Source organism: Lycium barbarum, chromosome 2, assembly GCF_019175385.1.
Source record: "Lycium barbarum isolate Lr01 chromosome 2, ASM1917538v2, whole genome shotgun sequence".
NCBI classification, from domain to species: domain Eukaryota; kingdom Viridiplantae; phylum Streptophyta; class Magnoliopsida; order Solanales; family Solanaceae; genus Lycium; species Lycium barbarum.
The window spans coordinates 46,789,920-46,934,098 of NC_083338.1; the positions used below are offsets into that span (position 1 = coordinate 46,789,920).

A 144,179-nucleotide genomic window follows, 5' to 3' on the forward strand; every position below is an offset into this window, starting at 1 on the left:
GTGACATCGAAGGAAGACAAGCGAACGACAACGTAGCCAAGCGATCAAGGTATGTGAGGCTAGACCCTTTCTTTCTATGGCATGAATCCCATGACATGATTTCCTCTCTTTCCATGATTCTCCTATACCCAGAAAGCCAAGAGCTTAAGATCATAAATAGCTATATGAGTCAAGAGATATGATATGACGCTCCTATGATGTAAATGATGTTGTTCATTGTATGCACTTACCTTATACAATGATCCCTTCAAGGTGAGGCAGAATATTCATGTATGTCCATAATAGAATCGAGGGTACACAACCTTACGTCACATCGATGGAATACAACTGATCTAGAGTCTTCATGCATGTATAATAGCAAGTATAGTTTGATAAACATATTGTATAAGTATTTTTTTAAAATGAGCATGTCATGATTGCATTAACACCGCTACGGCGGGCGGCGATACGGACACACCATGACCCTTTTTGGGCATGGGCAGACACCACTAGTGGGCGGCATGAGATGGTACACCGGACGCGGGAGGCCTGGACGCGGGCTCAGATTATTGATTATCACACCGTTCCGACATGGACGGGCAGCTTGCATGTCATACATTTATGACATTATGATAAGTATGAGTAAGATAGCATGCATTACTTCTCTCATGACTATTATTCAGATTCAGATGTTCTTATTGATGCTCTCACTATATTATTGTTGTCCTTCTTCATTGATTATGCCTCTCATACTCAGTACAATGTTCGTACTGACGTCCTTTTCTTTGAACGCTGTGTTCATGCCTACAGGTAGACAGGGAGGCGAGCTTGATCCAGACACTTAGGAGCTGTCAGCTGTTGAGAGCACTCCATTGTTCGGAGGTGCTTGAGATTTATATTTTGGTATATATGTATATCTATATATATATTTCTTTGGCATGGCGGAGTCTTGTTCCGCCCATTGTATAATATGTCAGTAGAGGCTCGTAGATGCGTAGTGTGGGTAGTATGGTTTCACATCTTTCATGTACATGTGCATTTATTATTTGATACACTAAAGATCTCTACATTGGTATAAAAGTATTTATGTTTTCATGTAAACCATGATTTTCCTATGTCTAAGTATAAACATGACAAAAAGGGCATTAATCAAGTAAAATGAGTAATAGAGCGAGCGGTGCTCGGCGGTTAGCCCCGGGTACCCATCGCGGCCCCTAGATGGGCCGTGACAAAAGTGGTATCAGAGCAGTTCGTCCTAGGAAGTGTCTACGAGCCGTGTCTAGTAGAGTCTTGTTTATGGTGTGTTGCGCGCCACATTAATAAACAAGAGGCTATAGGGCATTTAGGAAAATGACCATTTTTCTTTTCACTAGATCGTGCGATAGAGCCGTGCATAGGATTTTATCCTTCCCTAAAAGTGCGTTGTGATTTCAGAATGCCGCCGAAAGGAAAAGCTACAGCTGCCCAGAAGGGCAAAGCTACGACGAAGAAGCGGGCAGAAAGAGAGCCTCGGGCGAATGTAGAGGAAAGTGAATCACAAAATGAGGCCGCGCCTAATGTAGAAGAGCGAGGAGGAGCCTCAGATCCGGTCCCTCCTCCAGGTGCTTCGGGTCAACAAGTGACCGAAGCTATACACTTACTGACGCAGTTGGTTGCCGCTCAAGCACAACGGAAGAATGCGGGCCCGAGTGATCGCTCCGCCAGTACGAGAGCCCGTGATTTCTTGACTTTAAATCCTCCGGAATTTTTCGGGTCAAAGCCGGGTGAGGACCCACAAGGTTTTGTTGATGAGATGTTGAGGACGCTGAAACTTATGCATGCTTCTGAGACTGAATCGGTGGAGTTGGCCTCTTATAGACTCCGCGATATGGCGGTATTGTGGTATAACAACTGGATAGCGTCAAGACCAAAAAATGCACCTCCTCCTGTCTGGCAAGAGTTTGTTGACGCTTTTGTTCGTCATTATTTGCCACCTGAGGTCCGCCGAGCTAGAGCGGACAGGTTCCTGAATCTAAAGCAAGGAGGCATGAGTGCTCGAGAGTATAGTATGCAGTTTAATTCTCTGGCCAGGTATGCTCCGACTATGGTGGTCGACATGGGAGACCGAGTCCACAGATTTGTGAGTGGTTTGGGGCCACACTTATTTAGAGATTGTCTGACGGCCTCTTTGCAAGACGGGATGGATATTTCCCGAATATAGGTACATGCTCAGAATCTAGAGGAACGACAACAGCAACAAAGAAACGATCGTGATAATGACAGAAGGTAAGGCAAGAGAACTAGGTCCATGGGCGCCAGCAGTGAATATAGAGGGGGACCGAGACCGATGCATTCTAGGAACTCAAGTCAGTCAGCGACTAGTGCGCCTCCCAGATTCTCAGATTGGCGGTTTGATCGTTCTTCCCAGCCAGGACAGGGCTAGAGTTTGAGGGCCTCAGATTCTCAGCCTAGGGGAGATTTTGGTCTGCGGAGATTTCCAGTACCGTGGTGCAGCCAGTGCGGTAAATTGCACTCCGGGCAGTACCGTCAGGGTTCCGATGCATGTTATGCCTGCGGGCAGGTTGGCCATATTATGAGAGACTGCCCTTCAGCGAGAGCTAGAGTTGGGACTCCATCTACAGGATCCGCAGTTGGGTCTTCTTCAGTGCGCCCGACAGCACAGACTTCTCAGACTATAGCAGGTAGAGGCAGAGGCCGAGGGGGAGCATCTACTTCAAGCGCTGTTCAGCCCCGCGTATATGCTTTGGCAGGGCGACAGGATCTTGAATACTCCCCAGACGTTGTCACAGGTAGCTTGACTATATTTTCCCGTGACGTATATGCTTTGATTGATCCGGGCTCTACCTTCTCTTATGTTACCCCATATGTCGCTGATTGTATTGGGGTGAAACCTGCGTCAATTAAACCTTTTGAGGTGTTCACTCCGGTTGGTGACCCCGTGATAGCGAGGAAAGTATATAAAAATTGTGTCGTTGCGATATGTGATCGCCAGACCAAAGCCGATCTAATCGAACTGGAAATGATAGACTTTGATGTGATTATGGGAATGGATTGGTTGGCCTCGTGCTATGCTAATGTCGATTGCAGGACAAAAATGGTTCGATTTCAATTTCCAGGAAAGGCCGTACTTGAATGGAAGGGTAATACTGCGTGCCCAAAGGGTAGGTTTATTTCCTACCTTAAGGCAAGAAAGATGATAGCCAAGGGCTACATTTACCATCTAGTTCGAGTTCATGATATCGAGGCAAGGCCGACGACTTTCCAATCTGTTCCGGTGGTAAATGAATTCCCAGATGTATTTCCAGATGAACTACCAGGTCTTCCTCCAGAAAGGGAAATTGATTTTGCTATCGATGTATTACCAGACACCGAGCCCATTTCTATTCCTCCGTATCGAATGGCTCCAGCAGAACTGAAAGAGCTAAAGGCACAGTTAAAAGATTTACTTGAGAAGGGGTTTATAAGGATTAGTTCATCACCGTGGAGAGCACCGGTCTTGTTCGTGAAAAAGAAAGACGGATCCCTATGAAGGTGTATCGACTACAGGCAATTGAATAAGGTGACAATAAAGAATAAATACCCTCTTCCCAGAATCGATGATCTGTTTGATCAATTACAGGGCACTAAATGGTTCTCCAAGATAGATCTGAGATCTGGTTATCATCAGGTGAGGGTCAGAGAAGCGGATATACCCAAGACTGCCTTCAGGACAAGATACGGTCACTACGAGTTCCGAGTGATGTCGTTTGGGTTGACAAATGCCCCGGCGGTGTTCATGAATTTGATGAACAATGTGTTCAGGCCATTTTTGGACCTTTTCATTCATCGACGATATTCTGGTATATTCTCGCACAGAGTCAGAACATGCAGATCATCTAAGAATTGTTCTTGGCGTTCTCCGAGCCCGAGAATTATATGCGAAGTTCTCTAAGTGCGAGTTTTGGCTAAATTCTGTGGCATTCCTAGTCCATGTTATTTCAGACGATGGCGTCCGAGTCGACACTCAGAAAATTGAAGCTGTGAAGACTTGGCCAAGGCCTACGACACCTACAGAAGTTCGTAGCTTTCTGGGTTTGGCAGGTTATTATAGAAGATTCGTAGAGGGATTTTCTTCAATTTTAGCCCCATTAACGAAGCTAACCCAGAAGTCGGCAAAATTCCAGTGGAACGATGCTTGTGAGCATAGTTTCCAAGAGCTGAAAGACAGATTGACCTCAGCTCCAGTGTTAACACTTCCAGAAGGGCCGGCTGGCTATGTTATGTACTGCGATGCTTCCGGTGTGGGACTAGGATGTGTATTGATGCAACATGGTAAATTTATCGCATACGCCTCGAGACAATTGTGGAAACATGAACAGAATTATCCGACTCATGATCTCGAATTGGCCGCGGTTATCCATGCCTTAAAGATATGGAGGCATTATTTATACGGTGTGCATGTCCACATCTATACAGATCACAAGAGTCTTCAACATATTTTTAAGCAGAAAGAGTTGAACCTACGGCAGAGGCGGTGGTTAGAACTGTTGAAGGATTATGATGTGGATATTTTATACCACCCCGGGAAAGCGAATGCGGTAGCAGACGCGCTTAGCCGTCGATCAATGGGTAGTTTATGTGGAGTTCCTCCGGGAAAGAAGGAAATGGTTCGTGAGCTTCAGCAATTAGCAAACCTTGGAGTGCGTGTAAATGATTCGGGTAATGCAGGGATTAGTGTCAATGATCCTACGGTTTCGCCTTTGAATGCGGAGATAAAAGAACACCAGTATGAAGATCCACAAATGTGTCATTACAGGGATGTATCCTGTAGAAAAGAGAAGTCTCCATTTGAAGTTTCCATAGATGGGGTTCTCAGATACCGAGACAGACTGTGCGTACCGGATGTGGCAGAATTGTGCCAGCGGATCCTAAAGGAAGCGCACCATTCTCGATATTCCATTCATCCAGGTGCAAATAAAATGTATCATGATCTCAAGTTGCTATATTGGTGGGATGGCATGAAAAGGAACATAGCCAAGTTTGTAGCACAGTGTCCAAACTGTCAACAAGTGAAAGCTGAACATCAGAAGCCAGGGGGCTTATTGCAAGCAATGGAAATTCCTACCTGGAAATGGGAAGAGATTAATATGGATTTTATCGTGGGATTACCTCGCTCCCGAGGTAAATATGATTCTATATGGGTGATCGTGGACAGGCTCACGAAAGTAGCTCATTTCCTCCCAGTTAGAACTACGTATTCGACGGAAGATTATGCGAAGTTGTATTTGAAAGAAATTGTGCGACTTCATGGAATTCCATTATCCATCATTACAGACAGAGGGGCACAGTTTACAGCTAAGTTTTGGAAATCTTTTCAAGAGGGGTTAGGTACTCAAGTCAAGTTCAGCACGGCATTTCATCCACAAACTGACGGACAAGCCGAGCGTACTATTCAGACCTTGGAGGATATGCTACGAGCGTGTGTGTTGGATTTTGTTGGTAGTTGGGATGAGCATTTACCCCTCATTGAATTTGCCTACAACAACAGCTACCATTCCGGTATTCAAATGGCCTCGTACGAAGCATTATATGGGAGAAAATGTAGATCCCCAATTGGATGGTTTGAAACCGGAGAAGTACAATTGATAGGCCCCGACTTGATCCAACAAGAAGTTTAAAAAGTTAAAGTGATCCGAGACCGACTGTTAACATCCCAAAGTCGCCAAAAGTCCTATGCGGACAATCGCCGACGAGACCTGGAATTCCGAGTTGGTGATTGGGTGTTTCTGAAGGTATCACCGATGAAGGGGGTGATGAGATTCGGCAAGAAAGGGAAACTAAGCCCTAGATATATCAGACCCTATGAAATCATTAATAAGGTGGGCCAGGTGGCCTATGAGTTGAAATTACCTTCGGAGCTTGGAGCAGTTCATCCAGTATTTCATGTGTCGATGCTCCGCAAATGTATTGGAGACCCAACAAGGATAGTTCCGGTAGAGGATGTGCAAGTGACAGAGAAGCTGACATATGAAGAAGTACCTGTTGCTATTTTAGACCGACAAGTGCGAAGACTTCGGAACAAAGAAGTAGCTTCAGTGAAAGTCCTATGGCGAAATAGCAATCGAGAATAAATAACTTGGGAAGCGGAAGAGAAGATGAAAGCCAAGTACCCGCATTTATTCCAATCTCCAGAAGAGGTTCATGATGAGACGCCGAGGTAATAAGGTATGTATACTTTATTTTTATGTTTTGGTCGTGTGTGGCCATAGAGAAATTGTTATTATGATGTAGCCTTGTGAGGCGAAGATATTGTGGGTTGTTGTGGCAGGTAGGTGGTGCCCAATGTATAAAGGAAACTCTGGCGAAATTTTTATAGGATTCCCGAGTATTTTAACATTCGAGGACGAATGTTCCAAAAAGGGAGAAGAATGTTACACCTCGAAAAATTCCCCATACATGTACAAGGGATAGAACAACAAAGGGTATGAGTGTATGGTGTTTTATCAAGTAAGGGGTGATGATTCATGAATTGTTGGAAATGGGAAAGTTGTAGAAATTCATGCAGCCCAGTGGTCGTAAAGTGGTTCATGGCCCGTAAAGTGATTTACGGACCGTAAACCACCATCGTCCTCCAGCCTTCCAAACTTCAACTTTCTGTTAATGTTGATATGGTTAAAAACGACTTGGTGGACGGCCCGTAAACCTCGATCGTAAACTGCAATGAACATCAGCCAACCTTCTCTGTTTTGGACATGCTTAAAGACGACCACACAATACGGCTCGAAAACTGTGGTTTACGACCACTGTTCACCCCGACTGAATTTCATTAAAGACCAAACTTTGAGTTATTAAAAGGGACCAAAGCCTCATTTCATTTCATTTTTCATCCATATCATTCAAGGATTCTCTAGAACCCTCCAAACATTCCATCCTTAAGAATTCAAGGAAAATTTAAGGAAAACCAAGATCATCAACACCAATCTAAGCAACAAGTGTGTAAAACCTAGTTGGAAGTCATCTCCTTCAAGAAAACCCAAGAAGGGTGGAGTAGGGTTTTGGTGCAAAGGAGGTATTACTACTCAAGACTTGTTCCACTATCATCTAAGGTATGTTTCATGACTATACCATGTGATTCAAGGCATTGGAAGGCTTAGATACTTAAAGGTACAAGAACATAGAAAATGAGTCTTGCATGAGTGAATAGTGTCATAATTGAATGGTAATTGAATGGGATCATGAATGTAGAGGTGTTATGATTACAAATATGTTATACATGTCATATAGACCATGGAATAGGTGGGAGGTAAGCAAAGCTATGATGATGAGCTAAAACCATTAAATGTGGGGAAATTGGAAGAAAATGGTGGATTTTGCTTAAAGTAGGTAAATGATGATTGTTGCTTGTGATGGTATGAGTATTATGGTAAATGTTTGGGAGTTGCAATAGAACGGGGGAAAAGTATTAGAAACAAGGGAAATGCCGCCTAGTTTTGCTTAGGATTATGATGCGTTTTCGTGATCCATTAACTAACATGAGCCCAAATTCTCTCGTGAAGGTGACGACGTGACATCGAAGGAAGACAAGCGAACGACAACGTAGCCAAGAGATCAAGGTATGTGAGGCTAGACCCTTTCTTTATATGGCATGAATCCCATGACATGATTTCCTCTCTTTCCATGATCCTCCTATACCCAGAAAGCCAAGAGCTTAAGATCATAAATAGCTATATGAGTCAAGAGATATGATATGACGCTCCTATGATGTAAATGATGTTGTTCCTTGTATACACTCACCTTATACATTGATCCCTTCAAGGTGAGGCAGAATATTCATGTATGTCCATAATAGAATCGAGGGTACACGACCTTACGTCACCTCGATGGAATACAGCTGATCTAGAGTCTTCATGCATGTATAATAGCAAGTATAGTTTGATAAACATATTGTATAAGTATTTTTTTACAATGAGCATGTCATGATTGCATTTACACCGGGCCTAGTTGGCCGGGCAGAAACCGCTACGGCGGGCGGCGATACGGACACACCATGACCCTTTTTGGGCATGGGCAGACACCACTAGTGGGCGGCATGAGATGGTACCCCGGACGCGGGAGGCCTGGACGCGGGCTCAGATTATTGATTATCACACCGTTCCGACATGGACGGGAAGCTTGCATGTCATGCATTTATGACATTATGATAAGTATGAGTAAGATAGCATGCATTACTTCTCTCATGACTATTATTCAGATTCAGATGTTCTTATTGATGCTCTAACTATATTATTGTTGTCCTTCTTCATTGATTATGCCTCTCATACTCAGTACAATGTTCGTACTGACGTCCTTTTCTTTGGACGTTGTGTTCATGCCCACAGGTAGACAGGGAGGCGAGCTTGATCCAGACACTTAGGAGCAGTCAGCTGTTGAGAGCACTCCATTGTTCGGAGGTTCTTGAGATTTCTCTTTTGGTATATATGTATATATATATATATATATATTTTTTTTTTTTTTTTTTTTTGGCATGGCGGAGTCTTGTTCCGCCCATTGTATAATATGTCAGTAGAGGCTCGTAGATGCGTAGTGTGGGTAGTATGGTCTCGCATCTTTCATGTACATGTGCATTTATTATTTGATACACTAAAGATCTCTACATTGGTATAAAAGTATTTATGTTTTCATGCAAACCATGATTTTCCTATGCCTAAGTACAAACATGACAAAAAGGGCATTAATCGAGTAAAATGAGTAATAGAGCGAGCGGTGCTCGGCGGTTAGCCCCGGGTACCCATCGCGGCCCCTAGCTGGGCCGTGACAATTAGAATTGCTTTCCTAGGTGGAAAATGTTTTCTTGATAAAAAGGAACTCTTGGTAAAAAAGGTCTCTTCAATATTTGTTTTTTTTTTTTTTTTGGAGGAGAAGTTTTGCACTTCTATAAATTGAGTATTCTTCCTTCTCACACAATAACATCCACAATAAAATGTATTTTAGGGTTTGAGAGTCCTGCTTAGGATAGACTCTCTTCTCTTGATATTTCTAGTCTTTTATTTAGTTTTATCTTATGTAAATCAATTGATCAAACCATGTCAAACTGATATCATATTAAAAAAATCGCTTTTGATAGTTTTTCTTTATTATCTTAATTATTGTCATTAAATTTTGTGTTGTTAGCTTTCGCATGAGTTCATGTTATTTCGGTCCAACACGTTAATATATCCAGGAAGGTTGGATTGAGATTTACACCAATGAAATCAGGATTCATTGTACTATAGTCTGCAATTAGCGAATTGTTATATTTCTATGGTTGGAAACAATTAATTATAGTTCTAGTATTAGTTAAGATTCAGGTAGCTGATACATATTTTTTGCTTCTCCATAAGTTTTAACAAAAAAAAATTGTCTCGCATCGGGGCTCATAGACTTAATCACCATAAGAATCTTCTCGGAAAATACTAGGAAAGAGAATAAAAACAAACTTTGGGTAATAACGTTCTTTGGCCAAATTTAAAATAAAAATAAGTATTTTATCTTTCTCCATTTCCTAGGGTATTTAAATTTAAATCTGTATATTTTTTCTTGTATGTTTCACAAGCCAGTATTACCTCGTGATTTGGTATCTTTCTTTTCTCTCCCTATAAAATGTGATAGTTAACACCTAGCTCAGTCACAAAGAATCAACAAATACAGTTCAAGAAATGGCTAACAAGTCTCAAATTCACTATGATGTCTTTCTTGTTCTTCTCTTTTTTTTCCTCATCGCCTCAATAGGTGAGTAACCAACAGATTTTACATCCTACTCCCTCCTCTCCAAAATTCATGTTTCGCTTCTCAAGAGTTGATTTGATTAATCTTCGGAGCTAAATTATATTAGATTAATTTAATATTTTAAAATCAAAATTTAGATATTCAAAAACTATAGGAAAGTACTATAAGTTGCAATTCTTCACATATAAATATGGTGAAAACTACATCGTAAAATATTGATCAAAGTTCATATTGTTTGACTCTAGAAAAGTGAAGCGTGACGGATATTTTGGGATGAATGGAATATCAATTACACTTGGCCAGTAGCTTGCACCTCCCCTTCATATTATCCACCCATCATGTTCGGTGTGCTTCTTTTATGATATGCTATAATCCTGGGTATCATTCACCGATCTTCTGGCCTTAGAAGAGATCGCGTCCTGCCCCGGCATCAGCAACGTGCTCCTTATATTCTAATATGGGAGAATTACTAACCTATTAAGTAATTTTCACTATCTCCCCCGCTTATTCAACGTGAATATGAATTACGATTCTGATCAAATCTTTCCAAAATAGGATATATTTTTCCTGACATATGTGCTTAAACTTTAAACCCCCACCCCACCCCCTTTTCCCGGTCCAATATTTAATCTTGAAGATTGTTGTTTCATATAGACGAGAACGGGCAATTCGCAGAATTGCCCTTCTTTTGGGGTGGTCTTTAAATTTTGCCCCTCATATTTGCGGTCTTTAAATTTCGCCCCCCATATTTGTGGTCTTTAAATCTTGCCCTTAGCTTGGATACTTGAAGTTCTGGGTTTGAACCCCCGCTCAGGCATAAAATAAAAAAATAAATTCGCAAGGCAGGGCTGGAGGGAGATTATGCCGGATCCGGCATGAAGTCCTTAAGGAAAAATTAAAGTTATGCCGGAGGAGGCATAACTTTTCCTCAAGGCATAGTTTAGTTATGCCTTATGGGGCAAAAATTTTCCTTAAGGAACTATGCCTTATGTGGCAAACTTTTAATTAAGGCATAACCAAAAGTATGCCTCATAAGGCAGAACTTTTCCTTAAGGAAAACTAAACGTTTGCCTGGAGCATATTTTTAGTTATATTTTATGGGGCACACTTTTAGTTAAGGCATAACTAAAAGTATGCCCCATAAGGCGGAACTTTTCCTTAAGGCATAATTAAAAGTTTGCCTTGAAAAGTAAAATATATATATATATATATATATATATATATATATATATATATATATATATATATGTCTCAAGGCAAAGTCTGCCCCCTTCGGCATAACTTTAGTTTTTCCTTAAGGATTGTATGCTGGATCCGACATAAAGTCCTTAAGGAAAAACTAAAGTTATGCCGGAGGGGGCATAACTTTTCCTCAAGGCATAGTTTAGTTATGCCTTATGGGGCAAAACTTTTCCTTAAGGAACTATGCCTTATGGGGCAAAACTTTTCCTTAAGGAACTATGCCTTATGGGGCAGACTTTTAATTAAGGCATAACCAAAAGTATGCCTCATAAGGCAGAACTTTTCTTTAAGGCAAACTTTTAGTTATGCCTTAAGGAAAAGTTCCGCCTTATGGGGCATACTTTTAGTTATATTTTATGGGGCACACTTTTAGTTAAGGCATAACTAAAAGTATGCCCCATAAGGCGGAACTTTTCCTTAAGGCATAATTAAAAGTTTGCCTTGAAAAGTAAAAAAAAATAAAAAAATATATGTCTCAAGGCAAAGTCTGCCCCCTCCGGCATAACTTTAGTTTTTCCTTAAGGATTGTATGCTGGATCCGGCATACACTCCCCCCAGCCCTGCCTTGCGAAATTATTTTTTTATTTCATGCCTGAGCGGGGGTTCGAACCCAGAACCTCAGGTATCCAAGCGAAGGGCAAAACTTAAAGAACACAAATATGAGGGGCAAAATTTAAAGATCACCCCAAAAGAAGGGCAATCCGTGCTAAAAAATGGACGAGAACTCTTGTTTAGTTTTAAAGTCAATCTATACTCTCTCTGTCCCTATTCACGTGGCACCATTTGGATTTTGAGGGTCAAACGAGTTATTCTTTCACCATGATTGTTATATGACTTTTAAATATTTTAAATTGTTAATATTGTGAGTTATAGTACTTTTTGTGTAGTTTTCAAACATGTAAACTTTATTTCAAAAATATTAAAGATTATTTGTCCGAATTTACAATCAAAGTTAAGAAGTTTGACTCTTGGAATTCCAACTGTGCCACATAATTTGAAACAGCTGGAGTAATTCTTTCACAATTTTAGATAAGTATTGGAATTGTATACCTCAGTATTTTCAGATTATTAAATCAACTAATACTACTACTTTTTTTCCTACACAGAGGTACAAAAGGCAGAAGCACTTGGTTGTGAAAAACCAAGCACAACATGGTCAGGGCCTTGTTTGTTTAGTGATGATTGTAACAACCAATGTATCAACTGGGAGGGAGCTGTTCATGGAGAATGTAGTTTTGCACTTGGTCCTGAATGCTTCTGCTACTTCTGTTGATATATGATCATCATATGCATGCGAAAAAAAAAGAAAAAGAAAAAAGAAATGTGAAGTTTGTAATAATGTGAGAGGATTTAAATTTGTTGATTCTGGATACGCAGGTATATATCAAATGGGCTACATCAAACTGGCATACCGCCAGTAACCCATATGTGGTTTTTACAACGTGTTCCTAGTTATATTGTGAATCAAATAACAGGTGAGCAAAGTCATTTTGCTAAAGTATAAATTGTTCTGGCATGATGATTTGTTGAGTATAAATTGTTCTGGCGTGATGATTTGTTCTTAATAGTACCAACGTTTATAAATTGTTACTGTTGTGATAATACCTGGTATTTTAGAGAAATTTCAACTGCAACTTACTATATGTTTTAGGGCAAATATAATTTCCAAGTGGTATAAATGTAAAATGCCCACTTTCCTAAGGCAACTTTTGAACTATTTATTTTACTAGAGAAGAAAGCTAAAGTTAGAGAGAACATTTTTCACCAATTCTTCCTAAGTTAAAGCTATTCAAGGAGTAGAGACCAAGATTTGTGAAGCTTTCTCATTGCTTTTCTCTCTTTATTTAGATGTTGTTTGTGTCAAGTTTGCTTGTATCTTTAGTGATTTGATCAATATTATGGAGCAGACTTTTATGTTAGGATATCGATGAATCTCTTCTTTTTACCACCACCCCTCCCCCCTCCCCCCATGTTAGAGGATTTACAGTGTTTCCACACTCCCTTTGATATTGATGTATCTCGGTGTTTTATGCATGTTTACATTCTTTCTTTGTTATGTGTGTGTGTGTGATTTCCCCCATTAATACTTAGCTATTATTTTAGCTTGGCATAATAATACATAAACAGACTCTTGAACTTGGCCTCAGCCGGCAAATTATATGCCCTCCAATTTTGGGTGTACACAAGTAGGCGCCTCAACTTGTATAAAGTTGAATACGTAAATACATATACTGATGTGGCACTGACGTGGTAATGACGTGGCCCTCCAAATTTTATGTGCTACATCAGCATTTGTGTTCATATGTTCAAATTTAGACAAGTTGAGGTGTCTACTTGTACACATCCAAAGTTAAAGGGCATACTTGCTATCTGAGGCCAAATTTAAGGATATGTTTATGTATTACGCCTTTTAGCTTTACAAGCTATTTATTGAAGAATGTGAGGGGCCCTTAGCTTCCTTTAATGGGTGTTTATGAAAATAGATTTGTGTTGATGGGTATGCACTAAATCTAAATGAAAACCGGTAGAGATCTTGTACTTCAATGGAATGAATACATGCTCAAGTTATACTTAAATGTGTCAAAAAATTATACATTAGTTGAATTACCGAGAGATATAATTCTTAATTAGAAATTTTATAATAGTTGGGTGTATTCATGAGAAGCACTATGATTCTCCTATATAAGAAGTGAGAGTGTGCAGCTTAAGCAGACAGCACTTGGTTGACATCCCCGCTTACTTGTTTATTTTTTCTCCTATATAAGAATGAGAATGCGCAGCTTAAGCAAACAGCACTTGGACAAAAAATAAACAAGCAGGAATGTCAACCAAGTGCTGTCTGCTTAAGCTGCACACTCTCACTTCTTATATAGGAGAATATTTATTTAAGAGAACTTTTCTAGGATAGCACTTTTTTTAAGCAAATATGACAAAATATGTGATGAAACTTTAAATTCTTAATTAGATGATTTACTCTCACACAAATATATAACTTATTTTAGATTATAAGTTTAAAAATTATTTAACAACGTCGCTTAAAAAATTAAATTTGTGACCGCATATTGAGCTCGTGCACAGCACGAGCTTCTTCCCACAAGTTTGTAAGAAGCATTGAATAGGGGGTAGAAATAGAATGATTATCCTAAGCTGATCATCAACTGAAGTCAAAATTTTCAACTTTGTTTTAATTGAGTCAAATTCAATCTAACTTATATTCCTTCCTTTGGATTGTAATTAGTTTAATGACGTCAACACAATAAGATTTGAGGGGCTAAAAGCTACTTGACTATAAGGAGAGTGGGCCTTCTGGTGCACCATATCACTAACTTTGACTTTTTCATTTTGTTTGTTAGTTAAATGACCACGTCTTTGAAGATTTACCAAACAGTAATTACGTAAAATTAATCTGTTTATTGGAGAAACTAATACCTAGGGACGGTAACTTTTCTATACTATAACTTAACTTATGACTTAACTTAAAAGAGGATAATTTTTTAAGTGTTATGAAATAATAAGTATGGATGTCCACCACTTTAGAAATAAATCCCCACCTCCTCCATGATCTCAAAGGTTTAATGTAATGTCTCTCACTTCACCCATGATCTCCCCGCTCATTCTCATATGTTGAATGTCATATTTATGGCTATCCTTTTATATGCCTCTATGCACCACTATAAATAGAAGCATAGGAATTTATATTGGACACACTTGTAAACACTTGAACACACTTAGATAAATGAGAAAGTTCTCATCTCTTATCTCTCTATTTCTATTGCTTTCATCCTTTTATATTGTTACTCTTTTAGCTTGATTTTACAACACGTTATCAACACGACTCTAATCTTCTTCAAGTTAAGTCTCAATTTCTTCTATCGGCCAGGTATGATTCAATCCTCTTTATCTTTATGCTGGTACCATATTTACATCACTATATGCTCTAGATCTTACTGTCAAAACTGTTCCCCTCATATTAATTTCTGGAAGAGAAAACATATTTGTTGGCACTAGATCTGTTACCGGTACAATGTGACCAAAATTTGCTAGTTTATGACTAGATATTTCATGCATCTTTAATTGGCTCGTTACGCAGGTCAATTCTTTAAAGATCTTGTTCTGGTTTAAGTATTCTTTTGTCTCTGTTAATGTAATCTGATTTATTTACATTTACTTTTTGGATAAACTTTAGCGTTATATTATTATCAGTTGATAATTTCTAACCAATTGATCATCTCAAAGTAGTGTTAAAATTTCTCTTCGGAACAAGCAAATAGTTTATTTGCTTTAGCTATTTGTTTATGTTAAGATGCAGAAACATTTTTGGTTAAGGTAACATTTTAAAGGCTCAAGGGTAAGTTCTATTGCACTCTGGCCTATTATGCCATTAGTTGAGGGTAAGACGGTTAATTTAAGTCCCGTCGAACTAAGAGGGTAAGATATTGGGTTTGAGTCCCGGTGCACTGTGATGATAATATAAGATTTTGGGTTCTAGTCCCATCGATTTATGGCAAATACGCCTTTATATGGATAAGACGTTGGGTTTGAGTTCCGATGCATTATATTGATGATATAATGTCACGCCCCAAATCTAACCCTGGACGTAACAGGCATCCGATGCTATGAACAACACCGGAAGCACTTTATGAATCGATAACCATCAAGTCTCTTGTTAATAATCTTTCATTACCTAATTAAAAGACATTATAAAATAACTAGACAAACGCATGCCCATAATTTAAGAAATAAAATCAGCGAAACTCTGTAATAAATAGATTGTCAAAGCATAGAAATACCCATGAGAGTCAAACAACGACTCAACCAATACCCACAAAACAACATCTATCTATGGATCCTCTAAGATAATGAATAAACGTCTAACTCATCGAGACGCAGCCCGGAAACTAAAAGCAGCAAGTAGAATGGAGGGTGTCCCATGAATGAAGGTGTGGGCTCACCGAAAGTCTGGAAAGTAGGAAGTACTCCTAATCTGCGAGATCTGTCTGTATCTGCTCTTCTTCATTACCTAACATACCATAAAAAACAACAATGGTATGCCTAAGTACTAGGTACTCAATGAGTGCCTCAAGGACAATAAGTAATATAAAAAATAATACAATAATGATTAGTGAGAATAGTTCCAATAGAATAATCTAAAATCAAAGACAAGATCAATCGTAGAACTCAAAATCATCAATAAAAAACCATCAAGACAAGTATATATCTTTTTCGATTCAGTGTACCATTTATTACCATTTGAGTCTTTTCAATTCGAGACCAATATCATCAACAAGCCACTCCAAGGATTCTTTTCAATTCGAGACCAATATCATCAACAAGCCACTCCAAGGCGAACAAGTTCATTATCGTCAAAAGCCACTCACAGGCAACAAAGATACGAAACAAGCCACTCACAAGAAAATCAATCAATCGATACTCCGGGATAGGAGACCATGTAGGCTAATCGTCCTCTGGACTATCACAACAATAGATGCATCAGGCTATACGCCTCGGAGGTCAATCGTCCTTTAGACTGACACAACAATAGATGCACCGGGCTATACGCCTCGGAGGTCAATCATCCTCCGGACTGACACAGTACTACTCATATCAATACGTTAGGATCCATAATGGCTAATCATCCTCTGTTCTAGCACAGCTTGCCCATACAGGCCCAAACACAAACAATTACAATCATAGCATCAAAGCCGAATCCCAATCATGGCACAGAAGCTGAATCACAAGTCATATCATGATAGTCACATTATTACTTACGGATTATGTTCATAATCTCATCATAGGGGTACATCGAGCCATTTCAGTTGTGGAAAACCGATTTCACTTCTTTAAATAAGTTTTAAGTTCAACACAATCCTTTATAGAACTTTCACATGAGATAGTCAAACCTTTCAATTTTCAAGTTACACATCCCTTATGGGTTTATTCGAGTTCAAACACCAAAGCTTTATATCTAACTTTTCAATCATCCTTTAAAGGGAAAGACAATCATGAATACATATACATATATAATATCATACAAACAACGTTTAATGTGGGCTTGTCCCTCACACACACAAACCACCACCAAAGAGTTCATAAAAACCGTTCAAAAGAGTATGTTCAAAAAGAGACATACCTCAAATCCCAATAAAATCTAGCAAAACGGAATTCTCAAGGTTCAACAATCAGTCTACAATGGTTTTAGATGAGAAATATTAGAGCTTTAATCTAATTCTACCCATATACCCCCCCCCCCCCCCCCCCTTAATAGAAAAACTAGGGTTTTCATGTCTAGAACGTGTTCTTGAATACTTCATGAATCATTCATGAATTCTAATCCCATAGGATAACTTACAATAACCTAAAACCTTTTAATAACATCAGAAAAGTCAAGGATAATACCTTTTTGATTTGAAGGGATCTCAAATGCCCCCAAACGTCCCTTCTTCCTCTCTTTCTTGGGTTTCAAGAATCTAGGGTTTTGGAATATGAACTAGTGTTAATTTAATGTTAGAATGATGAAGCAATGATGGTAATTGATCAAGAACTTACCTTAGATGTTTTGGGGAATATTTAGGATTGTTTCCTCTCAAAAAGTCGGCCAAAACGAAGTGGGAATAAATATAACGAAGTGGAAAACTTATAAAATTTGAAACCCGAAAAATAATGGGCCACGACACCCTTGCATCGTGGACCAATTGTGGATCAGACTACCTGCGGCACCCCTACCATGCAGTGGTGCCGCACAAGGCACTATTTTGGTCAGAACCACGTTCTAACCGCGGCACCCTTGCGATGCGATTTCCGACTATTGCTCAGTAAAACGATCATAACTCTTTGTATGTATCTCCTATGGAGCTGGGTATCTATTGTTGGAGAGGAATTTTAAAGACCTACAACTTTCATGTTTTGAGTTTTCCCAAATTCCCAACGCAAGTACCTGAAAAATGAGAAATGGTAAGAAGTCCTCCTGACTTAGATGAATTTAAAAGCCCTTAAGAACTTCACCTTTTTGGGGAGGGGGGGGGGGGGGGGGGGGTTAACTTTGAAATGACTGTTTATCACCTGAATGCATCCCGAATGGATCCATATACTTAAAATATCATCTTAATACTAGTTTTACACATTCACACCTAACCCGAATTTGCGATGTGTTACATATAATGAGGACTAAGGCAAACTAATGTGCACTTTGATGAAAAATCGTGAAGCCCATCCCACTTGATATACTCCATTCTGCAAGGAAAATGTGGTCGCAGTTCATAATAAGTCTAATTGAAAATAAGTAGTTAAACGAATGAACGTGGACGTGGCAAAGGACAAAATAATGTTAATCATTATTGTTGTAATATAAGTGGAAGAACATTATGAGTTCTTTAAATGGTCCTTCTAAAGGTGAAGGTAATTTTTGTCATTAATATGTTATAAAAAGTTATTGGGCACGCGGTTGCCGTGCGACTGAATTTGATAAAATTTTGTAAATCCTCTATCAAAAGAAAGGAATACAATTTCAAAGTGATGTTGAGGTGGGACTATGAATATGATAAAGACAATGGACTTATAATGAAAATTTGTGAAGCATGTATATATGATTATAATCCATACCTTGAAGAGAATGTGACTTGTGATAAGCATCGTGAATGCTCGCGCATTTTTAAAGTAAAACTATAAAATTTGTCAGCGCTTCGCGCGGTCATGAATGATTGATTTCATCAAACTTTTAAAAGATTCTTTTCCAATATTTGAATATTAAAAGTAACAAAACTATAGAATTTGACAGCGACATATGATTTCAAATAAGTACTTTTACATGCAAGATTGTGAAAAAATAGAAAGAAAGTAAAAGATCAAACCTTTCTGTTAGTAAATTTTAAGAAAACGGAAATGCATAAATGGATAATGCAAAATATAACACTACGAAAATGTTAAGAATTTATATAAGTGGTAAATGTCAAATATAACATACTATAAAAATAGGAGGACTATGATGCTGAACAAAGAACTAGTATTATGAAAAGTATATCTAATTTACAACTCCATAAAATGGTTAATTACTTAGTTAGCAAATTACATTTTTATACAAAACATGAAGATGAATAATGAGTGATTAAAATGTGAAAGTGCAGTTTACGTCCTCGATAATAGAAAACGGACTGTTAACTTTCATCTTTTGTCAATTGTCACCATATCCTTTTTCTTAAAAAGAATCAAATGATAATTCTCACATAATAACCAAAAGGGAGATTCATGAAATTGATCAATATGCCTCTTCTTTTTTAATCTCACTGGATAATTTTTAAGTTTGAAATTCATTGCCTAAATATATTGGCGGTCTGAAAATCCACCAAACTAATGCGGAAGATTTTCATTGTTGTATTTGTTTCAAAAAAGGAAAAGATGACGATAAAAAAGATAAAAAGCACTCCAACCCGTCAACCAGGTGCAGATGCACGTTAGAAACCGCTTCGTCGAGACAATTTATTTACAAACAATGTGCAATATAGATATATTATTAGCATATGAACTCACTTGATAGAAGATGTTGTCAGCCACTGTGCCAAAATAATTAAACCAATGCACCTAAGACTCAATAATGTGCGACGGATGCGATAAAGAAACAATTCAAAGAAAAGGCAGTTATTTAGTATAACTGAAACAAAGATAAAAAAAAAATCATAATTTTGGAGAGAAAAACTACACCATTTTTTTTTGTAATTTGCAACATGTCTCATGTTGTTATAGTGATTTGCTCACGTCATCAAATATCGAGTTATCGACATGCTCACAAAAAAATGCTGCATATGCGCCAGCACCGTCAACCTCTTTTTTTCCAACTCAAAAACAGAAACTAAATCCAATTCATTTCTCGTCTCTTTCGCCACCGCTGAAATTTATACTACCAGTAGATGCCGATCTTCATCGCCTCCACCCTCTATGACTCTGTCTCTACTATATATTGTCGCTTCAGTTTCACCAAAGTAACATTCATGACCTGCTGTTTCAGAACCCTTTTCATCCATGCATAAAGATTTCACTTGGTCCTCCTATTGGTGGATGAGCTTTGTTCATATACATATTTATTCCCTTGTTTATGCAACAGAGCAGTTGGACTTAAACGTTAGGTGTTTTAACACTTCAATTTTCATTCGGTGGTATCTGTTGATTGTTGTTCTACATGAAATTCGAAACGTTGTTGACACGGTTAAGTTGTAGTTTAACCCATTATTAATTATCTTTGAATAGATGGGAGAAAAATTAGGAAAATAGTGATCAGAAGCAATTAAGAGAATATGAAACGTCAGGTCTTTTAAGTTTTTTAACTAAGGCAGCAGTAATTAAGACAAAGTGACGTTTAATTTTTTATTTTTTTTTCTTCAGGCGGGATTTTTTTTTATTATTATTATTTTTTTTATTTTGTAAAATTGGGAAAAGGTAAAATTTTAATAAAAAAGATAAATGCTAATGATGACCTTAGAAAGCGCCACATCAACGGGCCTATCTCTTATATATATATATATATATATATATATATATATATATATATATATATATATATATATATATATATATATATATATATATATATATATATATAGAGAGAGAGAGAGAGAGAGAGAGAGAGAGAGAGAGAGAGAGAGAGAGAGAGAGATTTGTAACATTATTGATAAATACCACAACTCACCTCTACGGGATGTTTGAGAGGACGTGCTCATGTATTATTAGATACATACCACAACCTATACGGAAAAATTTATTTTGGTATAAATGGTCATTGGTCACGCACTTTTAGTATGTCAGAAATACTGTGGTATGTCTTTTCATGAATTACCAAAGGTAAAAGTAAGAAATAAATCTTGCTTATAAGGTTTTGGCCATGACCACAATGACAATTACTCCCTAAAGGAAATGTTCACCATATGGATGGTATTATGAAATATGTGATAGTACATAATTAATTGGGAGCACTGGAACTAATTTGTTACTACCCGGAGGAAGAAAATTGTTCAAAATATTAGGGCTGTAGTAAGTCTCAAAAGAAACTTACTAAGTTTCAAAGGGTTTGGTCAAAATTGAATTATATTGAGACTATATATTATGGGAAGATTTAATATCTTCATATTACTACAATTGAAGTGGGTTATAAATATGTATGTAAAAAGTTACTCGTTTTTCCTCCGATTTGCAATACTTATATGGGCATGACGATGAAATCACATGCCATAGTAAAGAAGAAGTTTACTGAAAGAAATATTAGTTAGCATGACCAGTTGGCCATCCCGATTCAAATGTGATGTGAAAAATAATTGAGAATTCACGTGGTTATATATTGAAGAAATAAAAGATTCTTCAAGAATTCTCTTGTGATGCTTGTTCTCATAATGATAATTTGATTATTATACCAGCTAAGGTTGAGATCGTATTCCTGAATTTTTGGAACGTATAAAAGGTGATATATATATCTGCAATGTGGACCGGTTTACTATTATATGGTTTTAATAGATACATCTATGTTATGTCACATGTGCTTTGATATCGACTTGCAATTTGTTTTTTGCGAGGTTGTTTGCTCAAATTGTTAAATTAAGAGCAAGATTCCAAACTATGAAAATTATGTTGATATGTTGGTTTGTACTCAAGTTGGTTTAGCAGAAATTGTATGGCTCTAATTATAGCTAAACAATTGGTTATGAGAACAAACCTCCCAAAATGAAATTCGGCAGGAGATGTGTTGTTTAACATGTAGCAGCGCTTGTATGCATCAAGCCAACTTGTTATAATAATTTCTCCTATCATAATTGGTTCAGGTTAGGAATCAAATAATCCCTATCTAAAAATTTAAATGTGTGGTATATGAGTCAATTTCTCTACCACAACGCACAGAGATGGGTCCCCAAATAATGTCGGGAGGTAAATGTTAGATTTCCTAACATTAGGGGGAGGGATGATAAGCGGCCGAAATATAAGGTATATGTAATGAAATTATCACTAGTATGATCCTCGTTGAAAAGATAATTCAAGTTAACTGCCAGACGCATTTGCTGACCCAAAAGTGAATATTATTTTCCAGCTGCAAATGCTCCAGTTAGAACTAAAGTCCTTGAAGGACAGAGTTTATGACGATAGAACAATCGGTTCAAAATATAAAACTCCTTGAAGAAGGAGAGGGGCAAACAATCAAGATGGTCATAATAAAGTTTTTTCGCAAAAGTCCTGACATTATTATACGGATACGTGTTACGATTCACTTTTACGCCAATGTATAAAAGCTACTACGAGGTTGTTGGTGCTCTAAATTGGATTTTGGTTTTTTAGAGTCGTCACCTAATTTATTAAGGGAAATTAGGAAAATCGGGTAAAGGACTTATTCAAGCAAGAGAAAAATCCTTTTAGTACCAAAGTTTGAGGTAAGGATTCTGGTGATCCCCTAGGGAAGGTTTTACTCACCCTATTATTAAAGATTCGTAGAATACGGTTGACCTATGTGTGATAATTTGAGAGTATTTGCTTAAAATTGTTTTCTTTCTTGCAAACCGTCATTCATTCATATCATTAATCCAAGAAAAAAAATTTGGCAAAAAGTCCCCTTCAGAAAAAGGGGTTTTGGGGTTTGAAAATCCACTTAAGTGTTCAACTCACTTTATTGCTTGACGAGGACACACCCGAAATTTCTCCCGAGTAGAGTCACTACTATTCTAGTCCTAATAAGATGAATTTAGTTCTTACAGGTTTTTATTTTTTATATAAAAATATGGAGGATTCTCTTATATATATATGGAAATTATGGTATATATCTCCTATTTTGATACATATATATGAAGAAAAGACAAATTTCATAAAATCCCAATTTTACTCATTGAAGCCCATATCAAGTCAACTCATAGTCTAGTCCAGAGTCCATCTCGTCTCAAACTTGGCCCAAAAAATTGTCTCGTTTTTAGTCCAGATTCAACATTGGGCTTCCGGGCCCAAAATGCTCGTTCGTTTTCAATTCTCCAGTTCGGTGAGTTTTTGGCTCAATAATCTCAAAATCCTTTAAAGTTTAAAAGAGATCCATTTCCATTTTTAAACAGAACTCAGTTCTTAACTTCCCAAATCATTCGATTTTCGCATAGTGTTTAAAGTGTTTACTATCAAAACAAGTTCTACCATCTAAACAATATTCAGGCTAAGCCCTTGAAATCTCATTTTTTGGTCCAATAAAACAGTTATTTTTAGCAGTGGGCTTAAGGCCCAAAACAGTCCAAATACTTGTTATATTACTACAAAATTCTACAAAGGGGCAGCAAGCCCGAACCATTTTACTTCTCAATCTTTATTTTTGAAATTGTTTTGCCCTTTATTTGAAATGTTGAGCCAGTTTTACAATTAGCCAAAATCGGGTTAACTTCCATTTCATGCCAAGTTGATCACTATTCGACCTTTTGAAAATAGTTTGGCAACTTTCCTAAGATACTAAATGTTTTTCCTATGTTCTACATCCACATGGGTTTCAATATACTACAGATTTTTTTGCATATACAACACAAATATACAATAAAGGGAGATAGAGGATCGAGAATTTTATTTGGTGGGCCTACCAAAGCCCACCAATGACCATTTTCACCCATGGTTGGGCCTTCAATATATTTTCTTCCCTTATTTTCTTTCCTCGGACTCGATAAAAAATGATGTTGGGCCTCTAGCCAAACAAGGCTTAATGCAAGAGACGGCCCAAGTGGCCCGAGGTTGAATCACATGGAGCACAAAAAGAAAAGAATTAGCATGTGTCTAAGACCTATGTGTTAAATCAAAGTACTTATAATCCATACTTATGTGATTTAATTATACTAACTAACAACTAATAAGAAAGTAGTGCAAAACAAAAGAAAATAGAAGATAAGTCTAAGGCCCAATTTCAATAATGTAAGCATAGTCCAGAGCCAGGCAGTTTATTCAAAGTCTACAAGCTAGCCAAAATCACAAATCAAAATATGACATGAAAGGAAAACTCGACCCAAACAAATTCTAATGAAAATTAGGCCCAATAAGACACAAGGACTAAACTCATAAATAGAGCAATTTAACATGTAGAGGTTTTGATAGTTAAGGCATTTCTCATAGGTGATATACCTATGATATACCTGATATACCAAACTTCTACATATGCAGCATATGCAAAGTTTGAATATACGAGGTATATATGGGTATATTCTAGTATATCATGATGAAGAAAACCAACTTATTTAAGGCAATGACACAACACAGGAACACACAAGATTTCAGGACAGTTTTGAAGTTATTTGAATGCCCATTCATAAGGAAACAGACCCCAATACCATATAAACTAGAAGCTCACAGGATTAAAAATATACGCCCAGAGAGATGAAGTGCTGCAAAATCAGTTTGAACCTTAAAAGAACAACTCAACACCTCTTTTAATTGTTTTAAGCTTTTGGGAGGGTCCCATGGAATGTGGATTTCCATGAGGGAACCCCAAGAACTCAGAAGATAGACATGGGGACTAAGTTAGCTAGAAACTCTTGTTGACACCCAATTTTGTCCCGCCTTTCTTCCAAAATATTTATTGGCGTTTCTAATATTTTTGATAGCTTAAGAATAATCATTTATACTTTACCGCAATTTTAATTAGCTTTCTATTAATACCGTCGTTTATTACCCAACTATACTCATTGCCTATCATCATTATTATTACTGTTGTCATCATCATCATCATTACTGTTGTCATCATCATCATCATCGTCATTATTATGATTTGCATTATGATCACTTTTAACATTTTCTACTTACCGTCTTATGCACACACGCATCGCATTTATTTTGTGCAATTAAACAATAGCATTTACTTACTGCTAAACTTTAAAAATATTATCGCACGGCTATTACGATATCATATATTTTTATTTTTTATCTGAGTACTAATGAATATATACTTTTATATTAGGTAATATTTTAGCACGCATTAATATATAGTTAATTAAAATGGGTCCTTCATTTAAATTTAGAAGCCCAAAAGAATATAAGAAGAAGGTTTTTTTTTCAAGAAGACTTTATATTAGCCCAATGGAGAACCCAAATCCGGTTGAGCCCATTCGTCCAATGACCCAGCCCATATTTTTAAACTCATCAACCCACACCCGCCTGGACCTACCCGACCTGGCCCATACCTCTTCATTTCATTGCCCTAAACCTAAGTGAACTGAACGACGCCTCTCTCTTCTCCCTCTCTCTTCTCTCCTTATCTCTCTCTCCTCGACGCAAATGGCAACTCGCAGAGGCCCTTTTCGCTCCTACAGACCATGCATGGTCGTTTTGGGGAAGGGAAATTAATGCTCGTCCTTCCCCCGTCAGGTCTCCACCGTCGTGAGGTGATTTCTCCTTTTCTTTTTCTGCTTTTCATCTAAAATCCCTTAAAGGGATTTGTCCAATTGCGAATTTGAATGCTCAATATTGGAGGGATTTTTCCCTCCATTTCTACGGGCCTCACAACAAAAACGGGAATGGGATCTAGGGTTTTCGGGTTCTATATAAAGTACCCCATCCCAGTGTTGAAAAGGGAGTTCTGAAGACGGAAATTTCTAATTGAGTCTCTTTGCTAAACTTAGTCCTGTTTAATTAAGAAGTCACTTTAAGTAGAATCTCTACCGAGTCTAGTTTGATTTCTCAGTTTTAAAGTCTCTTCCTTTTGGTTGTGTTTAAGTGTATTGAGTGTCTTGGAAGGAATTTCAATTCCATTCTCGGTGAGGGTTGCACTCGAAAAGATCCGAGCGTCGTTCGCGTTCGAGCGTAGATCCGAGATTCAAAGCCCCTGTTCGCTGCACCCGAAAAAGGTCGGTAAACTTCTCTCCTTTTATTTATTTATTTATTAGTAATTTAAGTGCTTTTCTGTTTGTTTTTGTGTGTTTATGTGCTTTATATGTTTGTTAGTTAGCTGCTAGGTTAGTCTAATAGTTGTTAATGTTAATAGATGTTATGCCAGTTTCTGCTTAGATTAGATTTTTGTAATTTCATATATGTTCAGCATATAAATTAGTTGGTTAGTTTAGCCTTAATGTGTGTTAGCATTAATTCTGTCTTAGTTTATTCATCTATGTTAGCATGTAGTAGTTGAGTTCAGTTGGCCAATATGTATATCCTCATATTGATTTGTATGTTCATTTGGTTATTTAATCAGACAATTTAAACACTCTATGCCTAACATTACTGTTTGTACTGCTAGCACGAAACTAGACATGATCTCTTTTGCCTTTCGTTGTGATTGACATATAAAGAATTGATTTAAAGAGACTAATCTGGTTCTAGTTTAAATTTCCTGAGATAGGAATGACAATATTGTGCAGAATACTTATGGAAAAGGGATTTTGTTTGCTAGCTTTTACTTATGTGCATGCCATTCCTTAGCTTGCTTCAGTTCATAATGGTTGGATTCATTCCAGGCCTGTTTTAGTTTTCTATTGTTAAGCATCAGCTTTAAGGTCCAACATATCTTTTTCTAAAAACAATTTGTATCTATGTTTGAAAATCTCCTTCTTTCCATGTGTTCAAATAGCTAAATACCAACCTTCAAAGCTTGTTATTTCATCCTGACTGCATAAGTATTGAGACAATAGTTGATTGTGGTTTTGTCCATATTAAAGTTTCAAACAACTATTCCTTTTCCAAATAATCAGTCACTTAAAACTAGTTTACTTTTTCTTAACTGGAACATTGTTTGCTTTATTTTCCTTCCACTGGTCTACCTTTCTTTGAGTTAATAAGGGTCTGTCCTGGTTATGTGTTTACCAACTAAGTATAATATTCAGTATGGATAGGAGTCCACCTTAGTGAGAGACTATAATGAACTGGCTCTGTTGTTTATATACCCTTCTTCTCCCTCATTTTTGACTGGAATGATTCGAGCAATCAGTTGCTATTTATTGAAGATGTTATTGAGTCCAAATGGTTTCCCTTAGCTGTCATGTTGTGGGATTAACTCAAAAGACATGTGTTAGTCTGGGTTTGAGCTACTATTTGTATGAGATTCTGTGTCTTAACATGGTTAAACCCTTGAGACATGTTCAAAAAAATGTTTTAAAACTTGTCCTGTGCTTTGCTGAATACCATAAATCAAGATCGAAATCTATTTCCCTATCCAACATGCCTGTAATGGGCTAGTATGGTGGAGTGCTTAAATGAAGAACAAGGTTTTTTGAAATGTGTTTGAGCATGCCAACATCTGCTTTGTCTCTTCTTTGTGTGTCGAAACTCCAACACAGAAGATTTGACCTGTTCCTTAACCTATATTATATATCAATGAATAGTCTAAGGAGTTCCAAGGTTAGAACTTCAAGCATTTGTCTCCAAAGTATTATTTGATACCTTAACTCAGTGAGATGTTTAAATTTAGATTTATAATTGCAAAAAGTTGCAGCTTGCTAGAATTGAGAGAGAAATAGATGTAGCCTATCCTCTGGGGCTCAAATACTGTTTTGGTGTTGGTTTCAAATGGTGTCCTAAAGAAACAAGTGTCTTAAGACACCTAGCTGATGCTGTGCTCAAGAAATACTGAAACATGGCCTAACCCAGCCATAAACTATTATATCTGTATATTTGATTTGAGAATTTGGACTCAGTAACTGTATATGTTGTCATTTGAGTCCTGGATGTATTCATTAACTGACAGTGAGTTTATTAACATGTAATGTTGGGGTTTATTTCCTTTATTTGACAAACTGATAAGCAGAGGCATTGAAATACCTTTAAACACATTAGAATTTCATATAAGTTGATTTAAAGATCCATGTTCCTATAGGTGATTTTCGTTTTATTGTGAACTCATCTTGTGACCAGTTGCGTGTATTAGTTTGTTTTAAGTGTTAAGTTACTTGATAATCTTTATCTTTTTTTTACATGTACACTTCGGAGCGAAATGGAGTCTTCATAAAGACTCATTGTCCGAGCAGTCTCACTTTGAGACTATGCTGCCACTAAACCTCGAATGCGCATTTCCATTCATTCCTCTCGTTCCCTCGAACACTTCTGAACAGAAACACAGGGAAAACCCGGGATTCTCATTTTTTTTCTTAATTTGCTCCTCTTCCTCCCCTGGAAATGGTCTGAACGAAAACAGGAGAAAGAGGGAGGGTAGAATAGCTACTGCATTATTTAATTCTCTTCTTGTCATTAATTGTCTCGGTTTGTTCCAAGTATTGATTGTATATCTTACTTATTTAGAACTACCTGCCTTAAATGTTAGAATACTTTAACTGTCAGAGGGGTAATGGGGATATCAGTTTATAAAATCTTGAGAAGTATTATTATTTTCGAAACTTAATTGAGCTCACTTCCTGAATGGTTTAACTACGGTTTTTTATGACTCTAAAAGTTTCAAAATCAATTATATATTTTTAAAAGGGAAGCTGAAGATATTTGTAATGATTTGAATGTGCTTTTTTAAATTTCTTTTGAAAATAGGTTGTTGTTGAGGTGCAAAGATAAATAAGTTTTCTCATAATTTTCAGAAATAACGTGATAAAAAAAATTGTAGGATTTAGCTCATTGATGAGATTTGAGTCTATTTTATTCACAATTAACTTTAGGAACCTTGAGCCAAATCATTTTTTTTCCAAAAAAAAGCTACCTATTAACGCCCAAATTATAATCAATTTTTTTTTACTTTTTATTTTTTTTCATGACAATTTTCTTTAAGATGCCAGGAACTTAGCTGAATAAAAGTTTTAAAGTTTTCTAATAATTTCTATCGTTTAGCTATCAAAGGGTTTTCAAATCATTCAACTTAAAGTTACCTCTAAGTGTAAATTCCCCAATTGTTCATACTAAATATTTATATAAAATTTTCCATAAGTCTTTACCAATCTATTATTTTATATACTCCTGACTATATTATATTAACCTAAGTTTAACCGATAACCGTAAATTAACGGATTCTAATGGATGCCTAAGACCTTCCCATTAGGATATTTAGAACCCTTACCTAGAAGTTATTAGGCTCGTAGGACCTTGGAAATGGAGTTTAGTTTAGCTTTACCTTAGTTAATAATTAGGTGTCCTAATTCACCGTTTAAATAATTAGGTGGCGACTCCTTAAATTAAACAATTTGGAATCATCGATATGTTGTACTCCGATTTGACCCGATTAAAATGGGGTATAACAACTTGGCGACTCCGCTGGGGATCATTAGGTTCTTAGCCATAGTAAACTTAGGTTAATTAAGTTATTGTGTTCTTATGTGTTTCTTTTAAGAATTTTATGTGATTTTTTTTTGTTATTTGCTTTAATTATTTCTTTTCTGTGAATTTTGTAATTATGTGTTACCGATTTCCTTAATTGGCATTCCGTTCATATTTTCTCCACTTCTGAAAATTCACATGTACACGCGAGGTGTGTTTTGCGCACCCGCAAATTTTTTCAAAAAGTCCCAAATTTAGGAGAGGTAGCATATGCGCGGGGAGTCCGAATTTCCGGTGACCGCGTAGCCTTCTCACTCGAGTAGTCCGCTCGGGAACCTTGTGTCTAGTAAGCCAAATCTTAGAAAACTTAAGATAGAGCTATGCCACTAATTCTATTAGGTCATGCATGCATAAACCTTAGGTGAGTCGGTCCTAGGTATCGACTCCACAATTAGGAAACCTACCAAATTGTCGACGGGTTTCATAACCCAACGACCAACAAGCATATTGTGTGTAACGTGATAATGATAGAAGGATCCAAGCCTAACCTTGACATGTCGAGTTTGGAAAATCATTTTCTTTTTTGTAGGATGAATTTCATCCCTCAAATCCCCAAAATTAAGATGGTCAGTGGCGTCCCGAGCAAGCTGAGGGTATGGTGGGAAGATTTGGACTTGGGTAGTAGATTGGCGGTCACGAGGATGTTGAAGTTCCTCCCTTCTCTATTTCAGATCACTCCCGACAAACACGTAGTTAGAGCTTTACTCCAATTTTGGGATCCAAACCGAGTGGTCTTCAAATTTAAAGACTTTGAACTCACACCCACGTTGGAAGAAATAAGCTATTTCACTAATTTAAAATACCAAGGGAGGGGTCAGATTATCCCACACAGTCAATCGGGAAAGAAATTTCTTCTCTATTTGGGGTTGAAAAACACTAAGGAACTCCGATGCTTCGAGAATAACTGGGTATCGTTGGATTATCTATATGAGAGGTACGGCCGTCAAGATGGTTACAAGCTATTAAAGAAGGAATTATCATGCACTCCCGCCCATTGGCAAGCTAGACGACCCATTGTATTTGCCGTTACCTTACTTGGGATTTTGGTATTCCCACGTGAATACGGCAAGATCAACACTTGCATATGTTCTGTGGCTCGAGCACTCTTTGAAGGAGTTGATGGCGCGCAACTCACTTTGGTTCCCATGATTTTGGCAGAAATACTCCGAGCTTTGGGAAAGTGTAAACGGGGAGAAACAAGTTTCTTTGAAGGTTGCAATCTTCTCCTCCAGATGTGGGCAATGGAGCATTTTTACCAACGCCCGAATATGGCAGACATATGCTTCAGTGAATCGAACAAAATTGGTAGCTTTTATGAAAGAACAAAACCGTTTGTATCTCCAGTTGGCTTCCCGAACTGGTGATCAAATCCAATGGAAGTATCCTTTGCTATCACGTACCACGGCTTACATAAGAGGAAGGAGGCTTTACTATATTGAGCTTATTGGGTTGAAAGGCCTCCAGCCATACGCTCTGGTACGCGTACTTCGACAGTTCGGTATAGATCAAGTAATCCCTCTCCAAACTGATATGAGTGGTTCTGAAATCCTTTTTGGGCCAGACTTCAAAGTTCCTAGAGCTAGCCAAATTCTCGATGAATGGGTTAACATTGATCCGATAAGTATTGGGGCTGGACCGGCAAGAGGTATCCCAGAATATCATGCATGGCTGCAAGAAGACTATGGCAACATAGAGCCTAGCCCAGCAGGTGAATCAGGCTTCGAGGATAAAGTGAAGACAATTTGGATAAGACATTCTCGCTTGGGGGCCATGGTTGTCACTCCCGAGATGTGGGCTCAAATGGCGAATATAATGCAGTATTTGGGGAATGCGGGAGCAGGGCCTAGCAATGATGGAGCATCATCTTCCGTTCAGCCGCCAGCGTGATCAAGCGCGAAGGATCTAGGCCAAGTCTTAGGATTGTCTTTACATTATGCCATCTTTGATGTATTTTAGTTTATTGTCTCATTAATGTACTCGCTTTTATTTATTTCAATGAAACTTGGCCTTTTATTTCCAAACTCAAGTGTCTCAATTAAATGGCTTGGATCACTCTATCATAATCCCGAATATTTGGCGTTAGGCCTACCTCTGGCACAAAAGAGGTCCCGTGCATAATAGGACGCGCTATGATTGTTAGATTTCCCTTTTACAATATGATTTGTTTGCTATGTAATATGTGCTTCTTTCAAACATTATTTGTCAAATGTTCGCATTATTTTATTTAAAGCAGCAATCATTCACACTATACTAACGTAGTTTTCTTCATTTTTGAAGGCTTTCTTTTATTTTGATTATTTCCCCAAAGGTTGATTCGCGTTGACTGCAAACTGGAGGATCACCCATACTTCACAAGATCAAAGGCACGAGCATCCGACAATATGAATGATTCAGGTGCATCTGAACAGACTGGCTTGGGACTTATCACCGTTTCGAGAGACGAACCTGAGGCTTCGGGAGGAGGGAATGATGAACTCATCGCCCAATTGATGCAGCAAATGGCCAACATGCAAAGTGAAATTGAGCGACTGCGAAATCTCACCAACCTGTCCATTACCCTCAACACTCCTCATCAGAAACAAAGAACGAGTGCGACAATCCCACCATCCTTTTCGCCTGTTGACTCGCCCGCTCCTCAGCCTTTTCCCTCAAATCCTCCACTTCACACAGTCAATCCAAGCACTGCCAATTCACCCCCCCATCCTACAACAAACTAACCTACAACAAACCATCTCACAACAATCTAATCCACAACAAGCCATCCCACAACAATCTAATCCACAACAAGCCATCCCACCACCGATTAACTCACAAGAAGCCATCCCGCAACAAACTAACCTACAACAAACCATCCCGCAACAAAATGACCCACAACAAGACAACCAACAACAAGTTAACTTTCAACAAGCCAATCCACTACCCTTCACCACTCCATATATTCCACAACCTTCAGTTATCCAAACTACCCCACTTACCTAAAGTTACCAAGCAACCCAACACATACTATTAGCATACACCGCTAACCATAACACGCAGTATGTGCCACCGGTATATGTAGTAGAAGCTCAACCTTTCACTACCCAATTACAGGCCGTGCAGCATCTAGAGACTGATCCTTATGAGGAGATGGAAAGGGAAGCTAGGGCGAAAGCAGACGAGAATGTGGCAAAGGAGATTCGTAGTCTGAAGGAAGAATTTAGAAGCATCCAAACCCACAAGGGATGTGAAGGACTGGAATACGAGGATCTGTGTATTCATCCCGATATTGAGTTGCCTGCTGGATATAAGGTGCCAAAATTTGATATGTTTGATGAAAAAGGAAATCCTCAGGCTCACTTGAGATCGTACTGTGACAAGCTTATGGGAGTAGGGAAAGATCAAGCCATTAGGATGAAATTTTATATAAGGAGCCTGACAGGAGAAGCGCTCAATTGGTACACATGCCAAGATCCGCAGAAATGGCATAGTTGGGGAGAAATGGCACAAGAATTCATGGATAGGTTCAGGTTTAACACTGAGACTGTCCCAGATAGATTCTATTTGATGAAGTTGGAAAGGAAGTCAACAGAAACTTTCAGAGAATATGCTATGCGTTGGAGAGCAGAAGCCGCGAAAGTCCAGCCCCCAATGGCGGAAAGTGAGATGACGACTCTCTTTGTATAATCTCTGAAAGATGCAACATACTATGAAAGGTTGATAAGTGTCATTGGGCAAAAGTTTTCTGAAGTTATTAGGATGGGAGACTTCATAGAGGAAGGTGTCAAGACAGGAAGAATCACAAATTTGGCAGCCTTGCAAGCAACAAATAAGGCAATTCAATCAGATTCAGCTAAGAAGAAGAGGGACGGAGTGTCCGCGGTCATGACCATCCAGGAACGTAGACCAAAACCAGATGTTAACCTATCAATACCCGTCATCCCAGCCTTCATATTATATCCAATATGCCCAAGCCCCTCAGCCTTATTATCAACCTCCACCCACTCCCCATCCTGTTTACCACACCCAACCAGCATATTACCCACCTCGAGCACCTGCCTACCAAAGCCCATCACAATACCAGCCAACCTACTCGCCTCAACCCCAATACCAACCACAAAACCATCCACAAAATGCACCCAGACCTCGCCCAAACTTCGAAAGAAAACCTACCAAAACTTACACACCATTAGCCGAACCCTTAGCCCAATTGTATAAAAGGTTGAGAACCGCAGGGATACTTCAACCAATTCAGGGAAGAGTTCCTAACCCCCTTCCTGGATGGTATGATGGGACTAAACATTGTGCGTATCACTTAGGAGTTTCCGGACATGATACTGAAAATTGTCTTACTCTCAAAGATAAAATCGAGGCATTAATCAAAGAAGGAGTCATCCAGCTCAAAGGAGCTCCCCCAAATATAAATATCAATCCTCTACCCAATCATGGTGATGAAAATGTGAACATGATTACCATTGATGAAGATTGTGACTTAGAAGGGACTATTGTGTCGGTTAAAAGAGAGGAAAAGGTTGAATCGTCAGCCTTTATTGCTTCCGTAATCACAGTCCAAATGAGGGCCCCAATTGAAGTGGAAGTGCTCACTCCAAGGCCTAGAATCACAGCCTTAGTTGCTCAGGCTCCTTCTTTCAACACCAATGTAGTTCCTTGGAACTACCCGTCTGATGAAAGGAACAAAGAAAAAGGAAAATTGGTTGTAGAAACTGTTGCTGGAGGATTAACAAGATCTGGGCGGTGTTATGCCCCCGAAGAGGTAGCACGAGGAGCACCAAGTAAGGAAAACGGCCAGAAGAAGGCTGTGACCGAGGCTGAAGTCAAAGAATTCTGGAGGAAGATGCCAACTAAAGAATATTCTATTTTGGAACAACTAAAGAAGCCACCAGCCCAAAGTTCTTAATTGTCACTGTTGATGAATTCTAAAACTCACAGGAACACTTTAGTGAAGGTACTAAATGAAGCTTATGCTCCAGCCAAGACCTTTAGCGAGAAATTTTCAGCTATGGTTGGAGAAGTCCTCGAAACCCACAAAGTCTCTTTTCATGACGATGAGTTGCCACCTGAAGGTTTGGGGCACAACAAGGCATTGAACATTACAATCAGATGCAGGGACAAATTCATTTCTAAGGCGTTGATCGATGGGGGTTCAGCTGTTAACATATGTCCTGTCACTACTCTCCGAGCCTTAGGAATTGATGTCAGGAAACTTCGCAACAGTCACGTGAGAGTTAAAGGATTTTATGGAGCTCAAATGGCTATCGTAGGGGAAATCGACTTAGCATTTGAAATTGGACCCATGGAGTTCACAGTGGAATTTCAAGTGATAGATATATCCGCCAGTTACAACTTGCTGATAGGAAGACCATGGATCCATATGGCTAGTGCAGTCCCTTCTACCCTGCATCAAAATTTGAAATTTGTCTAGAATCGTCAAGAAATTATGATCCATGGAGAAGGCAACAATCCGATCTACCCCGAAAACTCAATTTCTGTTATTGAAAGTGTAGAAAACTTAGATGGATCTGTTTTCCATATCAAGGAAACCATGTGTACTACTCAAGTTGAAAGGGTAAAATTGCCACGTGTGCTTATGATGATGGCTTGGGAAATGTTGAAGAATGGTTTCAAGCCTGGTTGAGGTCTCGGAGTGAACTTGGATAGAATAGTGGAACCAATTCAGTTACCCGGTCAGAAGGATACTTTTGGTCTTGGATACGAACCCACTCTTGAAGAAATCTCGTCGGCTAGTCTCAAAAGAAAAGGTGATATTCTCTTGCCAAAACCTGTCCCTCTCCTGAATCAGTCATTTTTCAAGGCATCTGTCACCCGAGTATCAGAGGAAGCTGCTGAAGACAACCTCATGGAAGGTCTCAAGAATCTATTCATTGCCGAGGAAGAAGCTGAATGCAACGTGATTCTGGATGATTGCCCTGGAACTCCAACTATTTGGGATGCTTAGCCTGGAGATGTTTTGAACAATTGGACTTGTACCCCGCCCCCGGTTCTCCGGGAGTCTTGGTAGATGAGTTGTATTAGTATTTGATGAAACAACGCGATTCAAAATTGAGGCCTGAATCGTGTTTATGCTTTTGTTGTGTTTTGCCTCCAACTTTTGAAAGCCTAAATGCCAAATCCAAACTATACTTTTCCATTTCTTATTCCTTCTTTATTTAATTATTTTTTCTTCTATTTTTCAACAATCAAACTAGTAAATCTGCTGATACTGTGAATGTGACACGTAATGAAACAAGCGAGCCCATAGTAAATGCCGAACAAGACACTGAAGAATATGAAGGAGACATGCAACCTGAAGAGTTAACTAAAGATTTTGAACATTTTGAGGATAAGGCAAAACCAAATTTGGATGAAACAAAGGCCTTAAACTTGGGAGATTCGAAAACAGTAAGGGAAACAAGAATTAGCGTCCATTTAACTTCATCACAAAAGGAGAATTGATCAACCTTTTGAGACAATATATAGACGTGTTCGCTTGGTCTTATGATGATATGTCGGGTCTGAGCACAAACATTGTTTCACATAAGTTGCCTATTGATCCATCTTGTCCTCCGGTGAAACAAAAGAAGAGAAATATTAAACCGGACTTGAGTCTAAAAGTCAAGGAAGAAGTCTCCAAGCAATTTGATGTAAAGGTCATTCGAACTACAAGGTATCCCACTTGGCTAGCCAATATCGTGCCTGTGCCAAAGAAAGATGGCAAAGTCAGGGTGTGCGTGGATTATCGGGATCTCAACAAGGCTAGCCCGAAATATGATTTCCCCCTCCCAAATATTCACATACTTATTGATAACTGTGCGAAGCATGAGTTGTAGTCATTCGTTAATTGCCTTGCAGGATATCACCAGATTCTGATGGATGAAGAAGATGCCGAGAAAACAGCATTCATCACACCTTGGGGAGTATACTATTATCGAGTGATGCCTTTCGAACTCAAGAATGTAGGTGCCACCTATATGAGAGCCATGACTACCATTTTTCATGACATGATCCATAAGGAGATTGAAGTCTATGTGGGCAATATCATCATCAAGTCACGAAAGACTTCAGATCACTTAACGGATTTGAAGAACTTCTTTGACAGGTTGAGGCGATATGATTTGAAATTAAATCTCGCAAAGTGCGCATTTGGTGTTCCTGCTGGAAAGTTGTTAGGTTTTATTGTGAGCAGGAGGGGTATAGAATTGGATCCTTCGAAGATAAAGGCTATTCAAGACTTGCCTGCCCCAAAGAGTCAAAAGGACGTGATGAGCTTCCTCGGTCGTCTCAACTGCATTAGTTGGTTCATAGCACAATCGACAGTAATATGTGAGCCAATAATCAAGATATTAAAGAAGGATGATGCTACCCTAATGGACGGAAGATTGCCAACGAGCTTTTGATAGAATCAAAGAGTATTTGTCTAATCCGCCTGTTTTGGTGCCTCCAGAAGCCAGAAGACCTTTGTTATTGTATTTGTCTGTGTCAGCAAATGCCTTTGGATGTGTGTTGGGACAACATGATGAAACGGGAAAGAAAAAGCAAGCGATGTACTATTTGAGCAAGAAGTTCACGCCTTACGAGGCCCGATATACTTTGTTGGAACGCACCTGTTGTGCTTTGACTTGGGTTGCACAAAAGTTGAGAGATTACCTGTCTGCATAAACTACTTATCTCATCTAAAGGATGGATCCACTCAAGTATATCTTTCAGAAGCCTATGCCTACTGGGAAGTTAGCCAAATGGAAAATTTTGCTAAGTGAGTTTGATAGTGTATATGTTACCCAAAAGGCTGTCAAAGGGCAGGCAATAGCCGATCATCTTACTAAAAATCCCTTAGATGAAGAATACATGCCCCTTAAGACTTATTTCCCTGATGAAGAAGTGTTGTTTGTCGGAGAAGATATCGCAGAGGAATATCTAGGGTGGAGAATGTTCTTTGATGGGGCTGCAAACTCCAAAGGAGTCGGCGTTGGAGCAGTCTTAATTTCGGAGTCAGGCCAACATTATCCAATTTCAGCAAAGCTCAGGTTTCCGTGCACCAACAATATGGCGGAGTATGAGGCTTGTATTCTTGGACTCAGAATCGCCGTTGATATGAACATACAAGAATTATTGGTTATAGGTGATTCGGACTTATTGGTTCACCAAATACAAGGCGAATGGACCACCAAGAATGTGAAGATACTTCCATATCTGCATTGTGTGAAATATCTGTGTAAGAAATTTATCAAGGTGGAATTCAAACATGTCCCAAGGGTTCAGAATGAGTTCGCCGATGCTTTGGAAACCTTGTCCTCTATGATTCAGCACCCGGACAAGAGTTACATAGATCCTATCAAGGTGAATATGCAAGATCAGCAAGCCTATTGTTTCCATGTAGACGAAGAACCTGATGGAGAACCTTGGTACTATGACATTAAGAAGTATCTCAAGGCAGGAGACTATCCAGAAGGCATAACCAGTGTTCAGAAGAGAACACTTCGAAGATTAGCAAACCACGTTTTCCTAAATGGAAAAATCCTTTATAGGAGGACTCCAGATTTAGGATTGTTAAGGTGTGTTGATGCCAAAGAAGCGGTTAAGTTGATTGAAGAAGTGCATGGCGGTACATGTGGGCCTCATATGAATGGTTTTACTCTGGCTAAGAAAATTCTACAAGCTGGTTATTTCTGGATGACTATGGAATCAGACTGCATTCGTTTTGTGCAAAAGTGTCACCAATGTCAGATTCATGGCGATTTGATTCGAGTCCCACCAAATGAGTTAAATGTGACGAGTTCTCCATGGCCATTCGCAGCTTGGGGCATAAATGTCATTGGTCTTATCGAGCCGGCTACGTCAAATGGACATGGGTTCATTTTGGTAGCCATCGACTACTTCACAAAATGGGTAGAAGCATCTTCGCACAAGTCAGTGACGAAGAAGGTGGTGGTAGACTTTGTTCGCAACAACATCATTTGTCGATTCGGAATCCCTGAGTCGATTATAACAGATAATGGAGATAATCTTAATAGTGGTCTGATGCGTGAGATTTGCGAAACATTTAAGATGACTCACCGCAATTCCACCCCATACAGACCTCAGATGAATGGTGCAGTTGAAGCAGCCAACAAAAACATCAAGAGAATATTGCGGAAGATGATTGCTAATTATAGACATTGGCACGAAAAATTGCCATTGGCCCTTCTCGGTTATCGCACCACTGTAAGGACTTCAACTGGAGCAACGCCTTATCTCTTGGTCTATGGGACAGAGGCTGTGTTACCTGCAGAGGTAGAGATACCATCTTTGAGAATTATCCAAGAAGCTGAGTTGAGTGATGCCAAGTGGATACAAAATCGATATGAACAGTTGATGCTCATTGATGAAAAGAGGCTGAATGCAGTTTGTCATGGACAACTTTATCAGAACAGAATGGCCAAAGCTTTCAACAAGAAGGTAAGATCGAGATAATTCAAATCGGGGCAATTGGTGCTGAAACGCATATTCCCACACCAAAATGAAGCTAACAAAAAATTTGCACCTAACTGGCAAGGGCCTTACATGGTTCATCGAGTACTGACTGGAGGAGCGTTAATTCTAGCAGAAATGGATGGCGAAGTGTGGCCGAAAGCTATCAATGTAGATGCCGTCAAGAGATACTACATTTAGGAGCTTTTCGTTTGTTTTATATGTAATATCTTGTAATGTCTTTCTATGTAATGAAAACCACGTTCCCTTGGTGGGATACGTAAGAAACCTATAGCGGGTTTGGTCTTTTAAGATAGAAATTTCTAAAAATTTCCATTTGTTTGTAACATGAACTACGCCTGACCTGATTCCCGCGATGGGATACGTAGGCGGCCTACATAAGCTTCGGTCACATTTTTAGAAAACCTCAATTTTATTTTGCCTTGTATGTTTTGAACTACGCTTGACCTGATTCCCTTAGTGGGATACGTAGGCAACCTATATAAGGCTCGGTCTCGTCATGTTAAAAGTTCAATATCCTCCTATGCCAGAAACTGGGACAATTTTAAGGGCATCATTGCAAGACGACATCGAAAGACATGAAAAAGTATATGGTCAACAGAGTCATCAGACAAAGAAAAGACTTTGGAGAAAGGACGTTCGCTTTGTTTCACAATGTGTCACAGTTCCAAGTTCAGCATAAATTATTTATCACTATATACATATTTTTTATGCATATTTCCTTTTGAAATAATATGATTTTTAATTAAATAGTTTTATTAATTGGCCAAGACTTAGAAATAGGCGGAGGTTACAAGTCCAAACAAAGCTAGAAGCATGAGGCATCAAGAACTGGATCTTCAAAGTCAACACAAATCAACCCCCCCCCCCCCCCCCCCGAAACTTACAAATTTTCTTTGAGTGCAGGTTTCCAAATTGCGGAAGCTGGAAATATGTAACGTTTACAGCCTTGCAAGGACTACGTGCCGAACGGTTTGAGTTTTCTTATAACATTTAGGAGAAATTATGCCTCTCAAGTGTCAATGATTCTTGAATCTACGATAAATTAATGTTTAAGTCTTACAAATGATTTTTCAAATGTATCGACGCACAAATATTTTCTACTGCTTTCAAATGCTTCGCATAAATGCTTCCAAATGCACTGCACATGCACTATTGCTTTCAAATGCCCTACATAAATGCTTTCAAGCTCACTGCACACGCATTGCACTATTACTTTCAAATGCCCTGCAAATGCACTGCATAAATTCTTTCGAACGCACCGCACATGAATCACACTACTATTTTCAAATGCACCGCACACGCATAGCACTGCCGCTTTCAAATGTTGTGAATAAATGCTTTCAAATGCACCGTATATGCATTGCACCACTGCTTTCAAATGCTCTGCATAAATGCTTTCAAGTACACTGCACGCATATTACAATATTGCTTTCAAATGCACCACACATGCATTGCATGACTGCCTTCAAATGCTTTGCACCGCACACGCATTGCACAAATGCTTTCAGCCGCTTCGCATAAATGCTTTAAAATTCACTGCATAAATGCTTTACACCATGAATCATGTTGGTTTAAAAACCTCATTTTCATCAATCATTGGGTTTTAAAGAAAAACCTCATTATGTCGGCTTAGAAAGCCTCATTTTCATAAATCATTCAGTTTAAATAACCTCATCTACATACTTGGTTAAGGCCTCATTTTCATTAACCATCGCCAAAGGCATCATTCTCGTGAATCATGGGCCTAAAACCTCATTTGCATGAGCCTTAGCTAAGGCTATTTTACATCACTTTACTTCCGATATTTATTTACTAACTGTTTTATCTAGTTTAAGTTTCGCAGGAGCTTTAGCGCAACGTGGAACTATTTCTTCTGCAGCGAACTGGGGCAATTTGTTGGGAAGGATAATCAGACTTCCCGATAAGGGTCAAGGATCTACCTCGAACGCTCATCGCTGCTGTTGACACCCAATTTTGTCCCTCCTTTATTCCCATTTATTTACTCGGGTTTCTAAATTTATTGACGAGCTAAACACTTATTTTCACTATTTTTTATTTTTTACTATTATTAATATCGTTACTTTTATTTTCAACATTACGAGCATTACTATATCACAAATCAATTTCGGGTGTGAACTCGTTAAATTAATTACAAGACAACACTTTGTAAAATCCTTATTTTTCTGCATATCAATTATTAATTGTCTTTATATAGCATGTATTGTACTAGCTATTAAATTAGAAACCCAAAAATAATTAAATAGAAGAAGAAGGATCAACAATTTTTAGCCAAATTAATGGCCCAAAATATAAAAACAATATTATTTCCCTACCCAAATAAATAACCCACATTTTAATACCCAACCGATATTTTTACCTAAATTATTAGCCCATACTCTAATTAATTCAACCAGCTCACATTATTTCCTTACCCAAATAATCAGCACACCTGTCTAAATTCAAACCCAGCCCACATCCTAATAACTAGCCTAATACCCGACCAGCCCACACCCGAAATTTTTCCGACCCGACCCGAGTCCGTGAAGAAAAGAACCCCTAGGGTTCCTTCTTCTCCTTCGTCCGCGCCCTCACCACCGCCTCCTTCTCTTTCTTATTTCTCCTCCTCTCTCCTCCTTCCTCTCTCCTCTCCTCTCTTCCTTCACACCCTCCCCTGCGCTCCACACTCCCCTGTTCCCCACCTTCTCTGTGCTCCGCACTCCCCTGTTCCCCACCTTCTCTGCGCTCCACACTCCCCTGTTCCCCACCTTCTCTGCCCCCTCCACACACACCTGTTCCCCACCTTCTCTGCGCTCCGCACTCCCCTGTTCCCCACCTTCTCTGCGCTCCACACTCCCCTGTTCCCCACCTTCTCTGCCCCCTCCACACACACCTGTCCCCCACGCATGTCCTTCGTCTCTCTCCCACGCTCCTATCTTTATGCTAATACAGATAAAAACCCTATAAATGGAATCGGGTTGGAATGGTTTAGGGGGATTTTTTGGGGGGTTTTTCGTTTTCTTTGGGGGGGATTTGGTGTTTTCGAGGAGATCGAATGATCTTAGACAAAAGATCAGGAATCTACAAAATTCCTTTAAAAAACACAAGTTCTAATCGCTTCAAATTTTTCCGAAATCCTTAGATTTTACGACTTTCATTCGTTCGATTATCGTTCTAACTTTAGGACTGTTAAACCTTCGTTCTGTCTTGGTGGACTTTGGCCGCGACAGAGATTTTTGGGTTCATTTGTGTCGAGTCTTAATCTGTTCCCAACGAGAGTAGATTCGAGACCTCGACGTCCTATTCACTGTACCGACAAGAGGTAATTCTCCTTTCTATTTTAGCCTTTTTAAGTTTTTTTTTTCTTCTTTCAGTTCTGGTTTATTTATGCTTCTTTGGATTAATTCAGCTTTATAAGGTGTTTGGCTTCTATTTGGTTACGTATGAAAGGCATGGAGTAATTTCTCTTTTATTGTTAGTTTCTATCTTCCAGTTTTGTTAAGTTATTTGATTTTTATGAGTTTTTTTTTTTAATGTTTTTTTATGAGTTTTGTTTTTGGGTTTTGTGCGTGCAAGTATGAAATGATTCTCTGCTATATTTAATTTCTGTTGTCGAATTTTAAGTGATTATGTTTATGAGATTCAAGAATGAATGTGGGAATTGGTTTTGGCTATTTTCAGTAGAATCCCTGCTTCCCTTTTTAGCCTTAGTTCTTTTGAAGTGTTTAGGTGCAAGATGGTGATTAATCTTGTTGTGAAGGACCACTCCCAGATCTAGTTAAGTTCATCCTAGTATAAGTCTACAATAGAAGTCTCTCTTTAATCATGGTTCATGGCTTTTCCTGTTTGACAGAAAATGAAATCAGGGAGTTTGTCATCTCATTTTTTTGTTTGGTTTGAATGAAAGGTTTGTTGTAGGATTTGGTGCCTGCCAAAGTATTAACATTTATTTCTCAAAGTTTTGTTTTGATTAATTTCTTACCCTTCTATGAATTAGCTCTTTAGATCTCATTTGCCAAAACAGTTTTGAGTTTAAAGGATTTGGTCCATATTTTATAAACCTCATATCCAATCTTCTTGTAAGAATTGTATTTTAATAAGCTGAGCATGAAATGAGTTAGTTCACTTCTCAGTTTTCTCCTTTGGCTAATAAGGTGGCCTGAAAAATTCCTTTAAGATATCTTCACTCGAAAAGTTGGTTCATAACAGCTGAATTTGATTTCCCAGTTTTAGGTTGTTGTTTCTTAAAGCTTAACATCTTTGCTTTTCAAACAAACTGTGTTTTGTGCCCTTTTTTAACTGGACATCCTTTTTTCATCCTAATTGTGTCCAAATCCTTTCACTATTTCTCTCACAAAAAATGTTAAATTCCTTTTGTTTCCAAAAAAAATAAAATAAGTTTTCCAGTAGCTTGAACATGAAACAGTTTAGCCTTCTTCTTTTTTTTTTTCATGACCAATGAGCTAATTTACATACTCCTTTTAGATATTTCCTGCTAAAAATAGTAAACAGTAATTTATTCCTGACGGACCTATCTAATCCCTGGCATGCTATAAAGAATGTTGTCACTTCCCCTTCCTTTTTTTTCCTGGTTCCAGTTCTGTTTCCCATGAGGAGGACTATCTCAAAAATCTGCATTTTGTATAGATGTTGATATGTTTGATTATGGATTTTCTGTCCCTCTTGTGTAGTGCCCATTTACTCTTCAAAAGTTTAGCCGCGTTGGTCCCATTTTGTTTAGTTTTAAGATGGTTTTGAAATGTTCTTGCTGGAGGAATAGCTATCTAGTACTTTCGAGTTTGATAATATGTTATAGAAATGCTCAGTGCTTCTATTTCTGCCTCTCCCTTTCTATTTTTAAATTCCATTCCAGTAGTGATTGTGTTAATTTTTCTGAAATAGAATGGTCTAAATCTGAATCTGTGGCTGATAGAATGTTAGGTTTCTATAACGCTCAGTAGTTGCACCCTGTTTCACCTTGTTGCTCTCTACTTCTATTTGTGCATAATTCTTTGAAGTTATATGTTTACATTTGATTATGGACACTAAGTAATGATCATTCCTATATGGCAGAACTAAAGTTATACATGATTTAACTGCATATCCCTATCTTCTGACCTCTTGTTCTTTAGTTCCTAATGTGGAATTGGGTGTACAAATGCGTAAATTTTGTTTCGGTCTTTCAAACTAAAATTTGCCTCTGCCTTTATCTCTTAAGTATCCGAGCATGCACTTTGTTTTAGTTTATGGTGGGCTGACAGCATATTTTTAAAATTTACAGTCTCAATCAACTTGTGTCTATATGAGTGCTAATCCATATTTTTTCTTTCTTTACATGTACACATCGGAGAAAAAATGGAGTCCTAATTCAGGACTCATCACCTGCCGCATTCGGTGTTGGGCTAAAAGCCCAACAAAATCCTCCTCTCGAGTCAGTCCGCCCGCGGCAAATCTGCTAAACAATTTCGTCGGGCCGAAGCCCAACAGCAGCAGACAACAGCATTCCTTAATGGGATGAGCCCATTTACATCATACCTAATCCTCTATTTTATTTTTGTGTGCATTTGATGTGTATTTTATGACTAACATTTTTTGTTAATTTAGATAAACCTTAGTGACGTTAAGGGTTTTAGTTTAATAATGGGTAGTTAAATCCACAAATTACATTCACTTTTATTTTCTAAACTATTTATAGTATCTATAACATTTATTCGAGTAATTGATTTTCAAATAATATGACTATATATATATATTTTTTTTTTAAGTTAAATGAATCATCTTTTATTCTTACTATCTCATGATTTTCAAAACATCACAAATTTTACTTTAAAGTTATCTTATTTTTGAGAAATAAAAAGCAAACTAGTTTCATGGATAACTATTCTACTCTAGCTCCTTTTCAACACTTGAAATACATATTTGCCTAAATCAACCTTTAAAACTTTTATTAAATAACTCTTTTAAATTTTAGTCATTTTCTCAAAATACATATAAACATTACACATTTCTTTTAGTTTATTTGTAGATAAACTCTTTTTTTTTTCTATTTTTCTACAAGCATTATTTTAAACAACACTATTACACTTCCGTTTAAAAACCTTAATGACATTGATAAGTCGCGTTTCCAAAACCACATTGGAAATACTTTTTTTATACAAATTATTATTTTCCTACAAGTTCTATTTTAAATAGCATTCTCATCTAGCTACAACTTTAGCAAGTATTTACAAAGTTATTTTCTTTTCTATAATATTACAATTACACTTAGCCTAATTAAATTTGAGTCCGGTCGGATTAACCATTATTAATGGAATTTAGAGGATGCCTAATACCTTCCCTCTAGATTAGTTGAACCCTTACCTAGAATCTTAAGTTTCGCAGACCTTAAACAGAGCTAACTTTAGAAAATAACTTTAATAAACTTTAGGTGTCCTAATTCACCATAAATAATTAGGTGGCGATTCCTTAACATAAACAGAAATAGGAACCACCAATATGTCGTACTTCTAAATTAACCCGGGGTTAAAATGGGGTGTGACAGCTGCCCCCACATATTCCGCTTATCCATAACCGATCATCGAGTTCACACGTATTCGCTTGCCAAAATTCTCAAGTTCGATCATAATACCCAGTGTCATCATAATTCGACACTGGGACAATATTTTTCAAAGATTCGCACCAATCGAGACTCGTTATTCATGGGTGTCGTAGTTATCCCAGAACTACACACGACCTGATTCTCGTGTAGCCCGGGATATGTAGGCAACTCGGAGACCGGAGTTCGGCCACAATTCTCTCAAATTTTCTTTACCCTTAGTCTCCCAAAATTCTTTTACTCGGGACAAAATAGGCTACTGAGTCAACGTCTTTGCCCAAAAATTCTTTCATCATTACGGCCAAAGAGGGACAAGTTGTTGACACCCAATTTTGTCCCGCCTTTCTTTCAAAATATTTATTAGCATTTCTAATATTTTTGATAGCTTAAGAATAGTCATTTATACTTTACCGCAATTTTAATTAGCTTTCTATTAATACCGTCGTTTATTACCCAACTATAGTCATTGCCTATCATCATCGTCATCGTCATCATCATCATCATCATCGTCATCATCATCATCGTCATCATCATCATCGTCATCGTCATCGTAGTCATTGCCTATCATCATCGTCATCGTCGTATTCGTCGTCGTCGCCGCCGCCGCCGCCACCGCCGTCGTCGTCGTCGTCGTCATCATCATCATCATCACTTTTAACATTTTCTACGTACCGTCTTATGCACACACGCATCGCATTTATTTTGTGTAATTAAACAATAGCATTTACTTACTTTAAACTTTAAAAATATTATCGCACGGCAATTACGATATCATATAATTTTATTTTTTATCTGAGTACTAATGAATATATATTTTTATATTAGGTAATATTTTAGCACGCGTTAATATATAGTTAATTAAAATGGGTCCTTCATTTAAATTTATAAGCCCAAAAGAATATAAGAAGAAGGTATTTTTTTTCAAGAAGACTTTATATTAGCCCAATGGAGAACCCAAATCTAGTTGAGCCCATTCGTCCAATGACCCAGCCCATATTTTTAAACTCATCAACCCACGCCCGCCTGGACCTACCCGACCCGGCCCATACCTCTTCATTTCATTACCCTAAACCTAAGTGAACTGAACGGCGCCTCTCTCTTCTCTCCTTCTCTCTCTCTCTCGACGCAAATGGCAACTCGCAGAGACCCTTTTTGCTCCTACAGACCATGCATGGTCGTTTTGGGGAAGGGAAATTAATGCTCGTCCTTCCCCCGTCAGGTCTCAACCGTCGTGAGGTGATTTCTCCTTTTCTGTTTCTGCTTTTCATCTGAAATCCCTTAATGGGATTTGTCCAATTGCGAATTTGAATGATCAATATTGGAGGGATTTTTCCCTCCATTTCTACGGGCCTCACAACAAAAACGGGAATGGGATCTAGGGTTTTCGGGTTCTATATAAAGAACCCCATCCCAGTGTTGAAAAGGGGGTACTGAAGACGGAAATTTCTAATTGAGTCTTTTTGCTAAACTTAGACCTGTTTAATTAAGAAGTCACTTTAAGTAGAATCTCTACCGAGTCTAGTTTGATTTCTATTTTTTAAAAGTCTCTTCCTTTTCATTGTGTTTGAGTGTATTGAGGGTCTTGGAAGGAATTTCAATTCCATTCTCGGTGAGGATTGCACTCGAAAAGATCCGAGCGTCATTCGCGTTCGAGCGTAGATCCGAGATTAAAAGTCCCTGTTCGCTGCACCCGAAAAATGTCGGTAAACTTCTCTCCTTTTATTTATTTATTAGTAATTTAAGTGCTTTCCTATTTGTTTTTGTGTGTTTATGCGCTTTATATGTTTGTTAGTTAGCTGCTAGGTTAGTCTAATAGTTGTTAATGTTAATAGATGTTATGCCAGTTTCTGCTTAGATTAGGTTTGTGTAATTTCATATATGTTCAGCATATAAATTAGTTGGTTAGTTTAGCCTTAATGTGTGTTAGCATTAATTCTGTCTTAGTTTATTCATCTATGTTAGCATGTCGTAGTTGAGTTCAGTTGGCCAATATGTATATCCTCATATTGATTTGTATGTTCATTTGGTTATTTAATCAGACAATTTAAACACTCTATGCCTAAAATTACTGTTTGTACTGCTAGCACGAAACTAGACATGATCTCTTTTTCCTTTGATTATGATTGACATATAAAGAATTGATTTAAAGAGACTAATCTGGTTCTAGTTTAAATTTCCTGAGATAGGAATGACAATATTGTGCAGAATACTTATGGAAAAGGGATTCTGTTTGCTAGCTTTTACTTATGTACATGCCATTCCTTAGCTTGCTTCAGTTCATAATGGTTGGATTCATTCCAGGCCTGTTTTAGTTTTCTATTGTTAAGCATCAGCTTTAAGGTCCAGCATATCTTTTTCTAAAAACAATTTGTATCTATGTTTGAAAATCTCCTTCTTTCCATGTGTTCAAATAGCTAAATACCAACCTTCAAATCTTGTTATTTCATCCTGACTGCATAAGTATTGAGACAATAGTTGATTGTGGTTTTGTCCATATTAAAACTATTCCTTTTCCAAATAATCAGTCACTTAAAACTAGTTTACTTTTTCTTAACTGGAACATTGTTTGCTTTATTTTCCTTCCACTGGTCTACCTTTCTTTGAGTTAATAAGGGTCTGTCCTGGTTATGTGTTTACCAACTAAGTATAGTATTCAGTATGGACAGGAGTCCACCTTAGTGAGAGACTATAATGAATTGGCTCTATTGTTTAGATACCCTTCTTCTCCCTCATTTTTGACTGGAATGATTCGAGCAATCAGTTGCTATTTATTGAAGATGTTGTTGAGTCCAAATGGTTTCCCTTAGCTGTCATGTTGTGGGATTAACTCAAAAGACATGTGTTAGTCTTGGTTTGAGCTACTATTTGTATGAGATTCTGTGTCTTAACATGATTAAACCCTTGAGACATGTTCAAAAACATGTTTTAAAACTTGTCCTGTGCTTTGCTGAATACCATAAATCAAGATCGAAATCTGTTTCCCTATCCAACATGCCTGTAATGGGCTAGTATGGTGGAGTGCTTAAATGAAGAAGAAGTTGTTTTGAAATGTGTTTGAGCATGCCTACATCTGCTTTGTCTCTTCTTTGTGTGTCGAAACTCCAACACAGAAGACTTGACCTGTTCCTTAACCTATATTATATATCAATGAATAGTCTAAGGAGTTCCAAGGTTAGAACTTCAAGCATCTGTCTCCAAAGTATTATTTGATACCTTAACTCAGTGAGATTTTTAAATTTAGATTTGTAATTGCTAAAAGTTGCAGCTTGCTAGAATTGAGAGAGAAATAGATGTAGCCTATCCTCTGGGGCTCAAATACTGTTTTGGTGCTGGTTTCAAATGGTGTCCTAAAAAAACAAGTGTCTTAAGACACCTAGCTGATGCTGTACTCAATAAATACTGAAACATTGCCTAACCCAGCAATAAACTATCATATCTGTATATTTGATTTGAGAATTTGGACTCAGTAACTGTATCTGTTGTCATTTGAGTCCTGGATGTATTCATTAACTGACAGGGAGTTTATTAACATGTAATGTTGGGGTTTATTTCCTTTATTTGACAAACTGATAAGCAGAGGCATTGAAATACCTTTAAACACATTAGAATTTCATATAAGTTGATTTAAAGATCCATGTTCCTATAGGTGATTTTCGTTTTATTGTGAACTCATCTTGTGACCAGTTGCGTGTATTAGTTTGTTTTAAGTGTTAAGTTACTTGATAATCTTTATCTTTTTTTTACATGTACACTTCGGAGCGAAATGGAGTCTTCATAAAGACTCATTGTCCGAACAGTCTCACTTTGAGACTATGCTGCCACTGGACCTCGAATGCACATTTCCATTCATTCCTCTCGTTCCCTCGAACACTCCTGAACAGAAACACAGGGAAAACCCTGGGATTATCATTTGTTTCTTAATTTGCTCCTCTTCCTCCCCTGGAAATGGTCTGAACGAAAACAAGAGAAAGAGGGAGGGGAGAATAGCTACTGCATTATTTAATTCTCTTCTTGTGATTAATTGTCTCGGTTTGTTCCAAGTATTGATTGTATATCTTACTTATTTAGAACTACCGGCCTTAAATGTTAGAATACTTTAACTGTCAGAGGGGTCATGGGGATATCAGTTTATAAAATCTTGAGAAGTATTATTATTTTTGAAACTTAATTGAGCTCACTTCTTGAATGGTTTAACTACGGTTTTTTATGACTCTAAAAGTTTCAAAATCAATTATATATTTTTAAAAGGGAAGTTGAAGATATTTGTAATGATTTGAATGTGTTTTTTTTTTAAATTTCTTTTGAAAATAGTTTGTTGTTGAGGTGCAAAGATAAATAAGTTTTCTCATAATTTTCAGAAATAACGTGATAAAAAAAATTGTAGGATTTAGCTCATTCATGAGATTTGAGTCTATTTTATTCACAATTAACTTTAGGAACCTTGAGTCAAATCATTTTTTTTTCTAAAAAAAAGCTATCTAATAATGACCAAATTATAATCAATTTTTTTTTATTTTTTATTTTTTTTCATAACAATTTTCTTTAAGATGCCAGGAACTTAGCTGAATAAAAGTTTTAAAGTTTTCTAATAATTTCTATCGTTTAGCTATCAAAGGGTTTTCAAATCATTCAACTTAAAGTTACCTCTAAGTGTAAATTCCCCAATTGTTCATACTAAATATTTATATAAAATTTCCATAAGTCTTTACCAATCTATTATTTTATATACTCCTGACTATATTATATTAACCTAAGTTTAACCGGTAACCGTAAATTAACGGATTTTAATGGATGCCTAAGACCTTCCCATTAGGATATTTAGAACCCTTACCTAGAATTTATTAGGCTCGTAAGACCTTGGAAATGGAGTTTAGTTTAGTTTTACCTTAGTTAATAATTAGGTGTCCTAATTCACCGTTTAAGTAATTAGGTGGCGACTCCTTAAATTAAACAATTTGGAATCATCGATATGTTGTACTCCGATTTGACCCGATTAAAATGGGGTATAACAACTCCAAGTCCTCTATCCTTCTTCTAAGTCCTAGGTAAGTCACACTCATAGTTGTCTACGTTTCAAGTGCCATCCTCCTTACTTACGCCTTTCAACACTTAAAGAAGTCACAAACCCAACACACAGCACCACAATACAGATTCAGACCTCTGATTCACAAAAAAACCAACACATAGAGAGCAAATAAAGCAACTACTAAGTGATTCCCAACAAACTGGATCCTTATCAGCATGTTTAACCCTTTTCCAACTTCATCTCATTATAAATCCCTGATCCTAACCTCATAGTTCATAACAGATTTCAAATATTGCATAGTTAGGGTAGTTGTCAACAAATGGTTTTCAAACAAAAGGATTCAGTTCAGCAAAGGGACACAGATATTAAATCTCCTTATACTTAAGCACACATGACATCATTTCCATTTTTAGGGCAGTTCTAGTTTCAAAAGTGTATTACATGACAGTCTGAGTATATTACTGTGACTTAGTATACCAAACAACATCAAACAATACCAAACCAAGACTTAGTAGATGAAACTAGAATCTTTACAGTTTACTTGAGTAGAAACATGTGCTACTTTGAAGCAATAAGGGGTACAGTTTCTTTCTAAGACATAAGTATTAAAAGAACACATAGATTTAGCCATGGGTGATTCTCCAGCTTACAAAGGAATGCAATGTATTCAATCATTAACAGATAGCAAAGTCATATAACTCAACAGACTTAGGCAAATTCAAAAAGACAAGAACAGGACTAACAGTCTAATACTACTAAGCTTCAGGGCACAATCAAGTATTCAAATAATTGTCAATTCATAATCTCTCAAATGGACAGGTGAAGGATACTACTACATGTTACCAGAGAGTTAATCAAGTTCAAGTAGGACTAGAGTTATACCACATCAAATAAAGCATTACCAGACAGGTTTGACAATCTTCTACATCTCTAATGCTATCTAAACAAGACTGAAATGAGCTAATAATCCCTTTTTTAGAACTAAATAACTCAACTTGACTTAACTAAGCTAACTAAATGATTATAGAAGCATATAATTAACAAAGAGATAAGCCTAAACTAAACCATATTCAACATGAATCACACATAAACAGCAAGTTAACAAATAACAAATGAGAACATATAACTAAAAAAAAGGAGGAAATTTACCTTTTTGTTGCGCAACCTTGGTCGAGTGTTGAACTTGGAGAATTCCTATGCTTCTTCAACTCACACTTATCCACAATAACAAGAGCAATAATTAAAACTATAAAAATTTAACTTAATCCGAAAAAATTAAAGGTTTTAAGAAAAATGTTAGAAACCCTAGGTATTTTCAGATTTTTTGAATATTGTGATATATTCAATGTTGCCAACCTTGTGTTACAATGAAACTTGGGATCTTTTAAATAGAAACTCCCAAAACCCCAAACCCTAATTTGATTTTGATGTGGGATAATTCCCAATTTCTGAGAATCGTCTCGTCACACGACAATCAATGGCTGAGATCGATCAGAACAAAGCAAAGAAGGGTCAGATCTGACCCAAAAATATCAATCCGGCTTGGTTCATCTTAAACCAATGGCAATCGAGGATTTCGAACACAACGCAAAATCATTAGGGAATTACGGTGTTTTTGACCATTGATGCACAAAAAATAAAGAACAAATAGAGAAATGACCGTGTTTAGTGAGAGACAGGGGAAACAATTAATGCTTTGCCTCATACGGTCACATAGGCCTAGAAAAAGCATGGTTTGCCTGAAAATTTGCCATAAATGGTGATAGTGACAAGGAGAGAGAGAGAGAGAGAGAAGAGAGAGGAGGCGGCGCTTAGGGTTTTCTTAGAGAAACCCTCCCCTCCTCTTAAGGGTTTTTTGGTACGAAGTGAAGAGGAAAGGGTTAATTACCCCCTTCCTTAAATGAAATATTGGGCCGGGTCTGGCCTTAGTGGGCTGAACTCAAAAATAAAGGGGGGGGGGGGGGGGGGGAGGGAAATATACACAATACACATGATATGCATGTATACACATGTATATCTGTGTATATGTTTGTATACATGGGACATCTTTTTAAATAAATGGCCCTAATTCAAGAAACTAGTTAATTATGCCTTGATCACGATTAATTAACCAATTAAAAAAAATAAAGGTGCGGATAATTATGCAACAAGTCCAAATTTGAAATCATGGCCTTAATTGATTAGACCGTTTCAATTTATGGCCACATTTGCAACAATGACTTCAATTGACCTAAGCCATAAAAATTGGCTATGTTAATTAAAGCCGGAATTAAACTAATTAAATAATTAAAGGTTAATTTTATAATAATGAACTTAATTGACTTAAATCAATGAATTTGGTTATTTCAATTAAGGCCAGAATTAGGCTACCAATTAATTATTTCAATTGTAGCCATTATTAGCCATATAGCAAACAATTTATGAAATTTTAACCACAATTAAACACTTAATTAATTATGATTAATTTCAATAAATTGGGACATGAAAAAATTAGAATTAAGGGGTGAAAATGATCAATTTATTAATCAATCAGATTCCTTGAATTTAAACGGAGTAAAATACTTGCTAATTTGGACAATTAATTAAACAAGGTAATTGTTATAAATTTAGCAAATACCATAATTGTTGCAACAATATGAAAATTAATTCCCAAATGATTTATAATATTATAGAAATTATTTTACCAAATAAGCATGGTAAAATATTATCTAAATAATTTTGTAAAATCATTTTCACTTCTAAAAATGCATATTTCACTCCATTTAATATCCAAAGACTCTGGGTAATTAAATAAATTATGAGAGGTCAAAAATTAGGTGTCAACAATATGTATTCTCCTGTGGTGGATGCAATGAAGTTGTTTTGCAATTTGGCAATACATGAAAATTTTGATTGTGTATAACTAATTGTTGTCAATATGGCTATATAGACAACGAAAGAAAATCCGTAGGGATTTGAATTGGTCTAAAGCATATAAGGTTTACCAAAATAAACTTCAGCAAATCTTATGGGTGTGATTCCATTAAGTACCCTGATGGTTGTGATGTCGCTATATATAATAAATATAATTTTGACCTCATGAAAATGATGGGTATAATGGATCATGAACGATTATATACTACAAAAGAGATTATTGATATAGATTTGTTTATCCTAACAAATATTATCAAGATTTTGTTGGTTATGCAAAATGCAGGGCGTTATTTTTTTAATTACATGAAGTTTGATCTTTAAGCAAGTTACCGATTTGCCTGTGAGGATACTGCTACATTATAACGTTCTATATGGCAATCAATTATTGATACTTATTCAAGTCCTGCCAAGGTGATAGCTACTTACAAAGCAAGTCAGGAATGCGTGTCTGGCTGAGGTCAATAATTCAATATATTTTATAATATTATGATGTTTATTTGGAAATGAAGATTTCAACAATATTGTACGAAGCTTGCATAGCTCAATTGAATGAGGGATATAACAAAGGAGACAGAATACAACACATTTCGCCAAAGTTCTTTTCCGAACATGATCTTCAACAGAACGGTGAAATAGATGTTCAACAAATACGCTTGATTCATAATTTGAAGCTAAAGCATTACCAACCTCGACATTTGAGAAGCTGATATACAAGATTTCGATGCGTCGTCTCCAATAATTAAGTGGTATTTTAATCAGGAGGCGTATAATACGCGTTGTACTCTTTTTCCCTTAGCTGAGGTTTTGTCCCACCGGGTCTTCCTAGCAATGTTTTTAATGAGGCAGCTACCAATGCGTATTACTAGATATGTATACTTGTTTTCCTTCACTAGGATTTTTTTTCCACAGGGTTTTTTCTAGTAATGTTTTAACGAGGCGCATTATCTATCAAAACATGGACATTCAAGGGGAAGTGTTATGAAATAATAAGTGTGGATATCCACCACTCTAGAAATAAATCCCCACCTCCTCCATGATCTCAAAGGTTTAATGTAATGTCTCTCACTTCACCCATAATCTTCTCCCACATTCTCATATGTTGAATGTCATATTTATAGCTATCCTTTTATATGCCTCAATGTACCACTATAAATAGAGGCATAGGAATTTATGTTGGACACACTTGTAAACACTTGATGAATAAGAAAGTTTTCATCTCTTATCTCTCTATTATATTGCTTTCATCCTTTTATATTGTTACTCTTTTAGCTTGATTTTACAACAATAAGATTGCTTAGCAATAATATTATAATATTATAATAAGATTATTATTATAATATTATTGTGGGCATTGGCTATTTTCGTCCCTGTGTAATTTGACTAAGCATAATTTACCTTCAATTAGTATAAACGTAACTAACGGCCATAACTCCCGCATGTCCGTGCAACGGATTAATCTTGTACACATTAGGCGGATTGAATCTCCCTACTTATGTTATTGCAACTTATGTTGCTTGATGACCAAATTAATAAAGGACGTGTAAAATGTTTCAATTGAATAATACATATGTTTGAATGAAAAGATTATCATTTATTGGCTCAATTTTTTCTACTATTCTCTTGTTTTCCCTAGGAATATAATAAATTCCTTTTTCTATAACTTTATGTTATTTAAATGCATAAATTATTTTTGCTTAAACTCTCTGTATTACGACCTTCACTTTCCTCTAATCAAGGTGAAAACAGCATTTAGCTTGTCAGTTACAACCATTGCCAAACACCACTTTTCCCCGATTTTACGTTTAGCCAAAGATACAAGAATGTTTAGATATCTGTTTCAAAAAATGCAATATTACACAAACAAACAAATTGCCTCAACGTATTGTAGAAAGGTAGAAGTATAATAGAAGAGAGCAAGACCCAAAGGCCTCCAACATTAGCAAGACAATTCAGAGATAGAGGCCAGCCAGGAGCTAGCAGTTTCAATACAATTCATTATCATGCGTTGAATTCTATTTTTATAGGTTGAGTTACGTTCATTTGTTCGTATGTTGTAAGACAATAGAAAAAAAGTTTGCAGACAGAACCAGAATGAACTATTGCCATGAAAGAGGTAAGAAAAGAAATTGCAATGTCAAAAAGAGCATTTACTTTTATATCGTCGTGTGTTGCACTAGTTTCACATTTCCTGCTTGTTTACTTTTATTCCAAAAGGTACCTTTCTTATGGCGAAAATCATTTGTTCATTTTTTCCCTCAAATAAAATGTTAAAACATATCCTCTCTTCTTTTTAATTAAAGTTTGTCAATTTCTTCAGCCTACAAGCTAATTTCTTGATATTGAAATATGCATACATTTGTTCATATATTGTAAGCCGATACAAACAGAGTTTGACGACAGAAACAGAATGAACTTTCGCCATAAAAGAAGTAATAAAAGAAACGGAAAAAGTTTAAACATGTCATCGAACTATCAGAAAAGACTCATTCATGTCACTCATTAGTAGTTGGGCTCAAAAATGTCACTGCCGTTACCATTTTGGGTCATATATGCCATTACTCACTAACAACACTCTACTACTACTATATTTTGTCACGTGATATTATCTAAACCCTTCATTTGTTCAGTGGCATATATGAGTCATTTCGTAGTTCAGTGGCATATTTGATCTTTTTTCCAATTCCTGTATAAACCTCAATCTTTTCTTATTTAATGTAACAAGCTTATAAGGACAAGTTTGTCCCTTACATTAACAACACTATTATTTTACATAGAAAAATTAGACTCTCTTATTTAATTGGATTATGAATCTAATCTTAGTCTACATTCTTCACAAATTTTACGTACTTTATAGCTCTTTGAAAAAAAAAATACACATAAAATATGTCACACGCATGTACTTTTCTTACGCATCTACACCTCATTAGTGTAATCTTTTTTATACCAGTCTTTTTTTTTTCTTAAATAAATTTTATGTGCTTTTTAAATCTTTGTAAAGAGTCATAAAGTACGAAAATTTATGAAGGATGTAGACTAAGATTAGATTCATAATCCAATTAAATAATTTCATGTAAAATAATAATGTTATTAATGTAAGGGACAAACTTGTCCTTACAAGCTTGTTACATAAAATTAGAAAAGATTGAGGTTTATATAAGAATTGGGAAAAGGATCAAATATGCCACTGAACTACGAAATGGCTCATGTATGTCACTAGTAAAATGAAGGGTTTATGTAATCCACGTGGCAAAATCTGTTAGTAGTAGAGTTCCGTTAATGAGTAATGACATATATGACCCAAAATGGTAACTGCGCTAACATTTTTTAGCCCAACTATTAATGCGTGGGATGAATGAACCTTTTTTGATAGTTCGATGACATATTTGAGCCTTTTCCGTAAAAGAAATTACAACGTCCAAAAAAGCATTTACTTATTTACTAGATGATAGCACGGGCACAACACAAAAAATAGTACCACACTTTTTTTTTAGTCTGTCTAAAAAGGAATGATATAATTTTATGTTTAAAAATCATTTAACTTGAAACTTCCCCTTTTACCTTTAATGAAATGATTAAATCCACACAAATATTTATGACTTATTTTAGACCACAAGTTTCAAAGATCTTTCCTTTCTTTTTTAAACTCCGTGCCTAGTCAAACTATGTCACATAAATTAGGACAGAGAGAATATCTTTTAGTAATATAATTATGGAATTTTTATTATAGAAAGTATTATAATTTAATTAATTGAAAATATTAATAGATTATTTTACTTAGTCCGCTTCTTCCATATATGACTTTCCTGGTTTGGTTCTCCAATTGAAAGATTTGAAATATACTTTCTCCTACCTAGTTTCATGTCATCATCTATTTCTACTCAACAACACTGAAAAGCGCTTGCATGCGTTAGCATCTGTTGTAGTCTTAAATTTTTAAGTATAGACCAACTTCATCATTTTAAAAAAATATGTGTATACATTTCTTGACCGTTTATATTTCGTCTTCTTGATGTTATTCCTCATTATTTGTGTGAGACGTATATGTCCAAAATTAGTGCATTTTTATCCTTAACCAAAGGTATAAGTTTTAAATCTTTTGGTTTTATGACTTTTTTAGCGGTTTTTGTGTTCAATTTAAATCGTTATTTTTTTTTCCTGAATTTCTCTTCTTTAAATTTTCTCTAAGCGTACCTTTACCATTTTCTGAACTTATTATCATTATTTAAATGTCTTTTTTTTTTTTGCAATTGTCTCCTACTTCTTCACGTGGACCCCATTTTTTTTTTTTGCAATTGTCTCCTACTTCTCTACGTGGACCCCACTTTATTTTTTTTGCAATTATCTCCTACTTCACGTATACTCCACCTTAATTTTTTTTTTTTAAACTATAACACTATTATAGAAGAGTGGATGGACGATCCCACGCCCAAACCCTCTTCTATAATAGGTAAAATAAAATATAGTCATGCGTTGAACTAATTTCACATTGTCCTCAAATGGAAAGATGTGCATTGAAGTGCTTATGGGGAAATTTATTTCTTCATTTTTTTTCCTTAAATAAAATGTTAAAATATGTCCTCTCTCTTTCTTTTTTTCCACTAAAGTTTGTCAATTTCTTGAGACTGCAAGCCAATTTCTTGAAATTGAAAGATACATACATTTTAGGTACATCTATTTTGCAGAAATCAGAAATGCAATTATATTCTAACAAGTTTATTCTATCCCATCTGAATTCACATATTCACTTAACCAAATTCTCACTAAGATATCACACGAGGGCATTTGAATTACAAGGCACTTTACCCTCTTCTCAATCTCTAGGACTAGAAATTCTGATATCTCAAAAAATATCTGAACCTTTTACTTTATTCCTAATTAAAGAAAGAAATTTATTGGCACATGTCAACTATTGAATGGAAATTATAACATTACAACAGATGTCAACTATTCAAGAAAAGTGACATCCAAGTCAGGTATTATCCTGTTTAAGTGCAATCTGGACTCATGTTAACCTCAAGTTGATGACTTCAGTATTCTAGAAATTTTGTGAAACTATAATTTAAAACAGATAGGACTCACTTGAGAAAATATTATTGCCAGAAGATCACTTCCTTCGTCTTAATTTATTCCTCATTCTTTTATTTTTAATCGGTCTCAAAATGAATGTAATATCTTTTCATATTTAGTAATAATTTAATTATAGCTTCTCAATTCCTTTTCCATATATTTATTTTTTATGACTTAATTTAGATCATAATGTTTCTTTAAAAAAAATTATTTTTCTCTTAAAATTCATGTTCAATTATTCTTTATTTAAACTCCGTGTCCACTCAGTAAAAGAAAAATGAAAAATGTTCACTCATATTGATGAAGCATTCAAATCATCGAAGATTTTTGTAGTTGGTGTAGCGACTAATCTTTCGTTCCTGAAAATGATAATCAAGACAAGAAAAATAGCGACAAAGAATAATATTTGATTTTAAGAATTTGTGCAGGGGTTACAATCTTTATGAAATCTTAAATAAAAAGATGTAATCCTCTGATTCTTCTCCTCACGATACGGCCGTCAATCAAGGGCTTTTGCTTGTTCTTGAATGGACGAATCACTTGTTGTTGATATTTCACTACGAATGCGGAGCCGAGCTTTAATCACAAACGTAGAGGTATGGAAACTTGCGGCTCACCACTTGGAGCGAAGACTTCTTAGTATGCGGAAGACTTGCGGCTGAGAGCTTCTCTATGTATTTTTCTTCTTTTTGGCTTTATGAAGACCCCTATTTATAGTTATAGGGGAGAGCTAGGGTTTGTATATGATTGGTTGAACCATGTCATTTGAACACTTGGCGACATTTGATTGGTTCTTCTATTGACTTGACATGCTGCGTCACTTATGCACGTGGCATGATTTTATTGGTCTTTTGACTTGACTTGGCGTGCCATGTCATTTGACACGTGGCATGGACCTTGGGCTAATAGAGTGGGCTCATCATGTGAAGTCCGACAAGATAGACTAGCTAGCCCAATTGAATTGGTATTTCAATTAGATCCATACCAATTGGACTTAAGCAATTAATACAATTATATTAGCCCATATTATTAGTTTGGACCAATACAACTCGAATTTGGAATATGATCCCAATTAATTTGTGAACTTAAGTCCGACTAAATTTCAGTGCCTACAAATGCCCCCTACTTCAAGGCTTGTTGGAGAAAGATACTTGCCGAATTTAAAGACAAAGTTTGAAGTATCCATACAGACAATATCTTTTTTTTTTGGTTGCTTTTGTCTTGGTACAAACGTGCAATTGTCCTCCTTGTTTCAAAGTGGACATTTAGCCTTTGATTACACTTCTTCATCAAGTGAGATCACTCTACTGAATGACTTTGAAGAAGCAAATATTTGACTAAGCCCAAACCAATTTCACGTAGAACAAGCTAAGCCACGTAGGCATTCCTTTGACAAGCAAATTTTTATCTATTCATTGAACGCAACTCCGATCCCATCGCGGTTCAAATTCAATTTTCTTTGCCCACTTAAAATCAATTTTTGCCCCTTACTTGAATTAGAATTCTTCAGTGCCACGTAAGATATGGCCACCGCCTTGAAAACTCTATTTAAAGGAACTATTCTTCTTTTCAAAAGCATTAATAATGTCTATTCCATAAGTTGCATTAGGGTTCTGTTCAGCGACATGTAGACTTCCCAACCAATGGAATAACTTTGAGGAATTCCGGATCAGATGCAAAAACATATTCTTTTTACAGTCTCGTAATTTTTCATGCTTTGTCATTGCCTTTGATTTTGTACTTTTTTTTTTTCAGGAATATCCACTTGACGTGTGATAGCTTCACTTGTCACGTTCTCTTCCGGTTGAGGCTTTGGCGAACAAACGCACGGTTCGTCCCTACTTCTTGATGAGGATTCGGCGAACAACCACTTGGCGTCCATATTTCACATATCTTCATGATCACGACTCGTTTCAAAACGTGCTTTGCATTGCTTCTATCTTCTTGTTATCGTTGTTGAAGATCGAACTTGGCCACAAGTTGAAGCGTCATGATATTGGGTTGAAGCGTCGTGCCTTGGCATTGATTCATGTGGAATCAAGAAGTTTCGTGTAGTTAGCACAGTGGGGATCCATCCGTATAGAACGAAGAAGCTTCATGCAATTAGCACCGTGGGCGTCGATCCATATGGAACCGAAAAAATTTCGTGCAGTTAGCACCGTGGGCATTGATCTGTCTAGAACCAAGAAGCTTCGTGCAATAAGCACCGATAATCATAAGCCTGGATAGAGCGTCGTGAATTGGCACCGACATCCATATTTTTCTGTTGAAGCATCATGACATCGACAACGATATCCGTCCCTTGATGTAGGAGAATCCGAATGATAAGAAGCATTATTCTTGTGAAACTAGATTCACAAATCGACATCATACCAAAAATTCGCTGCAAAACTCCTCCTGGATAGGCCGCAATCAATTTTTGAAGTTGGCTACACGCTTGGAATTCTGATCTCACAGTTTCGCGAACTGTCACGGAAAATTCCATATCTTGAGATTGGAAAGTCCAACTGATGAGATTCTTAATTTTGTAGAAATTAGACTTCAAAGGGTACGACATAAAACAAAAATCAAACAGAAACTCCTTCCGGATTGACGGGAATTAATTTTCCAAGTTGACCTACAGATCTGTATTTTTTTTCCAGCACTGTGCAGTCTCACGGAAAACACTATATCTTGATATTGGAGTGCTCAAATGATGAGTGGCTTGATTCTGTAGAAAGAAGACATCAAAGGCCACGACAAATCCAAAAATCAAAGCGAAACTCCTTCCGGATTGACGGATCTGCGTTTTTTTTTTAGCAGTGTGCAATCTCACAAAAAACATCATATCTTGAGATTGAAGTGTCCAAATGACGAGGGACTTGATTCTGTGGAAAGAAAACATCAAAGGCTACGACATATCCAAAAATCACAGTGAAACTCCTTCCAGATTGGCTGGAATAAGATTTCAAAGTTGGTGACACAATCTGACACTTCGACTTCGGACAACATTCATGGACGCTATTTTTTTTGTTTTTGTTTTCTTTCTTCTTTGTAGGTTTGCACGAGGATGCAGATGGTCTCTATTTCGGACTGAGAAGATGCACACAATGTCACAACCTTCTCTTAAAGCCACAAAGATCAAACAAAATCCCCATGACGCTGGAAGGACCTTCATAGTTCGTCATCGTTGATTGGCAAGGAACTACTTGGAGTGTTGTCCGTCCGACTTTGGTTGGACTTATTTCATTACTCTATCCAGCTTTGATGAGAGGCTACTTAGTGCATCCCTCTTTGGTGGTTTTGTTTACTTCAGCGAAGAATAATTTGGTGTTTCCTCGCTGAAAGAGGTCAAGCGTCGATCACATATCGCCGTGCTATGTATGTGTGTATATATGTTTTATTTTTATTTTTATTTTTTTAATTCATGCGACTGAACTTAGAATAATACTCTAAGCGCCTACGTACCTCGGTAAAGAGGATCAAGTCATATCGTAGTTCAGAACAAGAAAGAAGGATTGCTTTTATGCGACTGAACTTAGAATGAAACTCTAAGCGCCTACGTACCTCGGTGAAGAGGATCAAGTCATTTCGTAGTTTCGAAAAAGAAGAGTTTTTTTTTTGTCCTAACTTTTTCCTAGGCCGCCCCTTTCGAGGTTTTCAACCTAGAGGACTTTTTTGTTTGTCCTCAATTTTGCCTAGGCCGCCTCTTTCGAGGTTTTCAACCTTGCGGACTTTTTTTTTTTGGAGCCGTACACAGTTTAAACTCATGCGGGCCAGGAGTATCATCTTGCTTCAAGGATAGTACATCTTCAAGAATTTTCCGTTGATGGGACCGATCCGCAAGCCATCTGCATCTATAAGCTTGTAAGCACCACTTGTATAGGCTTCTTGGACAACATATAGCCCATCCCACTTTGAAGTGAACTTGCTTCCAGATTTATGAGATATGATAATAGGTCTTCTTACCGCCAGGACTTGATCACCAACTTGGAAGGACCTCAGGCGAACCTTTTTATTGAAAGCACGGGAAAGACGAGCTTGATAACATTCAAGGCTTTGCTAAGCTTCTAGCCTTTTCTCATCAAGGGCCTCTAACTCTTCAAGGCGTAGACAAGAATTTTCTTCTTCAGTGAGCCCTTCTTGGATAGCGAGCAGCAATGAAGGTATTTGGCGTTCAAGTGGAAGGACCGCTTCAGCTCCGTAAACAAGAGAATAAGGAGTTGCTTGAGTTGGTGTGCGATGAGTCGTTCGGTATGCCCAAAGAGCTTCTTCCATTCTATCATGCCAATATCTTTTAGACTTGGAGACGACCTTCTTTAACAAGTTGCACAATGTCTTGTTAAATGCTTCAGCTAGTCCATTTGCAGCAGCATAATACATAGACGAGTTTCGTTGCTTGAAGCCAAAAAGCTCGCAAATCTTAGTCATCAATTTGTTGGAGAACGACTTGCCATTATCTGTTATGATATAACTAGGAATGCCAAAACGATAGATGATGTTTACTCGAATGAAGTTTTCCACATTCTCCTTTTTTACTTCTTTGAGGGCAACAGCCTCAGCCCATTTTGAAAAGTAATCCGTTGTAGCTAAGATGTACAAGTGGCCACCAGAAGATTTCGGTAGCGGTCCAACCACATCTAGCCCCCAAGCGTCAAATGGCCAAGATGAAACAGTTGGATGTAACACCTCAGGAGGTTGGTGTATAAAATTTGCATGAAATTGGCATGCTTTGCAACTTCGCGCATAGTCCAAACAATCTTTCACCATTGTTGGCCAATAATACCCCATCCTTTTTATATGAAAGTGCAGTTTTGGCCCAGATTGATGTGATCCACAAACTCCGGAGTGGGCTTCTTGCATAGCTTGAGTTGCTTCTTCTTCCCCCAGACAACGCAAGAGAACTCCCTCGAACGATCTACGGTACAAAGTATCTTTGTAGTAAAGGAAGCAAGGGGCACGACGACGAATTTCGGTCTTTCTTTTTGGATCTTCTGGAAGAATGCTATAACATAAGTAATCGATCATGGTTTGTCGCCAATCGACTTTCTCAAATTTCGTAACGGCCACAAGAAGATCGAGTTTGCTTTCTTCATCCTCATCGTCCTCTGGCGGTACTATCCATTTCTGGCAGATAGTGATTTGCGCTTGGTCAGGCAAAGTCAACGTTGAAGCCAAAGTAGCCAAAGCATCAGCTTTCTTATTTTCCTTTCTTGGCACGTGTTGGAGAGTTACATTGCCGAGCCACCCAATTAATTTTTGTGCATAGTGATGATAGGGACGCAATTCTGGCTTTTTGACCTCGTAGGTACCCAACAATTGATTGATTACCAATTCAGAATCTCCAAAGACTTGTAATTGTAACTGCTTCATATCAACAGCCATTTCAAGCCCAAGTATGAGTGCTTGATATTCTGCAACATTGTGTTAAAGTGAAGGAATACGGTAAGACCTCCCCCTGAGAAGTGACAAATATCACACCAGCGCCAGCTCCTTCGCGATGTGCAGCACCATCAAAATACATCTTCCAAGGCCGTTGAATCTCAATGACCATCGCATCCTCATCGGGTAGTTCATCAGTTAATTCCCAGTCATCGGGTATCGGATGGTCTGCTAGAAAATCCGCCAATGCTTGCCCTTTCACAGCTTTTTGAGGAACGTACACAATCTCAAATTGTTGAAATTGGAGATACCACCTTGCTAGTAGGTCGCTAAGGACAGGTTTCGACATCACAAATTTGATGGAGTTTGCTTTGGAAATAAGACAAACTACATGGGCTTGAAAGTAGTGTTTCATCTTCTGAATCGAGAAGACTAAGGCCAGACACAGCTTTTCAATCGGCGAATACTTCAACTCATTTGGCGTCATCATCCTACTCAAGTAGTAAAGGGAATTTTCCTTCCCTTTGCTATTCTCTTGGGCTAAGAGTGCTCCAACTGAACTTTCTTGTGCCGATATGTATAGTATCAATGGCTTTCCAGGCACAGGAGCCGCTAGAACTGGAGGTTTGGTCAAGTAAGTTTTGATGCTCTCAAAGGCGTTGGCACAAGCTTGGTCCCATTCGAAAGGAGCACCTTTCTTCATGAGACGACTGAACGGTTGACACTTCCCTGCTAGATTTGAGATGAATCTCCTAAGATACGCCAGCTTCCCTTGCAGACTTTTCAACTCATGGATGTTTCTTGGCTCGGCTATCTTCACGATTGAATCTACTTTGGCTTGATCAATTTCTATCCCCCGATGTCGAACGACAAAGCCAAGGAATTTTCCGGAGGTAACCCCAAATGCACACTTCAAAGGATTCATTTTGAGTTGGTGCCTTCGTAGTAGGTCAAACACCATTCTCAGGTCTTGCAAGTGATCACTCTTTTTTCTTGATTTTACCACCAGATCGTCAACATAACATTCGACGTTTTTGTGAAGCATATTGTCGAAGATATTTTGCATAGCTCTTTGGTATGTTGCTCCAGCATTCTTCAAGCCAAAAGGCTTTACTTTGTAGCAATAAATACCTTTAGGAGTGCGGAATGCGGTAAGCTCTTCATCCTTAGGTGACATGCGGATCTGGTTATAACCAGATGAGCCGTCCATGAAGGACATCGCCTCGTATCCAGTACTGGCATCAATCATAAGCTCAGTAATGGGAAGTGGAAATTCATCCTTAGGGCATGCATTGTTGAGATCCCTAAAGTCAACACATACTCGAATTTGTCCATTCTTCTTTCTCATAGGGACAATGCTCGAAATCCATGTGGGGAACTTAACTTCGCGAATGAAACCAGCCTCAATAAGCTTGTTAACTTCATTTTCGATCAAGGGAACCAATTCGGGCCTGAAACGTCGCTGTGCTTGTTTGATAGGACGTGTGCCATTCTTGACAGCGAGATGATGGACCGCAACTTTAGGGTCTAAACCAGGCATCTCTTTGTAACTCCAGGCAAATACATCCTTATACTCTTTAAGTAATTCAACATAAGCACTCTCTTCATCGACTGCAAGTAAATAATTTACATAAGTGGGCCTTGGATCTTCATCAGTGCCAAGGTTGACTTCTTTCAATGCATCGACTGTCGTTTTTACCCCTTCTTCAAATTCGAGCGGAGCATCCTTAGCGTCTTCATCTTCTTGAGGTTCGCCATCATCTACAGATATATGATAACACCAAGAAAAATCCTCCAATTCTTCATCAACCCTTATTGGAGATAAAGTATCCCTTTCATCTTGTACAGTAACGTGATATGAAGAGCCAACACTTTCTTCATCTTCATCCCGCTCCTTGGTGTAGACCAAAACATGCGACTTTGCTTTTAGCACTTCTCCGCATGAGACCACAAGATCCGTTTGCCGCCTCATCCTAGAAGGGATCAGACTTCGGAAGTCTTTGGAGATATTTTGAGATTTGGGAAAAACTGATGATTTCATACGCTTGTGGTTTCTCCGAATCTTGATTCCATTATTCATTGGTCCTAACCTCTCAAATACAGAAACTCTCGCGGTCGACTTTCCCAGTCGGTCAAAGACAGACGGGTTTTTGTTAGAAGCAAGAGGTTCCTCTTCCGCAGTGATGTATTTGTTACTTGCCCTTCTTATGGAGATGCGAACTGGTGGGGGTTGTTTATACCCCAATCCTTCACGTTTTTGCCTCACCGCAGGTTCCATCGGAAGCTTCCCCAATTTTGATGGTTCGCTAGGATTGTATCCAGCCTTTGCGAGTAGTTTGTAAGCATTTGGATCGAAACCTTCACCTGTACGCTTCGTAGGGAGTTCTTCATTTTGTGGCGAGCTGCTAGCCACAAATCTTCCAAGTAATTTTGTGGATGACATTATTGTGTCAATCTGCTTGATAGGAAGGGTTAGACCTCCCAACATGTTTCCCTCGTCCCTTTTGGCCTTTGGAATATAACGAAGAACAGAAGTCACTTTCTTACTCGAAGAAGCACCATTTATGTTGGGCAACTTACTGACATCGAAGGACCTTTGATCTTCCTTAACTGCCGCCTTCTCCTTACAAGAAACCATCTTTCCATTTTTGTTCATAAACTCAGAATTATCGATTATCGCAACTTCATCAACTTTTGCGGCACATTTCTTTAAGTAGAACTTGGCATCGGCGAAGTGCGCTTCAGCTTCAGTGAAGGGATTATCATCGGCCATAATCTTCTTTTCAACTCCATCTTCATGATACTTCAAACACTGGTGGTAGGTAGAAGGGATCACCTTGTTCTCATGTACCCAAGGCCTACCGAGTAAGATATTATACGAAGTCCTTGCATTGATCACATGCAACCATGCGCTAGATTGCAGCTCGCTGATGGTGAGGTCTACTTTGACAACTCCTATGACTCTTTATCCCCCTTGGTTGAATCCTTGGATTCATCAAACGACTTGCGGAAAGATCCTCCATTTCGATTCCAAGCTCCTTCATTGTGTGAATAGGAAGGATGTTAACTCCAGATCCACCATCGATTAGGATTCTGTTCACCTTTTGCTCACGTGCAAACCCAATCATTAATAAAGGGCGATTATGAGGTATGTCGCCGAGTAGAAGGTCATCATCGGTGAATGTGATTTTGTCCGTGCACGCATCTATGGCTTCAGGAGATGACTTTGCAGAGTCTTCTGATGATGGACATGACGAGGTCACGTTTTTCGCTTCCTTCTCATCAACGGTACAACATGAAGCTTTTACATCATCAATGACGAATTTGGTGTGAAACCAACTTGGCATGTATTCTCCTAATGTTATTGGACGACGTGGTTCTTGGTAGTAGCGCCCTCCTATTTTCTCCTTCTTTGGGTGCTTAGCTGGATGTTTTGTTTCAGGTTTACTCACCTTCTTTCCCTTAGTTTGTCGTTTCACTGAATCCTTTCGCGAACCTGTTTTGCGGTGTTTGTGATGAGTTACGAGAGTCCAACCCCCATCATCAAGATGACCACTTTGGTGTTTGTCTTCTTCAGACGATCCTCCTTCTACTGACACAATATCGCTCGGTGTAAGAAGAGAAAACATTTCATTCACATTAACTGGTTCGAAGTCTCCAAACTTAATCATTCCTGCCAGACATATGTTCGGGATGTCTTTCTCTCCATATCCTTCAACAAAGTTGCAGGTCATGACTGGATCTAGTGAGCTAATTGTGAGACCAACTTGATTTGCACTTTCTTTCTCATCTTCAAGTGAAATCTTTCCTTCGCGGGCTAGCTCCATAACTTTATCCTTGAAGACAAAGCATTTCTCTATAGGGTGGCCGATCAATCGGTGGTACTTGCAATAATTCGGTTCATCAGTTCTCCCTGCTTCATTCGGCCACTTTATCTCGAGTAACTCAAAAAGTTTCAGCCCAAGAAGTTCATCAAAGATTGCAGAAACGTCTGAATCAAGGAATGGATAATCCTTCTCTTGCATCTCCTTCAAAGTTGGTTTTCTGTTCGCTCTATCCTCCAAAGAAGTTGACTTCACGCTCTGCTTCTTGCTTACTTTAGTGGTGAACTTCAAAGGTGCAACATTAACGTTCATGGATTCTTTGTTTTCGGTCTTGGAAAAATATCTCCCCACTTTCTTTACTTCTTGCTTGTCTTTACCTTTGCGGGATTCGTAGACCGGCGGCGCTTCACTTCCGACTGACGCCATGCTTAACTCCATGTCATGAGCACGAGTGGCCAATTCTTCAAAACTCTTAGGCTTTATGCCTTGCAAGATATAGGTGAGACCCCAGTGCATACCTTGAATGCACATCTCTATTCCCGAAGCTTCGCTGAGTCTATCTTTGCAGTTTAGACTTGCATGCCTCCATCGATTGATGAAGTCAATAACTGGTTCTTCCTTTCGCTGGCGAGTGTTTGTAAGTTCCACCATGCTTACGGTGCGTCTTGTGCTTTTGAAGCGGTTGAGAAACTCCCGCTCCATTTGCTCCCAACTATCAATGGAACCAGACTCAAGGTCTGTGTACCAATCAAAAGCATAACCTTTAAGGGAACGAACAAACTGTTTGGCAAGGTAATCACCATATGTTCCAGTGTTGTTGCATGTTTCAATGAAGTGTGCCACATGTTGCTTCGGATTTCCCTTGCCATCAAACTGCTGAAATTTTGGGGGTTGATAACCGGCAGGCATCTTCAAGCTATCAATCCTTGCAGTGTACGGCTTCGCATATGTAAGGGATGATTTTGCGGAAACATCATATTTATCCTTGATGGTCCCCATGATGAACTCCTTTATTTGATTGATTGGAATCATCCCTTCAGAGGAAACTTGGATTTCTGAAGCATGTTCCACTTGTTTTGCGGGGGATTCAATCCTTTCTTGTGCTTGCGGACGTTTTCCAGGGGCATGACTCAAATCCCCCTCAATCACACTATCAAACCTGTCTGTCAACTTGACAATTCGATTATCTTGATCTTGCACATATTTGGTCAAGTCTCCAATTGCCTTTGTCAAGCTCACGAGTTGTTCTTCAACAGTTGAAGCATTGGTCATCATCGCATGCATCACCATCATAGATGAAGAAGAATAACACAGATTTTCGCGAACATAAGATGCGGACATGTTATGCGGAGTAGATCCAGTGCTCAAGACGTCATCGTTAGCTTGCCTGATGGATTTCTTGGGCTTAGATAAACTAAGTTGGGCGAGAACCCTCTCCACCATTTTGGCGACATTCTCCCCTTCTTCTGTGGTGTTTGCGGAAGACGAACCAAAGATGACAGCAGATTCAGGCTGTGCTTGCGGAACTCGTTGCCATAGCAATTTGGGTTGGTTCCTTGTGACAGGTCTGGTGCTCCCCTCAGTAACATCTAGGATGTTTTCAACAGCAACGAAGAATTTGGATCCGGTAGTTTTTGCGGATGCGGATTTCGAGTTGACCTTCTTGAAAGCCATCTTAGTGTTTTTGAAGTTCGACTATTGGAGAGAAGAGATGAGAGGTAAAGATTGTCCCACTGGGCGTGCCAAATTTGTAGCGACTAATCTTTCGTTCCTGAAAATGATAATCAAGACAAGAAAAATAGCGACAAAGAATAATATTTGATTTTAAGAATTTGTGCGGGGGTTACAATCTTTATGAAATCTTAAATAAAAAGATGTAATCCTCTGATTCTTCTCCTCACGATACGACCGTCAATCAAGGGCTTTTGCTTGTTCTTGAATGGACGAATCACTTGTTGTTGATATTTCACTACGAATGCGGAGCCGAGCTTTAATCACAAACGTAGAGGTATGAAAACTTGCGGCTCACCACTTGGAGCGAAGACTTCTTAGTATGCGGAAGACTTGCGGCTGAGAGCTTCTCTATGTATTTTTCTTATTTTTGGCTTTATGAAGACCCCTATTTATAGTTGTAGGGGAGAGCTAGGGTTTGTATATGATTGGTTGAACCGTGTCATTTGAACACTTGGCGACATTTGATTGGTTCTTCTATTGACTTGACATGCTGCGTCACTTATGCACGTGACATGATTTTATTGGTCTTTTGACTTGACTTGGCGTGCCATGTCATTTGACACGTGGCATGGACCTTGGGCTAATAGAGTGGGCTCATCATGTGAAGTCCGACAAGATAGACTAGCTAGCCCAATTGAATTGGTCTTTCAATTAAATCCATACCAATTGGACTTAAACAATTAATCCAATTATATTAGCCCATATTATTAGTTTGGACCAATACATCTCGAATTTGGAATATGGTCCCAATTAATTTGTGAACTTAAGTCCGACTAAATTTCAGTGCCTACAGTTGGTATCCTAATATATGTCCATATTGGGAATTTGCCATTTTGCAGTATTCAAGTATGGCCGAGAAAGAAGTTCCTTCTACAGAGGATGTTAAAAGCCCACTCTCCCTATTTTTCAGAGATATAAGGTAAACTTGTATAGTTTTTGCCTTTCTTTTTTCTCTCCTTGGTCATAAATTCATCATTATCATTTCTTTCAGCTAAGGAAGGGGATACAACTTTAAAGGGTTATACACACTTTACATGTGCGAAATGACAAAATTAATGTGCTTCTTTCTCATTTTTATCCTTGCGCCACACTTTATATAGCTAAATAAAGGGAAATGTTGATATCTGATAGAGTGAAGGGCGGAGATATTGGTTTTTATTAGGGTATTAAATATGCGATTAGGGTGAATTTGTGCGAGTCAAAATGAGTTATGTTAATAAATGGACAGGTCATTTAGTTGGGCTGAAATGGATTAAGAAACGGGGATAATTCAACCTGTTCACCTTTTACTAAGTTTTAATATTCTATTTGTTTTTTATAATTTATTTAAATACCTAATAAAACTTTGCTTTTCTTTATCGTGATTATATATAAAATATCAAACATTTTTTTTTTTGATAAGACATCCCATGGGAGTATCAATTTGGGCAACATATCACCCATGAGTTGATCAAAATGGGTTTAGCTAATAAATGGGTGGGTGGATTACTCGGGTCATATTTTCATTGGCTAATTTTGTCACCCCTAGTTTTGATAGTATTCTATGAGTGAAAAATTATCAAAATATTGGCAAACTTCTAAGAAAATATTTTCTGAAAAGAAATTACTTTTAAAAGAAAAGGAGTCTCTAAGTAAAGAATTGGCTGCATATTAAGATCCCTCTGCTCTCCAAAAATGTACTATTGAATATCTGCATGCAAAGCCACTTCTGATGTATATGGAAAGTAAGTTGTACTGGACTAGGAGATGTAAGATTCTTAAATGCCAAAGCAAACAAGATTTTTCTTTATCTTTTGGTACTTTACACTGTATGTTCATCCACCAAAATAATAGCCAGAAAATTAATATTTTTTTGTATATTAATGTATAATATACATAATAATAATAAATTTGACTAGCGAATGTAATTATTTTCGGCTGACCATTCAAATGTGTAACTTGCCCTTTTTTTTTTCCTTTGAGCAGATCAATTTTTAAATTGGATGAGCTTGGTCAAGAAATAGGAAGGATTGCCTTACCTGCTGCGCTAGCTTTAACAGCAGATCCTATTGCATCTCTGGTTGATACAGCATTCATTGGCCATATAGGTATCAAACTTCACAAAATTTAGTGTATTCCTATTATCTCACAATGAAACACAGACAATGTACATAAGTTATACTTATAAAACTAGGGTGACCATTAAGCAAAACAGATTTTGAATCATCAAAATAAACTCTAAATTTGTCGACACAGGTGCAATTGAGCAGGCTGCTGTAGGAGTTTCAATTGCTGTATTCAATCAAGCATCTAAGATTGCAATATTTCCCCTGGTCAGCGTAACAACTTCTTTCGTCGCTGAGGAAGATACAATCACGAGATCGAGCCAAGACCTGCAAGATGATAAAAGTAAGGAGCGGAATGAAGGAGATGCAGAAGCACTGAAAACCGAGTCACTGTCAAACAGTGAAAGCAAAAGCTTGATACCTAAAAACGGTATGTTGGAAAATGAAAGTCCATGCCAGTTTGGATTAGCTGAATTTAAGTAGCTTATTAGCACAAGTGCTGAAGCTGAATTTATGAATAAACAGTTATGTGTTTGGATAGAACTTAGAAGTGTTGAGACTGAAAATAAGCAGCTTGTTACACACTCAAAAGTGATTCACGTGCATGTTGCTTCTGCTTTTTGAAAATAACACTAGCTTTTCATTTACTTTCAGGTTCTGCCGGGAGTATAGGCAACTCTGAAGAAATGGCTACTAGCTTTGAAGTAGTGAAATCAAAGCCCGAAAAGAGACACATTCCATCCGCATCATCAGCATTGATCATTGGTGCTGTCCTTGGCATCATCCAAGCAGTAATTCTAATCGCTGGAGCAAAGCCTTTAGTAAAATTCATGGGAGTCAAACCCGTAAGTTGATCTCTTTAAAAACAGGAGAGGGAAGAGAAATTTCCTACACCCCCGTCCCACTTAATGTGAACGTGTTTCACTGGACACAGAGTTTAAGAATGAAAGGAGGATTTTTGATACTTGTGGTCTAAAACAAGTCATAGATGTTTTTGTAGCTATAAATCATCACATGTTTTTGTAGCTATAAATCATCACATTAAGGGTAAAATGAGAAATTTAAAGTCAAATTGTTACTAAATAGAGAAATGTGTCACTCTTTTTGGCACTGACTAAAAGGGAAGAAGTGTCACATAAATTGGACAGAGGGAGTATTTTCTTCAATTCTTGTATCCTTCTTCCAACTCTTGGTGCCATTTTTTTTTTTTTTTTTTTTTGCTTTTTCCTTTGCGTTTTTGCGGCGGTAGGTGAAAGGGGGTTGAGAGGCTCTCATAGTGTCAATTTCGGGTTCTATGTGATAATTTTACAGGGCTCATCTATGTCAAGACCAGCACAAGATTACCTGAAATTGAGATCACTTGGCGCACCTGCAATTCTCCTCTCATTAGCTATGCAAGGTGTATTTCGAGGATTTAAAGACACTAAAACTCCACTATTTGCAACTGGTAAGTAAATTAGGGATGTATGACAGTATCAAGCTTCAATGGACAAATTAAAATAGGGACTAGGAAGAGGTTAATTTAGTATTCAGATCTTAATGCAATGTCTTATTATTCAGATGTGTATTCAAATTCAAACATTTAAATTTTAATACACATCTTAATATTCAGATTCAGACATCTTAATCTTAATTTAAAAAATGAGGCCCAAAATCTGACTCAGCTTTTTCCTTTTTTTTTGTGTGTGTTTTGACATCATACAGTGGCTGGCGATTTGGCAAATATAATTTTGGACCCTATATTCATCTTTGTTTTCCATCTCGGTGTCAGAGGTGCTGCGATCGCTCATGTAATTTCTCAGTGAGTAGATTCTAATCTCTCCTGATAAATAAAATTGTGAGGCAACAATTTCACGGATAAAATAAGTTTGGGAAATGTTTGACAGACATTCTTACTTGAATTCGTATTTTATAGGTACCTAATTTCAGTTATACTATTCTTGAGACTATTGGAAAAGGTTGATATCGTACCTCCTAGTATCAAGTATCTTCAATTTGCTCGATTTCTTACAAATGGTAAGGATCTTCTTGCTGCTGTAAAATACTAAATTTATATTTTTCCAATAAATACAAAACCAACTCCATATTTGTGAAAACGAGGCTCTGGAATTTCCTAGGTGGCATTCTTATTGTGTCAAAATAAGCAATGCTTGCTTTCTTTCTACTTATATTTCTCATTGAATCCTCATTACCAAGTTTCTTAGGGCCCATTTGGCCATGATTTCAAATCAAATCAGGATGTTTGAAGTTAAAATTCTTTTTGGACATGTAATTTGGATCTCAAAAGTTGTACTTTTTCTCAGAAATATCAAACCTTCTAAGCTTTCGGCGTCCACTTGTTCTCTGAAATATTGAACCACTTCACCATGCTTTGTTCAGTGTATAAATGAATCTTCACGACAAAGCACACTGTAAACACAGAATGAAGAATCTGGATGTTATTTCAAGATAAACTGTATACCTTTCATGCTCATAAAAAATACTAACTGATTTTCATTTCGTTTTTCCTCCTAATTTCAGGGTTCCTATTGTTAATTAGGGTCATAGCAGTAACATTCTGCGTAACATTAGCTGCATCATTGGCTGCAAGGTTAGGACCAACACAAATGGCTGCATTTCAGGTCTGCTTGCAGATTTGGCTAGCTACATCTCTTCTAGCTGATGGGTTAGCTGTTGCTGGGCAGGTGATATATGATCTTCCCAGTCAATACTTTTTGGCTGTCTCAAATAAACAAAGAGCCAGAGGAAAAGAGAAAGACCGGTAACTAATAAAATTGAAGAACTTCTAACCAGATGTATTATTTTTCCAAGAAATCTTAATTCCAACGAGAAAGGGAACCGTTATTTGCTCCAAAAAGGCATATACAGTCAGACCTCCGTATGACAGTCATCCTCTATAACAATCTTTCACTATAACAGCCATGGTTTCCGTGAAACCATCTTTCATGTTATGTTACATTATATGTTCTCGATAGCAGCATTTCGCTATAGAAGCCAAAAAAATATCGAAACAAATGATGTTGTTATGGAGAGGTTTGACTGTAGCAGTATTCTCACTATAATGGTGTGAAAATCACAAGGCCTGGCTCCTAGGGTGGATCTTAAGAAGTTGAATTAACAGTTGGGAACTAAATTGTTGTTAGAAACCAACAAACAATTTACTTTGAAGGCTAAATCTGTCAATTAGAAACTAGCAAAAATGGTTTTTTTCTGCAGAAACAATGTGTTAACTACTCAAAGTTGAGGATATCTCTATATTGTTTTAGATATTTCAAACTAAAACATTTGTACTTTCATATTTGCCACCATGAGAAAGCATGTTATGTGAACAAACTTCAAAACTCGTACCTTTCTTTCACCTTTCAGGCAATACTAGCAAGTGCATTTGCTCAAAAGGACTTCAGTAGGTGTACTGCGACAGCATCAAGGGTGTTACAGGTATGAATAGTTGTTCAATAGCAGAAATTCCCATATATTTTCAATAGCAAATGAACTAGTAACCATACAGTTCTTGAAAAGTGCAGCTGGGAGTAGTTCTAGGGTTGGTATTAGCACTCGTTCTTGGAATTGGTTTACACTATGGAGCAAAAGTATTTACGAAAGATGTCAATGTCCTAAACCTAATAGGCATTGGAATTCCGGTACACACCATCTATAAACATGTCGTTGATACATATACAAATTTTTCACAGTAAAGGACTCGGTTCAGAACTTACCATTTCTTCCAATTTCAGTTCGTCGCAGCAACCCAACCAATCAATTGTCTGGCCTTTGTCTTTGATGGTGTAAACTTTGGTGCATCTGACTTCGCATATTCTGCGTACTCGATGGTGACTAAGCTCACATGAGATATTCATTTCTTGCTGTCAACACATAATAAACATAGGATAATTACATTTTTGGACCTCTCTAAAACATAATAGCCAGTAAATGTATATATTTAATATATACATAAAATTACATAAATATACATATAATATGCATAATAAGTGTATAGGTTTTTATCATACTTTGGTTAGTGCCAGTAATTAACTTTGGCCGACGGGCCAAAACTGAAAAAAAAAAACGTTTTGATTAAAATGGTCCACAAGTTTCAATAAGAAAGGAATAGGAACTTTACTTGTACATGGTAAAAAAATTTTAGTGTCCTCATATACTACCACACGCACAATCCCGAATGGAGAATTACCATCTTGAAGACATCTTTCTTTGTGATGCTCTGGGGATATTGTCAATTATTTGTAACTTATCCTGATCAAAGTAATCATTTATTGACAAGAATAATTTTGATCCTCAGCTTACAGTGGCTCTTTTCAGCATTGTGTTCTTGCTCATTCTTTCATCAAGTTTTGCATTTATTGGAATTTGGATAGCTCTAACCATCTATATGAGCCTAAGAGCTTTAGCTGGCTTTGGGAGGTAGGCATCTGAAACAACATAGACTTATAGCTTGTTTGGCCAAACTTCCAAAATCTGCTTAATTTAAAAAGTGCTTTTCGAAAAAAAACATTTTTTGAGTATAGTAGTTTGTGTTTGGCTAATCAATTTAAAAAGCACTTTTGCGAGTGTTAGTGCAGTAATTTATGCCTGACTAGGGTTCCAAAAATGCTTTCGGAAAAAAGCTACTTTTTCCGCTTTTGCTACTATTCAAAAACACTTATTTTTTTTCCTAAAAGCTTGGTCAAACACCGCAACTCTCTAAAATAAGCGTTCAAAAAAAAAAAAAAAAAAAAAAGAGAAATTAGCCCTTTTGGTTTACCCAAAGCTTGGCCAAACAGGCTATTAGGTGACCATGGGAATGCAGAAGCATGATCTGTTTATTTTCGGCTTCACATTTGCAGGATAGGCACCAGAACAGGCCCCTGGAAGTTCCTCCGGAGCTGAAAGTCTCTGTTAGACAGTTAATATATAAATATTACTTTTATACAATAAATTTGTACAGTAACCTTAAATTCCTTATAAGGACCAAAGAAAGCATAGGAGGGACATTATAAGGCAATTTGTTCAATGTTGTAACACAAGGTAGCACCACTATAGTCTAGACCTAGTTCATTGGAGAATAACATTTGTACTCTTTCGTTCCACTACAAAGATCCTCAATAAAAGTCTGGCAGATGAGGCTTCCTTTGTAGTTGGAGGGAAAAGAAAGAATCAAAGAATGAGATTTGGAAAGATATCCAATGCTCTTTCTCCTTACATTTCATTTAATTTAAGCAACACTTTGTACACGTAATTGTATACAGTGAAAACCGGATATGCGTTAAACCGGGGATACAAGGAACCAAAGGAAGCAGGGGACAAGAACATGCATGAAGATTTTCGTTCTGAACCGGAGGAACGCTTGGACCGAAGTCAAGGAAGGGCATCATTTGATCCGGCTTCTTCATAGCCGAGTTGGTCGTGGCCGTTAGTCCGTTTATTCGTGGCCGTTGGTCCGGGAGATCCGTTGCGCGTTTGCCACGCGTCGATAGCGTCCTGCCATGCTCAACTACCAACCGTACGGGTGTCAGATCGTACGGTCAACCTAACCAACCTAACCCAACTCAGAGCTCTTTTCTTTATTATTTTATTTTGTATGGAGACCATGAGGCAATACTATAAATAAGGGGCATTGGCCTCCTTTGAGGGGGTTGGCTCCTCAGATCAAAAAAACTCTTTGTAATAGCAAACTATATATAAGAATCTCTCTCATATCAGATTTCAGTCCATATTTGTTGTGCTTTATCTCTTATGTTTCTTAAATGAAATAACACTTATTTGCTAGTAGATACACGAGTCTGGAGCAAACCATTGATCATCAATTGCCCCTTGTAGCATAGTCACATATTTCTGTTCTCTATCAAATAAGTTCAAGATATAACCACATATCCTATACCTCACCTACAATTTTAATTGATTATCCAAATCCGGGGTAAACAGTTTGGCGCCCACTGGGGGCTAGGATAATAGTGGTTTTTTATCTTGATCTCTACCTTACCCATCTAAATCAAAAACACCTTTTGTTCATCTCTGAAAAAACGGACTAAATGGCTGACAGTGGGCAATCTGGTCACGTCAACAACAACGAAATCGTGGCCGAAAACGAAGGAAGATGTCCACGAGGACCGCCAAACCCCACTAATCCTAACCCCGTTAATTCGAGGGAGGGCCTCAACCGTCAGAACACCGTGGACCAGGAGAATGCCACCTTACCGGCCACTGATCCTCTAAATACCCACAATTCTGTTACTTTGTCCCGGGCACAGGGCCGGAAAGAACCGGATACGCCTAATGACAATATTGACTTACGTTTAATCTTTGAAATGTTGCAGGAATAGAGAGCAGCGATTGACGAGCAAGGGATCGCGATTGCCCGGTTGCAAAACGGAGGGGATACAACGACCCCGGAGAAAACGAGCGGTGTTGCTGAACCCAGAAGGGATGAGGCACGCGTTATTGAGAGCAATGGATCCGGAACTGGTTCCTCCACCGAGGTTGTAAAAATGCTCGAAACTTTGGCAAAGCGAGTAGACTCAACCGAAAAGAGGGTTGAAACATACAACTCTCGGGTGGATCAAATCCCGGGGGCTCCGCCTTTACTGAAGGGGCCGGATTCGAAGAGATACATCCAAAGACCTTTCCCTCCGAGTGCAGCCCCAAAATTAATCCCGAAGAGGTTTAAAATGCTGGATATCCAGAAATATGATGGCACAACGGACCCACACGAGCACGTGACCTCATACACGTGCGCCATAAAGGGCAATGATATGGAGAAGGATGAAATTGAGTCGGTATTGCTGAAAAAGTTTGGGGCCAATAAATGGAGAAGGATCAATTCGAGCTTCCCCCGGGGCCAATAAATGTAAACAAAAGTTTTGAGAGACCAAGGAAGGGCTACGAAACGAAGGCCGAATCATCGAGGGAAAGGTATCGGCCATACTCTCATTCGGAGAAGCAAAGCTTCAGGTTGGAGAAATCCAGGGTGAGCCCAAGCCGTTTATCCGGTCGGGGTAGTAAACGGGTCGAGCGCCCATCGAACAGTCGGGGTCTCTCATTCAGGAGCGATGCCGGGAGCTCTGCCGGCAATAAGGACTTACCAAAGATATCGGAGTACAACTTCAACGTCAGTACCTCGGGCCTAATTTCGGCCATTGGTCGTGTTCCGGATGTAAGATGGCCAAGACCTCTAAGGTCGGATCCGGGCCAACGGGACCCGAGCATGGTGTGTGAATACCATGGAACCCATGGTCACAGAACTGAGGATTGTCGCCAGTTGAGAGAGGAGGTAGCCCAGTTACTGAAAAATGGTCATCTCCGAGAGCTGCTGAGTGAACGAGCCAAAAGTCACTACAAGCAAAGGGAGGCTCATCGAAGGACCGAGCCAGAATAACCCCAGCATACAATCAACATGATAGTTGGGGGCACCGATGCCCCTCGAAGGCCGGTGATGAAACAAGCGAAGGTCTCTGTTGTTCGCGAAAAGCGCAGCCGGGACTATTTACCTGAGGGTTCTATCTCTTTCAGCAACGAGGATGCGGAGGGCATCATTCAACTGCACAATGATGCATTGGTAATTTCTGTACTTATCTTTAAAACTAAGGTTAAACGTATTTTGATTGACCCAGGTAGCTCGGTCAACATCATCCGGTGGAGAGTGGTCGAACAGCTAGGGCTGCTCGATCAGATCGTACCGGTAGCCCGGGTACTCAGCGGGTTCAACATGGCGAGCGAAACCACAAAGGGGGAGATCTCATTGCCTGTGAACATCGATGGCACCATTCAGCAAACGGTGTTCTATGTGATCGAAGGGGACATGAAGTATAATGCATTACTGGGCAGACCCTGGATACATAGCATGAGGGTTGTGCCCTCAACATTGCATCAGCTGCTGAAGTTCTCCACCCCGGAAGGGATAGAAACCATCCGAGGTGAACAACCCGCTGCAAGGGAGATGTTCGCAGTTGAGGAAGCAATACCTCGGTCCAAAGAATTGGCTCAGAAGGAGGAAGATCTAACCGAGGAGAGGACACCAAATAGCAATCAAAGCACACCGGGTCGGATCCGGGGTATGAAAGGGATGATTTCGATGTACCCAGATCGTTTGTCGTGCGGATGACTCGGATGCAACCAAGTCGACTGTAGAGGAGCTGGAGCAGATCATCTTGTTCGAGTACCTACCGGACAGAAAGGTATACCTGCGCACGGGGCTAACCCCGGAGCTCAGGAACAAGCTAATTGAATTCTTTCGAGCTAACGCAGATTGTTTCGCATGGTCCCATATAGATATGATAGGTATATCACCAGAAGTGGCAACTCACAAGCTTAGCTTGAACGGGAAATTTCCCCCGGTGAAGCAGAAGAGGAGGCCCATGGCGGAAGCAAAGAACTCCTTCGTAAAAGATGAGGTAACAAAGCTTTTAAAAATAGGTTCTATCCGGGAGGTAAAGTACCCGGATTGGCTAGCTAACGTGGTAGTGGTGCCCAAAAAAGGTAATAAATTCCGAATGTGTGTTGATTATAAGGACTTAAACAAGGCATGCCCGAAGGATTCATTTCCATTGCCTCACATCGATAGAATGATCGATGCGACGGTCGGGCATGAGATGTTAAGTTTTCTCGATGCTTACTCCGAGTATAACCAAATTCGGATGCACCCGGAGGATCAAGAGAAAACGTCCTTCATTACCCGGTATGGGACTTACTGTTATAATGTAATGCCTTTTGGGTTAAAAATGCCGGTGCAACTTATCAACGCCTAGTTAATGAGATGTTCGAAGAACAGATAGGGAAAACAATAGAAGTTTATATTGACGACATGGTAGTCAAGTCCCTGGAAACAGAGGACCATTTAAAACATTTGCAGGAAACTTTCGACGTGCTCCGCAAGTACAACATGAAGCTCAACCCCGAAAAATGTGCCTTCGGGGTAAGGTCCGACAAATTTTTGTGTTTCATGGTGTCAAACCGGGGGATTGAAATCAACCTGGACAAGATCAAGGCCATCGAGGATATCGAGGTGGTGAATAACATCAAAGGAGTACAGAGGCTCACCGGAAGGATAGCGGCATTGAGTCGCTTCATATCGAGGTCCTCAGACAAGAGCCATCGTTTCTTCTCCTTATTAAGGAAGAAGAATGACTTCGTTTGGACACCGGAGTGCCAAAGAGCTTTATAGGAATTGAAGAGATACTTGTCTAGCCCCCCGCTATTGCACACACCGAAGGCAGACGAGCCGCTTTTTCTCTACCTTGCTGTCTCTGAGGTAGAGGTAAGTGGCGTTTTGGTCCGAGAAGAGGCAGGTACGCAATTCCCTGTCTATTATGTAAGTAGAACTTTGGGGGTTGCGGAGACCCGTTATCCCCACTTGGAAAAATTTGCATTGGCACTAGTAAGCGCTTATAGAAAGCTCAAGCCCTATTTTCAATGCCATCCAATATGCGTAGTAACTACTTACCCCCTGAAAAACATCATGCACAAACCGGAATTATCGGGTAGGCTAACTAAGTGGGTCGTCGAAATTAGCAGGTACGATATCGAGTACAAACCTCGAACGGCCATCAAGTCCCAGATCTTGGCCGACTTCGTGGCAGATTTAACCCCGGCTATGGTCCCCGAGGTCGAGAAAGAACTTCTATTGACCTCGGGAAAAGCCTCAGGCATTTGGTCGTTATATACGGACGGGGCCTTGAACCTCAAAGGTTCCGGACTGAGAATCGTCCTTAGAACCCCGACCGGGGATGCCGTTCGACAGTCTATTAGAACTGCCAAATTGACTAACAATGAAGCCGAGTATGAGGCTATGATTGCAGATTTGGAGTTGGCCCCAAATTATGGGGGCCGAAATAATCGAGGCAAAGTGCGATTCGCTCTTGGTCGTGAACCAGGTGAACGACGTCTGCGATGTCAAGGACGAACGGATGCAGAGGTATCTTGAAAATATCCAAGTGATACTACATCGGTTTAAAGAATGGACCATATAGCACATACCGAGGGAGCAGAACAGCGAAGCCGATGCATTAGCAAGTTTGGGATCCTCGATCGAAGGGGAGGAAATCAACCTCGGGACGGCGGTGCACTTGTTAAACACGGCGATAGAAAATGGACACGCTGAAATAACACAATGGGTTTAACTTGGGATTGGCGCAACAAGTACGTCGACTACTTGCGTGATGGGAAGCTCCCGAATGACCCGAAAGAATCACGGTCATTAAGGACCAAAGCTGCGCGTTTCTGCTTGGTAGACGGCCAATTGTATCGACGATCTTTTTTCGGCCCCCTGGCTAAGTGTTTGGGCCCCGGTGAAACGGAATATGTGATGAGAGAGGTGCACGAAGGAACTTGTGGCAACCACTCCGGTGATGAAGCTCTAGTCCGAAAGATCATCAGGGCCGGTTATTAGTGGAACCGGATGGATGAAGACTCGAAACAATTTGTCCGAAAATGTGACGGGTGTCAGAGACATGCTCCGATGATTCACCAGCCCGGAGAGTTGCTGCATTCGGTGGTTTCACCTTGGCCTTTCATGAAATGGGGAATGGACATTGTGGGTCCATTGTCGTGGGCACCAGGTAAGGCCCGTTTTATTTTGTTTATGACTGATTATTTCTCTAAGTGGGTTGAAGCGCAGGCCTTTGAAAAAATCAGAGAAAAGGAAGTCATTGACTTCATATGGGATCACATCATCTGTCGTTTCGGCATCCCCGCCGAGATAACTTGTGATAATGGTCCTCAGTTCGTGGGTAGCAAAGTCAACAATTTTCTCGAGGGATTGAAAATCAAGAAAATTGTGTCGACCCCATATCACCCATGTGCAAACGGACAAGTGGAATCCACGAACAAGACAATAATCCAAAATCTGAGAAAAAGACTTGAAGCGTCAAAGCATCACTAGAGGGAAATATTACCGGAGGTATTATGGGCATACAGAACCACATCAAAATCAAGTACGGGAGAAACTCACTTCTTGTTGGTCTACGGGGCTGAAGCCTTTATTCCCGTAGAAGTTGGTGAACCGACCCTCCGATTCTGATATACAACCGAGGAGTCAAACGAGAGGGCCATGGTCATAAGACTGGACCTCACGGATGAACTTCGCGAAAACGCGTTGGTCCGTATTGCGGCCCAAAAACAGAGGGTGGAAAGGTACTACAATCGGAGAACCAATTTTCGTCATTTCCAAGTTGGGGACTTGGTGCTTCGAAAAGTTACCTTGCACACCAAAAATCCCAACGAAGGAAAACTGGGTCCGAACTGGGAAGGACCGTATAAGATAATCGGGATAACGGGCAAAGGATCGTACTAGTTGGAGTCCATGGACGGGCAACGGTTGAGCAATAACTGGAATGTGGCCCATCTGAAAAGATACTACTGCTAAGGTATGGACTCCCTATGTTCTCCTATTAACCTTTCTCTTTTGCAGGAAATCGAGAACCGGATAAAGTTAGAATTTAGGCCTGAAAACACGTGTTGCACTCTTTTCCTTAGTACGGTTTTGTCCCAAAATGGGTTTTCCGACAAGGTTTTTAATGAGGCAACAAGTACAACGTGTTACTTGACAGAGATAAGGGACCAGTGCTCGGAGACTCCGAGGTCACACCCTCCGAATGAGGACTTAATAGCACTCACCCGACCTCACAGCTCGGATAAGTACTAGGGGAACACTATGCCCACATCGAAGTTCACACCGGTCAAGGAAGACGGAGAAACTCAATACTTGCTACGGCAAAATCAAAACAAGGCCGGACCTTATGCCGTAGGCTCCGATGTAAGGACCAAACGATAAAAAAGAATCGTGTCCACATAACGTTTGCCACGGCAAAACCAGGAACCGGATCTTCTGCATTAGGTTCCGATGTAAGGGCCAAACGATCAGAATGAATCGTGTCCATTTAGTATTTGCTACGGCAAAAACGGAAGGGAAAATTCCGGCCCTATGTACTCAAACTCTTGCAATGCAAAAATTTATCAGAAGTTTGAATAAATGATATCTCAGATGTCTTCCTGTTAAAACAGTTCGACCCGGTGATAACCGCCGTATTTCGGCACTGTTTTCATTTATACACCCTGTACCGGGCACTACGGTCGAAACTCGACAAAGGCAACAAGGTCATAGTGAACCAAGCCAAAGTCATTAATCCCACGAAGGGGACTTTTACATTAAAATCTAGCTAAGGCTGAGATTCAGGTGCCCGAATAAAATCGGCCTAAGTATATTGCCGGAAAATACCGGCCCCATAAGATATGCCTTTCGTGGTTCGGAGACATCTGGATTCACAAAGCATTCAATAAGTCTCACGAGCGGTAAAATCCCCGAGCAATGAAAAAGTGACTACGAGTCCGCTTGTCCGTAAAACGGACCAACGATTCAGTGAAAAACAATAAGCAAACGTTCAAACGAAAGAACTAGAAAGATGCATTTTTTCATTTATACAAAATTTGTACAAGGGATGTTTTTACATCAAAACTAAAGCCCTACAAAGGCAAACAATAAAAATAAAAGCCAAGCACAAGCCCTAATCTACCCGGAATGGCTGGAGCCAGAACGTTCGGACACTGTCCGTTCAGAGTCATCGGAGTCAGAACCAAGGGCACCCTTGGCCTCTTCCTCGATCCTTTTGGCCTCAGCAATAAGGGCCGGAAGATCAGTAAAGCCATGCTCGGCTTGCTCGAGGGTGATCCTCTGAGATTTCCATTTCTCGTATTCAGCAGCAATGGTAGCATGAGCCTCGGCGGCCTCGATGCTCTTTAAAGCTTCGTCCAAATCAGCCTCGGCCTGGGCTAACTTCGCCGCTAGAGCATCCCGAGCCTCTCCAAGAACATTTTGCATATGGATGGCCGATTGAAGCTCGGCCTGGAGAGTGTCATTTGCATCATCCGTCTCCTTAAGCTCGTTTTTCAAATCGTCACACATCCGGGCCCCCATCTCCGCCTTCTCCTCGAACACCCTTGCACGCTCTTGATATCGGACACTCTCAGATTCGAGTAGCCGATTCCTCTGGGCCAAGCTCGCAGCATCCGACTTCACCAATTTCAGCTCCTCTCGGAGTTGGGAGAAGGTGGTTTCGAGCTTACCGAGCCTCGAGGAAATTTGAGCATTGTCTTGGCTAAGGCCGATCTTGTCAGCTTCGAGACTCTGATTGTATTCGGTCATCGCGGCCAGCTCACTCTTTAACTGGTGGTTTTCGGCCTTCACTGCGTCAAGCTCGGGTCGGAGATTGGAAAGAACGACTGCTTGGTTCAACTCCTCCTCTTTCTCCTGTAGAAGGTGCAGATATTTCTCCGTTTCCTGGCCCTGGGCATCCAATTGGCCCCTAAGATCGTCCATCTCTTGTTGGGCGCGGATGAGGGCTTCGTTGATGAGCACCACACTCTGAAAATGAAGCAAGTTAAAAAATTGAACAAAACAAGGCTAAAATTCTCAGTGAAGTTATGCAAGGACGGCTAAAAAATCTTACCCGGTTGCCCGCATGCATACCCTCGTTAATGAGGCACTGCCAAGAGACCCCGGTCATCTTCCGCTTGTCCGAATCCGAGACAAGAGGCCGCAGATAGCTCGCCACACCCACCGGGCGAGAAAGAAAGCTGCAGGCCTTGGGGACAGTGACCATAACTGACTTTGTTCTCCTCGGCTCCACGCTTGGGGCCGGAATGATACGCACCAAGCCATCCCTGGCCCCAGATTCGGAGGTCCGGCTGGCCAACCTCGTGGCCCGAGGGATCGGGAGATGCCCGAATCCTGCAGCTTCATCGGTAGCAGGAGGAGTGCCCAAGAACATATCCTCAAATTCGTCAGGCCTCGGAGCCGGAGTAGAGGAACTTGGAGCAGCCTCGGTATCTTCAGCAAAGGTCGGGGGCTCCATAGTTGCAGCAGGATCATGCTCGGGCGTCAGATGAACAACAATGGGGACTTCGATCACCGGGACCGGCTCAGTCCTTTGACCGGCTTCAGCAGCGGCCGCCTCCCCGGGCCTTCTTGTCCTTTGCAGGGGCGTCTCTTCGGAAGAAGTTTCACCTGAAATGTCGACAAAATCAATCGACCTTAGAGGAGCCGGGGAAACAATTTCTTCCGCACCTGTGTGTGAAATCGCAACTAAAAGTCCTTGACCAGCAGAAGGAAGGGGTGGAACGGCGACGGCCTCCTCCGAGATCGGAGCCACGGGAGGATCGGCACCAACTCTCCGAACAATAATGTTGGGCTCTGTTTCATCCCGTAAGGTCCGAGTGACGCTCGTCGCCCTCTTCTTCGACTTTTGCCCTTTGTCCGAGGGCGTTTTCCTCTTGACGGCAGCAACAGCAGCAAGGGTACGAGATGCACCCGCTGAGTCAAACTCGGGTGCCGACGTTGTAGGTCCGGCTGCCGACTCCGTCCTGGGATCCACCGAGCCTTTGGGTAAACCTGAAAGTCAAAGACGCAGTGAATACGTATAGTAGAAGGTGCAGTGAACACAGGAAGAAGCAAAATACTACAGTGGTTCTGGGCGACCTATCGGCCACGTGACAGGTGGCCCCACGTCCGGTTATCATGGACATGTTGGCTAAGAAGTGCAGTGACCCATTCGCTCAGGTTCCGGACGACCGGAGGAATATACCCATTGGCTGATATGAATAAGCGAAACGGTGAGAAAGTGGGATCGAAATTTGACGAAACATACAGAAGCAATCACTTAAGGGTTCAGACGTACGCTTGTTGTTCCACTTCTCCGGGAAGGGCATGTAACTGGCCAGAATGATATCCGAAGTACGCACCCGGACGAACCGCTCCAACCAGCCCCGATCTCTATCTTCATCCATTTTCGAGAAAAAGGGGTTCCAGCTACGTTTTGCTAGTTTTATTATGCCACCCCGGAACAACCTCGGGGAATATAGGCGTATCAAGTGGGCCAGCGTGAGCTCCTTCCCGGCGTTATTGGCCAATAGCCGGAGGCATGCCACGACCCTCCAAACGATCGGACCAATCTGCGCCAAGGTTACGTCATAAGTCCGGCACATGTCTAAGATGATCGGGTCGATCGAAGGGTCGAGTTTGAGAGTGAAGGGGTAAGTGTAAACGTATAAAAAACCTTCCCGATGGTCGGTGACTGAATCATCGGGCCCGGGGGCAAAAACTTCGACCGAGCGATTGTCCCATCCGCAGTCAGACCGGATAAGGTCAAGTCTATCCTCAGTAATGGAGGAGGGATATCGTCTCACATCATACCCTCTGTCGGATACCGAGGAAGGCTTTTCGACCTCTAAGTCTTTGTTGAAATTGGTTTTGGCCGGTATAATGTCCGAGGCCGTGGGCTCGAAGGTGCCCTTTGCTTTAAAAGGGGAAGCAGCCTCTGTTCCTTGAGGCGAAACCGAGGGAATATCATGGGAAATGGTTTCAGACATTTGAAAATGTGAAAAAGAGAAGTTGAGTGGATTCGAAAGAGGAGTTAAAGAAAATCAAAGGGAATAAGGGAACAAACAATATAGGAGAAGTCAGAAGGAGAGAAACAACAATAAGCAATAGCAGATTGGTGTAAAGGAAGGGCAAAGTTGCTTCCTTTCGCATGGGGTAAGCAATAAGTCAACAAACAAACTTGGTATAGAGGGTGAACAGATGTGATGAAGACGAAGAAATGAAGTGAAGAATCGAAAGCAAAGAGGAAATGAGTTGAGGAGTTGAAAGTGAAAAAATGAAGGGTTAGAGGGCATTTTATAGTTATGGGGTTTAGGCGGTTACGGTTTCCGGTCAATAGGGAGGCGCCACGTGTCCCATAATTAATGAGGAATGACTTGAAACGACGTGCGTGCGGTAGTTGTCAGAGCGGACCATCCGGGATAAGACACGTGGCCGATGGAAAGGAGACGTGACGCAACCGTTCCCGCCAAAATGAGAGCATAACTACGGACAAACGGAGTCGACGATTTCTTGATTCACCCACTTCCCATTACTCCGATAGATCTGCGGTCCGGGAAGTGTGGGGACTATCTGTATACAGTGAAAACCGGATATGCGTTAAACCGGGGATACAAGGAACCAAAGGAAGCAGGGGACAAGAACATGCATGAAGACTTTCGTTCTGAACCGGAGGAACGCTTGGACCGAAGTCAAGGAAGGGCATCATTTGATCCGGCTTCTTCATGGCCGAGTTGGTCGTGGCCGTTAGTCCGTTTGTTCGTAGCCGTTGGTCCGGGAGATTCGTTGCGCGTTTGCCACACGTCGATAGCGTCCTGCCATGCTCAACTACCAACCGTACGGGTGTTAGATCGTACGGTCAAGCTAACCCAACCTAACCCAACTCAGAGCTCTTTTCTTTATTATTTTATTTTGTATGGAGACCATGAGGCAATACTATAAATAAGGGGCATTGGCCTCCTTTGAGGGGGTTTGCTCCTCAGATCAAAAAACTCTTTGTAATAGCAAACTATATATAAGAATCTCTCTCATATCAGATTTCAGTCCATATTTGTTGTGCTTTATCTCTTATGTTTCTTACATCAAATAACACTTATTTGCTAGTAGATACACGAGTCTGAAGCAAACCATTGATCATCAATTGCCCCTTGTAGCATAGTCACATATTTCTTTTCTCTATCAAATAAGTTCAAAATATAACCACATATCCTATACCTCACCTACAATTTTAATTGATTATCCAAATCCTGGGTAAACAGTAATCATGTTGATTATTTTCCTTCCCAAATAAACCAAGTCCTAGTCTCCCAACGCTCTTTTCTGATAAGGTAATGTTATAAAGATTAGGACCTCCAAACACTTTCTTTTGTAGACTTGAAAAAGTTTCATTCTTATTATGTAGTATTTTCTGTCTTAATTTTTTGGATGCTCTTCAAATATTCTCCTACTTTAGTATTGAGATGGCAACTGTAAAAATACATTTGCTTAAACAATATATAATCAATATAGAAAGATAAAGAAGCACAAATGAAGAGGGAAATCAAAGTCGTGTGAACGAATAGAGTAAAGAGCAACTAGCTTTTCTTTTGCGGAAAGTGCCAAAGGGGTCACGTTCTTTCTGTCTTAAAAGTATGGCATCGATCTTTCTATATTTAGTTGTAACCTAACTTCAATTTGTTTTTCATTAGATAATTTATAGTCACAATAATTTTATTTATTTATTTTAGATTACAAGTTTCAACAGTCTTTTTTTTTCTTTTAAACTTCACGACAGATCAACACCTTCACATAAATTGGGACAGAGGATGTATCATATTATACTAAAAGTGGGAAGCTCAATAGTTTAAAGTTAGTTTATGAAATTACCCCTCAAATGTTTAACTAAAATTACTACTGTACAAGTTTATGGAAGTAAAATTTCTTCAACTTGTTGGTTTACTTCTTGATAAAGTGAGTGTCTTATTTAATGAAATCCTATTAAATACTAAATAATGCCTATAATAAATATTTACTTGGAAAAAATACCTTCTAACATATTACGGCTCTTCACCTCTACACTACAAAGTTTTCCATTTTCTGGATGAATTATACATCATTAGAACATTAATAGGGCGAAATTCTAAACAACTAGTGAATTTACCCGCACTTCGTGCGGTTGTAGGCACTTATATTTTTGGGTATAGAAATATTTAATGCATATACATGTACAAAAAATAATTTTATAAATTGATTAAAACGAAAAATATGCGTTTCACGAGTTAAATTTATATATGAAGTATTATTCTCTAACATCCGCATTTTATAAATATCTTAAAGCTTTTTTCTAGTCTTTGAATCCGAATAAAGAAACATTGACTTTTTTATGTGCCTATGTTTAATAAAATTTACAACATGAACTTATATTTTAAAATATGCTTATATAAGTATCTGTTAATATATTTTATTAAAGAGATGTATGTTGCTGCTTTCATATTTTTCTCTTTGATTAAATCGGCAAGAGAACCAACGACAACAAATTAAAGCCAATTGAAATTTATGAAATACTTCTCTTTTACCACTTCTTCCAACCGTAACAAATGATTAATTGAATGCATTCACAAATATCAAACTGTTCTTTAAATTGAAAAATATGTCCTTGAAATTCCGTAGACATAACCACCACTTCTCTGTCCAGTGCATATTGATGTACTTTAAGCATAACTTAAGATGTTTTGAAGTAGAGCGGAAAGATTGAAATTCATCCCGAGATACGGTGTAAATCACATTACATATAGCTTCTATTTTATTTAGAAGAACCATAAAACACATACCCACACAAAAGTACGTATTAGCAACAAACGAAAATTCATAAAAATAGTTGATATGCTGGCTAACATTAGTTCCTTAATCTACTTCCCCAAACTGGCAAGAGAGTTACCTAAACATACTAACTAAACAAACACAAAAAATGAGATGTTAATAAACCTAACAAATAAGAAATTAGAGGGGAAGGAGAAAGAAACAGTGAAAATTTATTGATAAATTTTGAAGCGACAATTTCTTGTTGGGTGTGCGAACAAAGTACCACATTGGTAGCTGAAAAGAAAAAAGAGTTACTTATAAGGAGTTGGATACTCTTAATGATGTGAGGCCTTTTGGAGAAAACCGTGCGGGCTTGGCCCAAAGCGGACAATATCACATCATGTTAAGAGTATCTTTGGGCCGTTTTAGCCCAACAACTGGTATCAGAGCCAATGGTTTGGCGGGACGAGTATGAAGATGGCGGAATGTGGCGTGGGGCCCGGCTTAGTGCCTTTGCCCGTCTATGGGCCGGTTTACAACCTTTACCCATAGCTTTGAAGACGCATACACAGCCTTTGGGCTTCGGTGACCGTAAATACTCTGACGATGTGGGTGGCACATTGACACGTTGAATCTCTGACCCGTAATAAGTCGTGTGGAACTTAGTTCGAGGGGGAGATTGTTGGGTGTGCAAACAAAGTACCACATTGGTAGCTGAAAAGAAAAAGGAGCTACTTATAAGGAGTTGGATACTCTTAATGATGTGAGGCCTTTTGGAGAAAACCGTGCGGGATTGGCCCAAAGCGGACAATATCACATCATGTTAAGAGTATCTTTGAGCCGTTTTAGCCAAACATTTCTTACCCTGCACTTGCACATAATGCTTTGACATTAGATCAAGTGTCCAAAGGATGTCGTGGTAGCACAATTGAAGCACATGAGCTGGATTATGACCTGCTGAATTAAAAAGACACCAACAAAAACTACATCCATATTTGCACCTATAAGAAAAGAAACAAAAAATTACCATTAGTTATAATGGAAAAAAAAATACATGTAATAAGCATAGCTGGAAGAAAAAAACATGAAATCCACTTCACATATCACAGCAAACTATAAGATTGTGTGTATATAGAGGAGGTCAAGGATTCATGGCGACCTTTCAAATTCCATAATTGAGTGGAGTCTTTCCATTCTCTAAATTAATGAGAAGAATGTGTAACTTCATTCTACGCGGTCTTTCCCTGGAAACGGCTGCTTAATTTGAGCTTTAAAGATGTCGTGGCTTTAATTTTTTATTGCTCCATTTAGTTGGTACAATATAGTTATTATTATTGGATTTTTAATATATTGAATGAGAAGAATAAAAGCAAAAATGTCAAAAAAAAGGAGAAAAAAAGATAAATAGGATCTTTGGTCACAGATAGGTACCACATCACCTTATCTATGCCTAGCTTTATTGTAACACCTCGTAGCTTCGGGCGAAAGTTTGACACATAAGATGATAATACAATGGAACCAATATGAGGGTTATAGAAGTGTTTTGAAAACCAATTAAGTCATAAGAAATGTCTTTGGGCAAAGAAAAGTTGGAAACCACTCTACGGGGTATGTTTGCAAGTGAGTTTATAGAAGGTCTTACTTCCAACGACCATAACCCCTTTATTAATTAGGAATTTGGGAAAACTTCCTTGATGAAATTTGTATCCCTTTGAAATAGATTTCCAACGGTATAATGGGTCTTGAACAGAGCTGTGTACAATCAGTTATGCCTATTTTACCGAACGCTGTTTAGAACCGACACCCGTCGCTTGTGCAGGCGCGTGCGATGGCCCCGCGCCGCACGCCGATCGCACAAAAACCCCTACTCTGAATAATGATCTGAGTATGGTCGTGCGCTGCACGTGCGTCGCTCGAGATCGCATAACAGGGTCAGTTTCGGGTCAAAAGTCGGGTTTACGCATTTTAAGCTATATTTAGGACTTGGGGTTTATTTCCCCAGCCCCCCATTCACGAAAATTCTCTCTAAAATCATAGAGAACAAGTCCCAAACCTCAAGATCTTCCAAGGTAAGTTTTTATCATGATTCTAGGTTGAATTTAAATCCCTAATCCTTGAGTAAACTCTTCTAATCCATAGAGTTAGGATTGGAACATTATTGTTGGATGTGGAAACCCTAGAACCCGAATTTAAGAGGATTGGACTTCAAAAAGGTAATGTTTCTACTCTCTAAACATTTATAGTTGTGAATTGATGAGTTCTTGGGAGAATAGTAAATGGGTTTGATAAAGAGGATTATATGAACTATGCTAGAGTTTTGGATTGTTGACTTGGGATTGTTGTATTCATGTGGGTGATGAAGAATGATGTTAATTACACCTATTTGAGATTGTAGAATCAGCTAGAAGTAATAGAGTGGGGATTGGGTGAAGGAAAGACCATTAATGAAGGTTGTGGAGCTTCATGCCCACCAAGTGTTTGATAAAATGCTTAGATGAACAAAGCATGGATATTGTTGCTAATATAGAGTCCCTATGACCTGTATTGCTATAGATTAAAGTTGAAGGGATTGAAGGACATTGTGACACGCTCAAAAGCGGGAAGTTAAGGTATGTAGAATTTCCATCCACATGTGGGAATTTCTACGTTCTTCCCCATGCTCCGTTTCTTGATATTCATGAAGTTCAAATCCTAGGGCATTAAACCCAACATATTGGTAGCCCGTATTTATGTATTTATGTACAGGAATTTTGTATCTATATTCGTTGTTGTATTCCTAATCTTCCATTATGGTTATTAGGAACCCTAGCTTAATCCATGAATCATGAATTCTTCCTCATGCGTTCTCATTATGTTCATATGAAACTTTATGATTTTATTTTGCAAGTTACAAGCATGTTTTCAAGTCAATTACATATATATGATTATGAACTATTGTTATTACTCATGAATCAAGAATATGTTTACAAGTTATTTCGTGAAACCATGATTACAAGACAAGTGAAAGTTAATTCACGAAAGTCATGGGCTTCTTAGCCAACTATATTATGTTCATGTTTTTGGGAGTTGCACGAATTACCGAGAAGGCTCAGATAGCCTGAAACTATGTAGCCACCATAGGACAAGGATAGCTCCGCCCAGTTAGGACGATACCTTAATTTTACACTGAATGGATCCATCAGGCACGTTACCACCTTATACCCTGGCAAGGTATAGGGGCTCTGCTGGTCCGGAGAGGTACCAGACTTCACGTATCCACGTGGTGATATCACATGTCGGTTTATGAAATGCTCTCCCTACTTTTCATGTTTTTACTTATGTTATATATAAACATATGTACTCATACTCATGTTCATGTCCAGGTTTTCCGTTTCAGTTCTTATCATGTTATTCCATGTCCTATGTTATTTCTTTCAGTTGTTTTACATACCAGTACATTCAATGTGCTGACGTCCCCTTTTTATTGCCCGGGGGCCTGCATTTCACGATGCAGGTACAGATTTACAGGACGACGCTTCTGCTCATTAAAATTTGCATGTACCAGCTTATTGGCGAGCCCCATCTCATTCGGGGTTTAGACATTGTCCTGCTTTATTTAGTTTTGCATCTAAAGGTATGCTGGGGGCCTTGTCCAAGTAAGTATGTTTCCCAGTCAGACTCACGGTAGAGGTTTCATAGACTAGACAAGTCAGTTATGTCATGTCAGACATTCGGAGTCGTATAGCTATTTTGGCTCATTCATGTTATTTCTGCACTCATGTTTAAACAAGTATTTTTATTAAGTATTATGACTTACTACGTTTTATAAAGGCTCATCATGCATTCACGTTATATTCCGCTTATGTTATGTATCATGATGATTCAGCAAGCCATGGTTCGCTCGGTCACATACAGTCAGGCACCGAGTGCCGTGTTACGTCTAGGCCATGGTTCGGGGCGTGACAAAGCTTGGTATGAGAGCCTAGGTTCAAGGATCTTTAGGAAGTCTATGAAACCGTGTCCAGTGGGGTCTCTTTTATATGTGTGAGGGCCCCATACATATAAACAGTTGACCACCAAGACATTCAGGATGGTCTCACTTCTTTCATATTCTAGATCATGCCGTTAGAGCAGTATTTTTAGGATGGCTTCCTAATTCGTGCGTGTACGTGTTTTCAGAAAATGCCTTACAAAAGAAAGTAGAAGAAGAGAAACACAGCCACTAGCCAAAGGGCTGCCGCGGAAGTAGCTCACGAAGATACCGTTCCGACTCAGGCAACAGCTCCAACCGCCCCTACCGTTACACCTCCTAGTGCTTCAGATGGGGATGATAGGAGTGCTATCAACATGCTCACGCAACTGGTAGCAGCTCAGGCCCAACATCAGGAATCTGGGTCAAGTTTAGGAGGTAATGGAGAGTCTTCTAAGACAAAGGATTTTCTCAGAATGAATCCCCCAGTATTCACGGGGACGAAGAAGGATGAAGACCCTCAGGACTACATTGATGCTCTCCAAAAGATCTTCAGGATTATGATAGTTACAGAAATCGAAGCAGCTACTTTTGGAGCTCATCAGCTGCAGAGCATTGCTAACACGTGGTATGAATCTTGGGAATTGTCCCGAGGTGAGAATGCGCCTGATGCTACATGGGATGAATTTGGTAGTGCATTCCTAGACCACTTTATGCCAGTAGAGGTCAGAGAGGCTAAGGCTGAACAATTCCTGAAGCTCAAACAAAATGGCTGGTCAGTTCAAGATTACTATTTGGAGTTCGTCAGTCTGGCTAAGCATGCTCCACACATGTTACCCGATATGAGGGCAAGAGTGAGAAGATTCGTTGGAGGTCTTGATTCCCATTTGTATGATGGGGCCAACATTGTTGCACAAAGTGGGGGAATGACCATCTCCAAGATGGTTGCTTTCGTACAGGGTAATGAGACAAGGCTAAAGGAGGAGGAAGCCTTGCAGAAAGAGAAAGACAAGGAGTTCAACAAGAGAGTCAAGTCTACCGGACAGTTCAGCGGGAATGGTAACAGGAAATTCTTTAAGAACAGGTCAGCAGGACCTGCTCCGTCCACAGCAAGTGCCCCACTCCCCAAGTTCCGAAATGATAAGAAGCAGAATTTCAGGCCATCAAGTTCTTACTCTCAGGCTAGTGTGGGTCAGTCGACTTATACTCATCCGATGTGCGGCAAGTGTAACAAGAGACACTCAGGTGAGTGTCGTGTGGGTACCGATGCCTGTTTTAGATGTGGTCAGAAGGGCCATTTTCAGAAAGATTGTCCATCAGCCAAACAGGGTACTGGAGGTAATGTGACGCAGTCCATGAATTCAACAACTCCTCGTCACAATCAGGCCTAGCAGGGGCGTGGAACGGCAAGGTCCGACAATACAGGCGGTGGTCAGAACCTTTTGTATGCATTGACAGGTCGTCAGGATACAGAGGCTAGAGCAGATGTTGTCACAGGTACCCTCACAGTTTTTACCTTTGAAGTATATGCCCTTATTGACCCAGGATCCACCCTATCTTATGTAACCCCTTTTGTTGCTAAGAAATTTGGTATTGAACCTGAAAAATTGTATGAACCCTTTGAGGTGTCCACCCCAGTTGGGGAATCAGTCATAGTTAGACATATGTATAGGGGCTGCCCAGTTTTAGTCTATCACCGCAGAACCATAGCTGATTTAGCGGAATTAGAAATGGTAGACTTCGATGTGATCATGGGTATGGATTGGTTAGCTTCATGTTATGCCACAGTATCTTGTAGAACTAAAGTGGTAAGATTCGAGTTTCCTAATGAGCCAGTCATAAAATGGGAGGGTAATTCAGTAGTACCCAGGGGTAGATTCATTTCTTACCTAAAAGCCAGAAAATTGATTTCCAAAGGTTATATCTACCACCTAGTTCGAGTCTAGGATTCAGATGCCCCAAATTCAACTCTCCAGTCCGTCCCAGTTGTAAATGAATTCCCAGAAGTCTTCCCAGAAGATCTTCTAGGAGTCCCTCCTGACAGGGAGATTGAATTTGGAATTGATCTACTTCCCGATACTCAGCCGATATCTATTCCGCCATACAGAATGGCTCCAGCAGAGTTAAACGAGTTAAAAGCCCAGTTGAAAGATCTTCTTGATAAGGGGTTTATTAGGCCCAGTGTTTCGCCTTGGGGTGCGCCAGTCTTATTTGTCCGAAAGAAGGATGGTTCCTTACGTATGTGTATAGACTACCGTCAGCTGAACAAGGTCACCATTAAGAATAGGTACCCTCTTCCTAGAATAGATGACTTATTTGACCAACTACAGGGCCCCCAATGTTATTCCAAGATTGATCTCAGATCAGGCTATCATCAGTTAAAGGTTAAGGAAGTTGATATTCCGAAGACCGCTTTCAGAACCCGTTATGGCCATTTTGAATTTCTTGTTATGTCATTTGGGTTGAAAAATGCGCCAACTGCTTTCATGGATCTTATGAACAGGGTTTTTAAGCCTTATCTCGACTTATTCGTCATTGTCTTCATTGACGATATTTTGGTGTATTCCCGTAATGAGGCTGATCATGCAGAACATCTCAGAATAGTGTTGCAGACTCTTAAAGATCGCGAACTTTAAATTCTCGAAGTGTGAGTTTTGGCTTAAGTCAGTGGCATTCTTAGGCCATGTGGTCTCAGGTGAAGGTGTTGAAGTTGATTCTCAGAAGATTGATGCCGTAAGGAGTTGGCCCAGACCCACCTCAGTTTCTGATATAAGAAGTTTCTTGGGTCTGGCAGGCTATTATCGACGCTTCGTAGAAGGATTTTCTTCTATCTCTGCTCCGTTGACTAAGTTGACTCAAAAGAAAGTTAAGTTCCAATGGTCAGATACTTGTGAGCGAAGCTTTGAAGAGTTGAAGAAGAGATTGACTTCTGCTCCAGTTTTGACGTTGCCAGAGGGAACTGAAGGGTTCGTGGTTTATTGTGATGCTTCGGGAGTGGTCTCGGATGTGTCTTAATGCAGCATGGTAAGGTTGTAGCTTATGCATCTCGTCAGCTCAAGGTTCACGAAAAGAATTATCCGACTCATGACCTAGAGTTGGCAGTTGTAGTTTTTGCACTTAAGATATGACGTCATTATTTGTATGGAGTGCATGTTGATATTTTCACAGATCATAAAATCCTGCAGTATATCTTCAAGCAAAGGGAGCTAAATCTTAGACAGAGGAGATGACTCGAATTGCTTAAGGATTATTATGTGGATATTCTCTATCATCCAGGGAAAGCGAATGTTGTAGCTGATGCTCTTAGTCGGCATTCCATGGGAAGTTTAGCCCACGTGGACGTAGGTAAGAGATCTATGACAACGGAAGTTCACCGTTTGGCCAATCTTGGAGTTCGACTTTTGGACTCCGAGGATGGTGGTGTGGTTGTTCAGAATAGGGCTCTTTCCTCTTTAGTTGTGGAAGTCAAGGAGAAACAGTTTAATGATCCCTACTTGTTGCAACTGAAAGAGAGGATTCACAAGCATAAGACAACGACATTCGAACAAGGGGGAGATGATGGTACCTTGAGGTACCGAGGTAGATTGTGTGTTCCAGATGTAGATGGGCTCAGAGAGAGAATCATGGCAGAAGCTCACAATTCCAGGTATTCCATTCACCCAGGTTCCACTAAGATGTATCATGATCTTAAGGAGATTTACTGGTGGAACGATATGAAGAAGAATGTGGCAAATTTTGTAGCCAAGTGCCCGAATTGTCAACAAGTGAAAGCCGAACACCAGAGGCCTGGTGGCTTGGCTCAGAATATTGATATTCCTGTCTTGAAATGGGAAATGATCAATATGGATTTTGTATCAGGTATACCTCGCTCAGCCAGGAGACATGACTCTATTTGGGTCATCGTTGACAGGCTTACTAAGTCGACACACGTTTTGCCAGTTAAGACCATAGATTCAGCAGAAGATTATGCCAAGCTGTATGTTAATGAGATTGTCAGATTGCATGGGACACCAGTGTCCATTATTTCAGATCGTGGTGCTCAGTTCACGGCAAACTTCTGGAAATCCTTTCAGAAAGGATTGGGTACCAAGGTGAACCTTAGCACAGCTTTTCATCCGCAGACAGATGGCCAGGCAGAACATACTATTCAGACTCTGGAGGACATGTTGAGAGCATGCGTCTTGGACTTCAAAGGTAATTGGGATGATCACTTGCCTCTCATTGAGTTTTCTTATAATAACAGTTATCATGCTAGTATTGGGATGACACCATTTGAAGCTCTGTATGGGCGAAGGTGTAGGTCACCAATTGGTTGGTTCGAAGTTGGTGAAGCAGAGTTGTTAGGGCCAGATTTGTTTTATCAAGCTATGGATAAAGTCAAGTTAATACAGGAGCGTTTGAAAACGGCTCAGAGTCGCCAGAAGTCTTATACAGATGTGAGGCGAAGGGACTTAGAATTTTCAGTTGATGATTGGGTGTACCTTAAAGTCTCACCTATGAAAGGTGTCATGAGATTTGGCAAGAAAGGGAAGCTCAGTCCTAGATATATATTGGACCATACAGAATTCTACGAAAGGTTGGTCTAGTAGCTTATGAACTTGAGTTGCCACAAGATTTGGCTGCTGTACATCCCGTGTTTCATGTGTCCATGTTGAGGAAGTGTGTAGGAGACCCGTCGTTGGTTGTTCCTGCTGATACTATAACAGTTAAGGATGGTTTGACGTATGAGGAGATCCCCGTAGCCATTCTTGACCGTCAAGTTCGCAAGTTGAGAACTAAGGAAGTAGCCTCAGTGAAAGTCCTGTGGAGGAGTCAGAAATTTGAGGAAGCTACATGGAAAGCCGACGAGGATATGAAATACATGTACCTGCACTTATTTCATCCCGCAGAAGAGATTTATGATGAAGCACCAAGATTTTGAGGTATGTAAGCTTTCTTTTCATGTTTTTGGTCGTATGTGGCCAATTTATAGTGCTATTGTGATGTAGCCCTGTGAGGCAATAATATTATGGGTTGTTGTGACAGGTTGATAGTGCCATATTACAGGGGAAACTCTGGCAAAAGTTTTGTAGAATCCCGAATGTTTATCATTCGAGGACGAATGATCCCAAGGGGGAGATATTGTAACACCTCGTAGCTTCGGGCGAAAGTTTGACTCATAAGATGATAATATAATGGAACCAATATGAGGGTTATAGGAAGTGTTTTGAAAACCAATTAAGTCATAAGAAATGTCTTTGGGCAAAACAAAGTTGGAAACCACTCTACGGGGCATGTTTGCAAGTGAGTTTATAGCAGGTCTTACTTCCAACGACCATAACCCCTTTATTAATTTGGAATTTGGGAAAACTTCCTTGATAAACGTTGTATCCCTTTTCAATATCTTTCCCACGGTATATTATGGGTCTTGAATAGAGCTGTGTACAAGAAGTTATGCCTATTTTACCGAACGCTGTTCAGAACCGACACCCGTCGCTTGTGCAGGCGCGTGCGAGCGCGTGCAATGGCCCCGCGCCGCACGACGATTGCACAAAAACCCCTACTCTGAATAATGATCTGAGTATGGTCGTGCATTGCACATGCGTCGCGTGACCATCGCATAACAGGGTCAGTTTCGGGTCAAAAGTCCGGTTTACGCGTTTTAAGCTATATTTAGGACTTGGGGTTTATTTCCCCAGCCCCCCATTCACGAAACTTCTCTCTAAACTCATAGAGAACAAGTCCCAAACCTCAAGATCTTCCAAGGTAAGTTTTTATCAGGATTCTAGGTTGAATTTAAATCCCTAATCCCTTTTTCTAACTTAAGTAAACTCTTCTAATCCATAGAGTTAGGATTGGAACATTATTGTTGGATATGGAAACCCTAGAACCCGAATTCAAGAGTATTGGACTTCAAAAAGGTAATGTTTCTACTCTCTAAACATTTATAGTTGTGAATTGATGAGTTCTTGGGAGAATAGTAAATGGGTTTGATAAAGAGGATTATATGAACTATGCTAGAGTTTTGGATTGTTGACTTGGGATTGTTGTATTCATGTGGGTGATGAAGAATGATGTTAATTACACCTATTTGAGATTGTAGAATCAGCTAGAAGTAATAGAGTGGGGATTGGGTGAAGGAAAGACCATTAATGAAGGTTGTGGAGCTTCATGCCCACCAAGTGTTTGATAAAATGCTTAGATGAACAAAGCATGGATATTGTTGCTAATATAGAGTCCCTATGACCTGTATTGCTATAGATTAAAGTTGAAGGGATTGAAGGACATTGTGATACGCTCAAAAGCGGGAAGTTAAGGTATGTAGAACTTCCATCCACATGTGGGAATTTCTACGTTCTTCCCCATGCTCCGTTTCTTGATATTCATGAAGTTCAAATCCTAGGGCATTAAACCCAACATATTGGTAGCCCGTATTTATGTATTTATGTACAGGAATTTTGTATCTATATTCGTTGTTGTATTCCTAATCTTCCATTACGGTTATTAGGAACCCTAGCTTAATCCATGAATCATGAATTCTTCCTCATGCGTTCTCATTATGTTCTTATGAAACTTTATGATTTTATTTTGCAAGTTACAAGCATGTTTTCAAGTCAATTACATATATATGATTATGAACTATTGTTATTACTCATGAATCAAGAATATGTTTACAAGTTATTTCGTGAAACCATGATTACAAGACAAGTGAAAGTTAATTCACGAAAGTCATGGGCTTCTTAGCCAACTATATTATGTTCATGTTTTTGGGAGTTGCACGAATTACCGAGAAGGCTCAGATAGCCTGAAACTATGTAGCCACCATAGGACAAGGATCGCTCCTCCCAGTTAGGACGATACCTTAATTTTACACTGAATGGATCCATCAGGCACATTACCACCTTATACCCTGGCAAGGTATAGGGGCTCTGCTGGTCCGGCGAGGTACCAGACTCCACGTATCCACGTGGTGATATCACATGTCGGTTTATGAAATGCTCTCCCTACTTATCACGTTTTTACTTATGTTATATGTAAACATATGTACTCATGCTCATGTTCATGTTCAGGTTTTCAGTTTCAGTTCTTATCATGTTATTCCATGTCCAATGTTATTTCTTTCAGTTGTTTTACATACCAGTACATTCAATGTGCTGACGTCCCCTTTTTATTGCCCGGGGGCCTGCATTTCACGATGTAGGTACGGATTTACAGGACGACACTTCTGCTCATTAGGATTTGCACGTACCAGCTTATTGGTGAGCCCCATCTCATTCGGGGTTTAGACATTGTCCTGCTTTATTTAGTTTTGCATCTAAAGGTATGCTGGGGGTCTTGTCCCAGTAAGTATGTTTCCCAGTCAGACTCACGGTAGAGGTTTCATAGACTAGACAAGTCAGTTATGTCATGTCAGACATTCGGAGTCGTATAGCCATTTTGGCTCATTCATGTTATTTCTGCACTCATGTTTAAACAAGTATTTTTATTAAGTATTATGACTTACTACGTTTTATAAAGGCTCATCATGCATTCACGTTATATTCCGCTTATGTTATGTATCATGATGATTCAGCAAGCCATGTGGTTCGCTCGGTCACATGCAGTCAGGCACCGAGTGCCGTGTTACGTCCAGGCCATGGTTCGGGACGTGACATTTATATTATATATAGATATAGATATAGATATAGATTGCTAGACTAAACAGTTGCTAGGAAAAATGAATTTTAACAGCTTACGGATGAATTATACTTAAACAAATCATTAATGGGTGCATGAGATTTAATAAAATCCTATTGAATTCTAAATAATGGCTATTACTTCCTCCGTTGCAAAACTTTTGGTTTTCTTCAGCTAATAAATTGAACTAATGATGAATTATCTTACCTGATATATTAATTTCTTCTTATTAATTATTATCTATAAATGGGAATAAAAAAAAAGCCTATCCTCGTCATTTGCAAACCAATGGAGCAGAGAAGCAAACTTATTAGGTACGTAAAGTTTCTCTTTCTGCCTTCTTCCATTGGTGGCCTATCCTTGGTAATTCTTTTTCTTATCACGTATATATCTAATCTCTCTCTTCATGTTAGTAATTTAATTATTCACAATCTTTATCCTAATTTTCTTTTGTTTCTCCATGTTTTTTCCTTTTTATCTTGATATTTCAGGCAGATTAATATACTAAAACATGGGAGTGAAAGTTGATCTATGAAGGTAGACACTATTCCATGTTTAAAACTCTTCATTTTTGGCCATTATATTAATTGTACAACATGTTTACAAAGAAGAAACATGAATTAATATTATCTGTAACTAATCAAATAAAAAAAATCAATTATATAAAAAGATGTTGGAATCACATTTGTATCTGGAGCGCAAGCAAGATATGTTGCTGCAGAAACAGCCACTTTTTCTGTACAATTATAATGCAATAAATTACAATAGACATTTGGTTCCTAAGTTTCTTTTGGTATTAGAAACTTTAATGTCATGCCACAAGTTCTATTACACTTCTTGAACATAAAGTACTTTGATTACTTCCTTTCGTTTTTTTTGTTTTTTGGATACAGATCCTTCGTTTTTATAAAGTATGCTTTCGATATTCTTTTGCAATAATATTGTACGAGGTGTTCTCCACTTCTCATTGCGATAAACGTTGTTGAATGGTGGCCTTCAAGTTTTGGTCCATCATGTTATAACTTTAGCCATTTTTTGACCACCGATAGATATAGTGGGATGGTTGAGATACCTCTGCTGTTAATTAATCAAAGATTTCGAGTTCGACCTCGAAAATGAAGAACATTTCAGTTGAAACCGTTTAGCCTTTTGTGGGGTAATAAATTTACAGATGCAACAGCCCATATGCATACTTTGGAGGGGCGAAAGGCTGAGATTAGGAATAACGGCCATTTAGTGAACTGATATTGTGTCATTATGAGATCAAGAACTTGCCATGTTGTGAGCTAATTTGTTATTTTCTTGTCTTCTAAATTTTGTAAAGCTCTCGAGTTTCATCTTCTTTGCATTGTTATTGTGAGTTGTAGAGACATACTATTTTAGTGAGGATAGTTGAATCTTTGTTTAATTATTACTAATTCATGATTTAAAGTTTATGTATGAAAAAATAATTACTATTGCTTCTTTTCGCATTTAGAATAACTTCTATTTAATTTACGGAAAAAGCTCAAATATACCCTCCAACTATCGGAAATGATTCATTTATGCCACTCGTCAATAGTTTGGTTCATTTATGTCATCGAACTATAGGCAATGACTCATTTATGCCATCGAACTATAGGAAATGACTCATTTATGGCACTCATCAATATTTTGACTCATTTATGCCATCGCCCGTTACCAAAATGACTCATCCATGCCATTTTTTATTAACGCCGGTTTTATAATACCAGATATGACACGTGACCTCTATTTACGTGACAGCTTGGAAGTAAATCCTTCGAGGTGAAATAAATTGTTATTTACAAATCACTTTGACGATGGTCTTTTTTTTTTTTCTTTTTACATTCTAAATTTGATGCATTTTCATAATTTAATAAGGTTAGTTTTCACTCGCACTGTACAATGGACATATAAAAGAATGCACCCATCATGTTACTCAGAAATTTAGACCCCACAAATGATTGTAATGGCACAAGAATGATATGTAAAGGCTTTCACCGCAACGACTTATATTTTGATATAATTATTGGCCATTGTGCAACCAAGAATATGTTTATTCCAAGAATATAATTTTCATCCCCTGAAAATGAATGTCTTTTCAAATTCATTCGGAAGTCATTTATTGCATGTCTTTGCTTTGCTAATAATTAATAAAGCACAAGGCAAACAATTTCTAATTTTGACTTGTATTTGCTGCAACATGTCTTCTCCCACGAACAACAAGACATTGCTCTTCTAAGAGGGATATTAACCTCCACAACAACGTTGATCGAAAAAGAAGTCATTTGAATATATGGACTGATTGTTCATCCTTTTTAGCTTGTATTTTTCCACTAAAAGGTTTGTGATACTCATTACAATGTGGTTTTAGTATGACTTATAAGATATGTAAAAGTTGCATAGGACCCACGTGCGTTGCACGTGTCCAGAACTAGTGTATATATATATATATATATATTAACCTGTTACATTCCAATTTGGCAAAAACCATGTTCAAAGATTCACAAAGACAAAGGAATGTGAAGTTACACAGAGATAGTTCAGGAGTATTTCATAATGCTGCTACAATTTGGGGTACACTCATGTTTCAACCAATAATTACATCTACTTCTGCATAATCAGAATAATTTTCAACCAACTTCATAGACTCAGTTGAACTCATAGAATAACTTAAATTGAATTCAAAAGGAAGGTGGTTGCCGGAATTGAGAAGGCATAGGATGCATTTGCAAAGCTTTTAGTTCACCTTCAAGCATTTCAATTACTTTAGTCATTGAGGGACGATAGAGTGGATTCATTTGTCTACACCTTAAAGCAACTAAAGTCAGCTTCTTTATGATCTTCTTTTCGTCATCATGTGTCTCGTCTAGTACTTCAATTTCCTTTTCCTTGTCTAATTGATCAAAAATTCAAAATGAGAAATACTGGCTTGACATATCCTCTCCTGCTGCCAAGCTTCTTTTCAAGCCTGCTATCTCAATTAGTAGCATGGCAACGCTATAGACTTCAGCCTTATAACATATGGGACCAATGCTTCTGTTGATAAATTCTGGAGAACATATCCAATTGTCCCCTTGCTTTTGTTAGAGTATCAAGGCTATTATTCATGGAGTAAAATTTGGCAAGACCAAAAACAGAGATTTTTGGAATGAAGTTCTCATCTAAAAGTATGTTTGTGGCTTGATGTCAAGTGTAGAATTTGCATGGCACAACATCAAAGAAAATATTCAATACCTGGAGAAACTCCAAGAGCAAGATGGAAAGGTTCACTATAGACATATGAAAGACTTCTTACCTACTCCTTCCGTCCCAATTTATGTGGCACCATTTGACTAGGCACATAGTTTAAGAAAGAAAGGAAGACTTTTGAAACTTGTGGTGCAAAACAAGTCTTAGATATTTGTTTGGTTGTAAATCATCTCATAACATTAAATTATTTCTAAATATAGAAAGGTGACATTCTTTTTGAGACTGACTAAAAAGAAAGGGTGCCACATAAATTGGGACAAAGGGTGTTTGAAATCAGTTCAGATGACTAGCGATAATACTTGGAGGGTCACGCAATTTATATCGGGTCAGAGTGATTCTTTTAACGTCAGGTGTTATATGGAGATATCAACGGGAAGGTTTTACACAAGTTGCTTATTTGCATCATATTCAATAGAGTGTCAGTGCACAATGGATATACGACAGGTTTATCGGGTACACTTGGATTCATAAGTTGAGTTGATATACTTTTGTTGATGAAAACTGTATAGACAGTCCTGATGAGTTATGAAGATACTCAACGATGTGATGAGTACATAGGAATTCAGTTGAGGGTGATCGGTTAATTTATACAGAGTCTCCACAATAGGACAATTACAAGTATGTGGCTCAAAACGTATCACTGGATGATTTATTTTTAATTTGATGTTGGTTATTGTCTTAGAATCTTAAACAGGATGAAACAAATTAAGCTGACGGATTTGGAATCATCACAATCGGCTCTGGATAAGGCTAGTTTGGAACAGCAACGCTTAGAGCAGGTAACGTTTTTTTCCGGCAAGATAAATTCATGTTCTAGAGTTATGGTGTGTGCCAACGTGTTTTCTAAGGGATCTTTGTACCAGTAGCGGTATTGGAGAGCGTAGAAGAAAGATAAGCTAAAAGGTATTTTACCGGTACAAATTTGACAATGGACTGTTGTTGTAGCAGAGGGAATTCTGTGGTTATGATGGTATTTATTATATCAAGCGTTTATATTTGAAATTATGGTTACAATAAAACAGGTAATGCATACTGAGACATTTCAGGTAATTGAGAATCGGACGTTTGAGGAAGTTTCAAATACGAATAATGGAAAGAAAGGCTTTTGGGCTAAAGTAAAGGAGGAATTCGAGAGTTAGAATGTTCTACCATGGCTATCTATGTAGATCCTTATGAGGAAGGTAACGAGAAGTTTTTCACAGATGTGCCGAAAGGTGGGAGGTTTGAGACAACATATTATGGAGGAGGCCCACAGTTCAAGATATCCTATTCACCATGGGACGCTAAGTGGGATATAGTGGGTCATGTATTTCAGTGTTTGAATTGTCAACAGGTGAAGTACGATATCAAAGAATAGATGGTGTGACCTAGAGAATGTCTATACTTTATGGAAGTGGTAAAGGATCGCCATGGACTTCGTTGTAGGTTTGTCACATACTTTGGGGAAGTTTGATGCAATTTGGCTCATTATTGATAGATTGACCAAGTCTATGCACTTTCTACCGGTCCAAACCACCGATAATTCAGAAAAGTTGGCTGTGATTACATCTATGCGATAGTCTGATTGCATGGGGTTTCTATTTCTGTCATTTTAGTCTGGGGTGCACAGTTCATATCTCATTTTTTGTGGTATATACAGAAGGATTTGGGTACACAGATTGAGGTCAGCACAACATTTCACCCGAGCTCAACATTTCACCCATAACTGAGAGTCAGTCCGAGCGAACTATTCAGAACCTTAAGCACATGCTGAGAGCTTGTGTGGTTGACTTTGGAGGTCATTGGGATTAGTTCTTGCCTTTGTCAGAGTTTTCATACAATAACAGTTATCAGTCCGACATTCAATGACATTGTTTGTGGCTTTATATTCTAGAAGGTACCGTTCGCCCATTGGTTGGCTTGATACATTTGAGGTTAGTCCATGAGTTACATATTTTCTAAGGGATTCCCTGGATAAGGTGGAGTTAATTCAAGAGCGACTTCCTAGAGCACAGAGCAAGCAAAAAAGATATACTGACCGTAAGGTTCATCATGTGGAGTTCATGGAGGGTGAGTGCGTATTGTTGAAAGTCTCACCTATTAAGTGTGTAATGTGTTCTGGGAAGAAGGACAAGTTGAGTTTGAGGTTTATAGGCCCATTTGAGATTCTACAGCGTATTGGAGAGGTGGCCTATAAGTTGGCTTTGCATCCTAGCCTGACAGGTGTTCACCCAGTTTTTCATATTTCGAAGTTGAAGAAATACTATGAGGATAAGTCTAATGTGTTACAGTTAGATACAATGCAAGTTGATCAGAATCTGACAATTGAAGAGGAGTCAGTGGCTATTTTGGACAGACAAGTCTGGAAGCTGAGGTCAAAAGAGATAGCTATAGTGACAGTGCAATGAAATAAGGGAAAAGGGTCAAAAATACCCCTCTACTTTGGAAAAAGGGCTAAAAATATCCTCCGAACTTATTTTCGGTCCAAAATACCCCTCCCATCCTTATTTTGGGTCCAAATATACCCCTATCTTTATGGAAATTATCCCCCAAAATAACCCGAAATTATTTTTTAAATCCGCTCCATCATTTAAACCCGACCCAACTAAATAATAACCCATATGATCCCCTTATTTCCCCAATTCCCTCAAACTTCAAACCTACGTATCGGGGGAATAAGGGGATCTTATGGGTTATTATTTAGTTGGATCGGGTTTAAATGATGGAGCGAGTTTAAAAAATGATTTCGGGTTATTTTGGGGGATAATTTCCATCAAGGCGTATATTTGAAAACTTTAAGGAAGGGAGGGGTATTTTTGACCCAAAATAAGTTCGGAGGATATTTTTAGCCCTTTTTTCAAATTAGAGGGGTATTTTTGACCCTTTACCCATGAAATAATCATCCAATTGAAGAGCTACTTGAAAGATTGAGTCAAACATGCGGAGTAGATATTGCTCAAGTACAATTCTAAACCCGTTCAAGGAAGATCATTTGTTTAAGTGGGGAAAGATGTAACGATCCAACCAGTCGCTTTAAGTTCTGGAACCCCTTTTCACTAGCTATTTGATACTTTCCATAGTTTCATTTGACGATTTATAACTTGCAGGTGGGAGCGTTTTTGAACATTCGAACCTAAATTAGAACTTTAAATGTTAAAGATTGACCAAAGCCAAATATTTGAGAAAACAGACTTAGACACATTGTTTGAAGGTACCTATAGGTTCGTATGATGATCAAAGCTATGATTTTACCTCAGGACTAGGGTTTGACTTTTTTGTGGACTTTTTAGTTCAATTTGTTTATATTACAATATGAGGATCGTTGGACTCGTTTTAACCCCGTAAAGTAAATTTTTGAATAAATTGAGAGTGTTTGGAGGTTTGAGGAAAGGAAAGACCATTGTGGTATTTGAAAGGCTTCAGATTGAGGAAAGTTAAGACTTTAACTTCGATGGAGATTTTTTCCAACTAAATGATAATTGGATTACACTATGTCTATTAGGGTAACATATAAGTGAGGTGGCGAGCACTTATGCTAATACCGGGTATTATGTTGGAATATTAGCCATTTATGCTTATTCATCCATGTTACTTGACTGCAATGCTTAGCATGTCTTACCGGTTAATGAAATATTATTCGCATTGATTCATATGCTAGAATTTCATCTCGGATATTTCATGTACTTCATACTACGTGGGTTTCATAGATTCATTACATGCACTGTATGCCGTATGATTAAACACATGATTCATGCTTATTTCATGAGATATGTATTGGTTACCCTAGTACGAATTGATGTGATTATGGCTAGTACGGATTGATGTGATTATGGCATGACTGAATTTGATTCCATGTGGATTGATATGGTTATGGCACCATGAAAGACTTGGTTCGTCCGGATTGGTATGTGATATGCTCAAATTTACACTTTTAATAACGTAAAGCAGACGATGTCAAATATAGTAACCCAACGAGGTTGGGGTCGAATCCCACAGAGAATATGGCGTAAAAAGTTTACTAAACAAGTATTATACTAATCTTGCGGTCCTGGTATATTCCAGAAAATGGGTTTTATAGTTGTTTTGGTTTGTGGACTAATTTAAAGTGACAAGAAATTTAAAGTTGTAAATATATGGGTAAAAAGAATCAAGGCTGTGTCCCCGTCAGATAAAGTGTATGATCATGGGTATCGATCTTGATATACTTCTAATGGATCATTTGTATGGATGCACTTAACCTCTATGTGAATCTGAACTATTTCCCAATAAGAAAAGATTATTTCTTTCTATGCTTTTTCCAAAGATAAGAAAATATGCATGAAGAACGGTTAATTATGCCAAATAAATTCCTCTTATTCCTAAGTGAATTTATTAAACAAGGTTTAAAGCCTTGAGTTCTTGTTATTTGTTCTTACCTAACCTTAGCTATTTTCCCAAATAAACTAAAGTTTATGGCATCAGCTAATGTTTGCAACCACTAACTATATGATGAAAACAAAGAACACATAAACCCTAACAATCCATTATGCATATATCTTTCACGATCCCCAATCACAACACACCCATCCTTGGGTTCACAACCTCAATAAAGGTGTTTAGCTACTCATGGCAACAAGAAAACAATAAAAAAATTAAAGATTGCATAATTGAATTTTGTATTGTACTTACGAATAAAACTTGAAAGTAACTATTGTAATTTGTTTGGAAAATCTTCAAAAGTAATAACAACTCAAAAGTAATTACTACAAGTCTAAAACTCTAGATGTCCGAAAAATAAAACCTAAACATGTATTTATACAAGTTAAACTCAGAATAATCAATTCCAGTCCTGTTCCAGCTCGGTGTGCACTTTGACGGGTCGTCATTCCACTTCGACGGTCGTCGACATGTTCGACGAGCATGACGACGATCTGATGACATATTTTCACTTTGCAGAACTTCTATTATCGAAGCACTTCAACGGACCGTTGATCATGTCGATGGTGCAAGTCGATGATCTGATGACTTTGTCACTTTGCAGGAACTTATCGAGGAGGAAACTCGACGGACCGTTGAGCATGTTGACGGTCCGTCCTTAATGCATATCAGAACAGATCTGTTACACCTCGGAAAATGTTTCGTTCATGCACAGTGAAAATTTTTCGTTCATGCACAGTGAATTGACTGACGACGGACATGATGGATACGATGTTTTGATAAGTAAGAAATAATATTCAATGATTCTAAATGAGATTTCAAAGACATTTGAGGTAGGAGACGAAAGTTGTTAAGGAAAGCAAGGTATATGTTGTATGTCGGGCAAGAATTACGAGTATCGAATTAATGATGGCTTAATGACATTTTGGAGAAGAGTTATAAGGTCCCTTATATTGGTAATGAAGTGTTAAGTAAGTTTCGAGAAGGATCCATAAGCCAAATATGGGCATAAGCCAACCCAAAAGGGCAATTTAAGGAAACATTTTCGGATGATCTGATTTGGAGGGGCCAAAACGCCATTATAAGTTTGGAATTTGGAAAAACACTAACAATGAAAGTTGTAGATAATTGAAATAGCTTTCCAACCATAGGTCGTGGGCCCTCACAGTATATCGGGATCAAAAGTTATGGCCGTTCTACGACAGACTGTTTGGGCAAAATATCACATTCTAGCGCACTTTGCGGCGCAACATGCGGCCAGCAAACATGACATGCGGCCACGCAGTTGTACAGCAAAGTGTGCCAGTGAAATTTTAGTGGTCCTGCATGGTTTTCGACACAACATGCGTTTAGCAAAGCATGCTTTGCGTCCCGCAAAGTGTGCCGCATGTTGTGTCGGTCCAGAATTTTCTGGACCACTTTAAATAGACCCAACTCGACCAAAAATCATATTTTTCACCATTCTTGGTCAAGAAAACCTCTAGAGACTACTCTAATATTCATCCATAAGAAAAATTCAAGGGAAATCCGTGATCAATAATACCAAATCCATGAACTCAAGTGTATGAAACTCAAGTAGGATTCATCTTCTTCGAGAAAATCCTAAGGAGGGTGAAGAAGGATTTTGGTGAAAAAGGGAGGATTCAACTCTAAGCTTGTTCCACCATCATCTAAGGTATGTTTCATGATTTTATTGTGTTTTTTAAGTTATTGGAAAGCTAAGATGCTTGGATTGTAGAAAAGCATGGAAAATGAGTTTTGAAAGGATGAGTAGTGTCACTATTGAATGGTAGTTGAATGAAACCATGAACGTTGATATGTTGTGATCATGAGTATGTTATAAATGATGTTTAGACCATGAAATAAGTGTGATGTATGAGAAAAATGTGATGATAAGCTAAAACCACTAAATGTGGAGAAATTGGAGGAAATTGGTGGATTTTGCTAAATGTATATGAATGATGATTGTTGGTTTCTATATTGTGATTATGGTTGTGAATGTTTGGGAGCTGAAATAGAATATGAGAAACGTAGTAGAAACAAAGGAAATGCTGCCCAATTTTCCCTAGAAATAGTAGTCCGTTCTTATAATTGCTTAGCTAACGACGACATGAATTCTCTTGAAGGTATACATGAGTGCATCATAGGGGAAACAAGCAAGCGATAAGAATAGTAAACGTCAAAGGTATGTGAGGCTCGTCCCCTTTCTTTCAAAGGCATGATCCCTAGGTTATGATTTCACAAATGTTTCCATATCTTCCTTGTTATTAAAAGTTAAAAAGTCTAAGATTCCAAGGCATGATTTCCTTCCTGATAATCCATAGATGTTTTCCAAAATATTCGTGTCTTCCAAACCAAAGCTTGTGATTATGTGAGCTCTTATGATAAAAACGATGGATATGTTCTTCCATGACACCGATAATGTCGAAAATGAGAATATTATTGTGATGGGAACGATTTTATGTTTAAAGGTTCCAAGTTTACGATTTCAATGACGATATGAGAATTTCAAGCTATCTACTGATTTCTCAATTTTATTCATGGATGATGACTATATTTTTTTTAGATTTCAAAAGTATATGGATTGACTTCTTATGACCCTATTTTATGTTTCCTCTCGATGTTAACTTTCGTTGATAGTCTCACCTTATGATAATTGTTCCTTCAAGGCGAGACATGACGATCATGATTAATCCATAATATAATCGGAGGTTACCGACCTTACGTCACTCCGATATAGTTTTAGCTACTCCTTGGGCTCTCATGCATGCTATGTATATTATATAAGTATATGATATATATATATATATATATATATATATATATATATATATATATATATATATATATATATATATATATATATATATATATAACGCATAACCACCTGGTCAGCTGACATATTATGATATCATCCCGGACGCGGGATATATGGGTAATGGATCGGGCCGAACGTTCCACGACATTATATTGATACATAATGATATATGGATCGGGCTGCACGTTCCGCAGCAATACATGATATGATGTTTTATGAGTACGCATGCATGAATCCGCCTTAAGAGGCAAGCAGTTACTGGTTACCTTCTTGTATTTACTTTATCTTCTTATTCTCTCCTTTATTTCTTGATGCATGCCTTACATACTCAGTACAATGCTCGTACTGACATCCACTTTCTTTTTGGATGTTGTACTCATGCCCACAGGTAGACAGGGAGACGGTGTAGATCCTCAGGAGCCACCTGCAGATTCACAGGAGCACTCCATTATTTCGGAGGTGATATTTGGTTGATCCTTTTGTGTATATTTGTATATGTCATCCAATAGAGGCTCGTAGATACTCGATGTGGGTTATGTGGTTCCACAACGTGGGTAGTATGCATGTGTATAACTATATTGAAATATGTTTTTGTAATGAGAAGCAAATCCCTTTAAGAGTTAATAGGAAATCGATGAATGATCGTTGAATGGGTTAAGGAAATGATAGCACGAGCGGTGCTCGGTGGTTAGCCCCGGGTACCTGTTGCGGCCCCTAGTTGGGTCGTGATAGAAGTGGTATCAGAGCAGTTCGTCCTAGGAAGCGTGTACGAGCCGTGTGTAGTAGAGTCTTGTTTATCGGTGTGTTGTGCACCACATCTATAAATAGGAGGCTACCGGGCATTTAGGAAAGATGACCATCTTTCTTCTTAATAGATCGTGCGATAGAGCTGTGTTATAAGATTATTCCTCCCCTAACGGTGCGTTATAATTTCAGCAAAGCTGATGAAAGAAAAAGCTACGGCGGCCCAGAAGGGCAAGATGGTGGTTGAAGAAGGGCTTGATCGAGAGCCGTCTATAGATATGGAGGAGGGCGAACCCCAGAACAAGGCCCCACCTCGGTTTTCTCATAATTCGCCTACTTTTGAGGATCAGAGGGGAGCCTCGACCACAGCTCCAGCACCCCCCGTTCCTTCGCAAGATACCGCGGACCAAGAGATGAGACAGGCTATTCTTTTACTGACTCAATTGGTAGCCGCTCAAGCTCAGCGGCGAGATGGGGGTCACAATAACAGGGGTTGGAGAAAGGGAGTTAATTCTTTAGGGTCTGATCATGAGTTTAGAGGTATTCCTCTGCAGTTTCCTAGACCCAGATTTGATGGACCTACTTATTCAAGGTCACCCCAGAGTCTCAGAGTTTCTCGTTCTCGGGTTCGGAGTGGTTCTGGTCAGAAGATATCCTCGGTGCCGCGATGTACTCAGTGTCGCAAGTTACATCGGGGACCGTGTCGCTGGGGCTCGGATGTTTGTTACGCCTGTGCTCGGCCAGGACATTTAAAGCGTAATTGTCCATCGCTACGCTGTAAAGGTAAGGTTGGGACTACAGGAGTGGTAGCTGGCTCTTCATCATCGGCACGCCCTCCAAGGCCAGGGCCACAGATGCTAGTAAGAAGTGGTAGAGACCGAAGAACGCCAAGTCCAAGTGGATCCCAGCATCGTATCCCTGCGTTAAGTGAGCGACAGGATTTTGAGTCTTCCCCTGATATTGCTCCAGGTATATTGTTAGCACCCTTTTATGATTAATGTGAATACGTGGGCAAATAATCCATATGGTAAGTGTAATGTGACTGACTAAAAAGAATAACGGGTTGAGTATACCTGCTTCATGAGGCTATCTTATGTTACAAGCAGGCTTGTGAACGAGATCAAGAAGTGTCACTCCATAGGGTAGATTATGATCTGGATATAATGAGCACGTAACAAGAATTGTAATGTAAAGTATAGCGAGGGGATGCCTAAGGGTATGCCAAGTTCTATATGAATACGAGGATGGAACCAGCAAGCGAACTAGGGAGCAGTAGATGAGAAAGCTTGAAGGACCTTATTGGGGAAAGTTCAGCGCAGGGATTCCTCAATGACCGAGATAATAGCCAACAAAAAGGGAGAAGTTAACCTGAGAAAGAATCAGAGAAAAGTGACATAGCTAAGTAGCGGTAGCTGTGATTGGTATAATTTAGAGTATGGATGATATCTTTAGTTGGGTGTAAAAGACCAAGACTGCAGTAAAGATGAATAACGAAAATAGGACAACTAGTAGGAGGAGGAGGGTCAACGCGATAGGAGTGAGAGGGGATGATCAGAACGAACAGAATCAGTTTTGGCAGCAAGGGATCAATTGACAAAGGTGGTATGTCCTAAAGGACAAAGCGATACTAAGTTAAGAATATGGTTCTTCATACGAAAAGTCAAGGATCGATTATAAAACGGGAGGAAATAAGAGCGAGAATATAGCAAAAAGGAAATATACGAAGTACGCGTGCCTAAGGAATAGTTGTGTGGTAATTAAAGAAGAATGTATTTCCTATGAATGTCCTATATCAAGTTAGAACGAGGGAAGTAAATGAAGTAACGAGTTGAAGAGGAAAAGATGATCATGAGTTATGAGTTTACTGTACGACGATGAAGCGATGGAGAAGAGTTATAATTAATAACGATAGTGGTACAATGCGGTTATGAAATCGGTGCCAAGTATAAACAAGAGTAACAGAATAGGAGGCATGAGGCATATTAGTAGCGTAAGAGACTTAGGTCCTAGAGAAACGAAGATGGCGTTACGAGCAAATTTTGAGTGCCGAAGAAGAGGGCAAGTGACATTAGATGGGTGGCATGGATAGTTAGACCTACTATTAATTTAAGCATCCCTATGGGGCAGGAAGTTGTTAATTGGAGCAGATTCAGATATAGACTCATAACTACTGGATGGGCTAAGTAAAATATATTTTTCCTCAGATTGCTATATCGGGTGCATTATTTGGTTACAAGACTGTAAGGTGAGTACGCTAAGACTTCACACATAAATTGTTATAGCCGTAGATTGTGGGGAATGGTATGAGTAAGATGTAGTGTAGTCAGGAGTACGTGAATTCAAGATTTAAAGGTACGAGTAAAACCCTTAAAAGGGGGGAAGCAAATAGAGAGGATACCAGTGTGAAGGTTGAAATGATGAACCCTACGGGAGTGTATTGACTAAAGGCGGTAGAGTAAGGTGACATCCAAAAGCAAGAAGAAGAAGAGCCGTGAGTCGGCAAAGATGGTAAAACACCGACGACAGGTGGAGGTGGACCCACAGTTCTTCGAGATTATATTATCTCCTCATACCTCGAAGTTACAAATCCTAGATGAATTTTTAGTGAAGTATGGGGTCGATCGGTGAGACGTTGTGTCCCTTGAGGTCCCAAGTGGCGCAAAACAGGGAGTAAAATTGCAAAACTCTGATTGTGCGATATGGATGAAAAAGAGTTGGAATCAGTTTAGGGTGTACTATTCAATTGGTTGTGGTTACTTTTTACTCTCCCAATATAATGGAAACTCTCATTTCTCTGTCCTCATAATTGATTTAATTGCTTCCGGGACTGAATACTCTCCTAGCCCAAATGAAGATATGACATCGGAGAATATTGTAAATATAGTGGGTGATGGTAGTCACAAGAAGAAGGCATGCAGGCCTGAGACACAGAATAATTCATGTGATTAACATGGATTTTATTGTGGGATTATCCCGTTCCCGAGGCCAAGACATTGGAGGGAAAGTCGTTGTGAATGATATTGATATGTATATGAACATAACCATGGATACAATATGCTAATAAGTACGATTATGAATACGGATACGGATATGGGTACATGTATTTGTATAGATGTGTATGTACACGAATCACGCAAAGAAAAATTATGTAACTTGTAGATATGTATGTGTCGCCAATGGAACCAAGTGAGTACTTAGAAGAGGAGTAAGAGGTAAAATAAGGATGAGGGAGTCATGATGCTCGGGGTAGGTTGAAGGAAGATATATGGTAAGTCGAGTTGAAATGTTGAGTTGGGATTGTCGTGAGGGACAAATAGGACAATTATTTGGAATACGACATAAGTATATGCTATACGCTTACTACAGTAGCCCTGGGATACGAAAGCAATAAGATCACTGGATGAAGAGGAGGCTTAGTCCACGAAACATTAGGCCTTACGAGATAGTATGCAATAGGCAAGGTAGCTTATGAACTAGATCTACCATCTATAACTCGATGCTTCCTAAATATGTTAGAAATCTTACTAGAATCATGTCATTAAATGGCGCTCAAATGACAGGGAAGTGGATCCATGAAAAGGTACCCATTGCCACATTAGATAGGCAAGTGCGAGGACTTCGGAATAAGAAGGTAGCTCAGTCAAGGTTTTGTGGTGGAAAAAGGGACCGAAAAAAAAATGACTTGGGGAGTGGAGGAGGATATAGATAGCCAAATACCCGCACCTATTCAAATCTCCAGAAGAATTTCATGATGAAACGCCTAGATCTTAAGGTATGCATGCTTACTTTTTACTTTTGGGTCGTGTGTGGCCATAGAAATGTTTATGCTGTGTTGTAGCCCATGAGGCAGTAATATTGGGGGTTGTTGTGACAGGTTGGTAGTGCCATATTACAGGGGAAACTCTGGCGAAATTTTCGTAGAATTCCCGAGTGTTTAACATTCGAGGAAAAATTTTCATTCATGCACAGTGAAAATTTTTCGTTCATGCACAGTGAATTGACTGACGAAGGGCATGATGCATATGATGTTTTGATAAGTAAAAAATAATATTTAATGATTCTAAATGAGATTTCAAAGACATTTGAGGTAGGAGACGAAAGTTGTTAAGGAAAGAAAGGTATATGTTGTGTGTCGGGCAAGAATTACGAGTATCGAATTAATGATGGCTTAATGACATTTTGGAGAAGAGTTATAATGTCCCTTATATTGGTAATGAAGTGTTAAGTAAGTTTCGAGAAGGATCCATCAACCAAATATGGGCATAAGCCATCCCAAAAGGGCAATTTAAGGAAATATTTTCGGATGATCTGATTTGGAGGGGCCAAAACGCCATTATAAGTTTGGAATTTGGAAAAATACTAAGAATGAAAGTTGTAGATAATTGAAAGAGATTTCAAACCATCAGTCGTGGGCCCTCACAGCATATCGGGATCAAAATTTATGGCCGTTCTACGACAGACTGTTTGGGCAAAATATCACATTCTAGCGCACTTTGCGGCGCAACATGCGGCCAGCAAACACGACATGCGGCCACGCAATTGCGCAGCAAAGTGTGCCAGTGAAATTTCAGTGGTCCTGCATGGTTTGCGACACAACATGCGTTTAGCAAAGCATGCTTTGCGTCCCGCAAAATGTGCCGCATGTTGTGTCGGTCCAGAATTTTCTTGACCACATTAAATAGACCCAACTCGACCAAAAATCATATTTTTCACCATTCTTGGTCAAGAAAACCTCTAGAGACTACTCTAATATTCATCCATAAGAAATATTCAAGGGAAATCCGTGATCAATAACACCAAATCCATGAACTCAAGTGTATGAAAGTCAAGTAGGATTCATCTTCTTTAAGAAAATCCTAAAGAGGGTGAAGAAGGATTTTGGTGAAAAAGGGAGGATTCAACTCTAAGCTTGTTCCACCATCATCTAAGGTATGTTTCATGATTTTATTGTGTTGTTTAAGGTATTGGAAAGCTAAGATGCTTGGATTGTAGAAAAGCATGGAAAATTAGTTTTGAAAGGATGAGTAGTGTCACTATTGAATGGTAGTTGAATGAAACCATGAACGTTGATATGTTGTGATCATGAGTATGTTATAAATGATGTTTATACCATGAAATAAGTGTGATGTATGAGAAAAATGTGATGATAAGCTAAAACCACTAAATGTGGAGAAATTGGAGGAAATTGGTGGATTTTTGCTAAATGTATATAAATGATGATTGTTGGTTTCTATATTGTGATTATGGTTGCGAATGTTTGGGAGCTAAAATATAATATGGGAAACGTAGTAGAAACAAAGGAAATGCGGCCCAATTTTCCCTAGAAATAGTAGTCCGTTCTTATAATTGCTTAGCTAACGACGGCATGAATATTTTCCCTAGAAATAGTAGTCCGTTCTTATAATTGCTTAGCTAACGACGGCATGAATTCTCTTTAAGGTATACATGAGTGCATCATAGGGGAAACAAGCAAGCGATAAGAATAGTAAACGTCAAAGGTATGTGAGGCTCGTCCCCTTTCTTTCAAAGGCATGATCCTTAGGTTATGATTTCACAAATGTTTCCATATCTTCCTTGTTATTAAAATTTAAAAGTCTAAGATTCCAAGGCATGATTTCCTTCCTGAAAATCCATAGATGTTTTCCAAAATATTCATGTCTTCCAAACCAAAGCTTGTGATTATGTGAGCTCTTATGATAAACACGATGGATATGTTCTTCCATGAAACCGATGATGTCGAAAATGAGAATATTATTATGATGGGAACGATTTTATGTTTAAAGGTTCCAAGTTTACGATTTCAATGACGATATGAGAATGTCAAGCTATCTACTAATTTCTCAATTTTATTCATGGATGATGACTATATTTTTTTTAGATTCCAAAAGTATATGGATTGACTTCTTATGACCCTATTTTATGTTTCCTCTCGATGTTAACTTTCGTTGATAGTCTCACCTTATGATAATTGTTCCTCCAAGGCGAGACATGACGATCATGATTAATCCATAATATAATCGGAGGTTACAGACCTTACGTCACTCTGATAGAATTTTAGCTATTCCTTGGTCTCTCATGCATGCTATGTATATTATATAAGTATATGATATATATATATATATATATATATATATATATATATATATATATGGGAAAAGGTGAGGCGCTATAGACGCATAGCCACCTGGTCAGCTGGCATATTATGATATCATCCCGGACGCGGGATATATGGGTAATGGATCGGGCCGTACGTTCCACGGAATTATATTGATACATGATGATATATGGATCGGGCTGCACGTTCCGCAGCAATACATGATATGATGTTTTATGAGTACGCATGCATGAATCCGCCTTAAGAGGCAAGCAGTTACTGGTTACCTTCTTGTATTTACTTTATCTTCTTATTCTCTCCTTTATTTCTTGATGCATTTCTTACATACTCAGTACAATGCTCGTACTGACATCCACTTTCTTTTTGGATGCTGTGCTCATGCCCACAGGTAGACAGGGAGACGGTGTAGATCCGTAGGATCCACCTGCAGATTCACAGGAGCACTCCATTATTCCGGAGGTGCTATTTGGTTGATCCTTTTGTGTATATTTGTATATGTCATCCAATAGAGGCTCGTAGATACTTGATGTGGGTTATGTGGTTCCACAACGTGGGTAGCATGCATGTGTATAACTATATTGAAATATATTTTTGTAATGAGAAGCAGATCCCTTTAAGAGTTAATAGGAAATCGATGAATGATCGTTGAATGGGTTAAGGAAATGATAGCACGAGCGGTGATCGGTGGTTAGCCCCGGGTACCCGTCGCGGCCCCTAGTTGGGTCGTGGCAGAAGTGGTATCAGAGCAGTTCGTCCTAGGAAGTGTCTACGAGCCGTGTCTAGTAGAGTCTTGTTTATCGGTGTGTTGTGCACCACATCTATAAACAGGAGGCTAGCGGGCATTTAGGAAAGATGACCATCTTTCTTCTTAATAGATCGTGCGATAGAGCTGTGTTATAAGATTATTCCTCCCCTAACGGTGCGTTATAATTTCAGCAAAGCTGATGAAAGAAAAAGCTACGGCGGCCCAGAAGGGCAAGATGGTGGTTGAAGAAGGGCTTGATCGAGAGCCGTCTATAGATATGGAGGAGGGCGAACCCCAGAACAAGGCCCCACCTCGGTTTTCCCATACTTCGCCTACTTTTGAGGATCAGAGGGGAGCCTCAACCATAGCTCCAGCACCCCCCGTTCCTTCGCAAGATACCGCGGGCCAAGAGATGAGACAGGCTATTCTTTTACTGACTCAATTGGTAGCCGCTCAAGCTCAGCGGTGAGATGGGGGTCACAATAACAGGGGTTGGAGAAAGGGAGTTAATTCTTTAGGGTCTGATCATGAGTTTAGAGGTGTTCCTCTGCAGTTTCCTAGACCCAGATTTGATGGACCTACTTATTCAAGGTCACCCCAGAGTCTCAGAGTTTCTCGTTCTCGGGTTCGGAGTGGTTCTAGTCAGAAGAGATCCTCGGTGCCGCGATGTACTCAGTGTCGCAAGTTACATCAGGGACCGTGTCGCTGGGGCTCGGATGTTTGTTATGCCTGTGCTCGGCCAGGACATTTAAAGCGTAATTGTCCATCGCTACGCGGTAAATGTAAGGTTGGGACTACAGGAGTGGTAGCTGGCTCTTCATCATCGGCACGCCCTCCAAGGCCAGGGCCACAGATGCTAGTAAGCAGTGGTAGAGACCGAAGAACGCCAAGTCCAAGTGGATTCCAGCATCGTATCCTTGTGTTAATTGAGCGACAGGATTTTGAGTTTTCTCCTGATATTGCTCCAGGTATATTGTTAGCACCCTTTTATGATTAATGTGAATACGTTGGCAAATAATCCATATGGTAAGTGTAATGTGACTGACTAAAAAGAATAACGGGTTGAGTATACCTGCTTCATGAGGCTATCTTATGTTACAAGCAGGCTTGTGAACGAGATCCAGAAGTGTCACTCCATAGGGTAGATTATGATCTGGATATAATGAGCACGTAACAAGAATTGTAATGTAAAGTATAGCGAGGGGATGCCTAAGGGTATGCCAAGCTCTATATGAATACGAGGATGGAACCAGCAAGCGAACTAGGGAGCAGTAGATGAGAAAGCTTGAAGGACCTTGTTGGGGAAAGTTCAGCGCAGGGATTCCTCAATGACCGAGATAATAGCCAACAAAAAGGGAGAAGTTAACCTGAGAAAGAATCAGAGAAAAGTGACATAGCGAAGTAGCGGTAGCTGTGATTGGTATAATTTAGAGTATGGATGATATCTTTAGTTGGGTGTAAAAGACCAAGACTGCAGTAAGGATGAATAACGAAAATAGGACAACTAGTAGGAGGAGGAGGGTCAACGCGATAGGAGTGAGAGGGGATGATCAGAACGAACAGAATCAGTTTTGGCAGCAAGGGATCGATTGACAAAGGTGGTATGTCCTAAAGGACAAAACGATACTAAGTTAAGAATATGGTTCTTCATACGAAAAGTCAAGGATCGATTATAAAACGGGAGGAAATAAGAGCAAGAATATAGCAAAAACGAAATATACGAAGTACGCGTGCCTAAGGAATAGTTGTGTGGTAATAAAGGAGAATGTATTTCCTATGAATGTCCTATATCAAGTTAGAACGAGGGAAGTAAATGAAGTAACGAGTTGAAGAGGAAAAGATGATCATGAGTTATGAGTTTACTGTACGACGATGAAGCGATGGAGAAGAGTTATAATTAATAACGATAGTGGTACAATGCGGTTATGAAATCGGTGCCAAGTGTAAACAAGAGTAACAGAATAGGAGGCATGGGGCGTATTAGTGGCGTAAGAGACTTAGGTCCTAGAGAAACGAAGATGGCGTTACGAGCAAATTTTGAGTGCCGAAGAAGAGGGAAAGTGACATTAGATGGGTGGCATGGATAGTTAGACCTACTATTAATTTAAGCATCCCTATGGGTCAGGAAGTTGTTAATTGGAGCAGATTCAGATATAGACTCATAACTACTGGATAGGCTAAGTAAAATACATTTTTCCTCAGATTGCTATATCGGGTGCATTATTTGGTTACAAGACTGTAAGGTGAGTACGCTAAGACTTCACACATAAATTGTTATAGCCGTAGATTGTGGGGAACGGTATGAGTAAGATGTAGTGTAGTCAGGAGTACGTGAATTCAAGATTTAAAGGTACGAGTAAAACCCTTAAAAGGGGGGAAGCGAATAGAGAGGATACCAGTGTGAAGGTTGAAATGATGAACCCTACGGGAGTGTATTGACTAAAGGCGGTAGAGTAAGGTGACATCCAAAAGCAAGAAGAAGAAGAAGAAGAAGAAGAAGAAGAAGAGCCGTGAGTCGGCAAAGATGGTAAAACACCGACGACAGGTGGAGGTGGACCCACAGTTCTTCGAGATTATATTATCTCCTCATACCTCGAAGTTACAAATCCTAGATGAATTTTTAGTGAAGTATGGGGTCGATCGGTGAGACGTTGTGTCCCTTGAGGTCCCAAGTGGCGCAAAACAGGGAGTAAAATTGCAAAACTCTGATTGTGCGATATGGCTGAAAAAGAGTTGGAATCAGTTTAGGGAGTACTATTCAATTGGTTGTGGTTACTTTTTACTCTCCCAATATAATGGAAACTCTCATTTCTCTGTCCTCATAATTGATTTAATTGCTTCCGGGACTGAATACTCTCCTAGCCCAAATGAAGATATGACATCGGATAATATTGTAAATATAGTGGGTGATGGTAGTCACAAGAAGAAGGCATGCAGGCCTGAGACACAGAATAATTCATGTGATTAACATGGATTTTATTGTGGGATTATCCCGTTCCCGAGGCCAAGACATTGGCGGGAAAGTCGTTGTGAATGATATTGATATGTATATGAACATAACCATGGATACAATATGCTAATAAGTACGATTATGAATACGGATACGGATATGGGTACATGTATTTGTATAGATGTGTATGTACACGAATCACGCAAAGAAAAATTATGTAACTTGTAGATATGTATGCGTCGCCAATGGAACCAAGTGAGTACTTAGAAGAGGAGTAAGAGGTAAAATAAGGATGAGGGAGTCATGATGCTCGGGGTAGGTTGAAGGAAGATATATGGTAAGCCGAGTTGAAATGTTGAGTTGGGATTGTCGTGAGGGACAAATAGGACAATTATTTGGAATACGACATAAGTATATGCTATACGCTTACTACAATAGCCCTGGGATACGAAAGCAATAAGATCACTGGATGAAGAGGAGGCTTAGTCCACGATACATTAGGCCTTACGAGATCGTATGCAATAGGCAAGGTAGCTTATGGACTAGATCTACCATCTATAACTCGATGCTTCCTAAATATGTTAGAAATCCTACTAGAATCATGTCAATAAATGGCGCTCAAATGACAGGGAAGTGGATCCATAAAAAGGTACCCATTGCCACATCAGATAGGCAAGTGCGAGGACTTCGGAATAAGAAGGTAGCTCAGTTAAGGTTTTGTGGTGGAAACAGTGACCGGAAAATAAAAACGACTTGGGGAGCGGAGGAGGATATAGATAGCCAAATACCCGCACCTATTAAAGTCTCCAGAAGAATTTCATGATGAAACGCCGAGATCTTAAGGTATGCATGCTTACTTTTTACTTTTGGGTCGTGTGTGGCCATAGATATGTTTATGCTGTGTTGTAGCCCATGAGGCAGTAATATTGGGGGTTGTTGTGACAGGTTGGTAGTGCCATATTACAGGGGAAAATCAGGCGAAATTTTTGTAGAATTCCCGAGTGTTTAACATTCGAGGACGAATGTTCCAAAAGGGGGGAAGAATGTTACACCTCGGAAAATTTTTCGTTCATGCACAGTGAAATTTTTTTGTTCATGCACAGTGAACTGACTGACGAAGGGCATAATGCATACGATGTTTTTATAAGTAAGAAATAATATTTAATCATTCTAAATTATATTTCAAAGACATTCTAGGTAGGAGACGAAAGTTGTTAAGGAAAGCAAGGTATATGTTGTGTGTCGGGCAAGAATTACGAGTATCGAATTAATGATGCCTTAATGTCATTTTGGAGAAGAGTTATGATGTCCCCTATATTGGTAATGAAGTGTTAAGTATGTTTCGAGAAGGATCCATCAGCCAAATATGGGCATAAGCCCTCCCAAAAGGGCAATTTAAGGAAACATTTTCGGATGATCTGATTTGGAAGGGCCAAAACTCCATTATAAGTTTGGAATTTGGAAAATCACTAAGAATGAAAGTTGTATATAATTGAAAGATCTTTCCAACCATCGGTCGTGGGCCCTCACAGCATTTTGGGAGCAAAAGTTATGGTCGTTCTACGACAGATTGTTTGGGCAAAATATCACATTCTGGCGCACTTTGCGGCGCAACATGTGGCCAGCAAACACGACATGCGGCCACGCAGTTTTCGCAGTAAAGTGTGCCAGTGAAATTTTAGTGGTCCTGCATGGTTTGCGACACAACATGCGTTTAGCAAAGCATGCTTTTCGTCCCGTAAAGTGTGCCGCATGTTGTGTCGGACCAGAATTTTCTGGACCACTTTAAATAGACCCAACTCGACCAAAAATCATATTTTTCACCATTATTGGTCAAGAAAACCTCTAGAGACTACTCTAATATTCATCCATAAGAAAAATTCAAGGGAAATTCGTGATCAATAACACCAAATCCATGAACCCAAGTGTATGAAACTCAAGTAGGATTCATCTTCTTCAAAAAAATCCTAAGGAAGGTGAAGGAGGATTTTGGTGAAAAAGGGAGGTTTAAACTCTAAGCTTGTTCCACCATCATATAAGGTATGTTTCATGATTTTATTGTGTTGTTTAAGGTATTGGAAAGCTAAGATGCTTGGATTGTAGAAAAGCATGGAAAATGAGTTTTGAAAGGATGAGTAGTGTCACTATTGAATGGCAGTTGAATGAAACCATGAACGTTGATATGTTGTGATCATGAGTATTTTATAAATGATGTTTAGACCATGAAATAAGTGTGATGTATGAGAAAAATGTGATGATAAGCTAAAACCACTAAATGTGGAGAAATTGGAGGAAATTGGTGGATTTTGCTAAATGTATATAAATGATGATTGTTGGTTTCTATATTGTGATTAGGGTTGCGAATGTTTGGGAGCTGAAATAGAATATGGGAAACGTAGTAGAAACAAAGGAAATACTGCCCAATTTTCGCTAGAAATAGTAGTTCGTTCTTATAATTTCTTAGCTAACGACGACATGAATTCTCTTGAAGGTATACATGAGTGCATCATAGGGGAAACAAGCAAGCGATAAGAATAGTAAACGTCAAAGGTATGTGAGGCTCGTCCCCTTTATTTCAAAGGCATGATCCCTAGGTTATGATTTCACAAATGTTTCAATATCTTCCTTGTTATTAAAAGTTAAAAAGTCTAAGATTCCAAGGCATGATTTCCTTCCTGATAATCCATAGATGTTTTCCAAAATATTCGTGTCTTCCAAACCAAAGCTTGTGATTATGTGAGCTCTTATGATAAAAACGATGGATATGTTCTTCCATGACACCGATGATGTCGAAAATGAGAATATTATTATGATGGGAACGATTTTATGTTTAAAGGTTCCAAGTTTACGATTTCAATGACGATATGAGAATGTCAAGCTATCTACTAATTTCTCAATTTTATTCATGGATGATCACTATATTTTCTTTAGATTCCAAAAGTATATGGATTGACTTCTTATAAGATTACGACCCTATTTTATGTTTCCTCTCTATGTTAACTTTCGTTGATAGTCTCACCTTATGATAATTGTTCCTTCAAGGCGAGACATGACGATCATGATTAATCCATAATATAATCGGAGGTTACTGACCTTACGTCACTCTGATAGAATTTTAGCTATTCCTTGGTCTCTCATGCATGCTATGTATATTATATAAGTATATGATATATATATATATATATATATATATATATATATATATATATATATATATATATATATATATGTATATAGGGGATATTGGAAAAGGTGAGGCGCTATAGACGCATAGCCACCTAGTCAGCTGGCATATTATGATATCATCCCGGACGCGGGATATATGGGTAATGGATCGGGCCGTACGTTCCACGGAATTATATTGATACATGATGATATATGGATCGGGCTGCACGTTCCGCAGCAATACATGATATGATGTTTTATGAGTACGCATGCATGAATCTGCCTTAAGAGGCAAGCAGTTACTGGTTACCTTCTTGTATTTACTTTATCTTCTTATTCTCTCCTTTATTTCTTGATGCATGCCTTACATACTCAGTACAATGCTCGTATTGACATCCACTTTTTTTTTATGTTGTGCTCATGCCCACAGGTAGACAGGGAGACGGTGTAGATCCGTAGGAGCCACCTGCAGATTCACAAGAGCACTCCATTATTCCGGAGGTTCTATTTGGTTGATCCTTTTGTGTATATTTGTATATGTCATCCAATAGAGGCTCGTAGATACTCGATGTGGGTTATGTGATTCCAGAACGTGGGTAGTATGCATGTGTATAAGTATATTGAAATATGTTTTTGTATTAAAGCAGTATATTTTGTAATGAGAAGCAGATCCCTTTAAGAGTTAATAGGAAATCGATGAATGATCGTTGACTGGATTAAGGAAATGATAGCACGAGCGGTGCTCGGTGGTTAGCCCCGGGTACCCGTCGCGGCCCCTAGTTGGGTCGTGACCAGATCATTTGTTTTCCCCGTTTTTTGCTTTCCGAGCATTCTAACTTCAAAATACCTGCACAACACACAAAACACATCAAACTAACACAAACTTGCTCGAAAACAAGTAAAACTTAGAATAAAAAGGCATTAGCTGTGCCATAATTTCACGACACATCAACACCCCCAACTTAAAGTCTTTACTTGTCTTCAAGCAGGTCAACTAACAGACTCAATCTAAAATGTCTCTATATTACAAAGTAAAACTGTCTACAGTGGTTGTGGCAATTAACTTCCGGCATATCATGTGTATCATAATGACTCTACCCCCAATAAAGATAAAACCAATCAAGGACTCGTTGCAATTAACAATGAGGCTTCAATTTATAACATCTAGTTATCAAAGAAACCATAGCGCACACGAATCAAGACTCACGGAAAACCAGTCACTTAACAAATTCTCATGCTCTCACAAAGACCAAAGAATATCCCAACATATATATACACACAGAATGGGACAAAAGACAAAGGAGAAGAGAAACACTCACACTCACAAAGAAATTATCTAGCTAAGCATGCAAATACCATAGGATTGCCCTTATTTTCAGTACCCTCAACTTTGGACAGTTCGGCTGTGATCACACTAGGAATTTTTTCAGGGTTGTAATGTAGGCTCGTGGACAGGTAGGATGTATATTTGGATAACTGCGACTCGCCTTCCTTGAACACTACACCTTATTCTTTTCTTTTACCCTTTTCACCTTTTGTTTTCTTCCCTTTTTTTCACTTTATTGCCTCGTTGTGGTTTTATTGCTATTCTATTTCTATATAGTTTTTGTTTTTTTTTCTTTTTTTTTCTTTCTCTATACTTACCACACCGATATCTTTTAACTAGGAAATTCACTTCTACCCCACTTTAGGCTTATGCCTCATATTCCCCTTATTCCACCTATCACCCCCAATTTAGGTTTTTTGCCTCAATCTTATTATTTTAGTGCCAAGGAGGGACCGGGTGCAAAGAGATGGATATTCAGAACGGGTATCGGCTTATTACGGCTAGTCAAAGAATAGGTTTTAAGGCTCAAAATGGCCAACAAGGGATATTAATCAATGGGTAGGCTTATATTTAGGCTAAACGGGGGTTCCTAACACAAACAAGGCCTGAGATCATTTCACAGCTTCACTTATCTTCAGAATGCAGGCACGACTAACCAGGTAAGTTCTAGATTACATACACAACTAGAGAATATATCTACAAAACCTCACAACACATGGCATTAGAATTGTCAACACATTAGTCTCCCCGCTATAATTTCGCACACAAGGTAACCCAATAATCTAAATGTCACACCAAGAAGCATATATGTCAATTAAACAACCAAGTCCAATTTTTCAAAAATTCGGAGGGGAGTACTTTTTTCTCAAATCAAAACAAGACTACCCACTGTGAGGGGAGTACTTTTATCTCAAATCAAAGAAAGACTGCCCTAGTTAATCAAACCACCACCACATAAGTCAACATTACTCTATTTTATCTAAACACGACCTAAATATTCCAGGTTCAACAAGAAATAAACCCCTCAGGAAAAGAACCATGGCAAAGAAAAGCCGAGGAGGTCCTAATCCTAAACACACATATATAATATAAACAAATCAAATACTCCCACCCCCAACTGAAAAAGTCTGCAAGGTCCCTAATGCAGTAAAAGTAAAACAAGGGATTAGGAATACCTGTGGCGCACTTGGCACGCTGCTCCTCTCGCGACTCATCGGTCTGCGAGGCATCAAGTGGTTCACCCGCACCAGCAGTAGTATCAGTGGCTGCATCAGCAGCACCATATGTAGTAGCACCAGTAGCTGCTGGCACTAGAATAGGAAGGGGCGGTGGAAATGGCACGCCAACTGCAACACTGCTCGAAGTGGCTCTTGTGGTCCCAAAAAGGAAATTCTCCACAAGAGATCTCTGAATGGCCGCTGCTATGTGCTGCTCCTCTAGACTTCAACCTCTCGGCCGAGTACTCTCTCTCACCTCTTTCACATCAAGAGCCAATCTTTTTCTCTTTCCCCGACCACCTGCCGCGGTAGGCGTAACTAACTGCACCACTGGAAGCTCCTCCTCAATCTCCGCCTCAACAGATGGTGGTGCCACTACTAGGCTCGGTTCACGAGCCGTCAACAATAAAATATCAGCCTTAAGCTGCTCCAACTCTGCCCTCAAAGAATTAGTGGAAGTGGTCGGGCGGGCCATCTCCAATGCTGTCAATCTAATCTCAAACCCATCCAGCCGAGCTGTAATAATCAAAAACCATAATCTAGTCAATCTGTACGGGTGCAATTAAACACAATGCTTTACAAAAAAAAAACAGAACTCAGTTCTCTGACGTTGGGTCTACAAATCGTCGTTGTGCTTCGACGGACTGTCTTTGTACAAAGACGGTCCGTCTACCTGTCAACAGTGTCGTCGACACGTTTATGGTCCTGGCAACAGCAATATATCAGTTTTTACAAACTTCAATTTGGTTTCGGGTATTTAACTCCAATCAATCAAAGAACACATAATCAGTTATTTTGGGTTGTAGGGCTTCGGGTTACTCAGACTTCACCCTCATCATTGGCCTTTTTGACTTTTGGTAATTATCCGGGTTTTGTTTGGTGGGTATAACGATATCAAACCTAGATTTTTTTTTTATCAAAATACCCTCTAACCCGTTGGAGTTACTCAGACTTCACTTCTCAAATTTTATGCTTAACAAAATTGATCTTTTACGGACCATTGGCGGGCATAATGAACTAACAAGTAGATCAAAAATGCCCGCTGACTCAATAGGGGTGCGATATCTCGTTCTGACAAGTCCTAATAACAGCAGTCATACCAAATTCCCCTCCCCCAACCAATAATTTCAAACTTTTACAAATTTAAGCATGGATTTCATTCAACAAGTACAAACCCTAAGTTATAATTTCTACCCTTAGCATTCAACATCACAGATATCACTACCCTAACCCATTTAACACAACCCTAACTGATTTAATTATGGCATAAACACACAACTATTTCCCATTCTCTTTATCCATTAAGGTAGGAACCCTAGGCATGCCTTTTTAGTAATATTCGAATAGAATCATAAACTAGAACCAAGAAAGGCCCGAATTTCTCAACATACCTGATTATTAGAATGATTAGAAGACACTTTGAGAAAAAGATACTGCAAAAAAAAATGTAGGGAACAATTTGTTTTTGTGGGCAGAGGATGTTGGGTAGTTCAGTAATGGGGAAGGAAGGATTTTAGGGTTTGTAGTGGGTGGTGTAGTATGTAAGGATTTATGGGGAGTTTATGGAGGGAATTATGGAGAAGTGGAGAGGTTGAGGGAGAGTGAAAGGCGGATTGTGGGTGTTTTAAAAAATATAACCTCTGCCCATTACTTTTCTTTTAAAATACGCGACTATTTAAAAAACAAATTCAAAAAATTTGGACGAGTCCTCGACATGTCGACGGCTTGTCAGTGTGTTTTTCTGACTAATTAATACTTCCCAGTTGATGAGTAAAAGGACGGAACGTCTTTGCACATCGACGGTGTCGTGGACGTGTCGACGATCCATCTACTTGCTTACCTGCAGAGTAGCAGTTGCCGACTCTCAGAACTCCAACTCTGCATGCTTTCATTGTATATTGATGGTCCGTCGACATGTCGACGACCCGTCTTTGTGCTCTGGTGTAACTTTGCTAGTTTTTCGAGTTTCAGTTCCTGTGCACTCAACACCCGTTAAACAATAATAATAATAATAATAATAATAATAATAATAATAATAATAATAATAATAATAATAATAATAATAATAATAATAATAATAATAATAATAATAATAAACCCTACAGAAACAAAATTGTAGAATTTTAAACTTGGGTTGTCTCCCAAGATGCTCTTGATTTAACGTCGCAACACGACAGTGTTACCAATTTACTCTTGTTCAGGACTTGCCGAGTCATCATTCGTTCCCAGGTGCTTCAACCGACATCAGTCAACAATCCTATCTCCCGAAATAATACCATGGTAGTGCTTCACCCTCTACCCGTTTACCTTAAATGTCCGATTTCCATCTTCGGACTTCAATTCAATAGCACCATGGGGTGAGACACTTACAACTTCAAAGGGACCTGGCCACCATGATTTCAGTTTGTCCGGTAGCAGCTTCGATCTACAATTAAATAATAGGACAGGATCACCCTTGTAGAATTCCCGCTTCAGGATCTTCTTGTCATGATACTGCTTCATCTTTTCTTTATATAACGCTGCACTTTCATAGGCCTGATAGCGAAACTCATCCATCTCATTGAGTTGAAACAACTTGAGTTTGGTCGCTTCTTCTCAATTCATGTTCAATTTCTTCAAGGCCCACATGGATTTATGTTCGAGTTCAACTGGCAGGTGACATGCTTTTACCAAAAACTAGTTTCAAAGGCAAAGTCCCAATCAGAGTCTTGAAGGCAGTCCGGTAAGCCCATAGAGCGTCATCGAGCTTGCGGACCCAATCAGTTCTGTTTGCATTCACCGTTTTTGCTAAAATACTGTTTATCTCCCAATTAGAGACTTCAACTTGCTCACTTGTCTAAGGATGATAAGGGGTTGCCACCCAATGCTTGACTCCATACTTCTTCATCAATCCCGCAAAGGCTTTATTACAAAAGTAAGAACCACCATCACTGATTATCGCCCTTAGGGTACCAAAACGAGTAAATAAGTTCTTTTTCAAGAATCCCATGACACTCTTGGCTTCGTTATTAGGTAAAGCCACCATTTCTACCCATTTAGAGACATAATCAACAGCCACCAAGATGTACTTCATGCCACTAGAGCTTACAAAGGGTCTTATAAAATCAATCCCCAAATATCGAACACTTCAACCTCAATTACAAAGTTCATAGGCATCTCTTGCCTCCTACCAATATTCCCTTGTCGTTGGCATTGATCACAAGAACGCACCATCAAATTAGCATTATGAAAAAGAGTAGGCCTATAATAACCACATTCGAGAACGTTTGCAGCAGTTCTCATACCAATATGATGTCCCCCAACTGGAGAGTCGTGGCAAGCCTTCAAAATCTCCAATACCTCATTCTCTAGGACAAAACGCTGAATAATGTTATCAGCGCAAGTTTTGAATAAGTATGGTTCATCCCAATAGTACTGACGAACATCCTGTAAAAACTTCTTTTTCTGATAAGATTTGATCTCGTCAGGAATGACACCAGGCACCAAGTAGTTAGCAAAATCTGCATACCAAGGTGCCATTTGCATAGACACCTCCAAAAGTTGCTCATCTGGAAATGCATCTTCAATATCAAGTTCTTTTGCTGGCACCCCAGTTTCCTCAAGCCTAGAGAGATGGTCAGCAACCTGATTTTCGGACCCCTTTCAATCTTTTACCTCGAAATCAAACTCTTGTAACAAAAAGACCCAACGAATCAGTCGTGTCTTGGCTTCCTTCTTTGCCATCAAATATCTTAATGCAGCATGGTCAATGTACACCACAACCTTGGATCCCAACAAAAAGGACCGAAATTTCTCAAAAGCATATACTTTAGTAAGCAGCTCTTGCTCAGTCACCGTGTAGTTCATTTGCGCCGCATTCAGTGTCCTACTAGCATAGTAGATCGGGTGTATAATTTTATTGTGCCTCTGGCCAAACACGACACCTATCGTGAAACCACTAGCATCACACATCAACTCACAAGGCAAAGACCAATCAGGAGTAACAATAACAGGAGCAGTAGTGAGGGGCTCCTTTAATTCATCAAACGCCTTTCGGAACTTGTCATCAAACACAAACTTAGCCTCTTTTTTTAAGAAGCTTGCACATCAGGTTATAAATTTTGGAGAAATCTTTGATGAAGCGCTTGTAAAACCCTGCATATCCCAAGAAACTTCGGACACCTTTGACTGAGATGGGTGGAGGAAGTTTTGCAATCACATCTATCTTCACTTGATCGACCTCAATTACCTTTTCAGAGATTTTGTGACCGAGGAATATCCTTTCTTTCACCATAAAGTGGCACTTCTCCCAATTTAGCACGAGATTTGTCTCCTCACATCTTTTCAGCACTTGACCCAGATGGCCAAGACAATCATCAAACGAATCTCCCATAACAGAGAAATCATCCATAAATACCTACAAGAAGTCCTCTACCATGTCAGAAAAGATCGACATCATGCACCTCTGAAAAGTGTCTGGTGCATTACACAACCCAAAGGGCATTCAGCTGAACGCAAACGTCCCATAATGGCAAGTAAAATTCGTCTTCTTTTGGTATTCTAGGGAAATGTTGATCTGATTATAGCCCGAGTATCCATCTAAGAAGCAATAGTAAAACCTCCTAGCCAGCCTATCCAGCATCTGATCAATGAACGGCATGGGAAAATGGCCTTTACAAGTGGCAGTATTCAGCTTCATATAGTCTATGCAAACACGCCAGCCAGTAACTGTACGAGTGGGAATCAACTCATTCTTTGCATTTGGCAACACAATGATACCTTCTTTCTTTGGTACACATTGAACAGGACTCACCCACTTGCTGTCTGCAATCGAATACACTACCCCAGTATCTAACCACTTTATGATCTCCTTTTTCACGATCTCTTGCATGTTCTGGTTCAATCTTCGCTGATGTTCAATACTTGGCTTGCTGTCCTCCTCTAGTTGAATTTTATGCTCACAAATACCAGAAGGACACGTCTGTACTCGTGCAAAAGCTCCATTAAATGCTCAATTTGTTCCTTAGTCAGTAATGCTGAAACGATCACTAGCAATGTCTTGTTCGGACCAATGAACTCATACCTCAAGTGTGATGGGAGCTGCTTAAGCTCAAGCTTTGGTGGCTCAACAATAGAAGGCTTAGTTGGTGGAGTAGTTCCATTTGGATGGTCAAGATCAAGCTTTCTTGTTACACCCCGCATTTTTAGAGCATGAGCATGACACGTACATCACCGTAGTAATGGAGTATCGGAGACGTCCCATGATATTTTGGAAGGCACAAGCCATGGGAAGTATGTAATAATGAAGTAAAGGGTGAATTACGATCTCGTAAGTCGTAATCGGGAAAGACTATTTTGAAACACAAGAACATGGTCATTATCAAGTATAATAAATGATGAATATCATGTATGGAGAATTCCGGAAGATTTCGAGATCAAGCAAATTGAAGAAAATAAGTTTGGCGAAAATTTGAGAAATGTTGGGCAGATTTTTAGTCAACTTTGGAGGGGCATATCTCCTAGTATATTAGGAGTTTTAAGGTGAAACAAAAGCCTAAAATGAAGTTCGTCGAGTCTAGTTTCTAATGCAATAAACCTCTCGTTAATAGGATATCGGAGTAGAGAATTATGAACGTTACAAACTGAGCTGTCAACGCAGAAACAGGGCTGCTACAGTACTGCTACAGTACTGCTACAGTGATGCCGACCTAGCCACTATAAAAGGGGTTAAAAACCCCCCATTGTATTCATCAAAAATCTTCCAAAATGATCCATAAAATTCAGCAAGACAAGAGAGTCCATATATCACACAAAAGTGAGAATTTTGAGCAAAATTCAAGCTACGGAATACTAATCGAAGTCCGGACAACGTGTAGACGCGATTATGATTTCATTTTTGTGTTGGAGTAGCTTGGGAACAAGTAAATATTGAAGATCTTGCCACTTTAGTAAATATAAGGTATGAATCATTGAATCTTTCTCTTTATCAACCTTGATTAAGGAATATTTGCAAGAAATAAAAGTTGTAGTTGTTGTTGGCTTCTGGATTGAGGTTTGAGGAGAATTTTGGATGAATATATATATATATAATTATCTTGTAGAATTTTGAGGGTATTTTTGTTGTTATTATTGGTATTAATTTCGTCTTCTTTACGGAAATAAAGTTATTAAATAGTCGTATCACAAGTTGGTTAGTTGAGAAATTTAGAAAACATCGTGTGGGATGTTTTAGGAGATATATTGGCATGGATAATGGTATTGTTGTTGTTGATTGGTTGTTGATATTATGATTTCGGGCTAGGCATATAAACAGGGGAGATGCTGCCCGAATTTCGACAGAATCTAAAAGGATTTTTATTAAAGTCTTGAGACAAGCATGATGACTAACCTAACAATGATATTAATGGTTTTATATGTAGATTACGAGGCTACGAATAATATTAAGTGAATTGCAAGACAGGAAGTAAGTTGGGAGTCGAGAAATTTTCTTCCAGATATGTTAAGGCTAGTTCCCTTCTTTCTAAAGGCATGATCCTTTCGTTATAAATCTTTGTGTCGTACTCATAATATCATTGGTTCCGCAAATGCTAGAAGTCCACGAATTTCGTAATCCTTATAATGTTATTGAGCTTCTAAAGGCATGGTTCCGACGCTATGGCTTCATAAATGCTTCCATATCTTACTCATTTTCAAAAGTTAAATGTTTACGATTCCAAGGCATAATTCCTTTCCTAATAATTCATAGTTGTTTTCCCAAAATGCCGTATTTTCCAAACCAGAGATTTATGATTCTGTGAGCTCTTATGATAACAACGATGAACATGTTTTTACGATGATAATGATGATGTCAAAGATGAGGATATTTTTCTAATGATGATAACACCGAGCCTTAATGGCCGGGCATGATACTATATATATATATAACACCGAGCCTTAATGGCCAGGCATGGTACTATGTATATGTATAGAAATATTTTTTTAAAAGGCTAAGCATGCATGACATCCGCCTTATGAGGCATTCAGATGTACAGGTTATCTCTCTTATTCCTTGTTACTTTTCACATCTATGTTATGTTGTTACTCATGCCTTACATACTCAGTACTTTATTTGTACTGACATCCCTTCTTGTGGACTCTGCGTTTCATGCCACGCTGGTGTATACAGATGAGTAGAGGATATTGCTAGAAGATGTTCTAGCTGGATTGGCGAGCTCCATTTCTTTCCGGAGTGTTGCCGAGTCAGAGTATTTATGTTATGGTTTATTGATTTATGTTAGAGACTTTGCAGACAGAGTCATGCATATAGTATGTCATTCTTGCAAGCGGCTCTGCAAGCTGATGTACCATTATGCATTATATTACAAAGTTCATATGATTACAGATTTTACTTGATTTGAGAAAGATGAAAAGAATGTTTTTGAAAAGCTTTCATTATGCATTTCATTTCGTGAATTAAGAGTCCAGTGAGATTATGAATATAACGAGAACCAGCGGGTTCGCTCGGCTCTAAGTAAAGGGCCGGGTGCCCATCAGGCCCTATCAGGACTGGGGTGTGAAATTTCTTGTGTGGTAAGTGTAGGAACCCAGACCCTCAAGCGCATTTATAGTTTCCACGTAGCCCTCTATATCATAAGCATCAAAGTTCATTAGAACTGCTCCAAGAGCTTCTCCCAGACTTTTTTATTCTATTTTATATTCGACAGCATCATCATTCCCATCAAACGAATCAATAATCGAGATACTCTTATAAGCGCTTGGCAACTTCATCCCCTTGCTTGTTTGGAAAGTCACTTCTTCATCATTCACTCGGAACTTAATTTCATTCTTTTAGAGTCCATAAGCGCTCTGCCCGTAGCAAGGAACGGTCTTCCCAAGATGATGGAAATATCTCTATCCACCGCACAATCCAGAATAACAAAATCAGCAGGCAACATGAACTTACCCACTTACACCAACACATCATCTATAACCCCAACTGGCTTCTTGATAGATCTGTCTGCCATCTATAATCGCATAGAAGCCGGTCTAGAAGTCCCCAATCCGAATTGTTTGAAAATAGCAAGGGGCAACAAGTTGATACTTGCCCCATTATCAAACAGAGCACAGGCGAATGCATGAAGCCCAATATTGTACGGAATGGTAAACGCCCCTGGATCTCCCTTCTTCTGAACTGTGGTGGAAGTAATAATCAAACTCACACGATGAGTTAAATTCACTGTCTCATGTTGAACAGACCTTTTCTTCGTAAGCAGGTCTTTCACAAACTTAGCAAATCTGGGCATCTCTTTGACAGCATCTAAGATTGGAAAATTCACTGTTAACTGCTTCACTGATCATAGAACTTCTGATACTTAGCATCATCATTCTTCTTTGCCAACTCTGAAGAAAGGGAGGCTTTGCTTTGTACATCTGAGTCAAAGGGCGAAGAGCCCCTTTTATCGTGTGTTTCCTTATATCAGCAGCAACTTCTAGATTATCAGTAACTTTTTCTTCACCACGGACCTCCTCATCAATAATCGGCACATCAGAATGCACCTCTTCTTTCTCAATAATTGGATCTAGATCAACCACCTTCTTGTCAGCACCTTGAAGTATTTTACTACTCCTCGTGCTAATAGCAAAAGTACGTTCCACGCCCCCACCATTCTTCGGGTTTAGAATAGTATCACTAGGAAGCCCACATTTTCTAGCAGGATGCTGTTCTCTAGAAAGATCATGCATCTCCTGTTCAAGATTCTGAATAGCTGCTAAATGCGAAACCACTGTCTCTGATAGCCCAGATAATATCTTTTCAGTTTTTGTCTAACTTGCCAACACTTTTTCAAGCATTGACTCCAACGTCGAACTACCTTGATCATTAGACTGACCCTTTAGTGGAATGTAAGGGTTGGAACTTTTGTTCCTGAAGTTACCATTATTGTTGTTGTATCTACCTTGGTTCGGTCCACCATAGCTATTATTGTAGTTCTTTTGGTTGTTATTATAGTTCCCTTAATTGTTTGCACCTTGCCCTTGTTGAGGTCTTTAATATCTCTGATTTGGCCCAGAAACATCCTATTTCGTTACATAATCTGTATATTGAACATTCTCAACTAGCTGAGGAGGACCCTCTTGATATGGACCTTCTTGGCATTGGTACATTCCAGGCGGCATGCTTGAGATATCTTCACACACGTTCACCTTCTTTGATTCCCTCTCATCAAGCCTCTTTGTCAGTAAAGAGAGACTAGTGGCCAATTGTGCTAATGTCTGCTGCGTTTCCTGGCTATCTTTCACAATATTTTGAATTAACGGTGTTCCAAGTGATAGCCCATCAGAAATACTTGAATTCCATGCTTGACTGTGTGTAGTCAATCGATCAAGTATATCAGTAATAGTAGCATAGGACTTATTCATGAAACACCCGCTGGCAGCATTGTTGGCTATCGCTTGGGTCATAGGATCCAGCCCTCTGTAGAACTTCTCCTTCAAAATCTGATCTGGAAACCCATGGTTTGGACTCCTATCCAAATATTCTTTGTACCTCTCCCAAGCTTCAAAAAGTTGTTCCCTATTGCGTTGTTTAAACTCGTAAATCTGATCACGAATTTCAGCTCTTTTACTCGAGGGATACCACTTCTTGAGAAACACTTTGACCATCTCTTCCCATGTAGCAATAGAGTTTCGGGGCAGCTTTGTGAACTATTTTATCGCTTCTCCGGCTAACGAATATTTGAAGAGTTTCAGCCGAACTGCTTCTTGAGTCACACCCCGCTGGATATACTGAGAGCACACATCCAGAAAGTTTGTTATGTGTTGGTGAGGGTCATCATCGACTGCATTCCAAAAGTATCCCTCTTGTTTGAGCATATGATAGAGGGAATTATCAAACTTGATAGTAGCAGCAGTCACCCTCGGATGAATGAATGTAGATAAAAGGTCTTCATCTGCTTATGATTCATCAGCAAAAACATTCCCGATTGGAAGTTCGTTGCTGGCCATGATGACCTGGTTTACAAGGTAGAAAACAAGGTGTATGACAAAGAATTTAAGAAGAGTAAACACTATTTAGTAATTTCAAAACCGTATTCCCCGCAACGGCACCAAATTTTGATATGCTCAACTTTACACTTTCAATAGCGTAAAGCGGACGATGTTAAATATAGTAACCCAATGAGGTTGGGGTTTAATCCCATAGAGAATATGGCATGAAAAGTTGACTAAACAAGTATTATACTAATCTTGCGTTCCTGGTGTATTCCAGAAAAAGGGTTTTATAGTTGTTTTGATTTGTGGACTAATTTAAAGTGACTAGAAATTTAAAGTTGTAAATATATGGGTAAAAAGAACTAAGGTTGTGTCCCCATCAGATAAAGTGTACAATCATGGGTATCGATCTTCATATACTTATAATGGATCATTTGTATGGATGCACTTAACCTCTATGTGAATCTGAACTATTTCCCAATAAGAAAAGATTATTTCTTTCTATGCTTTTTCCAAAGATAAGAAAGTATGCATGAAGAACGGTTAATTATGCCAAGTAAATTCCTCTTATTCCTATGTGAATTTATTAAACAAGGTTTAAAGCCTTGAGTTCTTGTTATTTGTTCTTACCTAACCTTAGCTATTTTCCCAAATAAACTAAAGTTTATGGCATCAGCTAATATTTGCAACCACTAACTATATGATGAAAACCAAGAACAAATAAACCCTAACAATCCATTATGCGTATATCTTTCACGATCCCCAATCACAACACACCCATCCTTGGGTTCACAATCTTAGTAAAGGTGTTTAGCTACTCATGGCAACAAGAAAACAATAAAAGATTAAAGATTGCATAATTGAATTTTGTATTGAACTTACGAATAAAACTTGAAAGTAACGACTGTAATTTGTCTGGAAAATCTTCAAAAGTAATAGCAACTCAAAAGTAATTACTACAAGTCTAAATCTCCACATGTCCGAAAAATAAAACCTAAACAAGTATTTATACAAGTTAAACTCGAAATGATCAATCTCAATCCTGTTCCAGCTCGGTTTGCACTTTGATGGGTCGTCATCACACTTCGACAGTCCTCTACATGTTCGATGAGAATGACGACGATCTGATGACATATTTTCACTTTGCAGGACTTCCATTGTCGAAGCACTTCGACGGACCGTCGATCATGTCGACGGTGAAAGTTAACGATCTGATGACTTTGTCACTTTGCAGGAACTTATCGACGAGGCAAATCGATGGACCGTTGAGCATGTCAACGGTCCGTCGTTAATGCATATCAGAACAAATCACTTGTTTTTCTCGTTTTTCTCCTTCTGAGCATTCTAACTTCGAAATACCTGCACAACACATAAAACACATCAAACTAACACAAACTTGCTAAAAAACAAGTAAAACTTAGAGTTAAAAAGCATTAGATGTGCCATAATTTCAAGGCACATCAGTATGATTATGGCATGATGGATTCTTGTTTCGTGTGACGTATAGACAACGTGGTTGTTCCCCATTGGTAACTTATTTTCCTAGGCAGGCAGTGTGCACACAGAGTATTGAAAACACTGGTTATGAGATAGGATTGAAAAAAGGGTCAGCTTTCATGAATTGTGTCATGACTCCATTTCACATGTTGTTACCTCATTCCATCATACTTCTTTCTTTAACTCACAAATCAACGGAGGATCGTCTTATTGCCGCCATTTCTTTTACAAATGATGGTGTTGTATTTCTAAATGAAAACACTTGCCATATTCTGATTTCAGAAATCAGACTCCTAAATAGTCAATTGGCATAACTTGGCTAACCTCCCCTTTTCGGCCTAAGTAGGCTAGGCTGGTCATAAATTTGAGACTGATGGTATCAAGTACAATGTTAGCTTACTTGGATGACATAGGATTTCAATATTATAATTCTTTAATAACTCGAGCTACCTCCTCCCTGATTTACATTTAGAAGGGCTTCCTTGGTCATGCTAACTTGCGAGCTTTCCGTAGCTCCTCCGATGAGTTAAACCACCTATAATTACCTTCAGCTGCTCTCACCTTCTCCCTTATTATAATAGTGTTTCCTTAACCATAAACATTAAATGCTTTCTTTGTATCTTAAGCTCTATTTTCCCTTCTGTATTTGAAGCATGCATATTGAACTTTAGCGGCCATCACTTTCGTTAAAGTGTCATTGGGGTTGCAACTGTGTTCTGCAAAATTGAAATCTCATGTACTCAAATCCTTTATGTAGTGCTATAGGGTCTAGTGGCTCATCTGTGACCTCTTGTCTGGCCACACCTAGCCTCTTCACAAGTCAATTATTGGTTGTTCGAGTCGAGTTATCATTTTAACATTAATTTCCAAAGAACTCCTTTTGAGCCTTATCTCTTCGGCTTCGCTTATTCTTCATAAATCCCCAAGTTCTCAATGCCTAACTGTACTTAATATCGATCGGTATCCCTGCCAAGTTTACTACCATCTCCTTCCTAGCACTTGCACTTACTTATCATTCTAAAGCCGTGGCACATTGGTAGGGCTTAAACTACTACTATCTCATCTGTTTTTCACCTTTAACTGCAATTCTTATTGCCACTATGCTATTAAGCATTTCTATAATCTCATCTCGATTCTTTACCGCATTATCTCCCCACTTGGGAGAATAGCTAATATCTCATGCCCAAACATTCTATGCATGTAGCATCACATTGCTACCTTTCCGCTTTTACCAATTCTTCATACGTCTGATACTTATCGTTCGCCTTACTTTAACCTTTACTTATTGGGAACAACTAAATCATTTAAACGCGTAGGGTGCCACTTATTTGCAATTAGCAGTCTTGATGTCAATGAACTTAATTTCTACTCACGATGCGTGTCTTAGGGTGGCCATCCTTATTGACTTTCAAGGGTCTCTCTTCTATCATACGCCCTTTCACTGCCTAATTGCTTACTGGAAAATGTTGCAATGCCCACTACTACCGAAGTCTCTCGAGATCGTAACTCGTATTATATTTATCTTAACCAATATTGGTATCTCCTAAGACGGGGTGCTAAGTTGGTCTGCTTATAACTCCTACCTGAGTGGTCAATTTACTTTTCATAATGAAGGCATAGCCTCGTGACTTGTATCCCTTGTACTCCCGACACTTTCCTCCTCTTGCCTTTTTCTTTTATTTGACCATGAGTCTTGTCGCACCGTCACACCTATCTTACGACACTCACTCGCTTCTTATATCTATTCCTTACACTTCATTTATTCTACCCGTCTCTACTAACTTTACCATCTTATCTTTCTCTGTAAAATCCCAACAAGACGTCCTTTCGTTTCTAGTTTCTCTTCCCCTTAGCCAAGCTTGTCCTTTGGTTGTTTAATTCTTCTCTTTTACTGGTAGCACAAGTCATATCGAGGTGAGTGCGTATCCCATGAATAAAGATTCAACTATCTAGCCCCCTGCGTTGCCTAATGTTTCAGTAGTCGTGCCTGACTATACCATCCTTAAAAACGCTATGCATATATGCCTAAGGAGGGACTACAAACATGTTCCTCGGCAATACCATTCAATACAACCACTGACCCCAATGCTAACGATTTCTATAACCCGTCCTAGATTCTGAAACCCCATACCTTCCTAAAGCAGCGTTCGTTGAAGTCCAGAGGTCGTAACTGAAATGAGTACTTGTAATTATGCTCTTATCACTGTTGGAAGCGGAACAGTACCAGTCGCGTTGTTTTGTCTAAGCTTCAGCTACTTACAAATATTCCTCTCTCGGTAGCTCGTGCCTTCTCCACCTTACCTCTTTGCCTTTCAAACTTCTTACCTTTCCTTCTGATGTCCTCCTAACCCATTTTCTCCCACACACAAATGAGGTGAATGTTCACATTCTGATGTTCTGACTTCATGCTTGCACATCTCGTGGACGCATGATCTGATGAAGGCTTTATATTCATATTTACCATAAACATGAGTTTAGACTGAGTCCTTATGACTTCATTCTTTCCACAGCCCCCCGTCGAACGTCTGACTAGTCGTCTGTATCTTAGTCGCAGGGATCAATGTATCGTGTAAGGAAGATTAGGAAGGTACTTCTTATAACTCAGCTCTATCGCATGATCTAGATCAAGAAAGAAAAGAAACAACCCTAAATATCCGGTAGCCTTCTACTTATAAGTGTGGCGCGCTACACACCCTTAAACAAGACTCTACAAGACATGGCTCATAGACATCTCTAGGACAGACCTGCTCTGATACCATTTTGTCACACCCCAAACCGAGGGCCATGACGGGCACCCCGAGTACCACCTGGCATACATTCAACATACTCAACTTATAACAACTACGAGAAACCATATAACATATGTGTAACATGAAGGGATCACTTGCACGTAGAAAAGGCCCAACACAGTAATTTATATATATACACGCAAGACGACCAGGCTGCTACTAATGTCTACAAAAGATCACACGGCCGACAAGGCCATAACAACCATACCAGTACCAAACAAAGGCCGACAAGGCCGTATATAACTGTTATATCCCGCATTTTGTACGTTCGGATATTTCAAGGTAGTCATGGCAAAGTTAAGGGAATGACCATCTTCCAAAATTATTTTAATGTACAAGTGGTTATGAATATTATTTGTGGACATCATTAGTATGGAAATATTGAGGAAGGCTAAGGGTAGAAAGGAAATTTCACAAAGTAGTACATGGTAATATTGTGGAAGGCTAACGGCAAAATGGGAATTTCACAAATATTTTCAAGAAAGTTCTTGAAGGGACCAAAAGTTAATTATGGAAATTAATATTTCATGAACTAAGGGCCATTTGGCCGTGTACATGTGGGTGTGGGCCAAGCCCACATGGATAAAATATATATGTGTATAAATATGGCATATTAGTTATATTTTCCCATACATAGAAGATTCAAGAAAGTTGGAGAGAAAGGATAAGGTCATGTGTTTAATTCTTATACCAGAGGGACTTAAAGATAAATATAGATAAGTGGTGGAAAGAAAAGGATAAATAAGGCATGCTTTTCTTCATCTTTAGAAAGATGAAAAAAAAGAATTGGAGAGAGCAAAGCAAGACCACTCCATTCGGCCATGCTTGGAAAAAATAAGAACCTTGGAAAAATTTTGATCAAAAAAAATTCTCTTCTACCAAAACAACTAAGTTGAAGGCCCTAATTAACATGTGTGGTGGTTGGAGCAAGAAAACCTTTCCTTGTTGCAAGTTCATAATCATACCCAAGTGGAAAGTTAAGGGAAAAAGGTAAGATTCAATCTTCTTTTAGGTACTATGGATGGTTGTGCATGTTGTGGTATGGAGAAATGAATGAAATTCATGAGAATATGGAATTTGTGTTATGGCCGAGAATGTGTAGTTGTGGCCGTGTCTGTGTGTGATGTGTTGTGTAGGAAGGATGAATTAAATATATGTAGTATGTTGGTTGTTGTTGAAGTGTATAGAAATGGATGAAAATGCATGAAAATTCATGGAAATGTGCATGTAGTGTTGTGGCCGTGGGGTATTGTGTAGTGTAGAAGAAAATGAATCAATTTTATTTAATATTTGGATTGTTGTCATTGCGGATTCTATAATGTAAAATGAGGAATTAATGGCATGAAAGAAAGTTGTAATCGTTGGTGGGTTATGGTGAGATTTAATGTGGCATTAGTATAAATTCTTATATTTGTATGAATATGATGTTGTTAATGTGTGGTTATTGATATGGTTATGAATCTAGTATAAGAGAAAATGTGTTGCTAATGTTTCCACTAAAGTTGGTAGGGTGCGGGTGGCATTGTATATTGATTGGGATATTTTGAATATTATAATGTTGCTAGAATGATTGTTGGCATTGTTGTTGGTAGTGTGACCGAGTTCCATTCTCGGATTGTTGTTGAAATTGGCCGAGTTGTATTCTCGGGGATGGTATATTTACAGGGGAGATGCTGCCGAAATTTCGGCAGAACATAAGTGAATCTATTTGAGAAGTTAAGACAAGTGAATGACAATGAATCTAATGGTTATGTTAATTCTCTTGAATGTAGATTAGCGGGTTTGGACTAGTAAGCGTAGCTAGTTGTTCGTGGAACAGGTATGTAAGGCTTACCCTTTCTTTCTTTGGCATGTCCTAGAGCCACATAAGGTATGATGTGATGTGCACTTTGGGGTAATTCCACTCTTGGATTCTAAGTTTGTCCCTAAAGAGTTTTGTATGTGTTAATGTCTGAAGTTTTGTTTGATATGTTTCTAAATGGCATTCGTAAGACAATTGGTATGATTAACATTTTGATTTCCAAATGATAGTATGCTTAACTATTCTATTGAGTCCCTAATATATTTCAACTTGTACATACGATTCTAAAAGTCATATTTGATTTGGTTCATGGGGTATCCGGAAGAGATTGTTTCTGAAGTTCTATTTAATATGTTTCCGGGTCTGCCTATGATTCTGATTAACTTCTGATAAAAGTATGTCTGATATGATCCAGTTTGTTATACGATTGAATAATCAGATAAGTATAAAGAGTTTTG

At 38.9% G+C, this 144,179-nt stretch overlaps 2 protein-coding genes across 2 annotated transcripts; both read left to right on the forward strand.

Annotated features, from left to right (window-relative positions):
• Positions 1 to 55,079: 55,079 nt before the first annotated feature.
• On the forward strand, positions 55,080 to 75,936 carry LOC132626459 (protein DETOXIFICATION 42-like). The gene is made up of 13 exons (XM_060341333.1): positions 55,080 to 55,296; positions 70,009 to 70,088; positions 71,135 to 71,256; positions 71,405 to 71,644; positions 71,869 to 72,059; positions 72,526 to 72,661; positions 72,919 to 73,015; positions 73,130 to 73,230; positions 73,735 to 73,898; positions 74,581 to 74,652; positions 74,739 to 74,855; positions 74,949 to 75,044; positions 75,512 to 75,936. Exons 1-13 carry the CDS (start codon positions 55,288 to 55,290, stop codon positions 75,635 to 75,637), a joined length of 1,551 nt encoding a protein of 516 aa, XP_060197316.1. The 5' UTR covers positions 55,080 to 55,287; the 3' UTR covers positions 75,638 to 75,936.
• A 20,914-nt stretch (positions 75,937 to 96,850) lies between these two features.
• On the forward strand, positions 96,851 to 105,352 carry LOC132628537 (uncharacterized; the record flags this gene model as incomplete). The annotated part of the gene is made up of 4 exons (XM_060344315.1): positions 96,851 to 97,075; positions 97,427 to 97,881; positions 97,962 to 98,211; positions 105,236 to 105,352. Coding segments are annotated over 4 exons (1,047 nt in total), but the record flags the coding sequence as incomplete, so codon positions are not given.
• Between the last annotated feature and the right edge of the window lie 38,827 nt (positions 105,353 to 144,179).

Coding starts and splice junctions, on each gene's coding strand:
- LOC132626459 (XM_060341333.1), top strand. Junction 71,645..71,868: donor AAGCTTGATACCTAAAAACG/GTATGTTGGAAA, acceptor ATTTACTTTCAG/GTTCTGCCGGGAGTATAGGC. Junction 75,045..75,511: donor CATATTCTGCGTACTCGATG/GTGACTAAGCTC, acceptor TTTGATCCTCAG/CTTACAGTGGCTCTTTTCAG.